General features: G+C 34.3%; 3 protein-coding genes and 1 pseudogene across 3 annotated transcripts; 2 read left to right on the forward strand and 2 right to left on the reverse strand.

Moving 5' to 3' along the window:
• Positions 1-26,423: 26,423 nt before the first annotated feature.
• Positions 26,424-27,123, reverse strand: LOC138329878 (uncharacterized; annotated as a pseudogene).
• Positions 27,124-31,674: 4,551 nt separating this feature from the next.
• Positions 31,675-47,849, forward strand: LOC138330263 (palmitoyltransferase ZDHHC17-like). The gene is made up of 14 exons (XM_069277743.1): positions 31,675-31,906; positions 33,625-33,702; positions 34,238-34,308; positions 34,767-34,905; positions 35,101-35,263; positions 35,880-36,005; positions 37,877-38,016; positions 38,651-38,751; positions 39,649-39,773; positions 40,546-40,702; positions 41,629-41,712; positions 43,797-43,954; positions 46,367-46,548; positions 47,538-47,849. The coding sequence occupies exons 1-14, from the start codon at positions 31,677-31,679 to the stop codon at positions 47,704-47,706; spliced, it is 1,923 nt and encodes a 640-aa protein (XP_069133844.1). The 5' UTR covers positions 31,675-31,676; the 3' UTR covers positions 47,707-47,849.
• Positions 47,850-53,364: 5,515 nt separating this feature from the next.
• Positions 53,365-67,122, reverse strand: LOC138330264 (probable 4-coumarate--CoA ligase 1). Its single transcript, XM_069277744.1, has 12 exons — positions 67,016-67,122; positions 62,851-63,223; positions 62,262-62,469; positions 61,758-61,876; positions 61,265-61,470; positions 60,377-60,548; positions 59,604-59,772; positions 58,203-58,300; positions 57,134-57,275; positions 56,127-56,209; positions 55,493-55,661; positions 53,365-54,983 (listed from the first exon to the last, which is right to left on the reverse strand). The coding sequence occupies exons 2-12, from the start codon at positions 63,211-63,213 to the stop codon at positions 54,880-54,882; spliced, it is 1,833 nt and encodes a 610-aa protein (XP_069133845.1). The 5' UTR covers positions 63,214-63,223; positions 67,016-67,122; the 3' UTR covers positions 53,365-54,879.
• Positions 67,123-77,257: 10,135 nt separating this feature from the next.
• On the forward strand, positions 77,258-89,494 carry LOC138328971 (uncharacterized). Its single transcript, XM_069275674.1, has 5 exons — positions 77,258-77,564; positions 84,509-85,828; positions 86,071-86,451; positions 87,388-87,585; positions 88,914-89,494. The coding sequence occupies exons 1-5, from the start codon at positions 77,360-77,362 to the stop codon at positions 89,189-89,191; spliced, it is 2,382 nt and encodes a 793-aa protein (XP_069131775.1). The 5' UTR covers positions 77,258-77,359; the 3' UTR covers positions 89,192-89,494.
• The last annotated feature ends 14,110 nt before the right edge of the window (positions 89,495-103,604 follow it).

Here is a 103,604-nt window from a genome sequence, read left to right on the forward strand (position 1 = left end):
CTAGGGGTCAAACAAAGGTCAAAAAGGTCAAATATGAACTTTACCACAGAAAAGTTTTGAATAGCGCATATGAAAGACCATGTTCTCAGGAACATAAAATGACCTATTTCAAGGTCATATGATCAAAAATGGCGGAGATATAGGACATCAAAAATCGAATTTTTAGTTTATATTTGTCCTTGCCCGAGACGTTTTAGCGCCTTTAAACCTGTATGTACAGTGTTGATTTTTCATACCTATGTTGTATGAACTTTTGTCTTCAAAAGTTATTTATTTTAAAGGGGTTATATAGAAAAATGGCGAAAATATAGCTCTCCAAATATGGCAATTTGTTTCATTTTCTTATTTTTGTCCGTTATTTGTGAGCTCGTAGGGCCTTTATCGTCTCATGTAGGGTGTTGATTTTTTGTAAATGTAAGCTTTAGCCTATTGTCTGTACAGGTTTTTAATTTCAAAGACATGAATTGTGAAAATGGCGGAAATATAGACCTCCGAATATGGCGTTTCGTTCATTTTTTAACGTAAATTTTAGCGTAATTCATGAAAATTCAAAGGTGAAATGTTTTGAATTGGATGTGAAAGATCATGCTTTCAGACACATAAAATGACCAAGTTCAAGGTCATAAGATTCAAAATGGCGGAGATATAGGACATCGAAAATCGAATTTTTAGTTTATATTTGTCCTTGCCCGAGACGTTTCAGCGCCTTTAAACCTGTATGTACAGTGTTTGATTTTTCATACCTATGTTGTATGAACTTTTGTCTTCAAAAGTTATTTATTTTTTTAAGGGGTTATATAGAAAAATGGCGAAATATAGCTCTCCAAATATGGCAATTTGTTTCATTTTCTTATTTTTTGTCCGTTATTTGTGAGCTCGTAGGGCCTTTATCGTCTCATGTAGGGTGTTGATTTTTTGTAAATGTAAGCTTTAGCCTATTGTCTGTAAAGGTTTTTAATTTCAAAGACATGAATGTGAAAATGGCGGAAATATAGACCTCCGAATATGGCGTTTCGTTCATTTTTTAACGTTAAATTTTAGCGTAATTCATGAAAATTCAAAGGTGAAATGTTTTGAATTGATGTGAAAGATCATGCTTTCAGACACATAAAATGACCAAGTTCAAGGTCATAAGTTCAAAATGGCGGAGATATAGGACATCGAAAATCGAAATTTTAGTTTATATTTGTCCTTGCCCGAGACGTTTCAGCGCCTTTAAACCTGTATGTACAGTGTTGATTTTTCATACCTATGTTGTATGAACTTTTGTCTTCAAAAGTTATTTATTTTTAAGGGGTTATATAGAAAAATGGCGAAAATATAGCTCTCCAAATATGGCAATTTGTTTCTTTTTCTTATTTTTGTCCGTTATTTGTGAGCTCGTAGGGCCTTTATCATCTCATGTAGAGTGTTGAATTTTTGTAAATGTAAGCTTTAGCCTATTGTCTGTACAGGTTTTTAATTTCAAAGACATGAATTTGAAAATGGCGGAAATATAGACCTCCGAATATGGCGTTTCGTTCATTTTTTAACGTAAATTTTAGCGTAATTCATGAAAATTCAAAGGTGAAATGTTTTGAATTGGATGTGAAAGATCATGCTTTCAGACACATAAAATGACCAAGTTCAAGGTCATAAGATTCAAAATGGCGGAGATATAGGACATCGAAAATCGAAATTTTAGTTTTATATTTGTCCTTGCACGAGACGTTTCAGCGCCTTTAAACCTGTATGTACAGTGTTGATTTTTCATACCTATGTTGTATGAACTTTTGTCTTCAAAAGTTATTTATTTTTAAGGGGTTATATAGAAAAATGGCGGAAAATATAGCTCTCCAAATATGGCAATTTGTTTCATTTTCTTATTTTTTTCCGTTATTTGTGAGCTCGTAGGGCCTTTATCATCTCATGTTGAGTGTTGAATTTTTGTAAATGTAAGATTTAGCCTATTGTCTGTACAGGTTTTTAATTTCAAAGACATAATTTTGAAAATGGCGAAAATATAGACCTCCGAATATGGCGTTTCGTTCATTTTTTTAACGTAAATTTTAGCGTAATTCATGAAAATTCAAAGGTGAAATGTTTTCAATTGGATGTGAAAGATCATGCTTTCAGACACATAAAATGACCAATTTCAATGTCATATGATTCAAAATGGCGGAGGTATAGAACTTTCAGCGATTTTGAGTTGTGATTACATGATGTGGCATGTGGCCAAAGGGAGATAATCGGTATCTAATACTAAAACTCTAATCGTACGTGTTATTCCGCATTGGTCCAAGATCTTCATCAGAAAAGGAGAATTTTTGCACTTTTAAAAAACCTCAAATTCTAATGTGTTTACCTATTCATTATCAAAATTGATATTTTGAACCTAAATCTCAATCTGAATTTCCAAATTTATATCACGGTTATCAAGGAATAATTACCTGTCAGAAAACATTTTTAATTTTGAAATTCATAGTAAGCCAGCCAATCAGCGGCCGGGTTAAAATTCTGTCCTGGGCTCTCATACACACGGGCCGTTTCGAAGGTCTTTCTTCATTTAGTTTTGAATACTTTTCGAGATGTTTTAAGTTCTACATGTACACGTATATATGAACAATGTACACATGTTTGCGTAAATACACGTACATGTGTAGCTACACCGCATACATGGGAGGCCGTCCTTACGTGACCCTAGCTGTTAATAGGACGTACATTTGAACAAACAAACAACAAAAGTAATGCACAAACCCAATAACTGACAGGTTTAAAAACCTTTTATGTGTGTGGCAGAGCTGTCACCTGTGACACCGGATGTTCAAACACAACCGGTTCAATTTTGAGAAACTACCCGGCCGTTTTGAGATCACAGAACCTATAGAGGACCGTGTTAACGTTTGCTACTATTCAGGTTAAATGAAGTTATCAAAATTCTTTACAAATTTTACATCTACATGTATTGTCCGACCCACACATTAACCATTAACTGATGTACCCTGAATATATCCAATCAGCAGGCTCCGATATATTCACCTCTCTATGAAATCTTGTGCCCAAAAGGGGATTCCCCTAAATCTGTTTTTCGGTTGGACCAGACTACTTTCGTAAGAAACGCTTTCTGATTAATATTGAGTGAGATCGTTCGTTCGTTCAAGCAATCGTCTGTTCGCTAACATTACTTATATCATTACATAGGTGGAAATCCCGTGTTTTGATCGCGATCAAATCTAGTTTTTTATTATTCTTATTATTTCCACGAAACCATCTTAACACTTTTTCTCTCAGAACGGAACAAGGTACGACGCTCAAATTTGGACACGTTATGTATGTACATGAGAGCTTGAAACGTAAGTTCGATTTTGTACGATAAGGTTCAAGGTCAAGGTCACAGACGTAAAAAAACAAATTTTTCGGAACGAAGTTTAAACGCTCATTACCTCATTACCGTACGCTGTACATGGTTCACGTTTAGTTATTCAGGACAGATCTTGACATTGCGCGTGCTTTTCCCATGCCATGTTATCAGAGATTATGTCAAGGTCAAGAGTTCGCTACGGGGTCAAACAAAGGTCAAAAAACGAAATTTGTCACAGAAAAGTTTTGAATAGCGCATATGACAGATCATGCTCTCAGGAACATAAAATGACCAATTTCAAGGTCATATGATCAAAAATGGCGGAGATATAGGACATCAAAAATCGAATTTTTAGTTTATATTTGTCCTTGCCCGAGACGTTTTCAGCGCCTTTAAACCTGTATGTACAGTGTTGATTTTTCATACCTATGTTGTATGAACTTTTGTCTTCAAAAGTTATTTATTTTTAAGGGGTTATATAGAAAAATGGCGAAAATATAGCTCTCCAAATATGGCAATTTGTTTCTTTTCTTATTTTTGTCCGTTATTTGTGAGCTCGTAGGGCCTTTATCGTCTCATGTAGGGTGTTGATTTTTTGTAAATGTTAGCTTTAGCCTATTGTCTGTACAGGTTTTTAATTTCAAAGACATGAATTTGAAAATGGCGGAAATATAGACCTCCGAATATGGCGTTTCGTTCATTTTTTAACGTAAATTTTAGCGTAATTCATGAAAATTCAAAGGTGAAATGTTTTGAATTGGATGTGAAAGATCATGCTTTCAGACACATAAAATGACCAAGTTCAAGGTCATAAGATTCAAAATGGCGGAGATATAGGACATCGAAAATCGAAATTTTAGTTTATATTTGTCCTTGCACGAGACGTTTCAGCGCCTTTAAACCTGTATGTACAGTGTTGATTTTTCATACCTATGTTGTATGAACTTTTGTCTTCAAAAGTTATTTATTTTTAAGGGGTTATATAGAAAAATGGCGGAAATATAGCTCTCCAAATATGGCAATTTGTTTCATTTTCTTATTTTTGTCCGTTATTTGTGAGCTCGTAGGGCCTTTATCATCTCATGTAGAGTGTTGAATTTTTGTAAATGTTAGCTTTAGCCTATTGTCTGTACAGGTTTTTAATTTCAAAGACATGAATTTGAAAATGGCGGAAATATAGACCTCCGAATATGGCGTTTCGTTCATTTTTTAACGTAAATTTTAGCGTAATTCATGAAAATTCAAAGGTGAAATGTTTTGAATTGGATGTGAAAGATCATGCTTTCAGACACATAAAATGACCAAGTTCAAGGTCATAAGATTCAAAATGGCGGAGATATAGGACATCGAAAATCGAAATTTTAGTTTATATTTGTCCTTGCACGAGACGTTTTCAGCGCCTTTAAACCTGTATGTACAGTGTTGATTTTTCATACCTTGTTGTATGAACTTTTGTCTTCAAAAGTTATTTATTTTTAAGGGGTTATATAGAAAAATGGCGGAAATATAGCTCTCCAAATATGGCAATTTGTTTCATTTTCTTATTTTTTTCCGTTATTTGTGAGCTCGTAGGGCCTTTATCATCTCATGTAGAGTGTTGAATTTTTGTAAATGTTAGCTTTAGCCTATTGTCTTTACAGGTTTTTAATTTCAAAGACATGAATTTGAAAATGGCGGAAATATAGACCTCCGAATATGGCGTTTCGTTCATTTTTTAACGTAAATTTTAGCGTAATTCATGAAAATTCAAAGGTGAAATGTTTTGAATTGGATGTGAAAATTCATGCTTTCAGATACATAAAATGACCAATTTCAATGTCATATGATTCAAAGTGGCGGAGGTATAGAACTTTCAGCGATTTTGAGTTGTGATTACATGATGTGGCATGTGGCCAAAGGGAGATAATCGGTATCTAATACTAAAACTCTAATCGTACGTGTTATTCCGCATTGGTTCAAGATCTTCATAAGAAAAGGAGAATTTTTGCACTTTTAAAAAACCTGAAATTCTAATGTTTTTACCTATTCATTATCAAAATTGATATTTTGAACATAAATCTCAATATGAATTTCCAAATTCATATCATGGTTATCAAGGAATAATTACCTGTCAGAAAACATTTTTAATTTTGAAATTCATAATTAGCCAGCCAATCAGCGGCCGGGTTAAAATTCTGTCCTGGGCTCATACACACGGGCCGTTTCGAAGGTCTTTCTTCATTTTAGTTTTGAATACTTTTCGAGATGTTTTAAGTTCTACATGTACACGTATATATGAACAATGTACACATGTTTGCGTAAATACACGTACATGTGTAGCTACACCGCATACATGGGAGGCCGTCCTTACGTGACCCTAGCTGTTAATAGGACGTACATTTGAACAAACAAACAACAAAAGTAATGCACAAACCCAATAACTGACAGGTTTAAAAACCTTTTATGTGTGTGGCAGAGCTGTCACCTGTGACACCGGATGTTCAAACACAACCGGTTCAATTTGAGAAACTACCCGGCCGTTTTGAGATCACAGAACCTATAGAGGACCGTGTTAACGTTTGCTACTATTCAGGTTAAATGAAGTTATCAAAATTCTTTACAAATTTTACATCTACATGTATTGTCCGACCCACACATAAACCATTAACTGGTGTACCCTGAATATATCCAATCAGCAGGCTCCTATATATTCACCTCTCTATGAAATCTTGTGCCCAAAGGGGGATTCCCCTAAATCTGTTTTTCGGTTGAACCAGACTGCTTTCGTAAGAAACGCTTTCTGATTAATATTGAGTGAGATCGCCCGTTCGTTCAAGCAATCGTCTGTTCGCTAACATTACTTATATCATTACATAGGTGGAAATCCCGTGTTTTGATCGCGATCAAATCTAGTTATTATTATTATTATTATTATTATTATTCTTATTATTTCCACGAAACCATCTTAACACTTTTTCTCACGAACGGAACAAGGTACGACGCTCAAATTTGGACACGTTATGTATGTACATGAGAGCTTGAAACGTAAGTTCGATTTTGTACGATAAGGTTCAAGGTCAAGGTCACAGACGTAAAAAACAAATTTTTCGGAACGAAGTTTAAACGCTCATTACTTCATTACCGTACGCTGTACATGGTTCACGTTTAGTTATTCAGACAGATCTTGACATTGCGCGTGCTTTTCCCATGCCATGTTATCAGAGATTATGTCAAGGTCAAGAGTTCGCTACGGGGTCAAACAAAGGTCAAAAACGAAATTTGTCACAGAAAAGTTTTGAATAGCGCATATGACAGATCATGCTCTCAGGAACATAAAATGACCAATTTCAAGGTCATATGATCTAAAATGGCGGAGATATAGGACATCAAAAATCGAATTTTTAGTTTATATTTGTCCTTGCCCGAGACGTTTTAGCGCCTTTAAACCTGTATGTACAGTGTTGATTTTTCATACCTATGTTGTATGAACTTTTGTCTTCAAAAGTTATTTATTTTTAAGGGTTATATAGAAAAATGGCGAAAATATAGCTCTCCAAATATGGCAATTTGTTTCTTTTTCTTATTTTTGTCCGTTATTTGTGAGCTCGTAGGGCCTTTATCGTCTCATGTAGGGTGTTGATTTTTTGTAAATGTTAGCTTTAGCCTATTGTCTGTACAGGTTTTTAATTTCAAAGACATGAATTTGAAAATGGCGGAAATATAGACCTCCGAATATGGCGTTTCGTTCATTTTTTAACGTAAATTTTAGCGTAATTCATGAAAATTCAAAGGTGAAATGTTTTGAATTGGATGTGAAAGATCATGCTTTCAGACACATAAAATGACCAAGTTCAAGGTCATAAGATTCAAAATGGCGGAGATATAGGACATCGAAAATCGAAATTTTAGTTTATATTTGTCCTTGCACGAGACGTTTCAGCGCCTTTAAACCTGTATGTACAGTGTTGATTTTTCATACCTATGTTGTATGAACTTTTGTCTTCAAAAGTTATTTATTTTTAAGGGGTTATATAAAAAAATGACGGAAATATAGCTCTCCAAATATGGCAATTTGTTTTCTTTTTCTTATTTTTGTCCGTTATTTGTGAGCTCGTAGGGCCTTTATCGTCTCATGTAGGGTGTTGATTTTTTGTAAATGTTAGCTTTAGCCTATTGTCTGTACAGGTTTTTAATTTCAAAGACATGAATTTGAAAATGGCGGAAATATAGACCTCCGAATATGGCGTTTCGTTCATTTTTTAACGTAAATTTTAGCGTAATTCATGAAAATTCAAAGGTGAAATGTTTTGAATTGGATGTGAAAGATCATGCTTTCAGACACATAAAATGACCAAGTTCAAGGTCATAAGATTCAAAATGGCGGAGATATAGGACATCGAAAATCGAAATTTTAGTTTATATTTGTCCTTGCCGAGACGTTTCAGCGCCTTTAAACCTGTATGTACAGTGTTGATTTTTCATACCTATGTTGTATGAACTTTTGTCTTCAAAAGTTATTTATTTTAAAGGGGTTATATAGAAAAATGGCGGAAATATAGCTCTCCAAATATGGCAATTTGTTTCTTTTTCTTATTTTTGTCCGTTATTTGTGAGCTCGTAGGGCCTTTATCATCTCATGTAGAGTGTTGAATTTTTGTAAATGTAAGCTTTAGCCTATTGTCTGTACAGGTTTTTAATTTCAAAGACATGAAATTGAAAATGGCGGAAATATAGACCTCCGAATATGGCGTTTCGTTCATTTTTTAACGTAAATTTTAGCGTAATTCATGAAAATTCAAAGGTGAAATGTTTTGAATTGGATGTGAAAGATCATGCTTTCAGACACATAAAATGACCAAGTTCAAGGTCATAAGATTCAAAATGGCGGAGATATAGGACATCGGAAATCGAAATTTTAGTTTATATTTGTCCTTGCACGAGACGTTTCAGCGCCTTTAAACCTGTATGTACAGTGTTGTTGATTTTTCATACCTATGTTGTATGAACTTTTGTCTTCAAAAGTTATTTATTTTTAAGGGGTTATATAGAAAAATGGCGGAAAATATAGCTCTCCAAATATGGCAATTTGTTTCATTTTCTTATTTTTGTCCGTTATTTGTGAGCTCGTAGGGCCTTTATCATCTCATGTAGGTGTTGATTTTTTGTAAATGTTAGCTTTAGCCTATTGTCTGTACAGGTTTTTAATTTCAAAGACATGAATTTGAAAATGGCGGAAATATAGACCTCCGAATATGGCGTTTCGTTCATTTTTTAACGTAAATTTTAGCGTAATTCATGAAAATTCAAAGGTGAAATGTTTTGAATTGGATGTGAAAGATCATGCTTTCAGACACATAAAATGACCAAGTTCAAGGTCATAAGATTCAAAATGGCGGAGATATAGGACATCGAAAATCGAATTTTTAGTTTATATTTGTCCTTGCCCGAGACGTTTCAGCGCCTTTAAACCTGTATGTACAGTGTTGATTTCTCATACCTATGTTGTATGAACTTTTGTCTTCAAAAGTTATTTATTTTTAAGGGGTTATATAGAAAAATGGCGAAAATATAGCTCTCCAAATATGGTAATTTGTTTCATTTTCTTATTTTTGTCCGTTATTTGTGAGCTCGTAGGGCCTTTATCGTCTCATGTAGGGTGTTGATTTTTTGTAAATGTTAGCTTTAGCCTATTGTCTGTACAGGTTTTTAATTTCAAAGACATGAATTTGAAAATGGCGGAAATATAGACCTCCGAATATGGCGTTTCGTTCATTTTTTAACGTAAATTTTAGCGTAATTCATGAAAATTCAAAGGTGAAATGTTTTGAATTGGATGTGAAAGATCATGCTTTCAGACACATAAAATGACCAAGTTCAAGGTCATAAGATTCAAAATGGCGGAGATATAGGACATCGAAAATCGAAATTTTAGTTTATATTTGTCCTTGCACGAGACGTTTTCAGCGCCTTTAAACCTGTATGTACAGTGTTGATTTTTCATACCTATGTTGTATGAACTTTTGTCTTCAAAAGTTATTTATTTTTAAGGGGTTATATAGAAAAATGGCGGAAATAGAGCTCTCCAAATATGTTAATTTGTTTCATTTTCTTATTTTTGTCCGTTATTTGTGAGCTCGTAGGGCCTTTATCATCTCATGTAGAGTGTTGATTTTTTGTAAATGTTAGCTTTAGCCTATTGTCTGTACAGGTTTTTAATTTCAAAGACATGAATTCGAAAATGGCGGAAATATAGACCTCCGAATATGGCGTTTCGTTCATTTTTTAACGTAAATTTTAGCGTAATTCAAGAAATTCAAAGGTGAAATGTTTTGAATTGGATGTGAAAGATCATGCTTTCAGACACATAAAATGACCAAGTTCAAGTCATAAGATTCAAAATGGCGGAGATATAGGACATCGAAAATCGAAATTTTAGTTTATATTTGTCCTTGCACGAGACGTTTCAGCGCCTTTAAACCTGTATGTACAGTGTTGATTTTTCATACCTATGTTGTATGAACTTTTGTCTTCAAAAGTTATTTATTTTTAAGGGGTTATATAGAAAAATGGCGGAAATATAGCTCTCCAAATATGGCAATTTGTTTCATTTTCTTATTTTTGTCCGTTATTTGTGAGCTCGTAGGGCCTTTATCATCTCATGTAGAGTGTTGAATTTTTGTAAATGTTAGCTTTAGCCTATTGTCTTTACAGGTTTTTAATTTCAAAGACATGAATTTGAAAATGGCGGAAATATAGACCTCCGAATATGGCGTTTCGTTCATTTTTTAACGTAAATTTTAGCGTAATTCATGAAAATTCAAAGGTGAAATGTTTTGAATTGGATGTGAAAATTCATGCTTTCAGATACATAAAATGACCAATTTCAATGTCATATGATTCAAAGTGGCGGAGGTATAGAACTTTCAGCGATTTTGAGTTGTGATTACATGATGTGGCATGTGGCCAAAGGGAGATAATCGGTATCTAATACTAAAACTCTAATCGTACGTGTTATTCCGCATTGGTTCAAGATCTTCATAAGAAAAGGAGAATTTTTGCACTTTAAAAAAACCTGAAATTCTAATGTTTTTACCTATTCATTATCAAAATTGAAATTTTTGAACATAAATCTCAATATGAATTTCCAAATTCATATCATGGTTATCTAGGAATAATTACCTGTCAGAAAACATTTTTAATTTTGAAATTCATAATTAGCCAGCCAATCAGCGGCCGGGTTAAAATTCTGTCCTGGGCTCATACACACGGGCCGTTTCGAAGGTCTTTCTTCATTTAGTTTTGAATACTTTTCGAGATGTTTTAAGTTCTACATGTACACGTATATATGAACAATGTACACATGTTTGCGTAAATACACGTACATGTGTAGCTACACCGCATACATGGGAGGCCGTCCTTACGTGACCCTAGCTGTTAATAGGACGTACATTTGAACAAACAAACAACAAAAGTAATGCACAAACCCAATAACTGACAGGTTTAAAAACCTTTTATGTGTGTGGCAGAGCTGTCACCTGTGACACCGGATGTTCAAACACAACCGGTTCAATTTGAGAAACTACCCGGCCGTTTTGAGATCACAGAACCTATAGAGGACCGTGTTAACGTTTGCTACTATTCAGGTTAAATGAAGTTATCAAAATTCTTTACAAATTTTACATCTACATGTATTGTCCGACCCACACATAAACCATTAACTGGTGTACCCTGAATATATCCAATCAGCAGGCTCCTATATATTCACCTCTCTATGAAATCTTGTGCCCAAAGGGGGATTCCCCTAAATCTGTTTTTCGGTTGAACCAGACTGCTTTCGTAAGAAACGCTCTCTGATTAATATTGAGTGAGATCGTCCGTTCGTTCAACCAATCGTCTGTTCGCTAACATTACTTATATCATTACATAGGTGGAAATCCCGTGTTTTGATCGCGATCAAATCTAGTTATTATTATTATTATTATTATTATTATTCTTATTATTTCCACGAAACCATCTTAACACTTTTTCTCACGAACGGAACAAGTTACGACGCTCAAATTTGGACACGTTATGTATGTACATGAGAGCTTGAAACGTAAGTTCGATTTTGTACGATAAGGTTCAAGGTCAAGGTCACAGACGTAAAAAACAAATTTTTCGGAACGAAGTTTAAACGCTCATTACTTCATTACGTACGCTGTACATGGTTCACGTTTAGTTATTCAGACAGATCTTGACATTGCGCGTGCTTTTCCCATGCCATGTTATCAGAGATTATGTCAAGGTCAAGAGTTCGCTACGGGGTCAAACAAAGGTCAAAAACGAAATTTGTCACAGAAAAGTTTTGAATAGCGCATATGACAGATCATGCTCTCAGGAACATAAAATGACCAATTTCAAGGTCATATGATCAAAAATGGCGGAGATATAGGACATCAAAAATCGAATTTTTAGTTTATATTTGTCCTTGCCCGAGACGTTTTAGCGCCTTTAAACCTGTATGTACAGTGTTGATTTTTCATACCTATGTTGTATGAACTTTTGTCTTCAAAAGTTATTTATTTTAAAGGGTTATATAGAAAAATGGCGAAAATATAGCTCTCCAAATATGGCAATTTGTTTCATTTTCTTATTTTTGTCCGTTGTTTGTGAGCTCGTAGGGCCTTTATCGTCTCATGTAGGGTGTTGATTTTTTGTAAATGTTAGCTTTAGCCTATTGTCTGTACAGGTTTTTAATTTCAAAGACATGAATTTGAAAATGGCGGAAATATAGACCTCCGAATATGGCGTTTCGTTCATTTTTTAACGTAAATTTTAGCGTAATTCATGAAAATTCAAAGGTGAAATGTTTTGAATTGGATGTGAAAGATCATGCTTTCAGACACATAAAAAGACCAAGTTCAAGGTCATAAGATTCAAAATGGCGGAGATATAGGACATCGAAAATCGAATTTTTAGTTTATATTTGTCCTTGCCCGAGACGTTTCAGCGCCTTTAAACCTGTATGTACAGTGTTGATTTCTCATACCTATGTTGTATGAACTTTTGTCTTCAAAAGTTATTTATTTTTAAGGGGTTAAATAGAAAAATGGCGCAAAATATAGCTCTCCAAATATGGCAATTTGTTTCTTTTTCTTATTTTTGTCCGTTATTTGTGAGCTCGTAGGGCCTTTATCGTCTCATGTAGGGTGTTGATTTTTTGTAAATGTAGCTTTAGCCTATTGTCTGTACAGGTTTTTAATTTCAAAGACATGAATTTGAAAATGGCGGAAATATAGACCTCCGAATATGGCGTTTCGTTCATTTTTTTAACGTAAATTTTAGCGTAATTCATGAAAATTCAAAGGTGAAATGTTTTGAATTGGATGTGAAAGATCATGCTTTCAGACACATAAAATGACCAAGTTCAAGGTCATAAGATTCAAAATGGCGGAGATATAGGACATCGAAAATCGAAATTTTAGTTTATATTTGTCCTTGCCCGAGACGTTTCAGCGCCTTTAAACCTGTATGTACAGTGTTGATTTTTCATACCTATGTTGTATGAACTTTTGTCTTCAAAAGTTATTTATTTTTAAGGGGTTTATATAGAAAAATGGCGGAAATATAGCTCTCCAAATATGGCAATTTGTTTCATTTTCTTATTTTTGTCCGTTATTTGTGAGCTCGTAGGGCCTTTATCGTCTCATGTAGAGTGTTGAATTTTTGTAAATGTAAGCTTTAGCCTATTGTCTGTACAGGTTTTTAATTTCAAAGACATGAATTTGAAAATGGCGGAAATATAGACCTCCGAATATGGCGTTTTCGTTCATTTTTTAACGTAAATTTTAGCGTAATTCATGAAAATTCAAAGGTGAAATGTTTTGAATTGGATGTGAAAGATCATGCTTTCAGACACATAAAATGACCAAGTTCAAGGTCATAAGATTCAAAATGGCGGAGATATAGGACATCGAAAATCGAAATTTTAGTTTATATTTGTCCTTGCACGAGACGTTTCAGCGCCTTTAAACCTGTATGTACAGTGTTGATTTTTCATACCTGTTGTATGAACTTTTGTCTTCAAAAGTTATTTATTTTTAAGGGGTTATATAGAAAAATGGCGGAAATATAGCTCTCCAAATATGGCAATTTGTTTCATTTTCTTATTTTTTGTCCGTTATTTGTGAGCTCGTAGGGCCTTTATCATCTCATGTAGAGTGTTGAATTTTTGTAAATGTTAGCTTTAGCCTATTGTCTGTACAGGTTTTTAATTTCAAAGACATGAATTTGAAAATGGCGGAAATATAGACCTCCGAATATGGCGTTTCGTTCATTTTTTAACGTAAATTTTAGCGTAATTCATGAAAATTCAAAGGTGAAATGTTTTGAATTGGATGTGAAAGATCATGCTTTCAGACACATAAAATGACCAAGTTCAAGGTCATAAGATTCAAAATGGCGGAGATATAGGACATCGAAAATCGAATTTTTAGTTTATATTTGTCCTTGCCCGAGACGTTTCAGCGCCTTTAAACCTGTATGTACAGTGTTGATTTCTCATACCTATGTTGTATGAACTTTTGTCTTCAAAAGTTATTTATTTTTAAGGGGTTAAATAGAAAAATGGCGAAAATATAGCTCTCCAAATATGGCAATTTGTTTCATTTTCTTATTTTTGTCCGTTATTTGTGAGCTCGTAGGGCCTTTATCCGTCTCATGTAGGGTGTTGATTTTTTGTAAATGTTAGCTTTAGCCTATTGTCTGTACAGGTTTTTAATTTCAAAGACATGAATTTGAAAATGGCGGAAATATAGACCTCCGAATATGGCGTTTCGTTCATTTTTTAACGTAAATTTTAGCGTAATTCATGAAAATTCAAAGGTGAAATGTTTTGAATTGGATGTGAAAGATCATGCTTTCAGACACATAAAATGACCAAGTTCAAGGTCATAAGATTCAAAATGGCGGAGATATAGGACATCGAAAATCGAATTTTTAGTTTATATTTGTCCTTGCCGAGACGTTTCAGCGCCTTTAAACCTGTATGTACAGTGTTGATTTTTCATACCTATGTTGTATGAACTTTTGTCTTCAAAAGTTTTTTTATTTTTAAGGGGTTATATAGAAAAATGGCGAAAATATAGCTCTCCAAATATGGCAATTTGTTTCATTTTCTTATTTTTGTCCGTTATTTGTGAGCTCGTAGGGCCTTTTATCATCTCATGTAGGGTGTTGAATTTTTTGTAAATGTTAGCTTTAGCCTATTGTCTGTACAGGTTTTTAATTTCAAAGACATGAATTTGAAAATGGCGGAAATATAGACCTCCGAATATGGCGTTTCGTTCATTTTTTAACGTAAATTTTAGCGTAATTCATGAAAATTCAAAGGTGAAATGTTTTGAATTGGATGTGAAAGATCATGCTTTCAGACACATAAAATGACCAAGTTCAAGGTCATAAGATTCAAAATGGCGGAGATATAGGACATCGAAAATCGAAATTTTAGTTTATATTTGTCCTTGCACGAGACGTTTCAGCGCCTTTAAACCTGTATGTACAGTGTTGATTTTTCATACCTATGTTGTATAACTTTTGTCTTCAAAAGTTTATTTATTTTTAAGGGGTTATATAGAAAAATGGCGGAAATATAGCTCTCCAAATATGGCAATTTGTTTCATTTTCTTATTTTTTTCCGTTATTTGTGAGCTCGTAGGGCCTTTATCATCTCATGTAGAGTGTTGAATTTTTGTAAATGTAAGCTTTAGCCTATTGTCTGTACAGGTTTTTAATTTCAAAGACATGAATTTGAAAATGGCGGAAATATAGACCTCCGAAATATGGCGTTTCGTTCATTTTTTTAACGTAAATTTTAGCGTAATTCATGAAAATTCAAAGGTGAAATGTTTTGAATTGGATGTGAAAGATCATGCTTTCAGACACATAAAATGACCAAGTTCAAGGTCATAAGATTCAAAATGGCGGAGATATAGGACATCGAAAATCGAATTTTTAGTTTATATTTGTCCTTGCCCGAGACGTTTCAGCGCCTTTAAACCTGTATGTACAGTGTTGATTTCTCATACCTATATTGTATGAACTTTTGTCTTCAAAAGTTATTTATTTTAAAGGGGTTAAATAGAAAAATGGCAAAAATATAGCTCTCCAAATGTGGCAATTTGTTTTCATTTTCTTATTTTTTGTCCGTTGTTTGTGAGCTCGTAGGGCCATTATCCTCTCATGTTGGGTGTTGATTTTTTGTAAATATTAGCTTAGAAATTAGCCTATTGTCTGTACAGGTTTTTAATTTCAAAGACATGAATTTGAAAATGGCGGAAATATAGACCTCCGAATATGGCGTTTCGTTCATTTTTTAACGTAAATTTTAGCGTAATTCATGTAAAAATTCAAAGGTGAAATGTTTTTTGAATTGGATGTGAAAGATCATGCTTTCAGACACATAAAATGACCAAGTTCAATGGTCATAAGATTCAAAATGGCGGAGATATAGGACATCGAAAATCGAATTTTTTAGTTTATATTTGTCCTTGCCCGAACGTTTTCAGCGCCTTTAAAACTGTATGTTACAGTGTGTTGATTTCTCATACCTATGTTGTATGAACTTTTGTCTTCAAAAGTTATTTATTTTTAAGGGGTATATATAGAAAAATGTCGAAAATATAGCTCTCCAAATATGGCAATTTGTTTCATTTTCTTATTTTTGTCCGTTATTTGTGAGCTCGTAGGGCCTTTATCGTCTCATATAGGGTGTTGATTTTTTGTAAATGTAAACTTTAGCCTATTATCTGTAAATGTTTTTAATTTCAAAGACATGAATTTGAAAATGGCGGAAATATAGACCTCCGAATATGGCGTTTTGTTCATTTTTTAACGTTAATTTTAGCGTAATTCATGAAAATTCAAAGGTGAAATGTTTTGAATTGGATGTGAAAGATCATGCTTTCAGACACATAAAATGACCAAGTTCAAGGTCATAAGATTCAAAATGGCGGAGAATATAGGACATCGAAAATTGAAATTTTAGTTTATATTTGTCCTTGTACGAGACGTTTCAGCGGCTTTAAACCTGTATGTACAGTGTTGATTTTTCATACCTATATGGTTGTATGAACTTTTGTCTTCAAAAGTTATTTATTTTTAAGGGGTTATATAGAAAAATGGCGGAAAATATAGCTCTCCAAATATGGCAATTTGTTTCATTTTTCTTATTTTTGTCCGTTATTTGTGAGCTCGTAGGGCCTTTATCATCTCATGTAGAGTGTTGAATTTTTGTAAATGTTAGCTTTAGCCTATTGTCTGTACAGGTTTTTTAATTTCAAAGACATGAATTTGAAAATGGCGGAAATATAGACCTCCGAATATGGCGTTTCGTTCATTTTTTAACGTAAATTTTAGCGTAATTCATGAAAATTCAAAGGTGAAATGTTTTGAATTGGATGTGAAAGATCATGCTTTCAGACACATAAAATGACCAATTTCAATGTCATATGATTCAAAATGGCGGAGGTATAGAACTTTCAGCAGCGATTTTGAGTTGTGATTACATGATGTGGCATGTGGCCAAAGGGAGATAATCGGTATCTAATACTAAAACTCTAACTGTACGTGTTATTCCGCATTGGTCCAAGATCTTCATAAGAAAAGGAGAATTTTTGCACTTTTAAAAAACCTGAAATTCTAATGTTTTTACCTATTCATTATCAAAATTGATATTTTGAACCTAAATCTCAATCTGAATTTCCAAATTCATATCATGGTTATCAAGGAATAATTACCTGTCAGAAAACATTTTTACTTTTGAAATTCAAGATTAGCCAGCCAATCAGCGGCCGGGTTAAAATTCTGTCCTGGGCTCAAATACACACGGGGCCGTTTCGAAGGTCTTTCTTCATTTAGTTTTTGAATACTTTTCGAGATGTTTTAAGTTCTACATGTACACGTAATATAATGAACAATGTTACACATGTTTGCTACAATACACGTACATGTGTAGCTACAACCGCATACATGGGAGGCCGTCCTTACGTGACCCTAGCTGTTAATAGGACGTACATTTGAACAAACCAAACAACAAAAGTAATGCACAAAACCCAATAACTGACAGGTTTAAAAACCTTTTATGTGTGTGGCAGAGCTGTCACCTGTGACACCGGATGTTCAAACACAACCGGTTCAAATTTGATGAAACTACCCGGCCGTTTTGAGATCACAGAACCTATAGAGTGACCGTGTTAACGTTTGCTACTATTCAGGTTAAATTCAGTATCAAAATTCTTTACAAATTTTACATCTACATCTATTGTCCGACCCACACATAAACCATTAACTAATGGTGTACCCTGAATATATCCAATCAGCAGGCTCCGATATATTCACCTCTCTATGAAATCTTGTGCCCAAAAGGGGATTCCCCTAAATCTGTTTTTCGGTTGGACCAGACTACTTTCGTAAGAAACGCTTTCTGATTAATATTGAGTGAGATTTTCGTTCGTTCAAGCAATCGTCTGTTCGCTAACATTATTTATATCATTACATAGGTGGAAATCCCGTGTTTTGATCGCGATCAAATCTAGTTAGGGATTTCCATTCAGGATGGAAATCCCTATTGTTATTGTTCTGTTTTTTTCTTATTATTCTTATTATTTCCACGAAACCTTCTTAACACTTTTTCTCAAGAACGGAACAAGGTACGACGTTCAAATTTGGACACGTTATGTAGGTACATGAGTGCTTGAAACGTACGTTCGATTTTGTACGATAAAGGTCAAGGTCACAGGTCACAGACATAAAAAAACTACTTTTTTCGAACGAAGTTTAAATGCTCATAACTTCATAACTATACGCTGTACATCGTCCATTGTTTAGTTATTCAGGTAGATCGCGATATTGAAAGTTTTTTTCCCATTACATGTTATCAGAGATTATGTCTAGGTCATGAGTTTCGCTACGGTGGGTCAAATGAGGTCAAAAAAGGTCAAATATGAATTTGTCACGTAGAAAATGTTTTGAATAGGCGCATATGAAAGACACATGTTCTCAGGAACATAAAATGACCAATTTCAAGGTCATATGATCAAAAATGGCGGAGATATAGGACATCAAAAATCGAATTTTTAGTTTATATTTTGTCCTTGCCCGAGACGTTTTAGCGCCTTTAAACCTGTATGTACAGTGTTGATTTTTCATACCTATGTTGTATGAACTTTTGTCTTCAAAAGTTATTTATTTTTTTAGGGGTTATATACAGAAAAATGGCGAATATATAGCTCTCCAAATATGGCAATTTGTTTCATTTTCTTATTTTTGTCCGTTATTTGTGAGCTCGTAGGGCCTTTATCGTCTCATATAGGGTGTTGATTTTTTGTAAATGTTAGCTTTAGCCTATTGTCTGTACAGGTTTTTTAATTTCAAAGACATGAATTTGAAAATGGCGGAAATATAGACCTCCGAATATGGCGTTTCGTTCATTTTTTAACGTAAATTTTAGGGTAATTCATGAAAATTCAAAGGTGAAATGTTTTGAATTGGATGTGAAAGATCATGCTTTCAGACACATAAAATGACCAATTTCAAGGTCATATGATTCCAAAATGGCGGAGATATAGGACATCAAAAATCGAATTTTTAGTTTATATTTGCCCCTGCCCGAGACGTTTCAGCGCCTTAATACCTGTATGTACAGTGTTGATTTTTCATACCTATGTTGTATTAACTTTTGTCTTCACAAGTTATTTATTTTTAAGGGGTTATATAGAAAAATGGCGGAAATATAGCTCTCTCAATATGGCAATTTGTTTCTTTTTCTTATTTTTGTCCGTTATTTGTGAGCTCGTAGGGCCTTTATCATCTCATTTAGAGTGTTGATTTTTTGTAAATGTAAGCTTTAGCCTATTGTCTGTACAGTTTTTTAATTTCAAAGACATGAATTTGAAAATGGCGGAAATATAGACCTCCGAATATGGCGTTTTCGTTCATTTTTTAACGTAAATTTTAGCGTAATTCATGAAAATTCAAAAAGGTGAAATGTTTTGAATTGGATGTGAAAGATCAAGCTTTCAGACACAATAAAATGACCAATTTCATGTCATCACATGATTCAAAATGTGGCGAGGTATAGAACTTTCCGCATTTGAAGTTGGTGATAACATGATGTGGCATGTGGCCAAAGGGAGATAATCGGTATCTAATACTAAAACTCTAATCGTACGTGTTATTCCGCATTGGTCCAAGATCTTCATAAGATAAGGAGAATTTTTGCACTTTTAAAAAACCTGAAATTCTAATGCGTTTACCTATTCATTATCAAAATTGATATTTTGAACCTAAATCTCAATCGGAATTTCCGAATTTATATCACGGTTATCAAGGAATAATTACCTGTCAGAAAACATTTTTTAATTTTGAAATTCATAATTAGCCAGCCAATCAGCGGCTAGGGTTAAAATTCTGTCCTGGGCTCAATCTTCGTTACACACGGGCCGTTTCGAAGGTATTTTTACATTTAGTTTTCAATACTTTTCGGGATGTTTTAAGTGCTACTGTAATAGGGAGGGTTTTCCACAAGAGACCAGGAGGGGCGATCCGACTGTATCTCCCGTTATATGTATAAGTCCCAAATCCGTGATCGTATAGTATTTTTTAAACAAAAGAGTATACAACGGATCCGGTTTCCTCCACAGGTTACAGGCCTGTATCTCAACAGGTTCGATCTCTAGGATGTAGCGGAAGCATGACACTAATCCAATAACTCAATAGGTAAATAAGGTACAAATAACTATTTATTATATAAAAGACAAGTAGATTAATTATTACATAGAAGATTCACAATAGTGCCCGTTAAGACAGATAACAATAAGAGATATATAAGTGCCGAAGCAGTTACAATGTATCCAAGATTAACTATAGCCAAACTTTAAGCCTAATTAGCTCAGTCCTGTGTGATTACCACGTTCCCTAAACAAAGCCTAACACCCTACGGAGCCAACTAGCTCTGCTCCCTACCTATTCCCTAAGTCAAGACCAAAGCTTCCTTAGAAGCAGCCCCCTTTTATAACAACTCATCAACCCAGTACCCCAAAGTGACCACTGATTGGTCAATGTCCGGATGTCCGGACAGAGCACCATATTTAGGTGAAACCGCTGCTACAACAACCCACCTACACACTAAATATAACTTCCGCTTAAAACAGACAAGACTCAACTGACTGATAAACACCTCCCAAGTGTACCACACGTGTACTCCGGCCAGCGGTCATCATCGGGGTGATCATGAGGACAACTAGGTTGATGAATGTGACTGCTAAACAGCAAAACACACCCTAGATAAGACCTGTTCTCAACGGTGTTCCCCTGAATTTGGGTCAAATATACATAAACAGATCACTGAAGTGAAGACTTAGAAGAGTGCAATAACAAATATACATACTGTAGAAATAAATGCAACAATGATAGAAACCCGTTCTATCACACTACATATACACGTATATATGAACAATGTACACGTTTGTTTGCCTAAATACACGTACATGTGTAAATACACCGCATACATGGGAGGCCGTCCTTACGTGACCCTAGCTGTTAATAGGACGTACATTTGAACAAACAAACAATAAAAGTAATGCACAAACATAATAACTGACAGGTTTAAAAACCTTTTATGTGTGTGGCAGAGCCGTCACCTGTGACACCGGATGTTCAAACACAACCGGTGTCAATTTTGAGCAATCTAACCGGCCGTTTTTGAGATCACAGAACCAAATAAATTCCCATAGAGGAACCGTGTTAAACGTTGCTACTATTCAGGTTAAATGAAGTTATCAAAATTCTTTACAAATTTTACATCTACATGTATTGTACCGACCCACACATAAACCATTAACTGGTGTACCCTGAACTATATCCAATCGCAGGCACCTTTATATATTCACCCTCTCACTATGAAATCTTCTGCCCAAAGGGGATTCCCCTAAATCTGTTTTTTTCGGTTGGAACAGACTACTTTCGTAAGAAAAACGCTTTCTGAATTAATACTTGAGTGACGATTTTTCGTTCGTTCAAGCAATCGTCTGTTCGCTAACATTAACCTATATCATTTACATAGGTGGAAATTCCCGTGTTTTGATCGCGATCAAATCTAGTTATTATTCTTATTATTATTATCCACGAAACCATCTTAACACTTTTCTCACGAACGGAACAAGGTACGGCGCTCAAAATTTGGACACGTTATGTACGTTAATGAGTGCTTGAAACGTACGTTCGATTTTGTACGATAACGTTCAAGGTCAAGGTCACAGACGTAAAAAAACGTTTTTTAAAACGAAGTTTAAACGCTCATAACTTCATAACTGTACGCTGTACATCGTCCACGTTTAGTTATGCAGACAGATCCTGACATTTCGCGTGCTTTTTCCATGCCATGTTATCAGAGAATATGTCAAGGTCAAGAGTCGCTACGGGGTCAAGCAAAGGTCAAAAATGAAAGTTGTCGCAGAAAAGTTTTGAAGAGCGCATATGAAAGAACAAGCTCTCAGGCAAATAAAAAGACCAATTTCAAGGTCAAATGTTTCAAAAATGGCGGAGATATAGGACATCGAAAATCGAAATTTTAGTTTATATTTGTCCCTTGCCGAGACGTTTCAGCGCCTTTAAACCTGTATGTACAGTGTTGATTTTTTCATACCTATGTTGTATTAACTTTTGTCTTCACAAGTTATTTATTTTTAAGGGGTTATAAAAGAAAAACGGCGGAAATAATAGCTCTCCAAATATGGCAATTTGTTTCTTTTTCTTATTTTTGTCCGTTATTTGTGAGCTCGTAGGGCCTTTATCATCTCATGTAGAGTGTTGAATTTTTTGTAAATGTAAGCTTTAGCCTATTGTCTGTACAGGTTTTTAATTTCAAAGACATGAATTTGAAAATGGCGGAAATATAGACCTCCGAATATGGCGTTTCGTTCATTTTTTAACGTTAATTTTAGCGTAATTCATGGAAAATTCAAAGGTGAAATGTTTTGAATTGGATGTGAAAGAAACATGCTCTCAGGCAAATAAAAAGACCAATTTCAAGGTCATATGTTTCAAAATGGCGGAGATATAGGACATCGAAAATCGAAATTTTAGTTTATATTTGTCCCTGCCCGAGACGTTTCAGCGCCTTTAAACCTGTATGTACAGTGTTGATTTTTCATACCTATGTTGTATTAACTTTTGTTTCTTCACAAGTTATTTATTTTTAAGGGGTTATATAGAAAAACGGCGGAAATATAGCTCTCCAATATGGCAATTTGTTTCTTTTTTCTTATTTTTGTCCGTTGTTTTGTGAGCTCGTAGGGCCTTTATCATCTCATGGTAGAGTGTTGAATTTTTTGTAAATGTAAGCTTTAGCCTATTGTCTGTACAGGTTTTTAATTTCAAAGACATGAATTTGAAAATGGCGGAAATATAGACCTCCGAATATGGCGTTTCGTTCATTTTTTTTAACGTTAATTTTAGCGTAATTCATGAAAATTCAAAGGTGAAATGTTTTGAATTGGATGTGAAAGATCATGCTTTCAGACACATAAAATGACCAAGTTCAAGGTCATAAGATTCAAAATGGCGGAGATATAGGACATCGAAAATCGAAATTTTAGTTTATATTTGTCCTTGCACGAGACGTTTCAGCGCCTTTAAACCTGTATGTACAGTGTTGATTTTTCATACCTATATGGTATTACCTTTTGTCTTCAAAAGTTATTTATTTTTAAGGGGTTATATAGAAAAATGGCGGAAATATAGCTCTCCAACATATGGCAATTTGTTTTCATTTTTCTATTTTTTTCCGTTTTATGTTTTGTGAGCTCGTAGGGCCCTTTATCATCTCATGTAGAGTGTTGAATTTTTGTAAATGTAAGCTCTTAGCCTATTGTCTGTACAGGTTTTTAATTTTCAAAGACATGAATTTGAAATGGCGGAAATATAGACCTCCGAATATGGCGTTTCGTTCAATTTTTAACGTAAAATTTTAGCGTAATTCATGAAAATTCAAAGGTGAATTGTTTTGAATTGGATGTGAAAGATCATGCTTTCAGACACATCAAACATGACCAAGTTCAAGGTCATAAGATTCAAAATGGCGGAGATATAGGACATCGAAAATCGAAATTTTAGTTTATATTTGTCTTGCACGAGACGTTTCAAGCGCCTTTAAACCTGTATGTACAGTGTTGATTTTTCATACCTATATGGTATTAACTTTTGTCTTCAAAAAGTTATTTATTTTTTAAGGGGTTATATAGAAAAATGGCGGAAATATAGCTCTCCAAATATGGCAATTTGTTTCTTTTTCTTATTTTTTTCCGTTATTTGTGAGCTCGTAGGGCCTTTATCATCTCATGTAGAGTGTTGAAAAAAAATTTTTGTAAATGTAAGCTTTAGCCTATTGTCTGTACAGGTTTTTAATTTCAAAGACATGAATTTTGAAAATGGCGGAAATATAGACCTCCGAATATGGCGTTTCGTTCATTTTTTTAACGTTAATTTTTTAGCGTAATTCATGAAAATTCAAAGGTGAAATGTTTTGAATTGGATGTGAAAGATCATGCTTTCAGACACATGAAAATGACCAAGTTCAAGGTCATAAGATTCAAAATGGCGGAGATATCGGCCATCGAAAATCGAAAATTTTAGTTTATATTTGTCCTTGCACGAGACGTGTCAGCGCCTTTAAACTGTATGTACAGTGTTGGTTATTTTCCTACCTATGTTGTATTAACTTTTGTCTTCAAAAGTTATTTATTTTTAAGGGGTTATATAGAAAAATGGCGGAAATATAGCTCTCCAAATATGGCAATTTGTGTCATTTCCTTATTTTTGTCCCGTAATTTCTGAGCTCGTAGCACTTTATCATTTTATTGTAAGGTGTTGATTGTTTGTAAATTATAGACATTGGCACATTCTCTGTATAGACTAAATTTTAAATTTCAAAGTCATGAATTTGAAAATGGCGGAAATATAGCCCTCTGATATGGCATTTCGTTCACTTTTTAACGTAATTTTGCCGTAATTTTTGAAATTTCAAAGAGAAATGTTTTTGAATAGGATGTGAAAGAGCATGCTCTAAGACACATAAAATGACCAATTTCAAGGTCATAAGATTCAAAATGGCGGAGAGATATAGGACATCAAAAATCGAAATTTTAGTTTGATATTCTTTGTCCCTGCGCGCGAGGACGTTTTAGCGCCTTTAAACCTGTATGATTAATGTTGATTTTTCATACCTATGTTGTATAAACTTTTGTCTTCAAAAGTTATGGATTTTAAAGGGGTTATATAGAAAAAATGGCGGAAATATAGCTCCTCAAATATGTCAATTTGTTTCCATTTCCTTATTTTTTTAACGTAAATTTGTGAGCTCGTAGAGCCTTTTTCATTTAATTTAGGGGTGTCTTGATTTTATGTGAATGTAGACCATTGGCATATATTGCTGTTACAGGGTTATAATTTCAAAAAATCACGAATTAGAAAAATGGCGGAAATACAGCCCTCGAATATAGCGTTTTCGTTCACTTTTTAAAACGTACATATGTAATTTTTACCGTAATTTAAGAGATTTCAAGAGAAAGGTTTTGAATCGATGTGAAAGGGCACGCTCTCAGACACATATATTGACCAATTTTCAATGTCATGTGATTCAAAATGGCGGAGGTATAGAACATCATTGTCCTTTCAGCGATTCTGTACACTCGGTTGAGATTACATGATGTGGGACCAAAGGGAGATAGATCCTCTAATACAAAAACTCGTACGAGTTATTTCCGCATTTTAGTTCCAAGATCTTTATAAAGAAAAACTGGAGAGATTTTTGCACTTTAAAAAAAACCTGAAAATTCTAATGTGTTTACCTATTCATTATCAAAATTGATATTTTGAACCTAAATCTCAATGCTTGAATTTCCAACTTTATATCACTGTTATCAAGGAATAATTACCTGTCAGAAAACATTTTTAATTTTGAAATCACTTACTTAGCCAGCCAATCAGCAGGCCGGTTACACATTCTGTCCTGGGCCTCAATCTTCTATACACACGGTGCCTTTTCGAAGTTCTTTTTTCACTTTAGTTTTGAATACATTTCGGGATAGGTTTTAAGTTCTATGTACAGACTCTCATAAATACACAGCCAAAAACACCCACACCTAAATTTTTTTATTTTTTTTACCCCCCCCCCCCCCCCCCCCCCCCCCCCCCCCCCCCCCAAAAATGTATCCATGTACCCGTGTTTGCGTAAATACACGTACATGTGTAGCTGACACCGCATACATGGGAGGCCCCCCCGTCTTACGTGACCCTAGCTGTTAATAGGGACGTACATTGAACAAACAAACAACAAAAAGTAATGCACAAAACCAATAACTGAGAGGTTTAAAAACATTTTATGTCGTGCTGGCAAGAGTCTGTCACCTGTGACAACCGGATGTTCAAACCACCAACCGGTGCTATTTTGAGAAACTACCCGGCCTTTTTGAGATCACAGAAACAAATATATTCCTATAGAGGACCGTGTTAACGTTTGGCTACGTATTCAGGGTTAATGAAGTTATCAAAATTCTTTACAAATTTTAAATCTACATGTATTGCCCCGACCACCACATTAACTATTAACTGATGTACCCTGAATATATCCAATCAGGCAGGCTCCGATATATTCACCTCTCTATGAAATCTTCTGCCCAAAGGGGGATTCCCCTAAATTCTGTTTTTGTCGGTGGGACCAGACTACTTTCGTAAGAAACGCTTTCTGATTAATTATTGAGTGAGATCGTTCGTTCGTTCAAGCAATCGTCTGTTCGCTAACATTACTTATATACATTACATAGGGGGAAATCCCGTGTTTTTGATCGCGATCAAATCTAGTTTTAAATGTGTTAATCTGTTAAGCTATTCCACCATTTGACAGTTCGTATTGTAAAACAACACTAGTACAGACATCCATGTTGGTTGCACCCCTATAGAGCCCGCAGAGCTCGACAAAGCCATATTGGACGTACCAATCTCAAACGGAACATACTTACCGCCAAAACGTATCGTTTGATTTCAACATGCTTAGAAAGTAAAACATCACCTACCTTATTAGTACTATGGTCGTCCCTGTTGCTCCCATCACCGCAGGATAATCAACCCGCCAGTGTCCAATCTTGCCACAAAACAACTCCCTGGTCTGTTAACGGCCCGTGGAGTACCTCTTTTGATATTTCCTGAAGGCACTAGACGGTCGTTTGGCGCTCGGTCACCGTATGGTGTGTAAATAACTGTCCCTCGCTCCCACGCCACTGTTGAACTTTTGTTTAGAGTCTTAGCCTTTTCTATTAGCCTAGCTCTACCACGGTCAATTTTGCGCCTCGTCGTCGGAGTCTGAAGCGATAGGGTTGGCGATGTTTTCGTCGACGACTTTCCATCCACAGTCCGAAGTATTGAATAGCTTAATTAGCTTATGTCTATAGTAATATTAAACCGATACCTTCAACAAGCTTGGCCTTGGATGCGTGTGGCTCTGTCGTAGCTAATCGCTCCGCGCTTCCATAAGATAAAAGTGATCCTCATAGCTCTTCATGAAAAATTTGTGAGGTACGGCACAACATGAGGTTTTGCTGTATTTATCGAAAAATGAGCTTCAGGAACTATCGTTTCATCTCTTGTTTCAAAGGTATCCAAATTCATGAGTAATTCACGCACAATCATTTTGGAGACACTTTCATCTTGGTGAAGCTTCTTACAGCCGCTTTCACATGGGCAATAATAAAATCTTCCGTAGTAGTAGACATTATGCAAAGGTAATTAAGCAACAGCTAGCTCCGATAATAAAAACATGACCATGAGCGGTATGGCAACAGCGTCTAGGAATGACACACACACCTGTGAAGAGCCCGGCACGTCGACCACTGTGACTGATCAGCGCACGTCGCAACACTTGCATTCTCGTGCCGACTGAGAAAAATGATTCCCGCGATACTTAGCGAAACGCGAAACGCGGGAATATTTGAAGAAAATGTTACCAGCCAAGCACTGTCACTATGATACACAAGCTTCATACACACCCTCTATTTGTGTAATATTGGCTACACATATAGGAGAGTCGTTCGAAAAATCAAAAGCCTGTGTATCAAATGAAAAAACTATACGACATTGGTCTGGAAACGTTTCATATTTGTATATAATCAACTCTATCCTTGAAATATATAAACAAAGTGTAACTGAATTATCCCTGAAAGTATTAGGCTTTTTTGCTTTAAAGATACGAAATTTGATTGCACTCCTTGAGCGGGGCCAATCAAATGATTTGCATAATTTTTAATAATCATAATTTCGGTAAGAATATGTATAATTAGTGCCGAATATATTGAATTTTGCTTAAAAAACGGCTGTTCATGAGTATATTCTGTTTTGAAGTATAATTTTTTTTCTGGCTTTCTGATATGGGCCTATTCATTTTTTTGCTTTCTACGATGAAAAAAAAAATCGGGAATGGCGCGGAAATCCGACGTTAACGTGACGCTCCACAATAGAAACCATTTACGTTGCGTATTGATTTGGGCAAAAATAATCATTGGAAAAAATCAATGGAATCGTACGTGTAAACGTATTTCATTTTAATAAAGTAGCCTGGGAAGAAAATTGATTATAAGCATTGAAGTCACTATTTTTTTAATTTCATCTGGGTATGAAATAAATTTTGTTTGCAAACTTTTTGTGCTAAATGAAATGAAGAGAAAAGAGCGATAACATTGTTATCAGTTCTTGACACGAAAATGTATAACACGGCGAAAAATAAACCTATCAACTCGCGCTATTTCGTCGCGATTTGAGTCAGTAGGACAAACACCAATGGTACTTTTATGCTCCAATTTTGAATGTAATTTATTTCCCGGCGTGATCTACAAATGTTTCTCTTTGAAACAATCTATCTTAGCTGCGAAAATTCAAAATGACAAAATAATTTTGAATGTATAACCCCCTAAAAATCAGCATTTATGGCCATTAAGTTTCTTGTTTACAGTCAACTCCAAAAATATCAATAAAAAATGCTGACAAATAGGAACTATGTATTAGAAAAAAAAAAGGTTAATTCTGAATAAAACGATTTCTTTTTCCTTCATAATTTTGATATGTCCCAACAAAACCTCAATGATGTATTGGTTAGGTATTAAATTTTGACGGTTTGTCAGGGGATTTCCTCAAGAATGTTCTAGAAGGTACTAGAAGGTTCTAGACGCGTCTATATACGTCATTTCCGAAATCCCAATATTGTGTAAGAATCATGACTGAGACTAAACTTACGTTTTGTAAATGAATTGGGTTTGAAAAACAATTTCAAAAAATCAAATTAGTTTGTTGAAGCCGCCTTGCTGTTCAAAATAAGACGGCAACATAAGTGTAAGTATTTATACATTTTTTTTTTTACAATTTATCACTATCGTTAGTTAATAGTATTGATTCCGAGTATAATGTTTGATGTTAGAGGTTGTTGTTGTCGTCTGATGTGAGATTTATAATTTGCATACTGCAATCATAAATCTTATAAAAAAAAATGAATTAAAAACATATGCATTGAATGGAATTTTATTGACAGTATCAGAACATTTTGATTTCCTTGATAATTTTTTTGTAAATAATTGACAAAAGTGTCTATGTGGAAAACAAGACACGCCTTCATGGCTTTGACAATTAGGCCCTCAGGATGGTCCGAACAGTGATCGAATGCGCGCCGTTCGTTCGGAATAGGCGAGGTTTTACCGATTTGGAAAGTTACGTGCGACAGTGAAAGTAGAAGTGTACAGAAGGCAAGATTTATCACATTATATTTTCAAATTAATAATAATTATAACATTATCAATATTATTTTTTATAATTGTATTTATGTGAAGTTACAGTCTATGCTAATTAGTCCAATATCATTTTCTCATAAGTGTTTGCTTTAATGAATGGGTCTAAATATCAAAAAATATCTACACTGTAGTTTTACACTTATTTTGATATTGTTTCAACAATATTTCAGAATTTCATCTAAGTCCAACAAGTCTTGAAAAAAACATGTTCTTTCGCAGAAATTTCACAACAATACCAGTTCTTGTTCTTCCTCAGAACAGGTGTTTTGACTTCTATCTGTATTGGATAACGATGATGGGTGTGGAAATGCATTCGATCTCACTGTATTTTAAAACACACACATTTCCTCTGTTTATCAAAAATAAGTAGATCTTTAGAAAATGTTGGGTTAACAAACTTACATTTTTTTTTAGTTTGCAATATGAGTATGGATGTATATATCACTTCTCTGAACCAGTGATTTGAAAAATATCTCTGTCTGAACAAAAGTTAACTTGATAAATGTTTGGTACATTATAAATTGATTACACACCACAAATATTTAAGTAAAGATCCATGGCCATAACTGATATTACTTTCCAATGTAAATGGCGTTAAAGGCTAATATATATGACAGTAATAAATACTAGTACAATGTACTACTCATTTCCATGAAATACACTTCTAATCTAGGCTTCCTGTCTATAGATGTAGTTACAGAGTATGATAGGTTATTATGGTACCAGAAGATATAGCATATCCAGCTTGGCAACATTATGCTAAAATATAGTCATGTAAAATGTAAATCTTTGTACCCAAATCTGATTATTGTTAAATGGTAACGAGGACATATTCAAATTCAAGGAACATACGAAAAAAATATGAATAGTAAATTGCGAAATATATCGAAAATACATTTCCAAAATGAGAAGTCATAAACTTTGACACCATGCCCTCTGGCAATATGGTTTTCATCAATTTTGAAAAAATTAAGTGGAAATAATTTTTTTTTCACAAACTTGTATTTTTTTGTATTATGTTTCACAGTTAGATAAATGCGACTTGTGAAAATATTTAGGAAAAATTAATCTAAAAGCAATTTTATCTATTTTTAGTAACAAACCAATATGCATACTCCTATATATGGGAATAACTCATGTACCATGTGATACCTGATAACGTTTGTGCGGGACTATTGTATCTATTGGTGATGGAATGACGTTGTATGATGACATCCCACGCTAACATCATTTTAGTGGGAAGATAGGAGTGACGTTCCATCACCATTGGAGATACTAGTAACCCACATGGGTGTCACGTGGTAAATGAATTATTCCCAATGGGGTATATGATACTAACTCTACATTATGTAGTTGGCATATAATATACAAGTTGGTGGTTTTCCCCAACCAGCTTCCCCGATACTCCATGGGCTCTGATCACTTAAGATCTTTACACCCCTGGACTGTCTGCTACTCTCATAGTAAAATTGGAGGCAGCTTATGCATGATCAGCGTAAAAACAGCTAAACCAATCACAGGCCTGCAAAGATTTCCTTTCAAGACTACAGAGAGAGTTACGTTCAACATCAAAGCCACATCGCCAACCACAGTGTACCGTTATACGGCTCTTTTGATGTACATGTACATAAATATAATCCCATAATTTTGTTAGCACACAACACACAACCTGAGAGGTCAAAATTTTAAATCCTCTGAATTCAATGTAACTGTTATGGGGGCACTGACTGTTTTGAAGTAGCCTGGAAATCACTGTTATACTTATATGCAATCATTTAAGTAAGACGCTATCAAACAAACGCCTAAATTGCAAGTCTAGTTTCATATGTCATTTCTTTACCACATCAGACATTGGAAAGAAATGTCCTTTTAGTAATAAATTAAATTAAGAAAGTAATATCCCTCCATTACTGTCGGTGGACATGGTGAAAGTGAATTTACAGATAGTTGTCCAACCCAAAAACATGCTTCATGCATTCCGTTCATGAATGTTATTCATCACATATAACACATGCAAAGGTAATTCTATGTTGCCATTGTCTATATTGGATTTGTCATGGTTGAATGCACATTGGTAGAGTTACAAATGTACCTGAGCTCATAGACAAAGGCAAAAAACTGGCTTATATTAGAAATAAAAGTGTACTTTATTAACACAAAGACTTGCTATGTTTTAAGTTAGAAAACTTACGAGCCTCGATACAGTTCTCTCTCCAACATATTGTACAGTTTTAGGCTGATCTCCATATACAATGAAGACACTGCCATGCTCATTTCCACAAAAAATGTATGTCCTTTGTGTGTGATCATACAGGCAATTACACATGCAATTGCAAGATACAGTAACATTAAGTAAGCTGTACTGTGTATTTTCCATGGTAAAGAAAAGAATAATATGCTGTCTCGCTTTTTGCATAAACATTTACCTCATATTACTTGAAACCAAAAAGTGTTACTGATTTGAATTCATATTCATTCTAACGCAGCGACCCATGAGTAATATGGACCAATCTCAAAGTTCTGAAAAGGCAGATACGGCAATACCACAGCAGCCCGGAACCGAGGATTTTCGTAACTATGACATTGTACGAGCAACACAGTACGGTGTGTTTGAACGTGTGCAAGAACTCATTGAAGGAGGTTTTGATGTAAATGAGAATGACAGAGAAAATGTGAGTCTCCTCCATTGGGCTGCTATAAATAACAGGACAGAGATTGTTAGGTAAGTATTTACACATATATGTATTATATAATGTACAGAACCTAGATTAGAGATCGCCTCTTCATAAAAACCAACTTCTTGATAAACCCACAGGTGCTCGTTTCTAATATAAGTATAAGTATAATACTGGGTCAAGGTCTATAACTCGGCCGGCCATATAACACTACCCAATTTCAGAAAAAGTATGATTATTATCCAACCGTATAGAATATGATAATAGGAATACTCTCAATCGACAGCCAGATAATTTATCTTTAATTTGGTATATGATACAATATAAATCACGCCGTATAAATGTCACTAGGTATCCAGAAACATAGGAAAACAGCCAGATTTCAACTGGTCGGACACTGTGGTGTCCTCCGATAAACACGCCAGGGCTCTAATGGGTAGCTCAAAAACCACTGCATGTCAACATTTCAGCTTCATAGGAATTAAAGTTTGGTAAAAAAACAAACTTACCGGTATGTTAGTGTTTATCTATATACCATCCATTTGCTCAATACAGCCTTTTGAAATTTCCGATTGAAAAAATGTGTGTCTCTAGCCGTCATGTTGATATGTGTGTAGTACATTTGTTTTCTCGGCGTTGATTGGTCAATTAATTTTCGAGAGCCAATCAACGCCGACAAAACAAATCTACTGCACACATACTTACATGGCGGCTAGAGACATAAATTTTTCAATCGGAAATTTCAAAGGGCTACGTTAGGCAAATGGATGGTATTTATCCATGGATTTACTAACCGGTAAGTTTGTTTTCTACCAAACTTTCATTCTTATGACGCTGAAGTGTTGACATGCAGTGGTTTTTGAGCTACGCATTAGAGTCCTGGCGTGTTTATCGGAGGACACCACAGTGTCCGACCAGTTAAAATCTGGCTGTTTTTCGATGTTTCTGGATACCTAGTGACATTTATACGGCATGATATATATTGTATCATATACCAAATTAAAGATAAATTATCTGGCTGTCGATTGAGAGTATTCCTATTATCATATCCTATACGGTTGGTTAATAATCACACTTTTTTCTGAAATTGGGTACTGTTATATGGCCGGCCGAGTTATAGACCTTGACCCAGTATTATACTTATGTTTATATTAGAAACGAACACCTGTGATAAACCACACCACTTCAAGGCACCAAATTTGATAAGGGTATAAAAACAACTAAGTTTACCTAATTTTTTTCTCAATTTAGGTGGTTTTTATATAGAAAGAATGCATGACTTTCCCACATCACTGTATATACATGTAGTTATCTCCCATGTATCCGTAGTTATTTCCCCTTTATTTCTTGGTTGATTTTTATTCTGTATTTGCATGTTACAGAGTTATCTGTCCTTGCAGGTAGGTATTGATTGTGTCGTCACGTGTTTAATTTGCGAGTGTGACGTCATACTTTTTCAAAGAATCGACGTGAATTTCACTCACAAAATAATAATCATGAAGTGACAATAAATATACACCGGCAAGGGAGATAACTCTATAATATGCAAAGACAAAATTTAAAAAACAGGTTAATTTGACTGCTAGTACATGGCGTTCCAAATCACAGTAGATATATATAGATATCTCCACTGGTGGTAATCATGCCATCTGTTATATACTCATTACATGTATGATTATGCTAGTAAAAAAATAGAGATCTATTTCATTCTCAATGTCTTTCATGTTTGAATTGATAAGTAATCATTTAATGGACTTGTTTACAGATATTATGTAAGAAAGGGAGCTGTGGTTGACAAGTTTGGTGGGGACCTTAATTCAACCCCTCTTCACTGGGCAACAAGGTTTGTATATATACTGTTTCCAAAATTTTTTTCAGTTGATGAAAATGTAATTTTCTTGTTCATGCTAATGTATAAACCTTTCTGTACAAAAAAAAACCAAACTGACTTTTGTTGTGATTCCAGAAAAAAAAAGAATTTTCTAAAGTTTGATGATACCTAAACTTACCACCAGACCCTGTTGTTGATATTTAAGAATTTTTCAGCTGATTTTATTACTAAATTATCTCCCCCTTGTATGGAACGGACACATCTAGAGACCAAATAATCAAGCAAAATTAAGCAACAGTTTTAATATAATTCTAGAAACTGGTAGCCAGTCTAGATCATCTTGGTATCTAATGCTTTTCCCTTTTTTTGGGGGGATAAAAATATATGTTTTTTTAAATAACTACTATTGTTTTATTGATATATTTGCTAACAATCCAGTCCTGAAGCAAGTCTTCATTGCAGTACATTGTTTTGCATTTTATGTTCTTGGTTATGAAATTAGACAAATATTGAATTTATGTACATAAAATTATTTTTATATCTGCAGACAAGGTCACCTTAAGATGGTTGTCCTGCTGATGTCACTGGGAGCTGACCCGACTCTCAGGGATGGCGAAGGTTTGTCGTAATGGAATCGTTTATAGATCTATAAATCAGCCTTAAAGCGGTAATCATTTAAGGACATGCCACATCAAAAAATATTATTATTATATATAGGTTAGAATATTTATGGCGGTATGAAAGTAGGTTAATTGACCCACACTCATCATTTGTTTGGGTACTCAGACCACTTTTTGTGTTGTATACCTGTGATATTATTTCTCAGTCCATCAGTCTATATTTGTATAACCAATTATGATTTATTTGTATTCAACTTGTTATTTCTTTAGAAAGTTATGAAATTATTATCTTTCGATTTATTATTTCTATTAGAAAGTTATGTAATAATAATCTTTTTAGTTTCACGCAATACTCGTGAAAGTTATGAAATAATAATCTTTTTAATTTCACACAATACTCGTGAAATTTCCATTGTTTAAATATAAGCCTAGTTTAAGCCTTGTTTTAATTTCTAGGTTGTAGTTGTATACATCTAGCTGCACAGTTTGGTCACACAGCCATTGTAGCCTATTTAATAGCTAAAGGTAACGACGTAGATATGGTCGACCAGCACGGAATGACAGCACTAATGTACGCCTCTTACCGGATATTCGCGTAAGTTGGAAAGCTCGTCATCACATTTGGAGAATGTTGTTTAATAGGCTTGGGTCTATTTTATAACATGATCTATATTTATATCCCTGACCACTTTTTAATGTGATGTATTTTTGTATCCCTGACCACTTTTTAATGTAATGTATTTTTGTATCCCTGATCACTTTTTAATGTGATGTATTTTTGTATCCATAGCTATGACCCTGTCCGGATGTTACTGACATTCGGTGCCTCATTGAACAAGGTGGATAAGATACAAGGGAACTCCCCACTGCATTTCGCCTGTCAGTCTGCCAATACGGTCGTCATCAAAACGCTCATCAATGCAGGGGCAAACCTAGACGCACTAAACGCCAAGGTTAGTTACTGTATTCTGCATATCACAGAGTTATGTGCCCTTGCAGGTAGATATTGGTTGTGACATCATGTGTTTGCAAGTGTAACATCATGCATATTAATGAAAACAACACTCACTACCTGATGTCATCTCAATTGATACCTACATGGGAGGTAACTCTGTAATGTTAAAAAATGGAATAAACTGAACAGGATGTTATTAGGATCAACATATTCCCTGGTATAGATAAGTTTCCAGATCACACAGGTTTTAAGTAATATTTCTTTGCATATTACAGAGTTATTTGCCCTTGTGGGTGTATTGATTGTGTGTTTGCAAGCGTAACGTCACATTTTTCAGAGAAAACAATTTGAATTTCACTCACAAAATAATGAGATCACCATGGATACCTGGCCATAAGGGACATAACTCTTTATTATGCAAAAAAAAAAAAAAAATTAATAGGAACAGATTAAGGTGTTAGATTTTCAATTTTTTTTTAGACATGTGGTCATGATATTAACCCCTAGTGTTAAAATAAATGTAAAATAAGGATAGATGAACTCCAATATTCAGACCAAAAAGTTGAATGTTTGTTTTGATGTTTGAATGAAATCTGAGGATTGGTAAATTCCAGAGGCAGACTCCCATTGATTTAGCAGCCATGCACAAGCACACACAAGTGGTGAAGCGTTTACATGAGATGAGGATTGAGCTCGGATATGATACCAGGCATTGTCTACAAAGGTACACCAATGATAAGGTAAAAACTCAACCTCTTACAAGATTTACCTCCCCTCGTTCAGAATGTGTGGCTGTTCAAAATGCATACTAGATTGATGCTTTCATATTAATTATTCCCTTGCAACAAGTCATTAAGTGTGTAAGGAATGTGTGGTGGGATGGTATAGTTAAATGACTTGTCTTCCAGCTGGATTGCTTTGGTTTGAAACCAGGCATTGATGTAAAAAGGTCTGGGGTTGTCTGATTTGGTATTCCCAGTTCCGGGTATACCGTATTTTCCCTATTAAGAGCGCCTCCTCTAATAAGGGCGCCCCCACGTTTTTTGCTGAAAAAAATCAACTAATTTCATACAATTTTTGTGCCAGATTGTGACAATTTGTCTCTGCAGACGCTAATGAAATACAGTTTTACATCAATCTGATGTCTAACAGATATCTAATCAGCTTGAATAAACACTAAATTTATTGCACTGAATAACTTGACAAGTATTTTCACATAGAAATAGCGAGAACGCCATGTTCAAAACAAAACGTGTCACTTGAATGTCCCACACACGTGTATGGATGAAGACTAACTGGCAACAACATTTTAGCGATGTCTGTACAGGTTTTATGAATACTTACTGTATATCTATGATAAAGGTTCCTAACTAACAGTAATACTATCATTTCTAAGCATTTTCTTGTGTGCTCTTGTCAGTATTCCCCATCTGCCACAAAACGAAAGTAGCGATCAAAAGCACCGTCCGCCATTTTGTGTATACGCAAGGTAAACAAACAGGCTAGCATGAAATGCAAAAATTCCGTGAAACAGACATATTTAACCAATGTTTAATACTTCTGGTGCATACATTTCTTACTTATTATGTAATTTCAATACTTACTTGACTTCAAAATGAAAGTTGGTTATCATAAGTTTCAGAAAAATACGAAACTAAAAGCAAGATGACTTTAGTCTGTTTCAGAAAAAAACATCTAAAAATGGTCTCAAATAACCGCGCCCCCTTCAGTCATTTACCCGCGCCCGGCGCCCTCATTATCTGATTACATATATGCAAAAATAAAAATATTTGTACAGAAAAACCTGCCTTAGTGACCACCTCTATATAAAAACCAACTGCTCAATAAGACCAATATCTCAGTGTTCCAAATGATCAATTTCACCATAATTTGTGCATAAAGACGTTTTAGCTTTAAAGACCATTTTTCTGGAATCAGCTTGTCTATCTATCCATAGAAAAATTTGTCCAGCCAACTTCTCCTATGAGAATCACGAGTGGAAGGTCTGACATAATATTAGTTAGTCAATGGTGGGTACAGGCCTTGAAAAGTCCTTGAATTTATGTGTTGGCCTTGAAAGTGCTTGAAATTCACCAAACGGCCTTGAAAAGTCCGAAAAAATACATTTGTTCTAAAATGACATTTGATTCCTCATTCAAAATTCATATTAAAGCTTAAAATGAACATGAAATTTGATGAAACTTGTCGTGGAAGTGTTTTGGGTGAATCAAACTGAAATCTAGAATTTTAATTCAGGACTCCACACCTTGTTCTCGCTCTGATTATGACATATCCCAGAGCTTCATTTACTGAACTATTTCTTCATTCATTATCATCAGTGAAGGTTAATGATTAATTCAGCAATTATTCCAGAAGTTCTAGCTGAGAGAACATTTAATTGTTGTATGGGGCCTTGAAAATGACAAAAAAGTCCTTGAAAGTCCTTAAAGAGTCCTTGAATTTTCATTGTAATCTGTGTGAAGTCATTAGTTGAAGACCGGTTTGTATTGCTATATGATAATATTATGTAGCAAAATCCATCCATGTTAAAAAATAAATGTTCATACAAATAAAGGGACCCGGGTTGACTTATGAATTATTTTATGTTTAGAACGTTCGTAGGAAGGTGATGTTGGTGTTCCCATTCATCGCGTTATGGGCCATCGGAGCCATTCCAGAGATGGAGGGGGATTGGTATGTCAAGCTTGCTCTAGCTGTGGTCGGTATTATCATCTGGAAGGTTGTGGCTCAGTAAGTATCCATTTATCAAGGTTAGGGGTGAGAGGTAAGGGGTGAAAGATTAGGGGCGAGAGGTTAGGGGTGAAAAGATTGCCAGGCAATATGTAGCTATGCCTCAGGCTCGAAATTGAACGTGCAACTATTCAATGTCGGGTCAAACATCAAAGCATATACAATATAAAATGTAAAGTCAGGTGCGACTAGATTGTGTAGCTGACAATCCGTCAATTGTGGTAATGTGATGTCTTGCCCAGGCTAGTAATATGCTATGGTAATAGATCCTTGAAATTCTGCTCAGAGTGAATGCCAATATTATACTTAACTTAACAATGATGGGTTTAAATTAAATTTACCATTTGAAAGAAAACAAACCCAATGTTTACTGGAATACGGGGTTTTCGAGATCCCAAAATGACGTGGGTAAAGTACAATTTATCGTCGATTAGTCCCATCTTCCGGTGATTATGACGTCACAAAACTCACGTCAAATAATGACGTCCTAATCACCAGAAGGTGGGACTAATCGATGGTAAATAGTACTTCACTGACGTTGTTTTTGGATCTCGAAACCCCCGTATTAATTTAATTTTTTCGCTTCTAAACAAGATTATGAAGTTTTGATGGTTTTAATATTTTTCATCTGCAGCTTTTTCTTTGATGATAAAATGATGGTTGTGATGCCCATCAGTATTTATCTGGCCACCAAGCTTTGGATGTACTATACCTGGTTTGTCTACTTAGTGCCATGTATCCTTGAACCATTAGAATTGTACTTGCTGCACCTGTTGAATGATTGTAAAAGGCGACTAAATTAAAGACTTTGTCTTTTCTCTTCTTCCTTGATGACATTGTCTTTCCTAACGTCTCCATTGACATCGCCTCAGTTTTGGCATTCTGTTATGCGTTTAATCCTGTGAGGAATGCTCTGGGTTCTGTGCCCTGGCTTGGACACAATATAGTCTATAAAAGTGGTATTTTATGCTCCTGCTTATTGCACAGCATAACAAGAGTGAGAAGACTCATTTGTATTGGTGCACTTGTCTGTTGTCTTCTACGGCATGCTTCAGTGATATAGCACGATAAAAAGGGCAAGAGTTCCCCTATTTCAAGAAGACACAACATGAATATTCCGCAGTCTCCCAAAACATGCACTCTGCACTTCACACATACAACACACCTTTTTTAGGCTAGGGAAAGCCGTTTTACATGTAAAACCCTGGCTGTTAATAGGACATTAGTTTAATAAAACAAACAAAAGCCCAGGCTTGTCTCCTACATAGTTACTCCACAAATGCTGTTTTCTTACTTTACTACGGTGGAGCATCTTTAACTTATAGCTAAGTAGCCCGAAGTGCAGTAATGTGTCATGTGTCAAAGTAGGTCACTGTGACCTATTTTTCAAATATTCACCTTGTCCCACTTAGATATATCAAGTAATGACATTTATGGCTTACAGACATTTCTAGTTTAAACCTTTCCAACAGCTCAAACTTAGCTTTATTTGGACAATTTGTTCTGTTAGATAGCTCCCATACATTGTAAGGACACACCACCACAAATTGTCCATACACAAAACAAATGGTAGATAGACAGAGCAACCTTTTGATGAGGTATATATATTAATAATCCTTGACCAGTTCCCAGACATACAGAGTACTGAGAAAAATATCATTTTCACCATTAATACCATACTGCTGACCTACAACTTCTGGAAGGCATGGAGAACTGACCCTGGCTACATAGAGACTGACCGAACAGACAAGATCAAGGTAAATAACAACTGACCGAACTGAAAAGGTCAAGGTAAGTAATGACTGACCGAACTGGTAAGATCAAGGTAAGTAATGACTGACCGAACTAGTAAGGTCAAGGTAAGTAATGACTGACCGAACTGATAATGTCAAGACAGGTAATGACTGGCTGAACTGACAAGGTCCAGGTAAGTAATGACTGACCGAACTGATAAGGTCCAGGTAAGTAATGACTGACCATACTGATATGGTCAAGGTAAGTAACAACTGACCAAACTGACGAGGTCAAGGTAATTAATGACTGATTGAACTGACAAGGTCAGGGTAAGTAATGACTGACTGAACTGATATGGTCAAGATAAGTAACAACTGACCGAACTGACAAGGTCAAGATAGATAACAAATGACCAAAATGACAAGGTCAAGGCAATGACTGACCAAACCGACAAGAGAAAGATTATAACTCTTTGTTCAAATGACTGACCTTGATCTACTTTGAAAGTCACAAGTTGAAAATTGCTTAACTTCCATTTGTCAACAAATTTTTCACAGAACAATATGTTGGGATCAAAGAATGTCTTTGTCTGAAGTTGAGGACAAGACATCAAACACATTCACCTATGTTAATTTGTTTTAGTAATTTCAGCAGAGAAGACTTACTAAATTAGACATGTTCTGTTTAGGTTATTTTATCATAAATAAAGATACTTGTTGTTTTGTTTTAGCTAAGTTTAGAAATACATGTTTGCACTGTAGCAGAGGACTTAATCATGTGTGCTATTCTGTTTAGGTGATTTTAGAACTAGCAGAGGACCAGACCTTGACCTTGAATCAGTTCTGTAGCACCTGTCTGATACACCGCCCTATCCGGTCTAAACACTGTAACACATGTAACAAGTGTGTGGCTAAAATGGATCACCATTGTCCTTGGATAGACAACTGTGTTGGTCAGTATCTTTAGTCTGGTTCGCCCATCTTCAGTATAATGTAACCGGGTGTCATCCCAAGCATGCTTCAGTAATATAGCACTATAAAAAGGGAGTTCTACTATACAAGAAGACACTAAATGAATATACTGCAGTCTCCCAAAACACACACATCACACTTCATACACATAACACACCACATACATGGGAGACCGTCCTTACATGACCCTGGCTGTTAATAGGACGTAATTTGTTGAACGAACAAACAAACAAGTCAGTCTGATGCCTTTTCATCTTTCTTAAAGCTACCAGCAAGTTAAACATGGTAGTATGCTGTAAGCCTTCTCTCATGGTGATAGAATTTTGTGAGATTTTCATATAAAAAAAAATTCACGGATTGAAGAATTTAAATTTCTATCAATATATATTCAATTTGTAGATGGTCATTTGCGGAGATAAACTTATTTGCAAATTTACTTTGATTGAGAAATTCGGGAAAGCAAACTGTCTGTTAAAGAACGTTTGTTTAGGGTTGTGTTTAATTATATAATTTAATTTAAATTAAGTGAAAAAATATATAATGCGTAACTGCAGTTCCAAGCTTTAAATTTTCTATTGGTTTCTTGAATAATTAATTCAATATACATGTACACGGTAGTAGCTTTCTCACGTATACTGGTAGTGTAATGAAATAAATGAGATTTTTTCAAGACTTTTTTTAATCAATAATTAATGTATGTAACCTGTAACTTTTATTTTAGTAAGAAAAAGCAGGCTGGGTTAATTTATGTTTAGTACAAATTTAGATTTTTATTTTTTTTCATTTTTTGTTCACATTAAGTTAACATAATTATTACTTTCAATCTCAGCTGTTCATTTTAATTATCTTGCATTCTCATAACCTGATCATTAATTATTGATTGATGGAATATTTTCTCCGTTCCCAGGTGCTGATAACCACAGGTATTTCATTGGCTACTTGTTTTTCCTGTTCGGAATGATATGCTGGTGCTTCCATGGCTGCCAAATTTGTAAGTTTGAAAATCTTTTCTTTTATCTTCAAAACTTTAAAGATTTAATTCCGAGATGAAAACTGTAGATTTAGAAATCAGTTAAGGGTCAAACCATTCAAAGAGCAAAATTCAAAATCTAAATTGAATCATCCAATTTCAAAATTATTAGTCAAATAATGAATAACAAATTTGATGAATCTAAATTATAAATCAAAATTATTTGATGGTTGACTATTCAAGTTGTGTTTTTGCCTGACAGTGTGTTTATTATATCTGTAACTCTAGTCTGTTTGTCTACAATATTTAAGGATTAAAGTCTCTTTCTGGTGGTTCTATCGAAGGATAAAGTTGAGTAGGGTATCGATATTTGGAATGGACCGCGAAGCGGTCCATGAAACAAATATCGATACCCTACTCAACTTTATCCTTCGATAGAACCACCAGAAAGAGACTTTAATCCTTATATTTACAGTCTTAACTATTATTTTCATAACTCAAAATTTACCCTTAATAGTGTTTATGGCATTTATAAGACTAAAATTGAATTATATCGTTTAGTTCCGACAGGCATTTGGAACAGCCACTCGAAGTGGCGGAAATTCCCGCCAATTTATCAATGAACATACAAATAAAATGAGTTCCGTCTTATGATGCATATATCTGGGGTTTCCCGGTATGGAACTATAAATCGTTTTATTTATCTTTTGTTAAAAACACCATGGTGCAAACTCGTTTGATTACACACGCTTACACAATTCATAACGTGGCAGGATATTTAACGTAGTTGTGACGCGGCGTCCGATTCAAACCACCTGTGTCAAGGAGGTGTGACAAACAGAGAGTTTCTTCAATTTTGTGATCACTTGAGTTCTTCTTAATCAGTTCACGTTTGAAATTACTTGAATACACGGATGTTTACATAGTTCCATGTCATTATTTCCGGATTTTGGAGATTTTCAAATGTATCGGACGTCGTTTCGATGAACATGTACAAACACAGGTAGGCCCACTACTGTAAACGTTTACCGCTCTCACAATGTTAGCTTATATTTATATTGTTGTTTCAAACACTTCAGTAAATATTAGAGATATCTATAACAAGTATTGTAAAGCTACAATTGAAGGATTCCGTTTCATTGATATTTCGAAACACCCAAACGTACATTGTGTATGTAAGGCCTACTCTCGCCGATTCACAGTAGATAACGTACAGGACTTGTCTGTCCCCCGAGGTGAACAAAAATGCATTATCGTGCTAGGTCGTTTTGGTTAAAGTTATGCAACTGAAAGACTGATGTTGTCCTGACATATCTTATCCATTTGCGTACAACCAAAGATGTTAAAAATACAAATAGGATGTAGATCTACATGTTGTAGCGAACAACACACACTCACCGACACACAACATGTAAACATTGCAACGTCATCGGAATGTGCAAAACTGTACATTGTTCAACATTGTTTATTTATCATACGCTCAAAGAGGTAGTGACATAAACAAAAAAAACTTTTCTACATTTGTATTTACACACGTACATACATGCATGTATAATATGTGTTCAAACCTATTTTGATACATGTACATGTTTATCGAACGTACGTTCGATACTGAAAACAAGTATCTGATTTGGACCATCATAAATTCATCCGCGCGGCTCCAAATTGCGCGTGACATACTCAATCTATCGAGAAATAAAGTTGAGTAGCCTTTGGTTGAAATCAACGGGGTTTATACTATCAATTCACCACTGACTGTAAATATATCTGTTTATAATTAGCACTACTTCTATTTCTTAGAAGTTAGTAATTATAAGTGATCTTTCTCAAATTACAATTTCCTGTATACGTTCCTGCTTGACTTTTGTTAACTCTTTCATCCCTATGTAACTTTAGTAGACTCTAACTTTCATTGATCTGAACGAGTCCATTATGGTCTACAGTGGTGACAGGGTTAATTAAGCATATTGCATCCTGGACCAAAAACAAAAAATAAATGGCAGACAGGCAGCCATCTAGGATTTTGAGATTTGTTACCGTGGTAGTTGGGATAAAGTCCTGATTAGGAGTTCATTTATTTCTTTATTTAAATTCTTTCTTTGTAGACTGGAATCACGTGTGTCCGTTTGATATCTATGTCGATGGTATCACTGGAATCATCTATAAGATAGTGAAGGCTTCACCTTGGGTGGCATGGATCGCACTCAACTCCCTTGGACACATGCTTTGGGTCGGCATATTACTGACCTGCCAAATGTATCAGGTAAGAACATGAATTCTCTAGCTCAGCAAAGAGCTCATACTATTCGGGGGCATGATTCAGTGATATAGCACTATAAAAAGTGCAAGAGTTCCACTATACAAAAATACATAACATGAATATACTGCAGTCTCTCAAAACATGCACCACAAACTTCATACACACTTCCATACATGCCATACATCCCGGCGTGAGACAAAACCTCCCGTATTTTAAAGCCTTTTATTGTCTCCCGGGAAGAGAGTCTAAATTCCCGTATATATATTTCCACCTTGGCCTGTGGTGTCGCTTTCACTCACGTCTGTATATTAAGTAAACTGAAGTCAAGCAGCCCATCGGCCGCCTAGAAAACAATCAGCTGGCCTTTCAATAAATTTTATGACTACAGCTAGTGAGTATTACTACAAAACAAATACTGCTTACAACCGTAAATAATTAATTTTTCTTTGTTTTCATACCAAATCTGGCTTTCTGATTGGCCAATATTTTTTTGCATACCACTATGAAAAAAAAATCCGAGAATGGCGCGAAACCCCGACGTTAACGTGACGTCACAATAGAGACATTGACATTGCGTATTGATTCGGAAAAAAGAATCCCTTGAAAAACCACTATAATGTTACATTTAAACATACTTCATTTTATCAAATAGAGTATAAAATTAATTATAAGTATTGATGTCACTATTTTTTAATTTTATCGGGTTATGAAAAAAAAGAATGTTTGCAAACTTTTGTGAGAATCCGCTACGCGGATTCACACAGTTTGCAAACAATTTTTTTTCATACCCCGATAAAATAAAAAAATAGTGACATCAATGCTTAAATGATTTACTCACATTTTTAATGTTAAATAGGCCTTTCTGTATCTGATGGATGTCACAAGCTTTGCAATTTTTTGTTAATTGTAATAGATGATCTGGATTTTATAGAATTTCCAGATTTCCTAAAATTCAGGTTTTTAAAAATGAAAAAAAATTTTGGTGTGAATTTATTTTTAGAAAAAAATACATTGATAACAAAAAATTATCATTTAGTAACTGAATTTAAATAAATCAAATTAAAAGAAATTTTATTTTTTTCTCTCTCAGATTAAGATATATTTTGAATACTACTGTAACAATTCTCTGTATTTTCTTAATTTAGTGCTTGTAAATTTAAGAACTTTATTTAAGTTAATTATCCGTTATTGTTGAAGATATCTTAAAAAGCCCAGTCTAATATTTTGAACAATAAAACTGCTCCAGAACTGGGTGTATATATAGGGATGTGACTACTAGTATAATTCAATGTTTCAGCTATACTCTGACTAATGCTGTATTCCAAAAAGCAAAGAAAGCAAAATAATGTAATGTGAAAAATTGATACCTTAAATGAAGCAAAATTGTTACAGAACATTAAATTACGTGTTTGTGTTTATTTTGCTAAAAAAAATTCATCATTAAAAGCAGATATTGAATTTATTCATATATGTCGCACGTATACCTCCCTTATTTGAGACCAAAATCCCTTGAAATGGTTATCAATCTCCCTTACCACCCCTAGAAAAATATGGCATGTATGCACTACTCATCACATACATAGGAGACCGTCCTTACATGACCCTGGTTGTTAATAGGATGTTAATTAATAAAAAAAAAACACCAAAAAACAGACATACCAGTATTAATATATCCTTCCTAGCTCGGCAAAGATATTTTTAGGATTTCTCTCATACCTACGGGAGTAGTACTGGTTAATCTCATGCAGTAAACTTGTGTCATCTGAGGCTGTATTACAAGAGCCATATCCATGCAATACAACCTGATGACGTCACTGCGTCAACAAAATTATCGTTTTATTGGTAAAATTGAGCATCACTTTTTGAAACCAGACTGGATTTACTGTACAGTAAAGGAAACAAACATCAGAGTTGGCATTTAACATAAAATAACTTAATAACAAATTTGAATTTTGCAAAATAACGGTTTGTGGTTTAAACAAGTACACGTCAAATAAAGGCACCTGCTGGACAATGCATATGCTTGTACATGCAGGACCAAAGTTGGCAGCTTCATTGATGTGAATACATGTACTTTATAAGACATGGATGCATGCATGGGCGGCTTTATCTTAATAATGTCTTATTGGCCTTGAAGAGAAATAATACAATTAATTTCAAATATTATTTTATCTGTTATTTCTTTCAATCTGGCCGAGTAGTTAAGGTGTCACGACATAATACTACAAGCCGTTTCACCTCTGGGTCACGGGTTCGATCCCATGTGGGGCAGTTGCCAGGTACTGATCGCTTGTCGGTGGTTTTTCTCCAGGTGCTCCGATTTTTCCTTCCACCATGAAACCTGTTACGTCATTACATTGCACTGTTAATAGGATGTAATACTAAACAAACAAACCAAACGATTTTCTCTTTCAGATTGTCTGGCTTGGAATGACAACAAACGAAAGGATCAACTTTGTGAGGTATGAATACCTTCACGACAAGGCAGCCAAACTACAAGAAATGTCCGACATGAAAGGTCATGGTCACAGCCATGCGGGACATGCTCATCATAGTTTCCATGGGGGAGCGAAGGCTAAATCAAAGAATCCATTCCAGTAAGTACCGGTATACTACATCTAGGTATCATGTCAATTGATAGCTTATAACTAAATTATATCGATCATTAGACGGCTCAACACATTATTTTTTGTAAGTGTTCATATTCTGTATATTTATACTGCCCATCTGGACGAGGTGGCCAAGTGGTTAAAAGATCACGACATATTACCACAAGCCCTCCACCTCTGGGTCTCGAGTTCGAATCCTATATGGGGCAGTTGCCAGGTACTGACAGCTGGTAGGTTTTTTTTCCAGGTACTCTGGCTTTCCTCCACCAACAAACCTGGCACATCCTTAAATGACCCTGGCTGTTAATAGGACATGTACTTTTGAGAATAAAATGATTGTACTCGTTCAATTATGAGGGATAAAATAGGATGAACTTTGCTTAATATTTTAATAGGTATACATTACTATGTCGGTGAGACCTTCATATTAGGTCCATTCTGATAATTTTAACAAGAGTTGTGTCTCTTTCTACAGTAACTGTTATTGTTCTTATTTTACACAATTTCACATAATGCATGCAAATGATGAAGGTTCAAAAATAAAATAAATCACAAATCATAAATAATTAAAAGCAGTTTCAAGATTTGTAATCACAGTGCGGATTAATCTGACAATAAATCACCAGAAAAATTTTAGGATTTGTGATTTAAAAAAAAATTAACATTTGTTAGAAAGTCTTTTAAATAAGGCCAAAAAAATATATATAGGTTAATGCTTAAACAAGCAACCCTAATTTTTTACCACCGAGCCTAGTTTTTTTTCCACTTTTATACGAAAAAAATAATTAATTAAAAGTTGGGATTTCGATCTCAGACTCCGGTTCCGGCCATTACTTTAGAGTAAAAGACACCTAAAAAAAATCCAACCTACCGACCCTATTTTTTTTGCCAATGTAACCCTCAAAACACATTTGTTTTGGCCTAATTGAAAAAATAAATATCTAAATATTAAACTGATTTCATGTTTCTGTTCACAGTCGTGGAGTGTTTAAGAATATGGTAGACCTGCTCCAATGGCGGTTCTGTGGATTACTGCGGCCAAATAAAATTGACTATCGTAATTTGTTTGTGCTTCCTGGTGAGCAGGCGGCCGTCTCACAGCGGCTCAGGTTCAACGTGAATCGGGAAAACTACCAGTTTGTGTAGGAATTAATGTGAAACCTGGAAAACTATCAGTTTCTGAAGAACTAAATAAATGTGAAACTGAGAAAATTACCAGTTTCTGAAGAACTGAATAAATGTGAAACTGGGAAAACTACAGATGTAGTAGTTTCTGAAGACTAAATAAATGTGAAGAACTAAATAAATGTGAAACTGGAAAAACTGCTAGATTGTGAAGAACAGACAAAACTGCCAGTTTGTGTAGAACAAAAAAAGTGAAACTCTGGAGAGAGGAAATTTGACTCTTTTGTGCTGAGAGCTCGCTAATGGCTATAAGGGATTTATTTCATTCATCCCTTTATAAGTATAATGGAAGCCTCCATACTCAGTACTGGAAAGTTCAAAATGTGTCTATAGGGGTATTCAGCTCACCACATCTGAGTGGCGAGTTTGAAGCCAGGTTTTGCCGTTAATATGACTCTGACAGTTAAACAAATCAAAGGTTAATAAGATATTATATTTATTCAATTTAAAAAACATGGCTTTGTTCCTTTTGTTTACTCCAAACTATAAAATGCTAGTTTAATGATCAGTTCTGATGGAATTTATTGCTGCAGCCAAAGAGTTCAAAACAATAACTGATTATCTCGTTGATCTTATTTAATCTCATTTAAAAAAAAAGAAAAGTGACGAAACGAGAATTTTTGGATATATGAATTTAATTTGTGGTTTGTATACATAATTGGATTAATTACCTTGTCCTTGGTGATGAATTGCTTGGGTCTTGTTGTGATTGTAATGATAAGAAAACTGCTAAATGTGTAGGTCATAATGACCATTGTTTACTACTGAACAAACTTTTATTTTTTTCTGTATTTTTTTTCTTTAAATGTGAGTCATTCTTGATGTTCTTTTCTTTTTCTTTTCAGTTTTAATACATTTTTTGGTTGATCTTATTTGTAACATCATTACATGTACATGCATAATGTTGTTAAAACAATAAGTTATGCTATTTTATATATTCCTTATAATTAGGATAAGTAAGTTATTTTAATTCCCACATTAAGTTATATTAATTTGTATTATCATTATAATTAGGATATCAAAGCAAGGAATTTATTTAATCTTTAAGCTTGTTTTCCAATCCCACATGTTCTATGTTTTGCATGTCCATATATCAATATATGAATAAAAATCTTAACTAATTAAGATAAGGATAATTATATAATAATTTTGATATGAACATAATTATAGTGGGGATGTGCTAGTCTAAGAGCAATAAATGCATAACCTTGTCAATGAACTTTGCTGCAAATTATATTTAGATCTCTTCAATTTTTCAGCATTTGATTCATCATTTTACATTCATTATTTTACATAAGAATAACAAATAATCAATTTCTTAAAGATGCTCCACTGCTGACAAGTGGATTTTTTTTCTCTATCAAAAATGGGAGCAGATGAATCAGTTTTTTTCTTCGGTTACAAAGCTACTTACTTCACACTATTACCACCATTGAAAAGTTTCAGCTTTTAATTTTACTTCAAAATAAAAGTATTAAAAATAATTAATTGCATCCCAAAAAAAATCAATGGCATAAGCTATGTCCTATGTGGAATTAAGTACTGATTGTAAATGCACCAAAAGCAAAATAAATTATATTATGTTTTGTGTTTATAAATCATATACATATACCTACATACAAGATTAAACATTATGCAATCATTGTTCAAATGATGAGTATCGGGTATGCTCTGTTGGCGATGGGGCACCTTTAAGATAAATCAAAGCTCAACTCTTTCTATAAGGGTTACAGGTTTCATTTACACCTTAAATTTTATAATAAACTGTTCCAACATGAAAATATAGTGTCTTCAGGGATGTTTGAAGCCAGGGAAACCTTTGTCACTAAATGTGTAAATATAGGTCGAATTTTTAACAAATTGTAACAAATAAAGAAAATAAAAAACCCTGATAACATTATAAACATATAAAATATCTAACTTTACAATCTACAGGAATTTAAGTTGAACATTATTAAAAATAATTTAAGTTTGAATGCACGAAGAGTATTTCTAAATTACATTTTATTAAGATAATGCATTTATGATAGCTGTGTTCATTAAGAGAGACTGGGTGTGATTGTGTATAAATGATACAAGAGTCATTTAATTGATTTCTATTGTTATAGTGTTTTCATCGATGCCTTACTATCTAGTGTCTACAAAAACCACGAAATCCAAAATAGAATATAAAATAAAAATATGTTTTATATCGGGTATGTAAAATTTGTACATAATCTTGTAAGTAATATTTTTATTTTCAACTTGTATTATATAGTATTGATTTCTTTTGGAGCAATTTCATTTTTCCAAGCGTTTTTGTAATAAGTGAAATTAGTTAATTCAGTTTTTTATGTCATATATATGCCAAATATCTAGTGAAATTTGTATAATATTCGAAGAAGAAATGGTTTCAAGAATCATTATAATTGAATGTTGTCATTGCTGTTTAATGAAGATATCATGTAATGTCAGTTTTGTTACTTTGTGATAATTATATAATTATTTAGAATAAAAGGAAATGAAATCTTTGCTTTGAATTTGTAAAAAATACATATAAAATAAAATTTCACAATGTGTAGTACATGCAGTTTTGATTTATTTACCAACAAAAGGGTTTTGAAGCATAGCGTGAAGGGATGTATTCAATATAAGATGTTTTCCCTCTGGTTCAAATTTCAACTACACTTAATGCAATTGAGGCTAACAGGTTGAGCACAGTGTTCAAAATTAAGGCCTGTCCGTCTGCCGGTGACCGGCAACTTTATAATAGGACAGACAATTCTTGCCATGTACATGTACATGTAGCTGGTCCTTTGACCGGCAATAATTTGGGCCAGATATAGTACTAAAGAAATACAAAACAAAAATTACAATAGCATTTTAGAAAGGTTGAAGATCAAATTGTACAATTTTTTTTCATGATTATTAATATTCTGGTTTTCAGTCAACTTTGTTGAGAGCACATGGCACTAAAACAGATATGTAGATATTTTTGTTAGCAAAACTATATTACTTTGCAAGTATATTGTAAACTGCAAGGATGAATTGTAGTTTTGTAAGGACCAGTAACTTTCAGTCAGGATAGTAACTTTTAGGGTCAAGCGGTCCTTAGGACCAGCTGGAAAAATCCACAAGGGAGAACACTGGTTGAGCAGACAGGGCATTTAGGAAAGACATCTAATACACATTCAATATAATAAACAAAATTAAGGATGTTTGATTCAGAACACCAGGAACACAAGAAAGATGTTAAAATTACTAAGTCTTTCCAGAAAGAAAAATGATGTTTCATTGCAAAACTAGTATATTGAATGAAGAATGAAGACTTCATCATGCCTTGAACATCTGTTTTAACATTTCACATTTTCCCAATTAATATCTTTATCATAATTTTGAAATATAATTGTACATACATGTATATATCATTAAATGTACATGTAGTTAACACCGCAATTTCTTCATATTTTTCAATACAACATTGTTTCTGTGCTTGAAGCGAATAGAAAAGCGAATAAAAGTTGAGTAAAATACTGTATGAGCTTCCACTTCTTTTCTTCCACTGTAGCTATTAATTCACTTACTAACATTGTTATCATTTACTTTAACAGGTATATGGTTTCGAGATCCCAAAACGATCTGGGTAAAATACAATTGATCGTCGATTAGTGGCACCTTCCGATGATTATGACGTCACAAAATTCACGTCGAAGGAGACGTCAAGTAAATATCACAAAATGAACTTCCTTTTGATAAATATTTGAGGTACTTTTACTTCATAAAAATCTGATCACCGCTGTCACTGCCATGTTGCTTCTTGGACTGCATGCTCCACCAAAAAATGAGGTGAATTCAAACTCACAAGTCGTTATCTGGTAAGAATAAAGTAAATTGGTATTTTCCTAAATTTGATCTTAAAAGAACAACGTACACCCATTTTAAAGGGACAATTCACCCAGGCTAATTCTTTTATATAACCAAGAAGCAAAATATGGCATAAATGTATTGTTCTACATTTCTTATGAAACATATAACACAAAATATTAACAAATTCCACGTCATTGTTTAGTATTTTAATTGATACCTTTGTAATTCCAAATCGTTGATCAATATTATTAAGCAGATACAATATGTACGCTGTACCTATATCCGAGCCCAAGTCACGCACGTTAAACAAATGAACTATATATAACTCCTCCAGCCCCGGGGGCCAGAGCCAAAATTTATACAAGTTCTGTTCCCCTCCCCAAGGATGTTTGTGGCCAAATTTGGTTAAAATCCATGTAGAACTCTATGACTAGTAGCGATTTAAAGGATTTACCTCTATTTCCCTAATGGCCCCGCCCCTCCTGTCCCCGGCGGTCAGAGCCAAACTTTATTCAAGTTCTGGTCCCCCAAGTGTTACCAATGACACTACTTAGGTCAAGAGCAATTTATAGGATTTACCTCTATGTCCACAAGTTCTGTTCCCTTCTCCAAGGATGTTTGTGGCCAAATTTGATTACAATCCATGCAGAACTCAAAGTAGCGATTTATAGGCTTTACTCTATTTCCCCTATGGGCCCGCCCCTCCTTCCCCGGGGGTCAGAGCCAAACTTTATACAAGTTCTGTTCCCCTTCCCCAAGGATGTTTGTGGCCAAATTTGGTTACAATCCATGCAGAACTCTAGGACAAGTAGCGATTTAAAGAATTTACCTCTGACCACTAATGGGGCCCCGCCCCTCCTGCCCCCGGGGGGTCAGAGCCAAAATTATACAAGTTCTGTCCCCTCCCCCAAGGATGTTGTGGCAAATTTGGTTACAATCCATGCAGAACTCTATGACTAGTACGATTTAAAGGAATTTCGGACGACACGTATTTGGACAGGACGGACGACGGACGCCGCGCCATGACATATCACAAAAAACCGACTGACCTAATTCCCATTAAAGCTGGGTTTTTCCGATTTATGTACAAATTTTAATGTTCTCTTAGACTGAATTGTCCTTTTAAAGCATCATTTGTTCATAGTGATTCCTAACCATATAGGTTAGATAAAGGGACAATTAACACTTACACATATTTGGGAAACAAACCAGTTCTAATGGAAATTAGATTAGTTGGTTTTATTGTGATATGTCAGAAAAGCCCACTGTAGTCAAAATGTATGTGAAATGTTCAATCGCCATCACACATAGCCTTGTATGCCGAACCCTGACCCTTGCCTCTGTAGTAAAGATTTCTTTTGTCTAAAATTACTCAAATCGCTCTTACAGTTGTGCTAATAGTATTATATGCATATTCTCATCTAAAAATAATTTCATCAATTCCTCAGTGGTTTTTTATTGCATTTGTTTAACGTGCGTGACTTTGACTTGGGTAAAGGTACAGCATACATGTTGTACCCGCTTAATCGTATTGATCAACGATTTGGAATTTCAATTGTATTAACCAAAATACTTAACAATGTTGTGGAATTTGTCATAATTTCTTGTCATATGTTTCATAAGGAATGTAGAACAATAAATTTATGTGATATTTTGCTACGTTGTTATGTAATAAATTAGCCTCACTGAATTGCCGCTTCAATTATACACAACGCCCTATTATTGCTTAAATAGACAATTATTCAAATAATGAAACAACAATTGAAAATTCGTTCATTATTTTATTATTAAATTGACTACAACCATAGCTTATTCATTTATAAAATCTTTAAAACCTATTTATGTAAAATAACCACAACAATCTTACATAAAACTTGCACAATTGAATTGCTGGTTAGCATGCCTTGTTTGTGTCTGGTAAGTCAAAATGATATGTACAATTCATGCAGGTGATTGTCGCATTAAACTTTTGAAAGAAAAGATCAAGTGACGCATGGGCCTTAAATGTCATCTGACCATTGGTATTAATTAACACAACAAATTATTCTGTAACGGAAGAAATATTTGGATAAGATAATCAGTTCGAATGTTCTGGAAATGCTCACCTTTACTTCTACATACAGTTAAGACGTCGTATACTGAGAAGACTTCGTTAGTGTTAGTTGTTAGTGTCTGATACGATCAACCCCTGTGACTTTGATTGAAGGTCAAGGTCAATAGTTAGGACAAACTTGGTAATCCTTCATCCAAGTATTTACAGAACAAGTATCAGGTATATCTAGACATCTTAGTTATTGTTAAGAAGTCATTTAAACATTTAAGCCTGTTTTACCCAAATATCAGGTCTATAGGCATCTTAAAAATTAACATGAAATGGTAGCCCTTCATCTCAGCAGTTTACCCGTCGTTTGAATGAAAGTTCACGCACAACGACGGACGAATCGAAGTAGCACGATGACTATAGTTCAAGTCGGGTAACCTAATTTAGTAACCTAGTTTACCTATTCAGACATTCGCGAGTACTTAACTTCGCGATCGTCGATCAAGAAGTATCGATCTGACGAAATCATCATTAAGTATTCTCGATGGATTGTATTAATTATATATATCAATTTCATCACTCAACCTCGTTGTCAATTAAAATTGGCGCGAAAATAAGAAGTTTGCGCGAAATAAAAGTGATTATTTAGGTGATGTGACCAAGAAACCGTAAACCAATACATATCAGAATATCTTATCACTCCTGTGCACGCCGACAGAACACTGACTTATGTCGATGAGACAAATCCTAGTAATAGGCGGAGTCGTGTAGTCGATAAACCAGTGACAAACTAAAAATTGCTCCTGAAGGGATATTTTAATTTCAAAATATTTTATTTGTTTACTTTACAGGCCCATTCTTAATAGCAGCACCTTGGACCCACGTAAAGAAAATCAAATCCGAACTTGAAAGCATTTCAAGGACTCGACTTAAATTCCTATACTATAAACGTGGACATTTTCGAGAGGGGAATTTTCGATAATTACGCGAAGGCCTTTTCATCGCAAAAATATATTACATTAACTATATTACTAAAAGCCCTAAATTTTATCTATCGCAAGTATTGCGAAATTAACCACTAGCGAAAACATTCACGTTTACAAAACGTGGACATTTCCGTGAGGGATTATTTTCGCTAATTTTGAAAATAACATCGACGCGAAATGTTTGCTCCTACAAATCGCTAAAATAAGCACCCGCGAAAATGTCAACGTTTACAATAATTGTAAAATGAGAAACGTATTAAATTATTTTTTTAATTGTCGCCTAAGAATTTTTCCACTTGCTGTTTTAGGAATTGCGTCCGTCAGCTCTACTCCACCTCTTAGCCACTTGTACGGTGATAAATGCTCTGTAAACAAATCACAGAGAGTCTTCACATTCTTAAATTGAAAAGGGTCTATGATTTGCAAATCGTAATTAATTAATTAATTAATTAGACAAAAAAAGTAAAAGTAAAAACTCCGACTGACACATGCAATTCTTGATCATGACTAACAAATCGTAATTAATTCATCGCTTAGAAGTGAACTATTCTCAAAGATATACAGGGGTAAAAGAGTACAAATTCCGACTGACACATTCAAATCTTGACCATAACTGATCAAACGATGTGAAATACGTACTCTGTTAAAAAGTATTGATTCATTGCTGTGTTAACCTTAATCGACATGTGACCTTACGAAATACTATTAATTGTTATATATTCTCATCATTGATGTTGATACAACTTAAGGATTGGAAATTACAGTTAAACTTAGGTCACAACACCTTTAGTTCTTACGGAAATGATCCCATTATATATAGTATATATCATTCAAGATTCAAGAGCTAACTTATCCAAACGTTGATAGTATATACCTTGTACAAAGGAGGATACGTCCTGTTCTGTGATTTGACAGTTTGGTTTCGGGACTACGAATGCCCTAGGGACCTCCCCCTGCCCCTCGTTTGTCTCCACACCAATCACAGCCACGTCTTCCACCTTGGGGTGAGTACAGATAAGGGCTTCTAACTCAGCCGGCGCCACCTGGTGAGAAACAACATAATCGGTTTTTTTCTTTCTAAAAGTACGTTTTACATAACATGTTTGTCATTTTGTACGTGGTTGTTCTCTTTTCTGTATGTTGCATTACTTATTTTAGCGACAGAAACATGTGTCTCTGATTCTGAATCCCGCGCTGTAGAGTTGGATCCACAAACCAAATGACTGCTTCATGATATATTAAGTAAAGCTAACACGCGTCTTGTTTTATTTTTGTATTTACTCAATATCTATTTATTTGTGTTTTTTTTTATTAATTTCATTTGTTTTGTTTTGCATTTTCCTTAAAGAAATTGATTTCTGGTGATATCCACTCATTCTACTAGCAAATCGTAGGATTGGGTGCAACTGTGAACGGCGAAAAACGTAATCTTTAAACAATGATCACAAGAAAGCTATATATTTAATCTAATAAATACAATGTTCTTAACTCCAGAAACTGTTACTTACCTGATAGCCTTTGTACTTGATAAGCTCCTTCATTCTGTCCGACACTATGAAGTATCCCTCGTTGTCATAATGACCAATATCACCTGGAAAGGTATAACAATTCCAATATATCATATATATTAAAATCTTCTTCAGTATCATTTCCAGTTGCCGTAAATTGCTAGTGAACAAAATATACTTGATTCTCTTACACTAATTCTCGGGAAGAAATATCCTCGCATAGTATGTTTTGATAGTAAGAAAATTCAAATAATATTTCCTTATAATGATAAATCAGTTAAAATAAACGGCTTCCCTTCTATATCAGGAATACGACAATAATTAAGAGCCATACTTTTTAGTAATTATTTCATGAAAATCTGAGCTAAACAAAGCTCGATGTATGGACCAAGAAGCCTTGCTGGGTTGGATATAGGTTTGTACATAGTTTCAGTCTTTATCAAGGAGGTAAAAAGGTTGTTTTTTTAATCATTATAATTATAGTAATAATAAATACGCTGTGGATTTTATCTTTCTTGTCAATCCTTCCATTGTGTTTGCTGTTATTTCAGCTCACGGAACTTAACTTGATCGAGAAATTTAATAAAAACAACTACAGTATACAGGTCTCCACTCCGATCCATACTGAATCGGACATAAGGTATACATCAAGTCAGCCTTGATTCAAACGTATTCTTAGCTTATAGCCTATTACAACCAACTTGTCGTATATGCCTCTCATCTACAAATAATCATCATTTAAAGCGATGAATTGTTTATAACGCTTTCTCTCTTGTAGCTGATGATCCATGACGTTTACCTGTATGTTTATAACGCTTTCCCTCTAGTACCTGATGATCCATGACGTTTACCTGTATGTTTATAACGCTTTCCCTCTAGTACCTGATGATCCATGACGTTTACCTGTATGTTTATAACGCTTTCCCTCTTGTAGCTGATGATCCATGACGTTCACCTGTATGTTTATAACCATTTCCCTCTTGTACCTGATGATCCATGACGTTTACCTGTATGTAGCCAGCCATCCATGACCATTTCGTCTGTAGCCTTCTGATTGTTGTAATATCCCTTCATCACCTGTGGTCCTTGGATTACTATTTCACCTGTTTGTCCTTCCGATAAGGACTCACCGGTCGTAACATCCACTACCTGAGAAATATATTTTGATTGTATCAAAAATTATATTTCAGCTTTCTAATTATTGGTATTTTAAAATTACATAAGTCCTGCATAATGTTCACACGCTGTGGATACAATAGATGTAAACACACATGTAGACGAACACGTTGTGTTAGTGTTATTTTGGACTGAAGAAGGCCCTATAGTGGCTGAATATATATTCCATAGAAATTATTTTGATTTTACTTTGAATTTATTTTGGCCATTTGTTCGGGTTATAAATATACTAGTTTTATATCGTTTTTACCTCATTCTGTAGATACTAATCTTGGCATTTTCTTTATTTCACATTTAAGCATTATTTGTACCTGTAGTTAATTAACTTTATAATGAGTTGCACTTTATCATGCATTGATGTATACTGTTTTCTAAATATTAACGATAGAGCACAACCATCTGAGTGTACTATAAATAATGACAAAATAATGGTAGTGCACTCATATTTCTAAGTTATATCTCCATTACATTAAAAATATATTCAAATTGATCCTTATAAAATATTTTTACCTGTAATTCAACTTGTATTATATACTCTTTTCTTTTAGAAATTATAACACTATATCAACCAATCAAAGCTTAAGCAAGATTAAATTGAATATAATTAGAAGTCAACTCAAGTATGATAAAATACAAGAGTTTCCACTATTAGGATTCAACACGAACATACCATAGTCTCCCAAAATACGCAGCAGTTAAATGGTCATTGAATTACCATAGCCGGTTAACAGGACGCTTAACAAAACCAACCAAACAGTCAACTGATACTAATATGCTGTGATTTAGAACTATCATCTTTTATAATGATCCTCTTCGATCAGCAGCACTTATGTAGGAAATAAGTAATCATTTACGTTACCAATCAGCATGATTTTGTAGAAACTAAGCAGCATCACTTACCTTACCATATGTGTTTGGGACGAGTTGTCCTATCGTTCCCTCTTTCCCCGGATATGTGTCACAGTGAGTCAGAGGGCTACACTCTGTCAGACCATAGGCTACAACACAAAACATCAAATTCCATATTGCATTAAGGCCAAAAAATGTCTGTTTAGGGTTACCCGACCGACCCTAATTTTTTTACCCCGACCCTATTTTTTCCCCACTTTTCTACGAAAAAAATATAAAAAAGTCGGGACTTCGATCTCAGACTACGGCTCCGGCCATCATGTTAGAGTGAAAGACACTAAAATAAATAAATGAAAAAAAAAATCCTCTAGACCGACCGACCCTATTTTTTGCCAATGTAACCCTAAACAGAGATTTTTTGTTTTTGGCCTAATATATATTTATCACATAATCCGCCCGATATCCAGTTACATCACTTTTGTAATATGACCTGGAGCTTTCTTCATGGGGTGGAAATTCTTTGTTACTTCAGGAAAAATGACGTGACGTCAGGATTTCCAGCAACGCAGGGACTCTCCGAAAATAAATTTTGTTGTACTTATGTGATAAAAAGTGTCTTAATGTATGTTCATTTCGTAAGAAGTAATATGAAACTAAAACAAATTTTAATTCTTGTTCGACAAGGCTCGCAAAATAAAAACTTCTTACACTCGTTTCATAAAATCGCATAAGAAATGAAAACACATTTAATTAAGATCCTATATATATCTTAATACTGCCAGAAATTAACAAATGCGCGAACATCACGAAATTTTATTCCCTCGGCTATACAGTACTGAAAAAGTAATGCAGTATGCATTTTTATATCATGTTTTTTCGTTAATGAATCTGAGACTGTTGTCGCTTCTGGAGTGGTATTTGTAGAATGATGAGTATATGTGCTCTTGGAACGAAAATTCCGTTAAAAAGAATTTCCTTTTTCATCTCGATATCCTTTGATGATAGAGTTTTAAAGCAGTCATTGCTGTAATATGAATACCGGTAAATAATGCTTTTTTTAATTTTAATTTTTAAGTATATGCATGCTATTGTTTTCTTTGAATTCTAAAGATTCCCTGCGATATATTAAAAATCTTATTCAAAGTGAAAATCAATTTCTTCGTAAACAAAGAAAACCACATGATCAAAAGATAAAACCCTCTCTTTTATACGACAATTGCATTCGAAATACGTCCACATCATAAAATGTAGCTATTCTGTTTTTGCATATTACAGATTTCTATCCATCCGGGTAGGTATTAATTGTGACGTCATACCCTTGCAACATGCAGCTTTATCTTTTTTTCAGAGAAAACGACGTGAGTTTCATTCACAAAGTAATGACGTCACGCAAGGGAGGTAACCCTGTAATATGCAAAGATGGGATAAGAGAAAAAAGGTATTAAGATATACCTTGCGTGATGTCAACGTTAAGTCTGTTCTTTGTCTCGTCCGTCAGACCGACACCAAGTGGCGCAGCCGCACTCACCAAAGTCTTCAAACTAGTGACATCGAAACCATCCACCATGGGATTCTTGGCCAGAAACAGTGCAGTAGGAGGGACAATATGCATGTAGGAAACCTATAACGTTAATATGATACCGTAAACGTTTATATTAAAGATGCTCCACCGCCGACAGAGCGTAAATGATTTGCATCATTTGAACAATAATTGGCGTTTAATCGTGTATATATATGCATAATTAGCACAAAAATGACAAAATAATTTAGTTCGCCTTTGGTGCATGCGCAATCATTACTTCAGTCCATATAGGATATAGTGCCACGGAATTTTTTCGGGATGCAATTAATTATTTCTCATATTTTTAACTTGAAGTAAAATTAGAAGCTCAAACTTTTCAATGGTGGTAATGGTGTAAAGTAAGGAACTTTTATAACTGAAGAAAAATTCTAAATCGTCTGTTCCTATTTTTGATAGTGAAAAAATACCATTTCTCAGCGGTTGAGCATCTTTAACACATTGACCCTCTGCAAGACATTATGAAATCTCCTAGCCCTTGAAGTAGAAGAGTTCAAATGAGTCTTTAGGGGTGATTTCTTAATCTAGCTAGGTAGAGTAGAAACAATTGAGTTTATATCGTGATATCCCATCGTTGTGAAATGTCGTTAGACGAAAACGGGAATGAAGTCGCCGTGGAATTCAATTCGTTTCTGGTAGTTCTTACTTTGTGTTCCTGTATGGCTCTGAGGAATTCTTCCTGTTCGAATTTGGGCATAACTACTAGTTTGGTCCCGAGGCAGATGGCACCGAATTGAACTGGGACCATACCGTAGATGTGGTAAAAAGGAAGAAACCCCATAAGGCATTCTGTACTGGGGTCCAACATCATGGGGCCTCTGTAAAAAGAGATACAAAGAAAAACAAAATATCATGCTGTAAACCAACTTTCTATCGCGTGTGATTTATATTCGCGAATTTGCGAAAGTTTATCGCCGCGAATTGAAATCTTCCACAATTTTTTCACAATTAAATTCAAAGATATCTCCATTCAGTTTAAATTCGCGAAAATTAATCACACGAAAATGATTTGAAACAGAATTTGCGAAATTTAATTACCGCGAAAGATAGTTGTTTAACGGTATTTCGCGAGTGGTTAGATTTTGCGGAAAGAAACCACAGCGAAAAAGTTTTAATTACTTTATGTAGTACTGTAGTATAAAAAATCTATAGCTGTGAAATGCCGTGAAATGGCACGAAAACGCAAAAAATTAAGTCGCCGTTAAGTTAGTTTACATTATACCGTGAAAATAAGTTGGTTTACAGAATATGTAATTGATGTAAGCTATAACCTTAAAATCGCTACTGGAATATGAAAGACAAAGACAAATAGAAGCGCTGTACTTTCACTGAAAATACAATTTAAATTGTTTGCTACATACTAGATGTTCCTGTCACGAAATAATATTTAAAAATTCGAAAAAATAATACATGTATAGTACTTAAAATGATAAAACATATTCAACCAAATTAAAGTAAGTTCAAACGATTATACATTTATCTCTTATCATGTCAGTTGCATGATGGTAAGATGAAGGAATAAAATGACACTTACTCAATTGTTTGGATCAGATTAGATACTAGATTATGATGAGTAAGTTCCACTCCCTTTGGCATCCCTGTCGTACCGCTGGAATAAGGTAAGGTCAGGACATCAGTCTTTGGGTCAATGTCAACGTTTTCCGGAAATGCCTTCCCATCATCCTCTGTTAGAACGGAAAACGGTACGCAGCCATCACATTCTCCTATGGTAATCATATGCTAAAATATTGAAACAAAATATATGTTGAAATCTAAACGAGTTTATGTTATTCAATAATTTAAACATAATAAGTATCAGCTGAACATTTTGATTTAGTCTACTAGGCATTCAACTTCTAAATGTAAACAAGTATAAACAAATTTATAAAAAACACACTTAATGCCGAAAAGGTAGCGTATAGTTGACACGTTCAGAAAGCTAGTGCGTTTTTTCAATTCTAATTGCTGACCTTATTTCATTGTGAATGACCTTTAACCCTAATAATGTATTTGACCCATATTCTGACCTTTATTTTAACTTTTATCTCTGGTTCAGAGTCCAAAGCTTTTCGCACTGTATCAAGCATTGCTGGTAGCGTTACTATTGCGACGCTTCCAGAATGTTTTAACTGGCGGGCAAGCTCACCTGAAAAGTAACAAAACAAAATCAATGAACGATACGACTTAAACTGACTGTGTCTTGAATTATTATCATATATATAGCTAACTTTTTACAATAAATCATTATCGTTTTAAATATCGGGTTTTTTTTCGCGATTTCGTAGGTCATCGATATTCTTGCGAAATTTTGATCGTTGAAATATTTAGAATTTGTTGAATTACATATACCCTTAAAATCAAATTTTGGAAATTTCGGTATCTTTCTGTATAGACCAGATTATTGCAATGGATGTTTAAAAGCCATAATAAAAAACATAAGAGAAATCACGAATGATCAGCTATGAAAAGAAATGTGTGGAAGTTGGGAATTAATTCTTTCCTTAACATTGCGATGTTTGTTTCACACTTACTCGGAGTATACACTGGATTAGCGGTACTGAGCACGATTCCTGTAGCGCCGCATGCAAGAAACATTGCAGGATACTCAAGACAGTTTCTGGCAAATATGAGAATTTTATCCCCCTTCTTGTACCCCAACTTCGTCAACCCACTCGCCACGCGCACCGCTGTATCCTTTAATTGCATTGCTGAAAGCTTTCTTCCGGAGTTAGTGTCAACCTGACAAACAAAATAAATTCAACAAATTTTATGATTTTGTTGATACATGTATTGAATTGTGAATACATCGAGTTATAAATGTTACGGAGTTTAGATAAATATGATGTTCAGAGGGAAATTTAAAAATGCTCAAACAAATATAGTTCCAAGCAAGTTTTTAGATTTCATGGAATAACTTAGTTAAAACGGCATTTAATTTTAATATTTTTGCTTTATTTAAACGAATTATAATTGAATTCGAAAGAAAGAGTAAGTAAACGAAACATGATTTCCTTTGATCGAACGATATAAAGAGCAAACCACTGTAAAATACGTCAAAGCTACTGTGATAGCCCTAGAAAATAAAATCTACTCCATGATATACATTACTGTAATATTTACCATCGACATCGGACTCTTGTGTTTGTCTAATTGGGAGAAGACATATTCTGTAAATGAGACATTTGGAAACTCCAGGGTCTTGTATGGACTTGCTACGATGTGTTCACCACCTTTCTGTTTTAAAACATTCTTAGATCGTGCAGCGCCATAGTATCCTTGTGCAGCGACTATATTCGGAAGTGTTCTCCTTTTGAAAAGTCTATGTTCTTTGGAAGTCGATGAAGTCACACATCTTGTCACAAGGTGTGTTAGTTTAGGATTTGGTCCAAGGAAAACTGTTTCGGCATTATAAAGTCCTGAAACTACACCATGTGGAATCTTCGTTTTCAAACAACACCTTATGATGTTGGGATTTAACGCCATTTTGCACAGCCTGTTTAAGAAAAAATAATAAAAAATAAAGATTTTAATCTTTCTTTGCCTTATCAATTGCAAATACAAAATTTTCTTGATTTGGAAAAAAAACTAAAGAAAAATGCTACTCAAAACTTCGCGATTAGGCTTCACTTTGAAACAAATCCGAACCGATTCCTTATATTTCACATATCGAAATTTCGCGACCATGGCTGTAGGTTTTTTCATGTAATGTTGAAATACATATAACTATTGTTAATGCATGCGTATCATTAGAAACTTGTGTATGATCGATAGAAATCCGGTCCGTATGCATCCCTTGCTCGCTAAGGTATTCTAAAACTTCTATGATCACCTTTATTACAGGTGTATTGAAATTGACCAATGAAAACCGTGTTTACATATCGTATATCGCTGGTTATTTGCGTTTGAAAAATTTGTGAGATTTTAACTAAAATCAGAACATCATATTTTAGCGGATTTCAATTTTCGTGATCGGTCTTTCGGGATGAATACGATTCATATCTTCGATATTTCTTGGATCATTTTGTTTCGCGATCCTAACAAACGTCGCAGAAATATCCTGCTATACAGTATAAATGTTCTGAAACGTGTAATAAGGCAAAGTAAACAGAAAATTGTATATTTCTTCACAGGTATATGGCAAGCCAAATTGTCATTTCTTTAGGGAACAATGTTATCCAATATATACTGATAAACACATATTTTATGCATCTTCACACTTACAAGTTATGATTACAAGAAATGATACTGTAGTTTAATTCATGACAGAATTTATAGGACATACATATAAAACATTTGTTTCAATAAGTAAAAAACTAATTGGTCAATGTGGGATTGACAAAGTAAATATATTAGTATTTTGACAGCATGAATACATTGATTTTTTTTACGTTTGTTTATGTTTTAAGAAATCTAACGCCGTGAAAACAGCCAATGTAGTATAGTCGTGTATCCTCTTAGCCATATTTTACTAAACATGTCGGTCATCTGAGGACGATCGTCCACGATTGAGATACACATGGAAATAAACAAAACATAGAAAAACAAAGTAACATCTAGATCGGAATTACCAAGTGTCTAAGGTGTCTATTTTTAATAAAATTTTCTAAACAGCCCGCAATTTCTGAATGTCAAAGGAAAAGAGGTTAAACTATTAGACATTCTACGTCTAGCTATCCACATTCTCGCTACAAGGTGTAAGAAACCCTCATGTAGCATTTGCTCAGTAATACTGTCGTAGATTGGACGTTTTTTTACTGGTTATACTGCAGTATAACCATGGTTATACTGCAGTATAACCAGTAAAATACGTCCAATCTACGAGCTGATCGTCTTTCAGATGTCATCAAAATTCTACATACCCTACCAAATGACCCTGACTGATTAAACATGGTCACCAAAATATGCACATGTACGTGACGTCTTTGTTACTCAGTGTGCATACTGTGCAGGTCGAAAAGTAGAACAACACTTTTTGTGTGTTAGCCACGGCTCTGTCTTCCCTTTTGGAATGAGATCATCCCATAAGATGGCAAAGCCTCCTACACTATCTTCTTTTTTTGCTCGAATTAACTGTTTAGTCTTGTGATGATAAAGCGATATTTAGGCATTTGGACAAGTTTCACCAAAGGTACCTGTATACCGACTAGTATTCGAAGATATTAATTAGCACAGATTCAGTTATGTTATGTTTGGATAGATCTATCTTGTAAAACCGACCATGGTCGGAAGATTTAACATAAATAAGTCTTTTAGATATTTTTGAATAAAAATTTTAAAAAAATGAATATGAGTCTAAATAAAATATTATAAAACATTTTTTCTAGACTTTTTTTCTTCTTCTGTATTTAATCAAATCTTTGTCAATTCGCGAGGAAAATGGATATATTTTTGACCACATGTAGATACGGTAGAAATTGACCAAAAACAGTAGATCTAGATAATGTGAAATATTAGAATTCTCTTTTTACAATATATTAATAATATTTCATACGTTGACATATTTCGTGTTGTGACTTCTTGTATAGTGAAACTCCTGTCCTTTTTATAGTGCTATATCACTGAAGAAGCCGTCGCAGACACCAAACAACACACCCCATCCGGTCACACAAACTATCAAATAAAAGAACATTGTAAAAAGAGTGATGGGGCAGCAATACAACCCATTTCGTAAGTGCAGTATACATATATAATGTGACTGGTCGGGGTGCGCTGTCCATTGTCTTTGGTGACATGCTTTAGTGAAATGAGTTCCACTGTTACATGGAGCTCCAACACGCTGCATACATACATTAGAGGCTAATGACCTCGGTCGTAGATAGGACGTTCAACCGTTCGACGCGAGCGAGCATGTTGAGACACTTAATCAGAATACATTGTCTAATATTTACACTTCTACTTAATTCTGTCGCACATTGTTTGAGCATGCCATAAGTATGGGGTATAATCTGGCACATAGGTAATTTATAACGATAAAAGCGATCTAGTCAAAACAGTGAAGTACTTTGTCACTTCAAAGCTTTCCTATTTTGTGGTACCTATTTCCCTGTGCTAGGAATAGGTTTTTCATACTTGTACATTTTGTCTTGGTTCAATAAAACAATTTTAGTGATGCTTTTCTGTCTATGCTCAATTTTCGCCCGGCTCATTGTTTGTACTTACGCTCAACGTTTTACTTTTATTTTTATTTTTTTCACTCTTTATCTAAAATATGTAAGGGAATTAATATCGCACATTTCTGCTAGATGGATCCCGGCAGAATAACAAGTAAAAGTAGGTAAATCCTTTATCAAAACGCGTCTACCTGGACAGTAGTTACCAGGGAAATATTTGTGAACTTATATGTATTAAGAGTAAAGAATATTATACAACGCTATGGGAAGACTTTTGTGATCAGAGAGTCTTGTTGATTTCACACAAAGCGAATTATTCTGCCATTATCTGAAAATATCGTCTTTTTTATATGTGGACCTTGAGCCGACGAACATCAGTACTCCGTACACGATCCTATATAAACTTTCAACACAAAGATTAAACTATATGTATCTGAAATTCATTAATATTGTAATTACTATAGCATGCAAACCTGAAAAGGCCTTTAAGATTCATTGAATGGAGTGGCTATAAAAATCTGTATTTTAATCAGATTGTAAAATATCAATCCGTGTGCAGATCGTTTTTAAATTCTTTCTAACATTCTTCGTTTCAAGGCCTTAAAAGTAGGTAAATTTCCAAGTGAAGAGATTAACAGAAGCATTGTACAACAGTTATAGAAACACACACAGCTCATCATGGTTTCAATTTTCCGTGTAACTCGGACAACTATGATAATGTCAAGTATGTGCTTTAGTTATGAGGTTAGACCCGGTCAGAAACTAAGTGATGACCTGATGTGACGCAGAAAGTTTAAAATTGTTTTTCTTCCAAAATATATCTCAGATTTATCACATACATATACATATATATTAAACCACTAATAAAATAACGGCAACTATCCATTGTGGAACTGAATGGCAAATATTTAAAGCATAATACGCATCGGCCGATGTCCATTTTACTTTTCTTGTGGATTGCATTTACTTAAATGGTACTACATACGCGTAGACAACTCCCGTTATCTGAAGACAGTCAATATATGGGTCACCTGACTCGCTGTAAGAAGCTCTGATATTGCTTTTAAAGTTATTAAATTATTATAACTTGCATTCATTCATACATAAACTGCAAATATTGCGCTGTTATCCGATTGCATATTTCCCGTGCAGATGACAATGCTTATATTACATACCTGTAAATGTATCAGTATAGAAAACCATGTGCCACATCAAGCTCTCCCTCAGCTGACTGACCTAGTTTAGGACTTTATTTTTGTATGGAGACCCGCACGTGGCAGATCTAAAACAGTCAATGATTGTAGTAAATATAAAGTACACACTTATATATGTATGATTACATTGTTTCGTGTTTATAAATCAAATAGGTTTCGAGGTCAGGCCGAGTCTGCAACATTTACTGAACCATGATGAATTTTAGTCGGGTTCTGCTTAGACCCGATTCTTACTACACCGCGGTCTATCGATAGTGTCACAAAATATTCTAGATAGTACACTTTGTGACTCGTGGGTCATTGTCTTTATTCTCGGCATTTACTTATCATGTTTAAGTTTAACACACGAAGAAGCTACACATGTATTACCCTGATGCTAATACAATAGGAAAGTAGGTACATGTATATCGTCACGTCTTGGGTAAGATAACGGGAGTAAGACTTATGGCAATTTTGGGTCTCCGTATCTTACGAATAATTATAGCATACGTATGCAGATTCTGACCACTGTGCCCTTTAATGTAGGAAGGGAGACAACTCTTAGATAAAATGTATATCTTATTCGTAAATTTTCTATAGTAAGGTAATTACTTGGCTAGAAATAATATAGATGTTTAGAATATCTTTGTTGATAAATGAAAGTTCTGGTCCCCGTAAATGTGAGATACGGGGCTCATGAAATACCTAAAGTATTTTTATCAATTAGAAATAGGTGACCACAGACAGCACCTTGGCTTATACCCGGGGATGGTCTGTTATTTTGGGATATTTATTTAAATGCTGTTTTTTTGTGTGGATAAAGATTACAATTGATAAAAATTATTATAACGTGTTAGAAAAAACGCATTAGGGCGAACAAGACTTTGATATTAAAAGAAGATATGTATATTTATTTAATGATTGTGTTTGATATTCATATACGCATCCATCTGTTTGAAAACTAAGTTTTAGCTCTAAAGACTTCTAGACAGATGATCGTCTTCAGAGTTACAATTGATACATACCATTGCTATTGGAGCAAAGTAAAACACAAACGGTTACATTTTGTATTTATCTCTTACCGCTTAGGCAACGTACAAAAGATTAAAATCACAGTCAGACATTACATGCGTTACATACAAGTGAAATTTCAAATGAAAATTGCACAGCAGTCCTCAGTATGTATATACAGAGAGAGAGACGCCTACCTTCAAACAACACACGCAACCTAAGTGTACCGTTATACATTTCTTCTGATGTCAATCAATGGATGGCCCTGCAGGTAGGGCGTTAGAATTGTACATGCTGCCCCTATTGCATGATCGTAAAAGGCGTCTAAATTAAGGATATTATCTTTTCTTCCTTATTGACTTTGTCTTTCCTAATGCCTCCCTTGGCACCGCCTTACTTTTGACGTTGAGTTGAGCGTTCGCCCCTGTGAGGTAGGCTCTGGGTTCTTTCAACTGGCCGAACCACACCAAAGTCTACAAAAGGAGTAGTTTCTGCTCCTGCTTAGCGCTCAGCAAAAGGGAAATTGGACGAGTGGTTCGCCCGTTGTCAGTATAATGTGATCGGATGGGGTGTGTTCAGCGGCATGCTTCAGTGATTTAGGACTATAAAAAGGGCAACATTTCCACTATACAAGAAGACACAGCACGAACATACCGCAGACCCTCAAAACACGCACTTCACACACTCGACAAAGTGCATGCATGGGAGGCCGTCCTTACATGACCTTGACTGTTAATAGGATGTTAAAATAATCAAACAAACAAACAACAATGGATCAAAATTACCGTGTATTCTGTTGTCTCCAGTTTTACTACACTTGTATGTTATGGTCCAGAAATGGATGTAACGTCAGTGATAGTAACTCCTGGAGTATGGAGGTTGACATGCATAGGGGTGAGTGTATATGATATATTATAACTCACATATGCATTAAAGGATATGTGTAGAGTTTAGAATAAATCAATTAAAATTTTTCAGGTAAGATTGCTTTAAGTTTGTATGCTTTTATATGCATGTGTCAGATAAAAGGGGTTATTTCTTGTAAGCGTGCGTGTGTTTTAGAGTCTATTAAGTGTATTTGTACTTTGCATTCAATCAAAATTCTGACTGAAAATTATTATAAAAACAAGTAATGAAAGGAATACCTGAATATGTAAGCATAGAGAAAATGTATTGTTATGCTAACATTATTTAAACAACATTTAACGCCCAGCGCAGTTGATAGATCTGCATCTCTGCTATTTATGAATTCATTGTCAAATAACGCCATTTTTGAAATATTCGTCTAATTCGAGATAATTAATTAACACAAACTAAAGGGACATGCCTTTGTATCTTGATCCCCGTAGTAAAATGAAATAAATGTAAACGTATTGCATCATTTAAACGTACTTATGCGTAATAACTTTTATGTACAGACAAGTCTTTTACGACCGCCATGCATCATGCCTATCATCAATTCTATTTAGCAGAACCGCATGCAACACACACATATATATATACTATATTCAACGTAACGCTAACCGAATACTAATTGTTATGGAGACAAAACTTGCAATTGGAGTCATAACGTCTGGATACCAAAACTAATTAATCAGTCCATTCTAAATCTGAGTATGGTATTTTTATGACCATGGGAATTCTGATAGGGGATCGGGAGGAGGGTTGGGGTGGGGGAATGGAGTTAAAAGCTATTTTTGTGAACATGACTTTTTATGTTTAATAGGGCATGCTAATGGAACAGGACTTCGGTCATTGCGTACAGGATATGACACATACAATGTACTTAACTGGGAATTATCTTTTACCACGTCTAAAAGTCCAAAAATTAAAATTGGCCATGGAATAATAGACTCTGTATTCCTTTTTCAATATAAAACTAGATCTTTTGCTTTACGTTAACAGTTCTTTAGTTTTGAACTGAAGTTATTGATTGGTCGCAGATTGTCATTTCCCCTTTTTTGTCACTTTCATTTGTTTTCGAGACATCATAACAAGTAAACAAATCGTGTACAACAATAATAGTTTTATAATGTACACAATGACTTTATTTTCATGAATAATATTAATGGCATACTAGATTTGATCAAGATCAAAACGTGAGATCTACATTCGAAATATAGGCCAGAATACGATCTTGAATAAAAGATACACTTAAGTGTTGTATTACTTTATTACGTAATCTGCCTGGTATTCAGTGACTTCGCCAATGTATTGCACATGTCGCTATTACCCAAAGCGCTTTTTATTGGCTAGAAATTCACTGTGACGTCATGATTTGACGTCAGTAAACAACAAGACGTAAAGTTTCGCAGACGTCGTGATTCGTTTCATAAAGTCTCATATAAAATGAACGCTCGTGAAAGAAGCTATATTTATTCATATGTACTATATTTATTCATATGTACAGTATATTTGAAGAATTTATTTTATATTCATGGTATTATCAGCATATAAAATATAAGCAAAATCAACCAGGTGGTTTGTTTTAACATGCCGCACGAGTCTACAAAACTGACAAAAATAACGCTTTCCCAACGGATGTATTCCTTCAACCAAAAACAATCGTGCTTTAATTATAAATCAAGTGACACCCATATCATTTAAACTACATTCGAAGTTCTAGCCTCACTGATCAAAGGCTATTTCAGTATACACCTCGTGCGTATAAAAGGGGGAGGCCTCTTTTGTCACGTCTATTATGTCATACTGTTTACAAGCTTAAAAAGTGTGAGGCCAAATGAACTGATTACGACATGTCTAGGGGAGTAATGGATGGCCTCATCGTGTAGTCGAATGATTGGCTCTCCATGTCATTATCCCACCTTTTGTAAACATATACATGATGGAGAATACAGTTACCGAATAAGTGGACATTTTCGTAGTTAAAAAAATCGCGATTACGTTTATTTTATTAAAGAAAATATAATTCAATTTTCGCAAATTTTCAATTTTCCGTATCTTGTGATCCAACAAAAGAGACCTGTGTTTGTACATGTATATATGTAATAGACTTAAGTTCACTGAGATAACCCTGTAAATCAGAGGGGTTCTTTGGAGTTTAATAAAATGACAGCTGGGAACTTTTATGGTCATTCGGTGTATATATAAAGCATTCCTCTATTTCATGTTGACCATTTTGCACCTAAAGGCTTTATATGCGATTGACGAACTTAAATTGCCTTTTTCATGGCCATATCTGTTTTACAGTTAAGAAAAATGCAACTGGCACATTGACATATAAACATGTAAATTTTTGCATAAATGGGAAGCCGTCCATTCATGACCCTGAGTGATAATAGGACGTTAATTCAAACAAACAAACAAATTAATAAACAAACTAATAGTTCCGTCTAGCGTTTTTATCCACTCTAGAAAATATAACTGGTAATTTTGTGATTAGTGCTTAACATAAAGAAGGTGTTTTTGTCATTTTAAGTGCGCATATGTCATCATAGAGGATGTGATGTTCTTTTTTTGGAAGAAAACTTCCATGTATCGCAAGATGATGCATTACGTATAAAGGAAACAACAACACATTTTCAAGCAAATTGTTAATGTAATTACATATATACGTAGACTGTTACGTTTTAAACTTGGTCTTATTTTTTATCAAAACCTATAACATTTCTTTTGTTTGATTGATTAATTAATATTTGTTTTGGAAGACTGCTGCCCCATTTTCATGGATCGTAAAAAGCGTCTAAATTTTGGCTATTATTTTTTTTCTTCCTAACTTACTTTCTTCTTCCTTAACGTCTCCCTTGACACCATCTCACCGTTGGCCTTTGAGCGCTCGCCCCTGTGAGGTAGGCTTTGGGTTCTAACCCCTGGCCGAGACACACCATAGTCTATAAAAGTGGTAGTTTCTGCCCCCGCTTAGAAAGGACAATAGGTTCACTATACAAGACGGCACAACACAGATTTTCAAAAATTGATTTTAGTGATGTACATTTATAGTTATAGTTACACAAAAACGTTTTTAAATTTAGTAACTTGACTAACATAGTACACTAAACTAGACTTTTTTAAGCGCGAAGAAAATATCTTTGTACGTTTGCGACCTTCCCACAACTATGGGCGTGTCGGGATATAGTTGTGGAGAAATTGTTTGTTTAGTTTGTTTGATTATATCAACGTCCTTTTAACAGCCAGGGTTGTATAAGGATGGCCTCCCGTTTATGCGGTGAGCAGCTTGTCTGTGGTGTGTGGTGCGTGTTTTGGGATACTGCGGTATATTTGTGTTGTCTTCTTACATAGTGAAACTTTTGTCCTGTGTATAGTGCCGCTGAAGACGCTAGGCTACATACCCCATCCGGTCACACACTATACTGACATCAGGCGAACCAGTTGTCCAAATCGCGGTATGCTGAGCGCTAAGCAGGAGCAGAAACTACCACTTTTATAGACTATTGTATATCTCGGCCAGGGGGCAGAACCCAGAGCCTTCCTCACAGGGGCGAACGCTCAACAGAAGGTCGAAACTGAGACGGTGTCACGGGAGACATTAGGAAGAGGAAAGTTGGTTAGAAATAAAAGCAAAGATAATATCTTAATTTTAGTCGCCTTTTACGATCATGCTATAGGAACAGCAAGAAAAATTCTAGCGCCTTACCTGCAGGGTAGAAAACTGGACTAATTAGAAAAGTAAAGTACGATTGTAATATCTAACTTAGAAACTTTTGTGTAATAATGTAAATGTAGAAATTTTATTCAGATGAACGAAAACGTGTGAAAATGTGCCTTCAATGCTATTCAAAAGTAGCTTTGCTGCAATTCTTCCTTGAGAGCTCCCAATTTCTTTTCATGATATATGACGCATTTTTATGTCGCATTTCATGGATTAGGGGTAAAAACTAAAAGTAGTAAATTTTGTACTTTTGTTGCGATAAAAATTTACTGTACCCCCTGTTATTTGGTTCTTGGGAGATGCATTGTTCAATTTTCACATAAAAAACAACAGGATTAACGAATGACTCGAAATATGATACATGTATCAGTATGACTAAATTCAAACACTTTGACTCCTAAATATATTTCATTGATATTTACAAATAATATCATTTTGAAACATTTGTTATATTTTTTGTATGAATTGTTTGGATTTTAGATATTTTTCGATGTTTTGTGAATGAAAACGACAATTTGTAGCATTGAAGAAATCCATGGCCTCTCGAAGAGAAATAGCCGACCAACTGTGTCATGTTGACAATTAATTCAGAGTTGGCTTACTAGTAGCAATACCTTATTGGTCCATTTTAATTGCCTTTAACTGTACATTTAAAAGTATAAAATAAAGGGTTGAAACCATCAATTTACTGCTCAAATTAATCATCAAAACACATATATAGAAATTACACTCGATGGCTTAGAGTAGTAATTTAGACACAGATAGCCATCAGACCGTTCATTAAGTATTATGAATTGTTACTATAACTGAAATTGACACAAACAATATGACGCGCTTGTAAAAAGTGTCTCATGGATTAAGTCTAGTCTCCGTATTAAATAGTCTTACGGTACACTAACCACTTAGTTGTACTTCATTTCAAACAACTTTAAACGCTCTATCATCCTCCGACCGAGGAACTAGTCTGATTAAAACACGGATGTTGTCTTAAAATAAATCGTGAACGTAAATTGAGGAAATTCTTAACAACACAATGTTGAAATAATCATTTCGTCATTTTGTTGACGTATTCGAGGTAAAGTAGGTACTAGTACGTAATTACTAGATTAAATTATTATTGTTTCAACTCCAATTTATAGAAACGAAAGGTATGTCAACAAGTACAAATAATGAAACTTTCTCCGCAATTTCTACACATTAAAATTATATTTAGAAACTAAGTTGATATACATAGCTTCTATTTTACCCTTGAAATGTATCAAAAGATTAAATATATAAATCTTATAAGATATTTTGCAGCTCCTAATGCCAAATTTGCTCTCCTGCACACTTCAGGTATACAAACACTACAATGGACAATTTTGTCAATCTTGCTATTGGAAATTTTCATCGAGTAATCATTTTCGTGTAATGGTATACTTGTTAGAGGCTACATTTTTTCACGGAACACTAATATTTTTCAATATAAAAGTGTAGCTCTTTTCAATATCCAGTTAACCAAGTTTTCATTTCCAATGATTGACGAATTCATATTATAGAAGGACTTCTAATATCATCAAATGTTATAACGTAGTTAAGGAAAAAATATTTATGTATCATTATCAATAATTTAGTGATGTATTGGGTATTTGAAATACCATATCTTGATTTGTTATCGGTTCATTTTAAAAACTGATATACGACATACGGCATACTGCAATATACAATTATGGCCCCCTGTGGAGGTATGCATCTCTTTCCAGAGAGAAAACTCTAGTTGTATCCCGACACATAGGGACACAATTATTTTAACAAAATTAAAAGAAAGAAAACTCTCTGGTAAAAGAACTCATGACGAAATTTCAGAACAACGTTGCTAAATTCATCGGGCTGCAAACAAGTAAGAAACAGCCTTGCAATTTTTGGTTGACGTTGCAGATGACGTCAACTTCCGGTCATGTACGGAGCTTCCAAGGCGCGTTATTTCCCTGGGGTTATTTCCCTCAGGGGTTATTTCCCTGGGGATATTTCCCTCGCCTTCCAATTCTGGGGGAATATCTAACTTATTCAATGTCATGTGATCAAGTTTAATCCAATCAGAGCATTCGAAATGAAAGTGAGATAAAATAATTTTATTTATTTTATATTATAATACGCCTACTAGATTGACGGCACATCTGAATTTAATTTAGTTTTGTAATTACATTGTATATTTTGTATATTATTATGCAAAACATCAATTATCTAGAGGTCACATATCAAATAATGACGTTTCAGTATTGAATTGCTCCAGATATTTATTTTCTTGTCTGTTTGCTGAAATGTTTCATTTTCTACAGGCACAGTAGAAATGTCTTTTTTTTTTGATCTAAGATTGAAGTGTTAAAGTAAAAATGTTGGGTAAGGCTGTGTTAAATGAACAAAAGATCAGATTTGGAGGGGAGCATTATTTGATACAAACAGCAAATATGAAAACAAAACCCCATATGTTTACTTAAAGATGCTACACCGCCGACAGCGCTTAAACAATACTCATCATATGAACAATAATTGACATTTACTCGTGGATATATATTCTATTTAAGACAAAAATAATATAAAAAAAATCGTTTTGCTGATAGTACATGCACAATCAGTACTCAATTTCATATAGAACACAGTGTCATGGATTTTTTTCGGGATGCAATTAATTAATTTTAACATTTAGATTTTGAAATGAAATTAGAAGCTAAATGTTTCAATGTTGGTAATTGTGTAAAGTAAGTAACTTTTATATCTGAAGAAAAATACTAAATCCTTTGCTCCTGTTTTTGATACAGAACAATACCACTTGTCAGCTGTAAAGCATCTTTTATAACGCCAAAGTTTTCAACATCAAAATATGTCATTACGAATGTAAATATCTTATCTAGTATATGAAATATCGGTCACCAAGTTCAAATCTCTAGTGAAGGCGAGGTGTATAATCAGTGATCATGAAAGATTAGTTAAAACCAATTGTGATGGATTCCCTCTTGGTCACATTCTCGGGATTGTTATGGCTTATCTATAGCACACGAAGCCTCGATGTTTGAATTCTTCAATAAATTGTGCAGGGATAGGTGCTTAAGTAAAAAAAAGATGCACACAACACGTCACGTTTTGCGTGACCACATAACAGCTGTGCGTATGCATATTATTTGCGTGTGGTCAGAACATCTCACGAATAATACGTCAACTTGATACACCAATCACCGAGGCCTGCATCATTACGTATTTTGATAGGCAAATTGTTTACATAACAAGCAATGAAATTTATCTTCGTCAACAACCCATCAGAATACAAATTTCCGTTTTTTTATTGTGTGTGACTTCTTGTTCTCTTGTATTTGGTGTGTTTTGTTACCAAAAATACATTAAAACCTAGAGCTGTTTTAAACTTGGTCTTACTTTGTTCATTTTTAGTCTAAACAATATTTTATCCAATAAGGATACAGTACAACATAAATATCCTGAAACAAGTACAATGAATTTATATTAATCGGTCTCCGTATATGTATCACAAAAGCAATTGGACAGTACTGGTTTTATAGTTTACCTTTCCTTGGCTCTTACATTGTTGCGTTATGTTAAGACTACAATATTATATGAACTTAATCATTATATCATTAAACATTGTAGATAGAACATTCATATCTAATCTTTGAACTGTGTATAGGATCTTACATGAAGAAATTTTATGAAACAAACGAGTCTAAGGAGTCTTTATTTTTTGAGGGCCTTGGCACATACACAAATTTAAGATACTTTTATCACATAACTACAAATACCTACATAACAAAGAATTTCACGTCAAAATGTCCGAAAATGCGGCAGAGGCCTCCATTCCTGCGGTCCTCTTTATCTTGACGTCACGTCATTTTTCCTGACGTCATTTCATAACGTTACAATGAATTTACAGGTCATATTACACTAGTGACATAGGCAAAAATATTACACGTGCGGAATCACTGGATATCAGGCGGATTATGTGATGAATTATAATATTATACAAAATGTATCATGATCCCAGACATTTTTGAGTCGTAGAAAATGTCCATCTGAGCCTTAATGAAAATAGTGCGCTTATCACAGAGGAACCATCTATCTAATCCATATACAAAAGTGAGTTATTTGGTCGGATACGCGACAAATAACTGTGATAATCGGCCGAAGGTGAACTTATATGATTTTTATTTACAATACCTTTATCAATATACGAATTATTTGGAAAAAAAACAACAAAACAAATAGTCTTTCATGTTCTTACGAATTACAAACAGACTAAAATATGAATTTATTTCGTTGATTTACACATATTCGTACGTAAATATTTTCTGAATAATGGAAGTTTTGAAGCCTGCTACATGTTAAAACTTAATACAATTCACGTTAGTGACACTCTTCGTACATTGATTGTTTCATCGGTAATGAGGCGTAAATAGGTGTCAATCAATTCCACGCGCACTCGTCTATCGTCCTGTGTCAGTTTCGCTTGAACTGTCCAGGGGATTTATTAAGCGTTCCGGGCTTATGTTAAACACAGATTTTTCGCTATGAGATAGCGTAAAGAAGTATTCGTTACTTAAAACACATTGTGTCAAAGGTATACATCTACAAAACCTCGGATAGGATTGTGGCTTTAATCACTTTCGTTTTCTTCAACTTGGATCAAGACTCGATTCAAAATGGCAATCGAGACTTTCTTGAATATTTTCCTGTGTTACTCTTCACTGCAGTGTAACAGGATTCCATACTTCTCACCTAAACACTTTATAGAGAGTGCGGTGGTGGGAGGAAATAAGCAATATGTCTTCAAACGATGTAATGAAACTGCAGAGTTACCTAAGGTTTACCTTAACGATGTGTGCCGGTGCATTCCTGAAAAATACTGTAAGTATATATGAACATATAGACTTGAACATTGTAAATTACATTTATGTTTGTAAAAATATCATCACAACATCACAAACATTTTTGAAAATATGATGTTATATGATATGATGTTACGATTCAGGCTAAACGTACGAGGAACAAATTCTTTCTAAATACAATACACAAAGTAAGGACATTATAAGAAATGGATCCTCGTTTATTATGCTCAACATAATCATTAATTCATCCACTTAGAAACGTAAACCAATACAATTTTGTTTTAATTGCACATCACTTCTAATGCGATGGTTTGTTTAGTACGATAATTACTTAAACCTGAAATGTATTTTAGTATTTTGCTTAAATATTGATTTATTTGTAAACTGGTGATTATTTTTTAATGCGAGGATCTTTTAAAAATCGATTTTTCAATATTTTGAAATTTTTTGCTAGGATTACTTATTATCTAAACAATGGTTACATTTATAAGTATATAAGTGTTTTCTTACTTATAAAAACATGATTGTTTTGGAGAGGATGTATTCTGTTTTGTGTGTCTCATTGCGATAGCGGGATCTATTAAAAATGCATAGTGTGTTTTCACTGAATTGTACTAACAAATGCTCATAATCAATAAACAATGACCAAACCCGCTGTCTTAATTTCCAAACATGCTAAACGTTAAGTACGAACAGCTACTATAACATTAATTGCACTGAAGTTCAGAACCAAAGAATCAGAGATCAGAAGTGATGTAGTGAAGATCGTGAATTGTCTATCATACCTACCGGCCCATATGTTCTTTTTTGTTGATTAACAAATGTAGTAAATGTCATCTGCATTTAGTCTGTGTTATTGGTTATGTATTAATAGCTGTCTTACGTGTCATGAGTTGATGTATTTTGGGTTATCATTGTCATTGCTAATTAGTGTGTAATTGATTTATAGACGACACTTTAGATGAAAAATTCATGATTAATCAGTCAAATTTTGTGTCAATACTTCTAGCTATAGGGAATTGACCTCATTATGTTGAAGAAAATATAAAATATTTCTTTTCGTCGATCGTTGTTTTTTTATATGTATGAAATAACGTATACATGTTCAGGAAATGCTATTGTCTGTATCATAAAATAGATGTTTACCATAGAATTCCTGTGATCCCTATACTAACTCTCGACCATGATGCTTGCTTTATTTTGCTTACGGAATCAATTGATTATATAATAATTGTTGAGCAAATTTTGTTAATCGATTGCGCCATTTTAATATCTGTTTTGTCCATGATTTTGCCAATCACTCAGTATAGAGTTTTGATGTGGTACAGAAGTTTTTCAATGAATTTTCTGTATAAACTTCGGGTTTCCTCCGCCGCCAAAATCTAAAATACAACCTAATTATTATTACTACTTTTAGATCGAAAACACATTTAGGTAGTTCAAATCAAATCACCCAAACACTTAATCTAGCAAAAATGGCGGATTCATATCGGATTATGTCGTTATGGCAACAAAGGCTTACACGTACGTACTAAACCTATGATACTATCATAAACATGTATATTTTAGTCTTAATGTGAATGTTTATCTAAGCATTGTTGTACGTTTGTTCTACATCAGACTTATCTCTAGATATCAAACCAAATACTACATGAAGGTTTAAGTATTGAGTAAGTAATATTGATCTATTGTTTTCCACCAACTTGTCATACCGCAGTCCCTCAAAAACGCACCACACATTTCATACACACTACAAATCGCATACATGAGAGGCCATCGTTACATGAACCTGGTTGTTAATAGGACGTTATTTATTAAAAAAGACAAGCAAAGATAAGCCTCACACTTTTCATAACTTATAATTTATTATAAGTTGATGCCCTATACAACTCACATGGAAAATTAGAGTTATGACTGATGACGTTACATCAAGTCATGTGTATGCGTTCTTAAGATGTATGGTATTAGTGTGTGTGTATAAGTGCTCTTCCACGCATTTCACACACGCTATACATTGCATACATTTGACACATGACCCTGGCTGTTAATAGGACGTTAAAATAATCAAACAAACAAACAAACAAAGTGCTCTTCCTTACTAACGTGAGATATTTTTCCTATTTTTTTTAGAAATCTCGAGACCACCCTATGACGTAAGAACATTGATTGATCCGTCATTCAAAAAACAACGAAAATATATTATAAAAACTCTTATGAAAATTAACTAAATCTTTACGCTGTTTAAAAGTCATAAGTGCTCATAAGAACATACGTTATCGGTGATTGTGAAGTTGTAAATATCATTTTATAAAAGACTTAATAAGTGCACAAGGAGAGTATGGTTATTATTATTCGAACTTATTTATTATTAATTTCGCAAGATAAACATTTTTGTTATAGACAGAAATGCTTGTGTTACATTGATTTTATAGTTGGAGTTTGCGGTAAATACATATTTTCAAATCAAATAATGAATAGTTTGTAAAAACTTTTATCACACACTGTTTTGTTCGAAAACAATTCATTGAATAATCGAACACATTTTGTGTCATTTCGTTCATCAATATATCCTTTATAAAGTCTACCAAACATTGCAAGGTTTCATTCTGGTTGAAATTTTGTTTTAATATTAATGAAACAGTTTTTATTTTCAAAAACTAATTGTCTAAATTTGTAGCAAGTCGCCATATAGAAAATATTCTACAAGTAGACTTATTTTGCATTTAGAATTTTTCATATATACAAGTTTTAAGAAATGACCAATTTTGCGGTCATTTTGAAAAGGTGCATTTCTTGCACTTTGAAGAGAGTTAAAATTTCATACTTTTTTTTCTTTAATATTTTTACTTGATTCGTCTGTGCGAAAACAATTTTAGCTATATTAAATTAGATTGTTAGGTTCACTGAGATAAAAATTATAAACATAAAAGGTTGGAATCATAATCTATTGCTTTTTACTGTGACATTATTATCTTCAAAACGTTTGTTATGTCAATTTTGCGACTATTCATACTTATCATACAACTAATTTGCAAAATGTTGCTTCAGTTTGTTATGTGTATGCTCAGAACAGTAATATTCCGGTAAAACAATAATTTACGTCAACATCAAAGACACTACCATATTATTTTTACAACATTTTTTTACTTTGGTATGAATTCCTATTCCCAAAAATCTATATCAGAAAAAATGACTCTTCACCAGAGCAGATCCCTTAACACAAATGTCTAAGAGACTTATTTATCCCTTTTATATTAATTTACTAATACATTTTTATGGACACATTGAAAGTTAACTTACAAAGGTAAATAATGATTAAAAAATATTTGAAATTTAATAAAATGCAGGGTACATAAATTTCTAGATATAGGTACGTGCAATATTGGAAATTAATAACACAGGTACAGATTTATTAATTCTAAATAGGAAGGACAATTAAGTATTTGGCTACAAATAACATTTATGTGAAATTGAATTAAATTGTGGTTGAAAATCCATTTTCGTTCATTGGTATTTATTTTTAACAATATTGTTCAAAAATTTCATTTACAATTTCAGGTAAAATTGATAAAAATATCATGGTATTAGACATAAATTATATTTCATATGTATATACTGTCACATTCTTGTCGTTTCAAGACATTTAAGATACACTATAGTCTATAAAAGTGGTAGTTTCATATCCTGCTTATAATTAAGCAATCAACATAAATGGATGGTGACGACTGGTTTGTCCGTTGTCAGTGTAATGTGACCGTTTTGAATGTGCTGTTCGGCGTTTTTGGCGACATGTTTCAGTGAGATAGCACTTAAAAAAGAGCAATAATTCCGACATTACAAGAAGATAACACGAATATACCACAGCCTCCCAAAACATACAGACAATCAAACACCGCAACACATTGAGATTGAAATAAAGAACAGAATAACATTTGAATGTCTTACAAAAATGCTTGTAATATGTATTGTCTTCTTTCGTAAAATAGACGGAGTGTAAACAAACTTCAGTTTATTATCATTAAAGTGCCATAACTGGACAAAAAATTAGACATGCTATTTTTGTCAGTAATTCAAAGTCACGGCCAAACATGTATGCTGTCTTATAAACATTAGTTATAACACAGATGATTGTATGTACTACATTGTTGATGTAAATATAATGATTTTACAGGTAAAAATGCCAGTTTCAGGTTTAGTTGTACTTGTAAAATTAGAATCTATGCATTGCAAGTATTGTAATTTTCATAATATTGTTAATGTTTGGTGGTATAACACATTAAAAGCTCTTCGTGATTGTGAGTATAAAAATATCGGCACATATGACTTTAAGCATCTAAAATTAATATATCACAAGTATTTTCCTGTGAATCAGAATAATAAACCGCCTTTCACATTCATCTTTTCAGATTTTATTGAAGTACGTCATGTTTACGGTGTATACTTTGCTTTTGCTTTTGTTTCTTGTACTGCTTCTTGTACATTGGACGTATTTGAGCATGGATCAACTCAGTTCAAAAATTGTTACAGGCAACATATTAATTTAGCACATTTTTACATAGAAATATTACCACATAATAAGAATATTTGAATTATTATGATAACAACTACTACACATAAATGATACAGATACGAATTATTTTAACTATAATATAAAGTCCAATGATAATTTCTGAGATTGCTTTGGAATACACGGTATTTGTTGGATTGTTTTGTAGGAAAGACCATAACTGTTTCTGTACACGTGCTTCGAGACATAAATAGACATAAATAAACTAACATCGTGTAAATTTTCGATAATTTCATCAATTTTTATCAAAGTCCATAAAATGGCATGGTGAAAATTCTGGTAAACAAAATGACACTTGACAGTTGTTAAAAATCATATTTTTTTGCTAAGACAGCATATGTTTCAGCCATCATGAATGGTTTTATGGTCTCAATGTCTCAAACAGTAGCACGAGTCTTGCAGGGTACTGACCAGCATGTATTGTTTTTACTCCGTTTTAGATAAAAGCTGTAGCAATAATAGTTAGTATTCGTTAAATAGTCAACAGAAGTCTAATCTGTCTAACAGTTCTGTTATTTCTACCTCCATTGTAGAAATGAACAACAGGTGTTTTCTTGTGTTCGTCCAGAGAATACCATCAAAAAGGAAATAGTATCCGTGAATCATTGCATTGTATTTTTAATAGTATAAGTGGCGACACGTTAAAGATCAAATTAAAGACGTTTTAAAAGTGGGCCAAACTAATATAGTTTCGAATAAGCACAGTAGCTATTCCGTCACAGTGTGGCTAATATTTGCACTTTATCTTTTCCTTGTACCATGGAAGGTTCCACCCTTCACTATATTATGATTTATGTGGATCGATATTAACAGTTGAGTGAGGAAACATAGGGTATATTTTATTCATATATATATATGATATGCCAATGCTGTTTCAAAGATAACTTTATCGTAATCACGTATAACCAAAACGTCTCTAATACCAACTTTCTAGGAAACACATTCATAATATGGTTAACATCTGCCTGGTTTGAACTTTTTAATATAGTTGAGCTGGTGTATTCAATCAAGGAAGACGCGGACATATGCAGTGTAGTTCCTATAATTAGGCTAAGAAGACAAAGTTTGAATTAGAGACGTTTTGAGGGTAAAGATTGCAGACATTTCTGTTAAGTTTTAATGACTATTTTGTACGACACAAAAATTTGAGGTTGGACATGACATTGCCTTTAAGATAAAATTGTAAGATTTCTCAAAAAATTATCTCCACCCAAGTTACATTTATTTTTTTTTGTCATCATTTTTGCGCTGCTTTTAATTGTATATTTTTCATGTGCTGAGTCAGCAAATGATAATTTCCTAATTGAGCATAAAAGATCATGAAATGGTGATGTACTCCAACGCGGGGTAGGGTCAGGTTATATTCATATCACGTGTGCTGGACAAAATCGCTTACACGAATCATTAACACAATTACGGTTAGACACCTTTGTCTATATCAAAATGTAATATTATTTATGTTCTCACACACATTTTTTCACAAAATTTTCATTTGAATGAATGTAAGATAAACATCAATGTGCTTGATTTCAGGTCATACACTTCCTAGGTGCTCTCGTATTTTTCGCAACTATAAGTAAATAAACAGCACATTTAATCAAGAACTGAATGCTGCTTAGGAAAACTGTGGGGGAAGTTGTAGGGTTGTCATCAGGTGATTTTTCTCCAACGATTTAATTAGTTTCACAAAATATTTGTGTTCAGCAATATAAAATCTTTAATTTGAATACTGTAGAATACCTTGTTTTGGTGTGATGAAATTTTATCGCAAAAGTGATAATCGAATCACCTCAATTAACAGAAAATACAATACGCACAATCATATTTTATCTCAACATTTGCCTGCTCGAAAACTGCTTCAAAGTACGTTTACATTACATGGGACTGAAGAATAGGCATATGTAAATCATTTGACATAGACTTGTTTAAGTAATGTTATAAATGAACCTGGGTACTTTCCTGGAACACTTAGCTTTATTTAATAGTGGGCATGATTTAAATATTTTATCAAAATCTCTAGAAATCTCTAGTCATCCAGGAAAGACGTTATAGTCTTCGAGTTTTATCTTCTGTTTCGGAAAGTGTCTTAACGTTAATGTACGATTATATATGGGTTGACTGGTTGGACCTAGTCGTTCGTTTTTGAATTAATGACAGACCTTATGATTTTATACTGTTTTCAGAAGGGTCATGCCAAAATATGCAGGTTCGTCAGGATTTATATTTGAAATTATTACCTATAAAGAGAAATCGAGATATATCTATTACGGCTGGTATACGCCAGGGTAATTTTTTTCTCTTTGCAGTTCCACACTATGCCCATTAGGTATCTTAGTTTGTCTTTAGACCGCGTTTGTTTATTAATTATATTTATTGTATTATTTTTCTTGATGCAGATTCCAACTTTATGTTTATCAAAGATGGCATACGAAGAGGACAATATAACGGATTTAAGATGAACTGTAGCCAGGTTTACAACATGACGAACGATGTGATGTTACAAAATGCTGGATCCCAATTTACAACGCCCAGTAAAATTTCAACAGATGTGGCAAATCTGTTGCGAAGTAGAGGAGTGAGTCCTTTAGAAATAGCTCGAATACAGGCAACTGGCTTAACAGAAGCTCAACTAGAGCAATTGCAAGCGAGAAGAAAACTGACAGCTGCTGAAGTAAGATTCATGCAATCTAGAGGGGTACCTCTTAATGCTATTAATGCTATGCAAGTTAGAGGTCTTTTACCATCTGAAATAAGAGCATTGCGAAATAGTGGAAGACTTCCATCTGTATCGAATTCGAGGGCCGGTATGCCTTCAGGAGCTTTTCATGGAACAGTAACACCTGCGCGGACACCCGGGGGTCTCCCGGTGGTAACACCTATACGTCCTTTACAAAGGGTCATCCCGAGTGGGATTGGTCGGAGAATTGTTTCTCCGATTGTAAGGAGACCACCCGTACGAGGAGGCCTCCCTGTTGTAACACCAATAGGACCAGTCGGAGTGAGACCGCCGACTAATGTCAGACCGACGTCTAATGTCGGACGCATCACCAAATTCCAAGAACTTCAACTCCTCTCTCGTCAGGCGAACCCATTACAGCTTATCGAACGCGTTCGATCTCTCAATATACAGGATCTGGTGAGCGTAGCAATGGAAATGTCAGAAGACCAATTCATTGCGATGTGGAAAATTCTAACCGATGCTCAAAAACAACAATTGTACCCCCGCCTGACGCAAAACATTAGGAGTCGCCTTAATACAACCCAAACTCATCAAGAAAGTTTGCAGGCTTTCCAAAACTTGCTTACGCCGAGACAGATAATGCAGCTTACTCCGGCACAGCTAAGCCGACTTGGAGCAGTTCTGGCAAACATGGGCGGTGACAATGCACAGTTAGCCAATCTTCTTACCTCTAGTGGCGCTACAGATACCGACTCGACCGGTAAAGATGGTATTCCTTTTACAAAACCAGACGATTCTCCCGTGACTGGAATAATGCCCAATTCTGCCGGTAACAGACTTGTTGATACTGAAGTGCCAACAGAACCTGCGACAGGACCATTATTGAACGCTGGGAGTGAGGGCTCAGTACCCTCTACTGGCACAGGTATGTTAACGCCAGTTAACAAAGATAATGGGGCGGAGACGATGATCCTTTATGATGTTGTTACTGCTGATGCGGGGGATTCACAGATAAATAACGGAAACGTTGTCGAAGGTAACGACTTTGAAGTAGAAAAACCACCAAATATCTTAAAAGCCCAAAAGAGAGAAAAAAACTGCATTTAAAAGAACATTACAAGTCCGATATTTTTTTTGTGAAAATTCAAAATTATGGAACTCAAATTTTCTTATGTTGTAAATTTTGTTGACAAAATAGAAGAAACTATTCTAATCAAAAGATTTATGTTTTGTATTCTATCGTTACGACTGAATTTTGTTTATCTTGTATTGTTCCAGTTGGAATAACTCCCATTGATACTTCCGGAAATGTAGTAGTTGATACCGGAAATGTTGTAGTTGATACCGGAAATGCGGTGAATGTTCCCGGTCCACCGGCACCTGATTCGCAGCTCACTTCCGGTAGCCTTGTTGTCGACAACCCAGTTATCAGTTCCGCTTTTGCATCAAGTGCTTCATCGACTATAACAGAAACGTCATCTGGGTCAGTTTCAACGAATACTGTTTCAACTGGAGGAACTCAGTATAATTCGGAACCTTCAGTCACCATTGGGAATGAATATAATGCTGGCACTTCAAATAACGTTGGGGATAACACCAATACAAATGTTATAAACCCGAACTATGAAATTCTAGAAGGTACCGGAGATTTACCAGCAGGTAGGAACGCTACAGTTTGCTTGCCATGAGTGAGATAATAATAATGTAATTTAAAATCCAGTTTTGAAATTATTTCGGCACTATTTTCAAAAGAAATGTGTATCAAGTTCTAATGTAGTATTTAATTTTCCTCTGATACAATATATCTGGTTATATTCGAGGGATATTTTTCACTGATTCAAACTGTTTAAAATATAGATCTTCATCCTTATTAATATCTTTATGAGTTTGTATGACAATGCTATAAGCGCAGAATTGTACATTGAGAAATGGTTAAGTCATACATAAACCCTTATAGTCAGGTCGTGAAAATTCAAAAACGGTAAAACCAGGCATGGCGAGGGTTTTACAACATTTTGTGATCCCGAGGGTAGAATATCCCTGTGGGTAAAGAGTATAATATTGCAATTTTATTCCTATTTTTTCCGCCATTGTGAAATAAATTTGAAAACTCAATTCTCTATACATGAAAATTGCATGATATTTTCTATAAACACATTCAGTTTTTAAGAATTGTTTCTGTTGTATGTTATGTGTTGCGCGCACCCATTGAAAACCCTCATAAAGAGGACCATATACAGAGACAAAGTTATTTGTATATTTGAACAATTGAACATGTATATCCATGTGATGTCTTCTTGTATACTGGAACTGCTACCCTTTTTATAGTGCTATATAACTAGAGCATGCCGCCGAAGACACCAAACAACACACCCCAACCTGTCACATTATACTGACGACGGGCCAACCAGTCGCCCCACTCTCTTAATGCTGAGCGCTAAGTAGGAGCGAAAAATACCAGTTTTATAGACTTTGGTGTGTCTTCGCCAAGGGACAGAACTTAGAGCCTACCTGAAAGTTAGATACGCGAAAAGTTTTTTGTTTACAAATATACATTTAATATACATCTATGTAAATTGATTTGTTTCCGCACAGATGCCTGTATAGAATGCGAACAAACCGCCAGATTATCAGCGTGCTACCTTCCCCATCCTACTAACTGTAATAGGTTTATACAATGTGTAACGGATTCCCCCACGAAGCTACGGCCACAGGAGATGAGGTGCTATCCATACACGTACTGGGACCAGGACAATCGGATCTGCTCTGGAGATAAATCTGTCTGCAAAACGCGTAAGTTTTCAAGTTCAATATTCAACTTTCTTTCGCGGTTACTTAATTCCGCGAATTCCATTTCAAAGTTTGCAAAGATTCTCATTCGCTGATCGAAAAAATTGACTGGAAATTCCTATCAGTAGCATTGACGTAGATGTAAATTTTTGCGAAGATAAATTTTTGCGAATATACTTGGATCGTGAAAGTCGAGAAAGTAAATTGCACGCGAAAGACAGTTGTTTTACAGTATTCATATTTAGAATACGTGCCTACTTCGGATTAATTAAGAAATAGAAAGATATTCCAAAAGATTGAGGTCATATTAATCAGCATTAGAGTTGTTTTGAAGCATCGTAAGAGTAATTAATATTAGGAAATTTAAGCAGAAGATTTCGTGCCTAGCGGTTACTGTAGAAGTGGAAATATTCGCGGGCTGGACATTTTCGGTTAATCCCCTTCATGTAAATAATTAGACCATGGCTGTACAGCGCGAAAATTTTATTCCACCGCGAACATTTTAAAAGCTAACATAGCGAATTTATCCACAAACGAAATTACCCCCCTTTAGAGTATACTGAAAAACCTGTAACATAATAAAATCTAATGGCCTCGTCTTGAATCTAAAAAAGAGAGAAAGGCAAAGTCGTTTATAATATGATAATAGATCATGCAAATGAACTCCTAACATATAGTAGTGCTATCGGCTAGTGAATTATTACGTCATGTTATAACTTTTAAATTTTTAATAAAATATTCGAAAAAGTGTGCATTTTAGGAAAATAAATCCGCATGTTCAGAAGATATTTCTGTCACAAGATGATCATGCCGTTATTCCTTAAGGTACAAAGAGCATTTTTTGACCGAATTCGACTTTACAAAAGTATACATATCGAGTCCTTTTTAACCTTATCATGCATATAGCGATTAAAAATTACATCGATTTAAAGTGTTAAGAAATCAAGATGTTGTATTATAGATACACGTATTTAATACATACAAAAATAAAACGGCCAAAGTTGTCAACATTTTGATGTTTTTATTACGTATGCATGTTTCAACATTTTCATGTTTTTATTACATATGCATGTTAAGGATGGTAACCATAGCAACTTGAGATGCAAGGATGTACTCGATATTTGAAATTTGATAATTCAATCACTAAATACCAGTCTTAAAAAATTACGGATTTGGAGATAGAAATGGCACAAAATTATTATTAATAAATAATGATATGGTTAATCAATTCATGTTTTGTATTCAGCGGCAAACTAAACACAAAACATACACAATGCGTTATTAAACAATAACTATGGTTATTTAATTTATCTTTGGTTTAATAATTTTAGCGGCAAACATGGATAACCTACCAAAAGAGCCGGTAGTGGAAGCTCCAGTTGTGTATGGCGTGACCCCTACGGAGCCCCCCACCCCGACACCAACGACTACTCCGCTCACCACCATGCCCACCGACCCGCCTCCAGGCTATGCCCCATTCAAACGAGTACACGCTACTGTAGAAATGAGTCTATACCCAGAGCCTCCTTCCGGTCCAGGACTAGTACTTCCGGATTCCGCTCCTTCCAAACTTGGTTTCCCGGATATTCATACAGGTCTATCTTCATAAAAAATGCTCGCTCTATCAAGCACAACGCTTCTGTGACACTTGTACAATACTCATTTCTCGCATTTTATTATATGACTTTCGCATTGTGATATCAATTTTCACAGATAATCTTTCGTAATGCATATAACGTGTGTCTGCTTTTTTATTTTAAATATCGAACTCCATATATGGTTTAGTTAACACACAATGGTATATCTACATGTATATAAACATCACTTTTTACTGGGAACTGATATCTTTTATCAATTAACTGATCTAAAGCCGTGTGTTTTGCACTATGTATTGCATATATATTAAATGAATTGTGTCTAGCACTATATATATATTGCATATATCAATTAAATTGTATCACCATTTCTAATGCTTCGCTCTGTTGTTTTGTGTTATTGACATAGCTTTCGCCGCTTGAGAGTCGAATCTAATACAAATGTAACGCAAACATGTACTTTTACAATGTTATGTAAAGCCACGCCCATTGTCCTGTACGATAACAATATCAAACCAATCACCACACGCACCAACACAATTGGGCGTGGTCTAATTGCCAACCACGCCCACATGAAGCGTATCTGCAAATGAATGTTTTGTATTTAGCACAGTCACACGCAGTTCGAACTACAACTGATTGTAAAAATGTCACGACAATGTGCATCTGTAAGAATTAGTCTTGTGTCAATACATTTCTTTAAATGATTACGTTTATAAACATTAACTGAAATAATTTAATCACAAAGCATAAACGTTTAATGTTAACACAAAAATAAAATGTAATTCTAGCTTTGAATGTTTATTTAAAAAGAAAATGGATTCATTTTTTAAAATCTAATGCATAAATCCGCAATTGATATAAATTAACGAATATCTTGTGATGGTTTTGATTTTAGCAAGGGGAGGATTCGTTCAAAAGATGCATGGTAAATATGTTTTATATAATATCAGTGACGATAAAAACCGTTTCGTGTAATCGGTTTAATCATAGATATTTCAGAGCCCGATTTTTGTTATTTTGCTGAGGTCCTGTTAACAGTTAAGGTCATTAGAGGACGTCCTCCAGTGTATAAGATTTGTTGCTAGTATGACATACGTTCATAATAGTAATTAGTACCTAAGATGACAACCAGCAAGAGAACAATTAGCTTACTTTACCTAACCATATATCGAAACTGGCGTTAAATTGCTCTGAATTAAGGAAAACATATTGCGTATCAGGTCACATTAAATTCTGTTCATTATCTCAATATCGTGTATAAGTTATGATTTTCAGAAAAAAATACACATTAGTACACAGAATTACACTGTAGATTTTAAATCTTTCTTTACATTTTCAAATAACACATTTCTCATGACGGTCCAGTGTAGTGTACAGAAAAAAAGAGATGACGTCTGAATGATCTTAATTGTAGTTTACAAATCTCACTGGTAAACAGTATTATAAACTATTCATTCAGATTTTTGTTACACAATCAATAGATATTCACATTGACACCATGTTTAATCTATCGCAAAGGAAACCCCTTCAAATACCTGTGTATTTTTTTCACGTTCAATTTTCGAGACAAAACGTGTGATTTTATATTTTTCTGGTTGCAAAGCTATATACAAATTAACTCCTAGATATATATAGAAAAAACAGTTAGTTGCGTTACTTGACAATCCCCAAATCAGTTCTAGGAATTTTTTATGACTGCATTATCCAGGCTCAGATTTCTCGAAACAAAAATACAGACTTAAGTCAAAACTGAAGTTTTTCTCCTTATGTAACTTATATGAAAACTTTAGACTTAAGTCAGTTTTGGACTTAAGTTTGTTTCGAGAAATCGGGGCCTGATCTAATGTTTACATTGTACCGTTAATATTGGATAAGGTTGATATTTTCGGCAATATCCAATTGATCCGAAGATAAATGCATGACCTGCCAATCGCTAGACCCTAACACATTCTCATCAACACATGTGTTAATGATAAATTTGTTGTCAATAGAGATTGTTGTGTCACAGATATCTCTGTATGTTTCCATTCATTATAGCTTAAAAAATAATACATGTATTATCTTATTTTAATGTAAAATTATACCCACTTATTTTAGTTTATTTAAAACTATTTAAATCAGAACAATAAACAAAATCACATTTTTGTACACAAATTTATCTGGAATAGAAGGTTTGCACAACTTTCACCAGGGAGTTTAAATATTTCCAGTAATTATACTAAATACATAGATTCGCTATATAAACCATATATGTATCTTATTGTACAAATTAACATCTTAGAACATGTATATATGCTAAATTTATCTAGTTACAAACTGTATGAAAACATCGGTCTTCAATCTTCATGCTTTTGTGGCTATCAAATGTAATGGAGGCTGTCAAATAATACAAACCCTCTCTTGTTTTAGTTATTTAGATAGAGCATTAGCAGACACTTATCGTAGGTCGATGATTTTATGGGTGCTCCGGATTTCGTTTACGACCATAACTTGGCATTGTAACGAACATTTATGGTAATTGATAAGACAATTATCGGAGTAAAGTACACCAAATTGTAGAAATACATTAAACTGTGTTTGCGATTGATTAAGGACACGTGTAATGTTGATAGTGATTTTGTTTGTTTGTTTGATTTATTAACGTCCTATTAACAGCTATGGTCATGTAAGGACGGCCTCCCATGCATGCGGTGTGTTGCGTGTATGTTGTGCGAGGTGGGGGTACTGGGAAACTGCGGTATGTTCGTGTTGTGTCTTCTTGTATAGTGGAACTGTTGCCCTTTTTATAGTGTTTTATCACTGAAGCATGCCGCCGAAGACACCAAGCAACACACATCTCCCGGTCACATTATACTGACAAAGGGCGAACCAGTCGTCCCACTCCCTGTATGCTTAACGCTAAGCGGGAGCAGAAACTACCATTTTTATAGACTTCGGTGTGTCTCGGCCAGGGGACAGACCCCAGAGCCATCCACACAGGGGCGAACGCTCAACTCAAGGCCAAAAGTGAGGCGGTGCCAAGGGGAGGTTATCAGAGGTAGTTTATATGGGGGCCGCGGTGGCCGAGTGCTTAAGATGTCCCGACATATTACCACAAACCTTCCACCTCTGAGATGCGGGTTCGAATCCAAAGTGGGGCAGTTGCCATGTAATGACCGCTTGTCGATGGCTTTCCTCCATCAACAAATCTGGCACGTCCTTACATGACCCTGGCTGTTTATTGGACGTTAAACTAATAAAAAATGTAGTTTATTTTCTTATCTTTCTTATCTATGCTTCAATCTTGATTCTTTGTGTGCAATGCATAAGATAAATTCATAGATTGCCACCATTTTAATGATAATTGCTCTGTTAATTTATAGAATATCGAAAAACTTATAACTCTATGAAAATTACAGAGGAAAAGAGGAAAAACCCAAACTAATTGAAACACAATAAACCCATGGATAACACAAATGCACATACATATCATTTTACACAATATTTTTTTTTTCAAATATTTATTGATAAAATAATGTCAAAAGACATAAAAAGAGTCAAATATCTTGCTAACGAAATAGCTTCGAGGAGCAGATATCTGATCCAAACTTATTATTTAAAAAAAAATAAAAATAACTAAACGACTAAAAACAAACATATAGCTGATTACGTATTTTTGCACAGATTTGCATCTCCTAAAATAAAACCAAATATAATTTCAAACAATGAAAACTAAATGTTTAAGAGGTCTATATACAATGACGGTAGTTCATAACAAGTTAGTATTTTCTGCAAAACACGCCATAGAAAATTAACTAAATGAAACAAGAGGCCTATGGGCCGTAATGGGCATCTGACTATTGGTAAAACACCTCAATGAATATAGTAGTGGCAAACAATTAAGGCAATACAAAGAACTCTTTAAATAGAAGAAGTTCAGGTTCTGATATATTTGATGGATTAGACCATGGATGAATGTCACTTGATTCCCACCATGCTAAAAGTTCAATATCCAGTCTCTATGCCTCTTAGTTATTCATAAGAAGTTGTTTAAAGATGTTAGCCTATTTGACCCCTGTGGCTTTGAATGAAGGCCAAGGTCATTCATTTGAACAAACTTGGTAGTCCTTCATCCAAGCATGCCACAGGCCCAATATCAGATATCCAGGCCTCTTAGTTTTTTCACAAAAAGTAGTTTAAAGATTTAAACCTATTTGACCCCTGTGACCTTGAATGAAAGTAAAAGTCATCCATTTTAACAAACTTGGTAGCCCTTTATCCCAAAATGCCGCAGGCTCAATATGAGCATCCTGGGCCTTTTGGTTCTTGAGATGAAAGCGTTTAAAGATTTAAACCTATTTGACCCCTGTGACCTTAAATGAAGATCAAGCTCATTCATTTGAACAAACTTTGAAGCCCTTCATACCATCATGCAACAGGCCCACTATCAGGTCTCTAGGCATCTTAGTTATTCACCCAAAAAGTCGTTTAAAGATTTTAGCCAATTTAACCCCTGTGACCTAGAATAAAGGTCAAGGTCTTTCATTTGAACAAACTTGGTAGTCCTTCATTCCAGCAGGCTACAGGTCAAATATTACACGACGCACGACGAAGGAGGATGCATGATGACAATATGTCATCATGACCCTTCGGGTCAAATGACCTAAAAACATGAGTTCATAGCTTAGTAACGTCGTTTCTGATTGGCTAAATTCATGGCATAATGCTTTTATAGAATTTATGAAGTTGAAATTTGAATAAGTGATGTAATTGAAATATTTTTCTTCATAACACATAACACACAAAAATGTATATTCCGTGAACACAGTGTTTCTTATTTTTCTTCAATAAAACGTGTTGGAATTGTTATGTAGTGATAAGCTCCAATGTTAATCCATTGAAATTTAAGTAAGGGCGGCCTCCCATGTATTGCGTATATGTAGTGTGCAGTGCGTGTTTTGGGAGACTGCGGTTTGTTCGTGTACAGTGGAACTCTTGCCCTTTTTATAGTGCTATATTACTGAAGCATGCCATCGGAGACACCAAGGAACACTCCACACTGTCATATTATACTGACAACGGGCGAACCAGTCGTCTTACTTCCCCTATGATGAGCGCTTATCAGGAGGCTGTCTCCCAAAACCTGCACCGCACACTACATACACACTAAACAGCGCATACATGGATTGTCGTCCCCACATGACCGGTACCTGGCTGTTAATTAGACGACTTAACATAATCCATTGTCATTGCACTATATTTCACAATACGATGACAATAAAACCACAGTAAACAAATTAACAATTCAAGAAAAAGTGAATTTTAAAACTTGTTGCTTTGAAGTAATTATATTTTTCCAATGTCACTGAAATGGAATGAAGTGTGTTTGAATCAGAATACATTTTACATGCTGTGCTATCTGTTTGCAGATGGCTTTATAGAAAGTATATACCGTATTAATCCATTTTGGACCTCATGGTTAAAATGGTGTTATACTAACCTGGTAGAATAACTAATGACCGGAGGCATATTTTAGACTCTACAAAATAATTGTTATAGAAGCATATTGGCCAATCAAAATTTCTTGATTTTATATGAGATCTGCTAATTGTTTTGAATACCATATCCTCGATCCCCAAGGGGTTACGGTCTTAGTCGTGATATCCGCCCCTGGAATACGATACAGCAAAACTAAAGACACTTGTAGATTAGTCCGTTGATGTACATCAAAGGAATTGAATAACAGTACACTGTAGTTAACTCCGTCACTCTATCTGCAGTCTATGAGATAGTCCAGGGGTTGATATATCACAACAGTGATAGTAACCCCTGGAATATCGAGGATAAAATACCAAGGAAATGACACAATCACGCTTGCCTAAATAACGCAACTTTGGGACATCGTTATAATACAAGGCCAATATTGACCTGGACTGGGCATTATAATCACAACATTACAATTAGGTGATTCTTCGTTCTAAGAATTAGAAACATCGGATCCATATGGAAAATATGAACCTTCAAATGATCTTGCATACATTAATGAGAATGATGGAAGATCATAACATATCAAATGTACCATGGTTTTATCGTGGGAAAATATCAATTAAGATTAAAATGTCCCGAAATAGATAAAACATACATATGCTTTCCATTTTGCTTATCATTTTACAGGATCACAATTTGAAATTATACATAATCGCAAAACAAATCGTCCCGGCAAAACTTCAAAGAAATACGTCAAATAGTTGTCTTGTTACAAAGTCTTGTTCTGCAGTTACATGTATTTATAGTTCATTACCCCTGACCAAATGTCGGTTTATACATTATGAATTCTATTTCACCATACATAAGTGTTCTATTTCATCATCCATTAACTTCTATTTAAATTACTAAACATTATCGTTTTATATTACCATACATGAAAGTTCTATTTCATCATATATTGACGTTCGATATGTTCATACATTAGAATTCTATTTCACCATTACGTTTACATTAACGGTATATTTCACCGTAAATTAACGTTATGTTTCATCATACATTAGATGTCTATTTCACCATACATTAGATGTCTATTCCTCTATGCATTAGAGTTATATTTCACAATACATTAGAGTTCTATTTCACCATACATTAGAGTTCTATTTCACCATACATTAGAGTTCTATTTCACCATACATTAGAGTTCTATTTCACCATACATTAGAGTTCTATTTCACCATACATTAGAGTTCTATTTCACCATACATTAGAGTTCTATTTCACCATACATTTTAGTTCTATTTCACCATACATTAGAGTTCTATTTCACCATACATTTTAGTTCTATTTCACCATGCATTAGCGTTTTTCACCATACATTAGAGGTCTATTTCACCATACATAAGAGTTGTATTTCCCCATACATTAGCATTCTGTTTACCATACATTTGAGTCCTACTTCATTATACATTAACGTTCTGTTTTACCATACATCAGATGTCTATTTCACCATACACTAGATGTCTATTCCACCAAATATTAAAGTCCTATTTCATCATACATTAGCGTTTTATTTCACGTACTTTCTGCACGCGAGAGAAGCTTTAAATTGACGCATTGGTGATATATAATACAAATCTTTATAATTAATTTTTCAAAATCATTATTACCTTCCAAAATATACATTTATTTGACTCGAAAATATACAGTCGTGTGAAAATAATCGTCGCATTCATAATTCCGTGTCTTTAATCTTTCATGAATGATGCTACACATATATTGCAGAATCAACAAATATGTGTTTTTAGCTCAGACAGTTTTCTTAGACATCAATTACGAGAATGGAAATAAATAATTTTCAAGTCTCGGGGTTTGAGACGCAAATACCTATGCGGACAGTGTAGTGAATGTTTAAAAGAGAAAAGGAATCATTCATGCATGACATCGGTGTCACTTCATCAACCTACCTGACAGGTTAATTACCGTGGATGATCAATTCCATGACGCGTCTGAATACAGGTGTGATTTAGCTAGCAATACACCACAAACTATAAGTGATGAAGACGTACCGATGATTGATAATACCATACACATTTAGGTGATATAGGTCGTGGCGATCGGTTAACTAGCCTAACGTACGTATCAACACAAAGCTGAAATGTGCATTCTACTTCTACAAAGGAAGACATGCATCAGTATTGTTTTTCTGTATGATATAATCTGATGTTATTCGCTTTGCTTATGGCATTATATGCATTTTCTGTATTTTTTGTCCTGACATTTTTAAGATACTGCAATTCAAAGTAAACGAAAGTGAGTCAATATAAGAAGGACATTTTTCCAAAATTAACGAAAAGATATTATAATTATATTGCTATGTGAAATATTTAATTCCTTTTTGTGTACAGTATGCTTTGCACCAACAACAGCTAGTAATTTTCGATATATGTGATAGTCTTAATATGCTGTTTCCATACATCTATTGACCATTTAAAAAAAAATACTTGTATACCTGTGTGGTATACCTGTGGTACAAGACGAAAATTTCCTAGAGTCATATACGCGAAGAAACTGATCGTTGGTCGGTGATTTCCTGAGGTGATATCTGGCCTGAAACCTTCTTAAATGACTTAAATTACATAAGACGTAAACCCAAAATCAATTGATCTACATTAAGTTAAACTTTATCGTATTCTACATGCTTTTTAAAACAAAGATTATTTATCTAACCAAAGTCATAGAAAATCTATACTTGACAGATGTGCCATAGTTTCATTAGTGTCATAAAGTAAATCGGTTATAAGTGCTTTGTTAAATTATTTTGTGTGTTTTGAAAACAAGTGAGTTTGTAAAAAAAATCAACGATACACCGAAAAGTTCGAAAACAATGATACCTTGTTCCATTCTGGCAACCTGAAAGATTAATACAGACTCCTTACAATATTGTGATTATATTTGTGAATCATTAAGTTGTGTACCTAATAAGTCATGGACATAGTCAGTTATTGTTAAGTCACATACTTGTAACAGTTTAATTTATTGATATTGCTTACATATGTTGTTCATTTTTGTGTGCTTCCAGGCTGTATATCCAGTGATAATAAGATAATATTAGTATGATATATTACTATTATATCACGTCTGATTTTGTTTGGAAACATTTGTAACGATGATTTACATACGTTCATTATGGAAAATTCATATGCAAGGGAGAGGAAGTGTATAAGCGTGTTGCCTGATGCCCAATAACATTTGTCTTTAACAACAGGCAATGAGATATTCTGAAATGAAATATCATATGTAAGGGAGAGGGCGTATATAGGCATGTTGTCTGCTGCTAAATTCCCATTGCCTTTGATAAATGACAATGAAATATTCTGAAATGAAATTTGATATGAAAGGGAGCTAGAGAGGGCGTAAATAGTCATGTTGCCTGTTGCCTAATTCCCGTTGTGTTTGATATAATGAAATATTCTGAAATGAAATTTCTTATGCAAATTTTAGGTCAAAGGTTAATTATACCAGACGACCCACCGCCTTTTGCAAAGAGGAACCCCACAACAACTACCCAGCCCACTCCTCCTTCTGAGCAGACGACACAGTCGCATGTACCTGTGAAACCTCCTCACTCTGAGACGTGTGAAGTCGGATGGATAAACTTCCAGAAGGACTGTTACTACTTCAGTAATGATAAGCGCACATGGCGATCAGCGTTGGTGAGTCATGGCTTATTACTCATATTAAAATTGCTGAAAAACAGATTCGTAATTTCATACATACGATGTTACTTAAGCCTTTGTTTTAAACATGAGCAAGCATAACCAATACCATTGACTCGAAAATAGTTCGATAAATCGATTAAAGTTTACTTTTTCAAGACTGTGAAATATGCACCACTTAGTATTCACAATAAACAATGGTGAATACCATTGTCACAATTGTCGAATCGGAAGCTATTACTTCCATAGTACAATGTACCTTTTAACGTTTTTAATTGTGCTACAGTATAAGCAAATCCATTGGTTCGAAATCGAGGAAACCACGAAAATAGTCGATTTATCCGAAAATTCGAGTAAAGTTTCCTTGTTCATTCAGACCTGCAAAATACTTATAATTAAATATTTTTGTTTTCGAATATCATATTCTTTGGGATTAATGGTGATTCGACTGTACTATCATTTGCTTTGGCATTTTTCTACATATTGTATAAGGAGTATATAAATAAATCAGAATTGATTAATTTTTTTTTCGTTTCACCAATTTGTTTTAAAATTGATGATGGTAGAGCTAATAGGACCGTAAATGTCGCTATTCCAATGTATGTTTAACTCTCAAAGAACAAAAGATAGTAGTTTATTATTCTTGAAGTCGTCGATTGTTACTTGCAGGAGAGTGACGCCAAGTTCGTTTTTTCATTAACAGGGTATGTGTAATACCAGTGATATCAATTAAAATAAATGAAGTTAGAAGTGAACATTTTTATCTTATATTTATGTTTGAGACATAATCGTTTGCACTTTCCCCTGACGTAAACGTTTAAGTGACAATCGTTAACACATTCCCCTGATGTAAACGTTTAAGTGACAATCGTTAACACTTTCCCCTGATGTAAACGTTTAAGTGACAATCGTTAACACTTTCCCCTGATATAAACGTTTAAGTGACAATCGTTAACACTGGCTCTTGATGTAAACGTTTAAACAATCGTTAACACTTTCCCTGACGCAAACGTTTAAGTGACAATCGTTAACACTTCCCACTGATGTAAACGTTTAAGTGACAATCGTTAACACTTTCCCCTGATGTAAACGTTTAAGTGACAATCGTTAACACTTTCCCTTGATGTAAACATTTAAGTGACAATCGTTAACACTTTCCCTTGATGTAAACATTTAAGTGACAATCGTTAACACTTTCCCTTGACGTAAACGTTTAAGTGACAATCGTTAAAACTTTCCCCTGATGTAAACGTTTAAGTGACAATCGTTTACACTTTCTATTGATGTTTATGTTTCAGACCCAATGTCATAACATGGGAGGTCACCTGACCAGGATTTATACGACAGAGGAAAACCGCTTCATAAAAAATACAGCTCGAAACAGAAAAGGTGCTTTTTACTTTGTTATGCATCCTCCATCTTGTCACATAAACAACAAAATATAATTTTGTGTGAAATGGCCACCGGATGGTGACATTTAATATTACCAAAATATATAGACAAACAAATAAAAAGTCATACTGACTAAGGCATAGCATTATACATATCAGACAAAAGAACACTTTGTAAAATAAAGAAAAGCATGAGTGGGGTTTACCAATATATATATATATTCAAGTATAAAAGCGAAATAAACTCATCTTTCAGTAGGAAGTATTGCTCACAATATATTGCATAATGTATGGACAAAACTAAACTCCTCTCAAAATTGTCAACACATGAAAGACAAGTGCTTTATCAGTCGATAAATGACATGCTGCTCTATCTATTGTGTAAAAGGTCATCGTCTTTATGAATGATTCATAGTAAAGGTAAATAACCACTATGGCCTAGTAACGATTGCTGACTGATAAGGAAGTGAAATAGGTAACTAAATTGTCCTTGACCTCTATCGATAGAGGTCAGACACCTCCGTTGCCTAGTGAGACAAATGTTGCAATTGATCACTGTTGTCATTATTGTATAAATCCACAAGGTAAGAACGTTAAATAGGTAAATAAATAAATATCATAAATAAATGAGTGAATAAATAAGTAAATTGATAGATCAACACAAGGCAAAAACATTTGTCCTTCAAGAACTACATATCATGATTTTTTGGTTTAATTTTATTACTTCCCAAATGAAATTAAGAGACATTGTCTAAGTACCTTCGACTATTTTCCGGTAATTATGAAAATATTAGATCTAATGACGATCTCGGACCCCTGGACATTTTATTTACACTGTCAATAGAAAAACATTTTTGATAGACATTCTTGATCAATCGATATACCAGTGTTGACCTATATTTAATGCTTAAACTAAGTATCAATGTATCAATGAACATATGCCTGAAGTGATATCTAATAAAACATTAGTGACTCTAGTTAAACGCTTCTATACAAAATTCTTGGTGCATGTTTCGTCCACTTCAGCGAATTTTTGTTCACTTTCTCATTTTATTATACATAAGAAAACCTTTTTCGTTTGATATCATCTGTTTTCGTTTTATATGATAATGAAAAAGTAAATTTAATCCCCTTTAAAACGATTGATCATGATATATTGATTACGATATATTCAATAGATATTTTTGATACGGATATATTAAAAAAATAAGAAAATAATGGTAAGCTTACGTAGTTTGGTAGGTCAATAACATGAACAATATCTTCATGATATTTCTTATTATTCCATTTGTTATATCATGAAAATTCAATTTTTAGGGACTTTTTGAAAAATGCACCTTGCAAGTAGAAATGAATTATGAAACTCCATCGTGTGTCTGTTATATATCAAGTGTTGATGCTATTAATAAACTGCATCATGTTCCTATTAAATTACAAAGCAATGAGGTTACTATGATGTTAGATATTATGAAGTCGCCTGAGCAGTATAACACTAAGTATACCTAAATTTGTTCATAATAGTTGCACGATACAATAAAAAATGTGTGTCGACTTTTTTTTTAATTGGATACGTTTTCAAAGACAAAATAACGTTAGATCTGTTGTATTTTAGAGTTCCATTTGGGTGGAGTAGGCCTAGGATTAAATCTTGGTGGGTTGATTTATCTGTTAAACCGCTGAATGATCAGTTTAACCTATCGTCCGTGACATGTTATCTTCTAAATCAAAGTATCATTTTATTTACTCTGATTGATAATCCTGCAATAGCGAGGGCGTGATATTATCTTTAATTTGCGAAAAAAGTGTTAATTTTAACAGAATCCCGCGTAAATAAATTACACAGACCCTTCAGCAAAATACTTTATTGTTTTCGGTTTCGAATCATTTGTGTCCATACTCCACATTTTTGTCAAACTTAGCTTCTCAATTGAAGATGAATTAAAGTGATCATTTTGTCTGGCGTGACTTGTTTTCACTTTCCACTCCCACGCTCAATGGAATTAATCAATCAACATTTTAGTCGCTTAAAAGGACACGCCAGTCTCATTTGTCTGAAAAGAAACAAAACAGACAGTATAACTTCAAAATAAACAAATGTCTAGTGCTAAATTAGTTTGTATTTAATCTACACGCAATGTCTATTTAGAATTTAAGTATATTCAATAAATACATCCCACTGTTTAGTTAGGAAACATATTTTAAGTATCATATCGAAATATGTATCATGATAACTGATAATTACATCGATGAAATAAGTGCATTCTGAAAAATCACACTTCACTCTAGTTCTTTGAAACAAAGAAAATAATATTAATATTAATAAATTAATCATTTTCAATCAAGTCCAAATCAAATATCAAATCTAAATGTGTCTTTCAAACTTTCAATAAAGATGGCGGCACTTATGACGGTTACTGGCTCGGAGGGACCGACATCCGGAATGAAGGAGTATGGGAATGGCATGAGACCCGGAAGGAGATAGGACCAGTGTTCTGGCATCAGAGCGAGGCTAATAGTTTTCAAGGCGATCAAGACTGCCTACAATTGTACGTACATCATGGGTACCAGTGGGACGATGAAGTTTGTTCAACCAACAGACATTATGTATGTGAGAAATCCGGCAAATTTGACTGAGCATATTTCTATACTAAAATAATGTGTCCCCTGGCATTTTGCTCATTAATTTTATTGCTTTATCATCTTGCTAGAAAATGCTTAAACAGACAATGATATAGACTGGCCAGCAGTCTCTTGATTATTGAGAGAATTTGGCTTTATTTTTTCTCTCTCTACTACATGTCTGATTCTAAGTTTCAAACTAGGGGAGAATAATCTAGTAATGAACTCTGCTGAGAAAGTCTTATCAACAACTTATGATCTGGTGGCCAGACTAGCAATGATATGAAGCGTTGTTGTTTCATTAGCATGAGAGTTTGTGTGGACTTAAAATTAAATTAGTATCCGCGAAACTTTTAAAATCTCGTAAAGTGAAACATTAGAAGCAATCACATCATAATTCTTTTAAAATCCTATTTTAAGCACTTCATGAGTACATGAAGGTAGGTACTTTTTTAAACGAGGAAATGGATAATATCAACTGGTAGTATTTAATTCTTCGTGATTTAAGTTAACCATTTTGATTTTGTAAGCCTACACATTTAATGCAATTTTAAAAGATGAAAAATCAAATAGTAGCTGAAATTGTGCCATGTATTCTTTATAAAATTTCACCACATTTCAGATTGATTATTGTCATGTTTTATGTCAATGTAATATACAGATATACAGCTTCCGTATAGTCGGTTATATTCGAGGGATTTATATTTTCATGATTTCGCGGGATATTTCTTTGATCGCAAACCTTTGATTCAATATGAAAGTTTAATCATATACACTCTTCAGCCAAATCGCGAAATTCGAAAACCGCTTAAAATCCATACTCTAGTTTTCAGCTTAAGTCTCGAAAATTTTTACCTGTGAAAATAATGGGTTACACGGTATATCAAACCTCTTCTTGAAATATCGTAAGTCTTTGGCTTCAAGCTGAAAAAACATACTGTGGCATGCATTTTTTCGTATTTCACGTGTTGCGCCTCTCACATATGAAAAACAATTAAGACCTATTCGTAATTTTAATTTCTTCGATTACAAAATAATATTACCAAAATTTTACAAATCTTGCTAAATTTGAGGGTTTAATTTTTGATATCTAAAACCTATCGATAAGTATCGACGTTAAGATGATTTTCGTTCCTTATAGAATAAAGTATTGAATAAATCTAAATGATGTAATATAGTTATGTATGTGTTGAATACAATTGTATGCTAGATAAATGCAAATATTGTCCACA

Source organism: Argopecten irradians, chromosome 8 (genome assembly GCF_041381155.1).
Source record: "Argopecten irradians isolate NY chromosome 8, Ai_NY, whole genome shotgun sequence".
Taxonomy (NCBI): Eukaryota; Metazoa; Mollusca; class Bivalvia; order Pectinida; family Pectinidae; genus Argopecten; species Argopecten irradians.

What these genes read in the sequence shown, in the direction of transcription:
- LOC138330264 (XM_069277744.1), bottom strand. Translation starts at nt 63,213, where the DNA reads ATGGCGTTAAATCCCAACATCATAAGGTGTTGTTTGAAAACGAAGATT. An exon ending in GAGCCATACAGGAACACAAA is followed by an intron (nt 59,773 to 60,376) that starts GTAAGAACTACC and finishes TTAACGTTATAG; the next exon opens with GTTTCCTACATGCATATTGT. An exon ending in GGATGGCTGGCTACATACAG is followed by an intron (nt 56,210 to 57,133) that starts GTAAACGTCATG and finishes ATACCTTTCCAG; the next exon opens with GTGATATTGGTCATTATGAC.
- LOC138328971 (XM_069275674.1), top strand. Translation starts at nt 77,360, where the DNA reads ATGGCAATCGAGACTTTCTTGAATATTTTCCTGTGTTACTCTTCACTG. An exon ending in TACCGGAGATTTACCAGCAG is followed by an intron (nt 86,452 to 87,387) that starts GTAGGAACGCTA and finishes GTTTCCGCACAG; the next exon opens with ATGCCTGTATAGAATGCGAA. An exon ending in TAAATCTGTCTGCAAAACGC is followed by an intron (nt 87,586 to 88,913) that starts GTAAGTTTTCAA and finishes TAATAATTTTAG; the next exon opens with CGGCAAACATGGATAACCTA.
- LOC138330263 (XM_069277743.1), top strand. Translation starts at nt 31,677, where the DNA reads ATGAGTAATATGGACCAATCTCAAAGTTCTGAAAAGGCAGATACGGCA. An exon ending in AACAGGACAGAGATTGTTAG is followed by an intron (nt 31,907 to 33,624) that starts GTAAGTATTTAC and finishes ACTTGTTTACAG; the next exon opens with ATATTATGTAAGAAAGGGAG. An exon ending in TTGGATAGACAACTGTGTTG is followed by an intron (nt 40,703 to 41,628) that starts GTCAGTATCTTT and finishes CTCCGTTCCCAG; the next exon opens with GTGCTGATAACCACAGGTAT.